The 133,939-nt window shown below is 38.6% G+C and overlaps 10 protein-coding genes across 14 annotated transcripts; 7 read left to right on the top strand and 3 right to left on the bottom strand.

Moving 5' to 3' along the window:
- The first annotated feature begins 24,387 nt into the window (after window positions 1-24,387).
- On the top strand, window positions 24,388-37,844 carry GPS1 (geranyl diphosphate synthase 1). Of its 2 annotated transcripts, none has more exons than XM_087327805.1 (13): window positions 24,388-24,657; window positions 27,158-27,237; window positions 27,737-27,820; window positions 27,907-27,987; window positions 28,136-28,207; window positions 29,108-29,230; window positions 29,310-29,396; window positions 29,506-29,577; window positions 29,858-29,943; window positions 30,153-30,285; window positions 36,356-36,445; window positions 36,594-36,692; window positions 37,164-37,844. In XM_087327805.1, exons 1-13 carry the CDS (start codon window positions 24,414-24,416, stop codon window positions 37,341-37,343), a joined length of 1,431 nt encoding a protein of 476 aa, XP_087183931.1. In that variant the 5' UTR covers window positions 24,388-24,413; the 3' UTR covers window positions 37,344-37,844. The 2 variants fall into 2 exon arrangements, with proteins under 2 accessions (XP_087183931.1, XP_087183930.1); XM_087327804.1 differs by having other exon boundaries at window positions 27,098-27,237.
- A 30,083-nt stretch (window positions 37,845-67,927) lies between these two features.
- LOC147858175 (dynein beta chain, ciliary protein) lies at window positions 67,928-72,136 on the top strand. Its single transcript, XM_087327857.1, has 3 exons — window positions 67,928-68,096; window positions 71,221-71,345; window positions 71,440-72,136. The coding sequence occupies exons 1-3, from the start codon at window positions 67,928-67,930 to the stop codon at window positions 71,740-71,742; spliced, it is 597 nt and encodes a 198-aa protein (XP_087183983.1). The 3' UTR covers window positions 71,743-72,136.
- Window positions 72,137-73,823: 1,687 nt separating this feature from the next.
- LOC147858174 (uncharacterized) lies at window positions 73,824-77,951 on the top strand. Of its 4 annotated transcripts, none has more exons than XM_087327479.1 (10): window positions 73,824-73,984; window positions 75,263-75,328; window positions 75,417-75,552; window positions 75,650-75,767; window positions 75,944-76,651; window positions 76,682-76,955; window positions 76,992-77,147; window positions 77,243-77,284; window positions 77,380-77,421; window positions 77,507-77,951. In XM_087327479.1, the coding sequence occupies exons 1-10, from the start codon at window positions 73,918-73,920 to the stop codon at window positions 77,539-77,541; spliced, it is 1,644 nt and encodes a 547-aa protein (XP_087183605.1). In that variant the 5' UTR covers window positions 73,824-73,917; the 3' UTR covers window positions 77,542-77,951. The 4 variants fall into 4 exon arrangements, with proteins under 4 accessions (XP_087183605.1, XP_087183606.1, XP_087183604.1 ...); XM_087327480.1 differs by having other exon boundaries at window positions 76,682-76,964; window positions 77,013-77,147; XM_087327478.1 differs by having other exon boundaries at window positions 76,682-77,147; window positions 77,507-77,562; window positions 77,662-77,951.
- A 690-nt stretch (window positions 77,952-78,641) lies between these two features.
- Window positions 78,642-82,856, bottom strand: NUDX1 (nudix hydrolase 1). Its single transcript, XM_087326682.1, has 3 exons — window positions 82,578-82,856; window positions 78,906-79,234; window positions 78,642-78,793 (listed from the first exon to the last, which is right to left on the bottom strand). Exons 1-2 carry the CDS (start codon window positions 82,741-82,743, stop codon window positions 78,939-78,941), a joined length of 462 nt encoding a protein of 153 aa, XP_087182808.1. The 5' UTR covers window positions 82,744-82,856; the 3' UTR covers window positions 78,642-78,793; window positions 78,906-78,938.
- Window positions 82,857-88,407: 5,551 nt separating this feature from the next.
- On the top strand, window positions 88,408-91,191 carry LOC147858172 (F-box protein At2g26850-like). The gene is made up of 5 exons (XM_087327813.1): window positions 88,408-89,245; window positions 89,679-89,758; window positions 89,880-90,058; window positions 90,473-90,547; window positions 90,736-91,191. Exons 1-5 carry the CDS (start codon window positions 88,484-88,486, stop codon window positions 90,918-90,920), a joined length of 1,281 nt encoding a protein of 426 aa, XP_087183939.1. The 5' UTR covers window positions 88,408-88,483; the 3' UTR covers window positions 90,921-91,191.
- A 5,982-nt stretch (window positions 91,192-97,173) lies between these two features.
- On the bottom strand, window positions 97,174-100,469 carry LOC147858171 (uncharacterized). The gene is made up of 8 exons (XM_087327542.1): window positions 100,356-100,469; window positions 99,594-100,100; window positions 98,695-98,911; window positions 98,472-98,563; window positions 98,196-98,259; window positions 97,879-97,995; window positions 97,635-97,709; window positions 97,174-97,548 (listed from the first exon to the last, which is right to left on the bottom strand). Exons 1-8 carry the CDS (start codon window positions 100,448-100,450, stop codon window positions 97,237-97,239), a joined length of 1,479 nt encoding a protein of 492 aa, XP_087183668.1. The 5' UTR covers window positions 100,451-100,469; the 3' UTR covers window positions 97,174-97,236.
- A 1,746-nt stretch (window positions 100,470-102,215) lies between these two features.
- LOC147858170 (uncharacterized) lies at window positions 102,216-103,708 on the bottom strand. The gene has a single exon (XM_087327827.1). It carries the CDS (start codon window positions 103,550-103,552, stop codon window positions 102,533-102,535), a length of 1,020 nt encoding a protein of 339 aa, XP_087183953.1. The 5' UTR covers window positions 103,553-103,708; the 3' UTR covers window positions 102,216-102,532.
- A 4,201-nt stretch (window positions 103,709-107,909) lies between these two features.
- LOC147858169 (uncharacterized) lies at window positions 107,910-109,170 on the top strand. The gene has a single exon (XM_087327587.1). It carries the CDS (start codon window positions 107,910-107,912, stop codon window positions 108,987-108,989), a length of 1,080 nt encoding a protein of 359 aa, XP_087183713.1. The 3' UTR covers window positions 108,990-109,170.
- Window positions 109,171-121,257: 12,087 nt separating this feature from the next.
- LOC147858168 (profilin-2-like) lies at window positions 121,258-123,415 on the top strand. The gene is made up of 3 exons (XM_087327261.1): window positions 121,258-121,414; window positions 122,817-122,954; window positions 123,146-123,415. Exons 1-3 carry the CDS (start codon window positions 121,289-121,291, stop codon window positions 123,278-123,280), a joined length of 399 nt encoding a protein of 132 aa, XP_087183387.1. The 5' UTR covers window positions 121,258-121,288; the 3' UTR covers window positions 123,281-123,415.
- Window positions 123,416-127,687: 4,272 nt separating this feature from the next.
- On the top strand, window positions 127,688-130,356 carry LOC147858167 (uncharacterized). The gene is made up of 6 exons (XM_087326813.1): window positions 127,688-127,926; window positions 128,331-128,476; window positions 128,914-129,132; window positions 129,340-129,555; window positions 129,776-129,865; window positions 130,014-130,356. Exons 1-6 carry the CDS (start codon window positions 127,878-127,880, stop codon window positions 130,218-130,220), a joined length of 927 nt encoding a protein of 308 aa, XP_087182939.1. The 5' UTR covers window positions 127,688-127,877; the 3' UTR covers window positions 130,221-130,356.
- The last annotated feature ends 3,583 nt before the right edge of the window (window positions 130,357-133,939 follow it).

Genomic DNA, 133,939 nt, shown 5'->3' with positions numbered 1-133,939 from the left:
GAATTATATTTCTGGGCCCATGGTTGCTACGATCCTATGGATTCTCCTGAGCCTTATTCAGTTGAAGCCATTTACTTCAAATGGTTTTTTTAGCCCCACTCAACTCCAAAAGAGTTTGAAAATGTTCCAAAGTGGTTTCTTATGAAGTTTCTTCATGTCAATATAAATGTCATAAAGGCTTTTACTTCTTGAGACTAGATCACTTCCTGTCGAGATCATGTGTATGAAAAGGGTTTGTAAAGTACATGCATAGGATGAAAAGATACCCTACCTTTAACTTCCTAGAATTGTCTTCAAAACCAAGGAAAATATTCAAAATGCACACAAAATTAGTTTTTTGAGTTATGGAGAAATGGTCTGGAATCGATAGAATCCGTCATGAAAGAGGCTTTTATGCAAACCCAATATGTGAAGGTGTAGAAAAGACTTGGAGATTCACATTTCACACATTATTTCACATATGTCACAGTGAACTACAAAACACTCTTCTTCTCCTAATGGAGAAAGTACATTCACAAATACATGCTAGATTTATTCGTTTGTTTGCCGCGTTGCTTCCGTACAACTTAACTCATATTTAATTCAATGTTAGACATGGTATTCAACCACATGCGAGGAGACTCATCGATTATGCATATTTAGCCTTGAGCAAGCTCATGGGAATGAGTACTCCTGGATGCAATGCTCCTCCATCTTCAATCATTCATATTGGACTCTGCCAAATTCAAAGGAGATGATGTGTCATATATGTGAGACCAAATTTCTTATTTTTTCGTTGTGATAATGTTGTTAAGTATTGATTGGAATGTACGGTTGATATATTTGTAGAATAGGCAAACATTGAAGAGGTTAATATGTATTGGGAATGTACCATCTATTATAAAAACAACAATTGATGTAGTGATTTTTGCAAATATTTAAGTTGATGCTAAATATTAATTATGATTCTCTTGGAGAACTTTTCTACACATTGTGGAGAAATATTGCTTGCAATGAGTCTAATTAAAGATTAAGCATGCATTGTGTATAATGACAAGCATCTAGAAGCCATAGACAACTTAAAATACCTTGGAATGAGGTTCCTTCCGCTCATAATGGAATGAGTGTGCAAGCTCACCACTTACAATTGGAGAGGGTAGGTTATTAACCATTTGGGAACATGTTGCCATAGCTTGTAGAACATTGGGACGTGATTCTCTTGGAGAACTTTGTGCACATTGTTGAGAAGATGGGCATTGCTCTAAAGCAAAGTTTGTGCTTTCAATTAGTCTTATTAAAGATTAAGCATGTGTTGTTTACAATGACAACCATCTTGAAGCCATAGAGAACTTTAAATACCTTCGTCACGAGGCTCCTTTTGCTCATAATGGAATGAATGTATGGGCTCACCACTTAAATTTGGAGAAGGTTATTAACCATTTAGGGACATATTACAAAAGTTTGTGTAATACATGCTTAAGATTTTTAAAAAGAACCATATCAACTTCTTATAATCTCAAGGGAAACAAGTAACAAATTTCAAAAATAGAATATCGAGTTGTGATGGTCGCTAGCATAGAACGTAATATTCGTGCAAGCATTCAAACGTTTGGACTATTCGTTTGAAATGGAAAGAATATGTATTCTTTTCTTTTTCTTTTTTTTCATTCATTGTCATTGTAATTTAGTTCATTGTAGTGGTAAGGAGTCATTTTGTTGCTGTTTAGGTCTTGGGTTCGATTCCCAATTTTATCATCTCTTTCTCTCTCTCTCTCTCATTATTACCATGTCATACAAAATTTTATGTTAGTGTTATAATAGTTTTTTTCTTTTATTTTATTATTATTAGAACTAAGCACAACCTAGTGATAAGTTGTGGTGCTACTATTACTTGTGTCTTGGGTTCAATTCCCAACTTTCTCATATCCTCTTGTTAGTGTCATGTTCCTTTTTCTTTTTTTTCTTTTTTTTCTTTCTTTCTTTGTTATTAGAAATTAGCTCACCCGAGTGGTAAGTTGTTATGCTACTACTGCCTATGTCATGGCAAAATTTTATGTTAGTGTCATGTTCTTTTTTCTTTCTTTCTTTCTTTCTTTATTTCTTATTAGAAATTAGGTCACCCTAGTGGTAAGTTGTTATGCTACTACTGCCTATGTCATGTTTTCTTCATATTCTCGAATATACGTTTTATGAGTTTTTGAACGTTTGATTACAATTTATAATGACATATTTTGATTCAATCTCTATAGTTCATACTCATTTTTTTGTAAAGTTCTAAAGTGAGGATGATAGAGATGTCTTGATTCGTATCCCAAAGGTATGCATGTGATACAATGCAAATATTGCAACCATACTTATGTTGGTGGTTCACAATGGATTAGAGTCCACTTATTAGGATTGAGAGTGAATCAATATATAATATAGACCCTAGTGAATCCAATCCAACTCTGAGATGATTTACCATACACGTTTGATTGAATCATTCTCGAATGTGAATGCACATATGATATGTATGGTTCATTCTATGGTCGCAAGATAGTAATAAATGATCTCGAATATGTGTGTTTATATATTCTTTTTCTTTTTTTAAAGTCAAGATTCACTGTGGTATTAATGAAAGGATGCCCAAAGGCTACAAAGTATCCACACAATCTATTACAACCCTCCTACCCACATGAATGGACATGTCTAGTAGCGAAAACCCTCATGCATGGTCTTTTCAAGACAGGGGGCGGAAAAGCCATCTTGGTGGAGCATATCTCCATTTGATTCTATCCCCAAAATAGGTGAAGACCTCTGCCTTTTTCCAACTTTCTCAAAATTGTTGTTGCTTGCGAAACACAACATCAAGCTCACCATGAATTGCCTCATAGTGACCTCTTAGCGTATGCAGGAGCATCAACCATATCTCCTTGACTAACTCAACCGCATTCGGTTTGACATTCTGAAATACACACTTACAACTTGCCTTCCATAACATCCAAACTCCTAAAGAAGATACAGTAGACCAAACCTTGTCTTCTTCCAAACAATGGATTGGTGTAGTATAAGAGGCCTCCAACACATGTCTTCCATCATAGAGGAGAACAAAATCAACACACTCTCTTTCATAATTTTGTATTTCTTCAGCCAACCTTCCCCATCTCACAAAACCCCATGTGTACGCCTGTTTACCATAAATAGGATACAAAATTCTCAACACTCTTTTCCATACTACTCTAGCTATAGGACATACCCATAAAACATGGTGCACCGTTTCATTTGGAAAACCACAATTGTCACATTTTAAATCATGGCAATGCCCCTTCATCCATGACTTCACAGGGGTGCCATAATGTACCAACAACCATCTAAACAAGACAACTTTTCTAGGAATTTGCATGGCCCATAGCCATTTCCAATAAGCATTTAACCAAGAGTGTCGTACATTACCCAAGTTCCAAAATTTACATGTTGTTGGCGCCTCCTTAGCATTTCTCTACCCATTTTTACCAAGTATTGAAAAAATGGGAAATTTTGCTTGCCTAACATTCCTTGTGGTAATATGCTTTGCCATTTCCATTCATTGGGATCCCACAAAAGTTTGTCAATGGGCTTATTCTCGTAGACCCACAATTCAGATAAATTGTTTATATCATTTGGGTGTGGATTCAACATCCATTTTTTATCGTTTTTCCACAATATACGAACAGGCAACATACTCCCTTGAGATACAAATTCATCTTCCATAACGATAGAATGAAGCCATCCAGACTGCAAAACATCGAAATATAGACAATCATGAGAGTTTTTATAACCTCTGACCCCCAACAAGACATTTAAAGATGAAAACATACCATACCAAAATAGACCACTTTGAGAAGGCCGAAAGGAATAAATCGTAAACACTCTATCGATTTCTGTATACATAATGTTTCCACCCCAAATTGTGCGACAAATCTGGGTTTTGTTTTTGATCATCGAAGAAGAAAGTACAGCCGATTCCTTACCGATCTAGCTTCTCCTCTATCAAAATCAGCCCATTTCAACCTAGTTCTTTTCCCTAACATTCCCCCCTCCTCTGATAGAAATAATGGGTTCATTATTAGGGGTTGTCGCAACCATTCCTCCATACATAATGGTAGAGATTGGACCAAGTTATGTTTCAAATCCCACCATGCCTTCATGATAGCCCTAAAAAACTTATCCTGGCGAAAAATATCAAGGGAATGATTAAAATCTCTTAATAAAAACCACCATCTAATACTATCTTGCCAGTTGCCACATGTAGAAGGCATAACCTTAACCATTCTATGCCTTAAGATTTTTTTTCTAGGGCTCCCCACCTAGCAAGAAGCCTCTTATAATAAATTTTCCCAAAAAAGCCTTACATTGTAATAGAGGATCAATCAACCCAAGACCCCCCTCGTCCTTTGGAGCTATAATGACTTTCCAAGATACTTTAGCTCTCACATATGAACCATCTTTAGATCCCCAAAGGAAATTTCTAATAAGCCTTTGTACTTGTGATAAAGCCGAACGTGAATACAACCAAGTCGACAAAATGTGTACCACATGGAGCCCAACAATACTTGATAGGCATCAACAACCCGACCTACCAATGACAATTTAGCAGCATTCCAATATAACAATTTCTTCCTTATAGCAAGCAACAAAGGATCTATGTGATCTTCCAGTGCAAGGTTAATTCCTATATGACATCCCAGGTATCTTACAGGTTTACCATGCAGAATCCCTTGAAACCCTTCTTGTGGACACCACAAGGGGTTTACTGTGGTATTTACCATGGTATTTGTTATCCCATTGACTTATTCCAATTAATAACAGCTCTAGAAGCATAGCAAAAACTATCAATAGCCCGTTGTACTCTACACAAATTATTGTGAGAACCTTGCAAATACAAGACTGTATCATCAGCAAATTGACAATCCACAATTTGCTCCTCTAACCAAGGCCATTGCATACCTTTTATATTCTCGACATTACTTATAAGAAAGTTACTACTAAAAGCTTCTCCAATCATCAAATATAAAAAGGGAGCTAACGAACATCCTTGTCTCACTGACCTTGAAATTGAAAATGCTTGGCCTAGTTCTCCAGCTACTAATACCCTACTATAGGTTGAGTTGTAAAGAGCGGAAACAACCATTAACCATTGATTAGGAAAACCTAGCTTTTCCATAGTGCCCCTCAAAAAAGACCAATTTACCCTATCATAAGCCTTTTCAAAGTCCAACAACTAGATAGCTAAATCCTCTTTCCTTTCTTGTGAAATTGCAACCGCTTCCCAAAATAAGAAAATGTTATACAATATACTCCTATCTTGTAAGAACCCTGTTTGGGTGTTATGAATGATGTCTATTAAAAAGGGCTACAATCTCATAGCCAACATCTTAGCATATAGTTTGTAAATAGTATATTTTCTTTACGATACTTGAAATGATTCCTAGGTACATGCATTTTTTTTACCAACACCAATGTATGGTGACTTGGGAGAAATCTCAGGAATCATCATGTTTCACTTGTTACATCATATATGTTGCACTAATCTACAAAACCTTCTTCTTCTTCTTCTTCTTCTTCTTCTTCTTCTTCTAGTGTGTGAACCATATTGGCCATCCATTCTGCAACGCATCCCCATTTGTTTGCTTGCAATTTGCACCATTGATATGTGTGTTTTATTATGAGCATGTTCGTGAGTATTTGAGCATCACCATCCATTGTATAGTTCCCCCATTCTGTTCAGTCAAAATAAAAATTGTTGGTATGCATTTTTTATGTGTTGAGCAAGTTCCCAAGCTTGATCGTTAGAATCAAATGCAATGTTTTTTGCACATATTAACTTGCCTTCCTCATTTTTTAAACCATGATGAATCTCAACACGCATTTCTCTCTCAAGTCCATCAGTAAAAAAAATCACATGTGCGACAGTTACCAATGCTAGACACTCATCACATGTAACTTTTTACTATTTCCTATTTGCCAAGCTCTCTCAAAGACTTACTACAATGCCTGACGATTATTTTGTTATCTTGTGAGATAAGTTGTTTTATTGGGTCACTGTGTACGAGATTAATTGGCAATTTTGAGACTATAAATCTTTGATTTTCCCACATTTGCAATTTGAGAGAATGTTGATGCAGACTATTGTTGTACAATATTCAAGGATTGTTTTACAATTTAGATTGTTTGTTATCAATGTTGATGAAAAGCAAACACCCTTCACATTGAATGGTATTTTGGTTGGTATGCCAACCCACCTTGCTCATTTGACCATTGACTAATAAATGTTTTTTTTCCCGGAAAGTACTTGCTTTCCCATTAGTTAGGAGAGATTGTTAGAGAAAGATTATACATTGATTGATTAATGTTGTTTTCATGCACTTCTAGGTGAATCATTGTGATGACAAGTAAGTTGGAATGGTGTTGGTGCCCTTTCTTAAATTGAGGTTATGTACAAAAGTCTCATGGTAGTTATACCACTAATCGTATAGGTCTTATAGCACAAATGCGACGTTCATGATGCATTCAAGTGGTTAGTAATCGTATTTTGTTGTGTGGTCACATGGTAAATATCATAGCACATATTGATCTTGACATGGGATCACCAACATGTATGTTCGTCATATAATTCGGTAGGTCAAGGCTCTACGCATCCTAAATGTAGATTATCTTGCAGGAATGATGCCATGGTCTCATGATGAATGTGATGGCATTTATGATAGGTCAAGGTTATTTGTGGGCCATAAATGTTCAAGGGATGAAGTATAGACATGCATGGATGTACCTATTCTTTGTAGATGTGTAACCGTATGCTTGAATCTTGTATAAAATCAATATTTTTGTAGGCCCTCAAAAAATTATAAGGTATTTATTGGTTTTGGGGATCAAGTCTTCATATAAGGCTAAGGAAATTGTGTGTGTGGGTGAGTATGACTTTGCTTGAGCATAAGCTTTTGCATTTTTTATCATCGTAGTTACACACTTGATAACCCATCTTCTAGGAACAATTGAGTTTGTTTTCTTTGATTGATATTTTTTAACCACGTACACTAATATGTCAAGACTCAAATGGTTTGATTATCAAGCTAGAATGTTAAAGGGGTGCTTCTCGATGGTGACATTAATTATGCCTAGATATAGCCAATTATGATAATTTTGTCCTTGGATATTGACTATATTATAGAGAAATGTTTTGTCACATAGGGTGAGTGCTAGGAGTCATTAGAATCACAAATGCAGTAGACTTAAAAGGCTTAAGAGCCTCCATTATTGAAGAAGATGACAAAACTACTTTAGTATAATAATGATGACCGAGTATTTAATGGAAGAAAAATAACCATGTGTGGGAGCAATTGATATGTTTAACCAAGGAGGTACTTATTTACAATTGAAAAATGAACCTTTTAGGATACTGCAAAAATACTAAGCAAGACAAAAATAAAAACACTCTACAAAAGCTCACTATATTAACTATCTTCTTGTATTCTTCCAATAAGGAAAATAATGGGTCATCAACTTTGTTATTATTCAGTGTTTGGGTGGTGGTTGAAGACATTAGTATTGATTATCCTGTTTATTAAGATCTTGAAATTGACAAGTGGACGGAGGAGAATGATGTGCATTGTATAATACAAAGAGGGAGAAAACAATTATAAGTCATCTCAATAATGTCTTTGATTTTGAATCTATTTACCCAAAGACGTAAGTGTATATCTGCCTTATCGGATGATGAGATTCAATCCTATTTTGGCACATTCAAATATACCCAAGAAACTTTATGATGCGTTTTCATGAATATGTATGGTTGGTTTTTAGTATGGCTCAATCTAGTGTGGTTCTCATCAATATCATCCTACCTAGGTTTTATAACATGATTGCCTTCCAAAACCCCTATTGCTCAACTTGTTTTGTACATATACTTCCAATAGTAGATAAGACCAAAAATTTGGCTAAACAATCATACGTTTTAACATTGGTTTAACAAATTACGTTGTTCTTGAGCACCGTTTTGACCTTGGTATCATCATTCATTGTAAAAAACTGGGATTCATCCAATGCAATAAATTTACAAAATATTGCCACGTAGGTCATTTGCCATGCCAAAGACATGTAAAAATGCATTTGTTCGAAATCACATAATAAGCTTACATGAAAATTAATTTGGAGATGTGAATGTGTGTTATAATCATTAGTGGACATATTTTTCTCTATTTCGTTTTTGAGTTAGCAATGCCTAGTTATTCTATTTGTTCATGTGAATGGTGAAGCAAACTGCTTCATCAAACTAGCAATGATTTTTTATATTTGTTAAGATTATACAAAGCAAAATAGTGATCCAAACAATTTAGTAGTCATTATTATATACATTGATCTCCAATGGTATGGTATGGTATGGTTAGGTACTCTCTATGTGTATTGGTGATGTTATATTGCATTTTTATCTAATGTTAATTAAGTTATTAAATAAAGATATGTTAATGTTCTCGATTTCCATGACAATGGGATCAATATATCATACATTGAACTATGTAATTTTGATTCATGAATGTGGATTCTCTGTTGAAGTAATATTAAAATTAACTAAGTAAATGGGGAATAAGACTCACAAAACCTTAAAAAATGATGTGGGTCATATATGGCCAATGGACTTTATCCATCAATGCAAACTCATGCATGGTGAAAAATGTAGCATCCTATGTTGACGTGTACCCCTATTAATTAAAGAGAATCAAATAATGCACATCATGATAAAGTTTTTTGTCCTCCAAAAATTTTCATCATGTACACAACTTAGTTGATGAGATTCACATGAATGCACAGTGAAAGTTTTGGTTTGCACATTTTAAAAATGAGTTGTGTGAGACATGTGAAGAACACATGACAACCAAGATAAATTAATACGAGCAGTTCACATTCATGGTCCTTCGAGGAACTGGAACTCATTACATGTTTCTATTTGAAAAGGAACTCACATTCATCGAAGCTATGGATCAAGTTACTAGGCTATGTAAAATATGGTTTACATAATGTTTTGGATCCTCTATTGAAAAACAATAATTTTGGTATAATACCTTGAAACATAAATATATATCTATCCCTAACCATGCACATATTCATTTTCTCGACTCTATCTAGTATAACTGTAGACAACACCAATTAACATCATAAGATAACTATGTTGTAAAATATTGATTTGCATTCACGAAATGACGTATAAAGTTAAATATATGTAAAGACGAGTTGTCGGCATGTGCAAAACTACTTTAGGATTTGATCTTGTTTTTCACATACATCCCAACTTCTTTGGCTTTTTAAAAAAGTAATGCTTTTTCATCATTTTTCTAAAGTGTGGAAAGTTGAGCTCACTAATGTATATTGATAGAAATCTAGGTGACTGGGCAAATTTATGAAGGAAACAAGAAAAAACAAACGTGTTTCTAAGTGAAGAAGAATTTAGGTATTTCACAACCCTCAATCCTAATGATAAAAATCTCTTTTTAAAGTTTGTTGCCTCATCCAATTGCCATATAGTTATCCCCCTTATAACCTTTGATAAAGGTGGAACCCTATTGTTTAGTGACTCGGAAACAACTATGCAACTTTTCATTGATGTTCAGTAGAAGAGACTTGGGGTAAAGGTGGGTTCACGTTATTAGGCGGAGGAAGTGAGTGATAGTTTTTTAGCATTCTCCAACTTCCAGGGGCTTGTAAAGGATCAAACTCCATTGCCATCTAAGCTAGCATGCACTCTATACTAATGAATATTAAACAAGGTTACCAATTCTCATCATGATGGGGGCCAATCATTGCAATTGTTGTCCTTCAACAAGGAATTCCAATTGAGTGTGAACCATTAGCTTGCTATCACAACACACCTGCCCTGTATACAATGCCAACTAAATGGTTTGGGTCCCATGCATCTCACATCAACCATTGGTGCCAAAAGTATGGCAAGATGTGATTATGCACACCAAAGCTATCTATATTTTCATGAAAGCTAATTAATGATCCAAATCAATATGTCATCATTATTGTCTTCTCTATAATTGGATTTATATTTAATCAAAGGAGCAATGAATGATTGAAGTCCTCTATGTTACTTTAATTATGGAGTGGTAATTATAACACTCCTTTGTCCACATAGGTGATGATGTAGATCTCTTTACTAATAAAAAGGCATGAAAATCATTCGTCCAGGGTGAGATCCGATGGTTTGATGCCAACAACTATAAAGTTTTATTTTCCTTAATAGATACAACTTATTTATGTCAAGAATTGACACCCACACATACATTAGCTAGTGGCAATTTGATTCAACATGTGGTGCAACCCTCCCCTATAGTCAATGCAAGTCTTCTGCTCATCTACGATCTTCAAAAATTTCGTGTGCAACATTCAAAGACGACACACTCCTTAAAAAAATCATGGAGCATGTAATTAGTATGTCTTTTTATCATGCAACCAAATTGTTCAAATCATGTGTACGTCTTTTAAGCTATGATTAGGTTCTAGTTTTTTCACATACTAGTTGTCACAACTTTTCTCAAGATGTTGCACATGTATTGTTTCAACTTAAGTGGCATAAGTTTGTAGGGCTTGTGGGAAATTTGGCCATATATAGGTAGAATGCCTTAAATGACATTTTTTCACCATTGATCAAAATACCATCCCAATCAAGGGGGAATTAGAACTGTTGTTTAACATTCTAAACCTACTCATGTTGCCACCATATGTATGATTGGTGCTAAATAGCACCCATATAAGCAAGTTGTGTCTCCTTAAAATATAGTTTCAACATCAAAAGTTATTGGCATTGGGTTGAAAAAAATATATGGTTGGAAACAATTCGGTGGAAAAAAAAAGCATGAGGCCCTCACTCGACATAAAGTTATGACATTGGTAATTATGGACCATGTGCGTGCTAAATTGTAAAATGGAGAAGGGCCTCCATGCATTGTCGTTGCATGGGATTTTATTGCAAGGGCTCTTACTTCAATGTCTTTTCTAAATGGCCACGATTCTTATTTCGTGGCTTCAATGTTTTAGATGGGATGGACATCTCTATGGATTAATTTTGATTGTTTCTCTCTCTTTCCTACTAGTTCTTTATAGTTCAGCCCATGAAATGCACAAGAGACAATATTCAAACCTTATGTAACTTGATGAAATTATGATCAAACTTGGCATTTATATTATGGATGAAACTTGACATTGTTTATTTACAACATAATTAACACCAAATGCATGAAGTTAGCTTCTTTAAGCAATTCCTTGGGCAATCTCTGTTTAATTGTCTCCAACTTAGAGACATCACACTAGACCATCTGGTCGGCTTGCAATAGTAAGGTTTTTGATCAAAACCAAATGCATGAAGTGGACTTCTTTAAGCAATCCCTTGGGAAATCTCTATTTGCTGCAACTTAGAGACATCACACTGCAAATTTACACTCTTTACTTTGAGTGCTTCTAAGCTCTTTAGTGTCTAATTGTGACTTGTATGCTTCTCTTTATTCTTCGTGGGTTTTCACCTCAGTTTGAGGTTTCCTCTAGTAATAAAAGCGATACTAAAAAAACGATCAAGTAAGATCTAAAACTAGTTCTAGCCTACAATGATCATGGTATTTGTTGATTGTAGGATTCAATATCTTTTAGATGAGAATAGGCATGCGCTCATGGAAATATATTCATCTAATATCTCGCTAAAACAAGCTCACTAATGGTAGCATGTTAACCACACAAACTTAGAACTTACATTATGGTCTTAATGTAGGAATTTTGATAATGCCCCTTTCCATGGAAATATTGTGTTCGATCACTAACAAAAATCCTCCATTGAATGCCATGGTTGGCATGTTTTGTTGGAAACTCTTCAAGGACATTAAGCTTAGGATTTGTTGATTCATTTTCTCTCATATATGATTTCATACTATTAAGTCAAGCTAGTTAAATTGTATGCTTTAAATGCACATCGATTTGAAAATTTCATTTGTAAGATACAAATTCATGATTAACTAACGATTTTTCCAAATTTGAAGTTTGTGAATTCATTTGTATATTTTCTCTTATTTTCTTGTATATAGTCCTCAATTATTGGTTTTAAATATGCCCATGTGAACCCATTGCCCTACCCACCCTAATCTTACATGTTTATACCTTCTAGAGATATCGTTAAGTATTGTAGACAACATTTCTTGGGCATTATGAGATTAAAAATAATGGTCACATTAACTCATATGATATTTGTTGAAGTACATATGGCATTACCTGTATTTTTTTAATATTTTTTCGATACAAAGACATGTAAGGAAACAAAGCATTGGATTATCTATTATGAGAAATGTTGAGAAACAAGAACAAAGGTACGTGATAGATATTGGTAAGTGAGATCTTCTATAGTAGCTATTAGGAAATTAGCTACTAGTGGACATAAAGGTGAAACAACTATTTAGCTATCTACAATTGTTTAGCTATGCACAACTAATTAGTTATTCAAAGCTAACTAGTTGCATATATAAGTCACTTATAACTTAGGTAAAAAGTAAGAGTAGTAAGTTATAAGAGTGAGAGAAGTAAGAACAAAAAACAGAAAACAGACGAGAGCAAGTTGAGCTCTGCGTGTAATGGAATAGAAGCTTTTGGTTTGCTACACAGAGGTAAGTCTCCTTCCCGCTTCCTTTTCTGTCTTGAGCACTAAACAATCCAGCACATCACAATCCGTTGTGCACATAGAAGAGCCGGAGCGCCTTCGTAACATGGTATCGGAGCAAAGTTGCTCGTAAAGAAGTGAGAGCAGTACAAATCTGAGAAGTTTGGTTTTGGTTGTTGATCTGAATCAGAGAGTTGTCTGTGAAGTTAATCGTAGCAAAAGCCCCAATTGAAAGAGAGAATGGTTGTTGAGAATGGAAGCCAAATAGTCACAGAAAAGCTAGATAAAAACAATTTCCCTACGTGGAAATTTAGAATGACAAATTTCCTGATGGGAAAAGGATACTGGGATTACATTGAAGGAGACCTAAAACAGGCTCCAGAGATCCCTGAGGAAAATGCAACTGTTGCACAAATTAAACCATTTAAGGAATGGAATCAAGGGGCAAGGAAAGTATTGCATTGGCTCTCACTTAGCATCTCAGATTCGATGCTTGGACACATACAGGATGCTATGCTTCCAAAAGAAGCTTGGGATAGTTTGGTAAAACTGTTTGCAGTGAACACAAAGGCTAGAAAGCTTCAGTTGAAGACTGAGCTAAATACCTTGGAAAAAGGTAAGATGTCAGTGAATGAGTAGGTTTTGAAAATAAAGAGCATATGTGAATCACTTATTGCTATTAATGTGAAGGTAGAAGATGATGATAAGGTGGAAATATGCTTAAGACGCTTAGGACCTCAATATAAAAGCTTCAAAACATCTATTTTCACAAGGGATAGCATCTCAAGTTTTTCAGATTTGGTCTCAATGCTTGTAATGGAAGAAAGAAATCAGATGGATGACGTAAACAAAGGAAACTCTTAGATTGAGGGGCAAACCCTCTACAATAGTGCTGGAAGAGGCCGAGAAAGAGTCCATGGAAGATTTGGTTCGGCTAGAACCAACAACAATCAAGGAAGAGGACAACAAGATATAAGTGGAAGAAACAACATCAGAGGCAGGGGGAGCAATCGAGGAAGAGGTAAGAAAACTTATTTGAATGATGATGGTTGTTGGTATTGTGGAAAACCAGGCCATACACTGGCTGAGTGCTATAAAAAGCAAAATGATGAAAAAAGAGAGAAGAGACAACAAAATAACTATGCTTCAACTAGTGAAGATTGTGATAAAGATGGTGCATTTGTGATGCAACATGAAACAGTAGCAATGGTTGAATGGTCATAGAGATGCAATGAAGAGTATATGTGGTACGTAGATTATGGGCATCTAATCATATGACAAGACATGCAAATTGGTTTAAAAGTCTAAGAGAACCAGATATTCCTGGTTATGTACAGACAAGTGATAACACAACTCATACAATTGAGCATGTTGGAGATATCCCATTGTGGGAAGAAAAAGGAAAAGCAAAGTATATGTTGAATGTGATGCATGTTCCAAACCTTGCAAAAAATCTTATTTCTGTTGGATAGATAGTAGAGCAAGGAATGCAAGTTAAGTTTAAGCAAAGTGGATGCTTTATAGAGAAACAAGGAAAATTTATTGCAAAAGGAAAACGTCAAGGAAGAATGTTTGTGTTAGATGTGGATATGCCAAAAAAGATTACAACCATGTTTGCAGAAGGAATGAGTGTAATCTCAGATGTGGAAATGTGGAATAAAAGAATCGGTCACATAAGTATGCAAACCTTGAAAAATATGTTGAGGAAAAATGTAGTGGTTGGACCGCCTAAATTAAAAGATTGTGAGATGAGCAAAATATGTGATGTATGTCAATATGGGAAGCAAAATAGGTTGCCTTTCCCTCATGAAAGACATGTAAGCAAAAATTTGTTGGATTTGGTACATACAGATGTGTGGGGACCAACAAAAAATGCATCAATTAGTGGATGTAAGTTTTATGTAACATTTATTGATGATTACTCAAGGAAAACATGGGTTTACTTCATGAAAGAGAAAAATGAAGTTTTTGATTGCTTTCGTAAGTTTAAATGCATGGTAGAAAAGTAGGCTGGAACTAGAATAAAATGTTGAAGATCTGATGGAGGAGGAGAATACTTCTCAAATGAATTTTTTGATTTTCTATGCAATCAAGGAATAAGGAGACAATTTACATGTAGATATACTCCACAACAAAATAGAGTGGCTGAGAGGAAAAACAGAACTCTGGTGAACATAGCAAGAGCCATGATGACTGAATAAAATATGCCATTGTATTACTGGGCAGAAGCTGTAAACACATCAAACTTTATTCTAAATAGATATATAACATCTGGAGTACATGAAGTAACTCCTGAAGAATGTTTCTATGGAAGGAAACCTAGTTTAGGACACTTAAAAGTGTTTGGATGCCTTGCTTATGTCCATGTACCTACTAAAGCAAGAAGTAAGGTTGATCTAAAAGTTGAAAAATGTGTTCTTGTTGGATATTTAGAGGAGCAAAAAGGGTATAGATCTTATAACCCGTTGACAAAAAAGATTGTAGTAAGCCATGATGTAATGTGTGATGAGTTGGGCAGCTGGTACAACCCAAAAGGAAATGTAGAAACTAATGAAGACTGTGAAAATGAAGACAAAGAAAAATCTGAAAATGGAAGAGATTCCCATGGAAATGGAAACAATGTTGGACAACAAAGTTCAACATCAATAGAATGTTTTGGACCATCTAAAAACTCTAGTAGTAAATCTTAATCTAATGCTTGGAGTGGAAAAAATGCAGGACACTAAAAATATGATGATAGAAAGGGAAATTAGAAGATGCCAAAATATGAAATGCTTGATGATGGATCTAGAAACATGGAAGATGTAGATTCAGATACATCATTGGATAATGAGCTTGGTATAGGAGCCCTGAAAATCCTTGGTATGGAAAAGGCAATGAAAGATGCAAATCAGAAACCGAGAAGATCAAATAGAGAGAAAAAGATTGTTGAAATATTTGGTTATGACACATATATGGCTATGCATTATGCATACATGTCTAAAGTGGTACAAATCCCTGATCCAAATAGTTTTGATGAAGCAAAATCTGATAAGAAATGGGTGAATGTAATGCAAGAAGAAATAGATGCATTGGCTGAAAATAGAACATGGGATTTGGTGAAGTTACTGAAAGAAAAAAATGTTGTAGGTTGCAAATGGGTCTACAAAACAAAGCATAATTCAAATGGAAATGTTAGTAGACATAAAGCAAGACTTGTGCAAAGGGATATGCCTAGATGCAAGGAATTGATTATGATAAAACATTTGCACCGGTTGCAAAGATGGTAACATTGAGGACACTACTTGCTGTAAGTGCAACCAAAAGATGGGTTCTGCACCATATGGATGTAAAAAATGTTTTTTTACATGGTAACTTAGAAGAAGAAGTGTATATGTGTCAACCACTAGGTTTTGAAGATAAGAAGCATCTAGAATATGTATGTAGGCTGAAAAAGGCTCTATATGGACTGAAACAAGCACCGAGAGCATGGCATAAAGAACTTTCAAAATCTCTAAAAGAATTTGCTTTCAAAATGTCAAAGGTTGATCCATCATTATGTGTAAGACAAATAAATGATTGCATTGTTGTGATTTGATTTATGTAGATGATTTAATCATTGAAGGTGATTCTATGGATGAAATAAGGAAGCTGAAAAAAAATCTTGAAATGCAATTTCGTATGAAGGATTTGGGAGAGCTGAGATACTTTATTGGCATTGAGATGATTAGATTTGAAAGTGGTATATATATGTTGCAAAAACAGTATGCAACAAATATGTTGAAGAACCACTGGATAAGAACTACAAATTGAGGGTTGATTTGGGAGCCAAAATAGAAGATGTAAACATGTACATGTCTATGGTGGGCAACCTCATATATTTGACTATAACAAGACTTGATTTGAGTTATGTGGTTGGATTAGTCAGCCAATTTATGCAACAGGCAACAAAGCCACACTTGGATTGCATTAGAAGAATCTTGAGGTATGTAAAAGCTACTTAGAACTATGGACTGTTTTACAGAACTGATCTGGACATAAAGCTGGAAGGATATACAGATGTTGATTGGGCTAGAAGCCAAACTGATAGAAGATCCACAAGTGGATATATGTTTACATTGGGAAGTGCAGCTATTTCATGGAGTAGCAAGAAACAAGCAATTGTTGCATTATCAAGTACTGAAGCTGAATATAGAGGAGCTGCAATACCCACTTGTGAAGAGGTATGGATAAGAAGATTGTTTGCTGATTTGGGAGAATATATAGATGGTGCAGTCACAATTTGGTGTGACAATATTGTCGAATACATGTGTATAATGGACGTATTCACACTATCCCGTTTTGGCCATTTATGTAATTAGCATAAAGGGTAGTTGCCCTAAGTCGGTCACTATATATAGTGACCTTGTAACCTCTTTGTAAGGTTGGGTGTTGTATTATTGCTTTATGGAATAAGAGAAAGTCTTTCGTGCCTCTCTGTCTCTCTCTCTCTCTCTCTCTCTGTGCAACGACCTACAAACTGTCATACGCAGGTACTCAACAGCAATCGAATGCTTCTTGATCTTCCGCACAGACCACTTTGTCTCCAACATCTGGTATCAGAGCCTGCACAGTAGTCGGTCCTTCAATCTGCTGTCGGCAGTCGTCTCAGCCTGCACATCATTCGGTTTCCTGCGTCATTCGAAGAAGAGAGAAGAAGAAGAGAAACGAGGCTTGCATCTCTTCGCGTCAGATCATCTTCGCTTGGAGTAAGCCAGCCGGTTGTACTCCGCTCCTTGTGATCGCAACGCTCGAGGTGAAATCCTCTTGTGCAACATTGACACGATCGTGCTCCACTCGGTTAAACGGCATCCGAAAAGTTCATTGAACGCCGCTCGCCGCTCGTTGTAACCACTCGGTGCAGATCGGTCTCAAGACAACAACCCCAAATTCGTGCTTCATCTGGCTGATCGACATTCGGGAGGATCAGTTGGATCCGTCTCTCTCGTTGCTGCAGTCAACCGAAGCAAAATCGGTCCAGATAATCGGTTTCAATAATCGGTATTCGGCATATATATCCGAAGCGAACCGGGCTCACTCCGACTCGGCAACATTCGGGAAGACCAGTCGGTTCTGTCCCTCAAGTTACCGGAGTCAATTCGAGCAAGTTCAACAATACATATATCCGAAGCCGAACCGACTCGGGTTCAAATCCGACTAGAACGATATCGGGTGAGCCAACCAGCTGCACTCCAACAAGGTTCGTAGTCAACTCCGAACCGAGCTTCGTCAACCGAAACCAAATTTGATGGCATCAACATCCGGCTCGTCAGAAATGAGTCTACGAAAGTTCGATGGATCGAACTTCAACTTCTGGAAGGAGCAAATGCAAGACTATCTCATAGTCAAGGGGCAAATCGATCCCATCGAAAATGAAGAACCTCCAGAAGGATACAAACCAATTGAGTGGCAGAAGCTGGACAGAATTGTCCGCGCCACGATTCGGATGCACCTATCGGAATCGGTATACTTTACGGTGCAATCGTGTACGACAGCATTCGAACTGTGGAAAACACTGTCGGACACTTACGAAAAGAAGGTCGCCGCAACGAAGATGTTTCTGATCCGGCGCCTCTACAACTTGCGGATGAAAGAATCCGATTCGGTTCAAGCACACCTCAATGAGTACGAAAGCATAAGCTCCCAAATCTCGTCACAGGGGACGGCAATCGAGGATGAACTCAGAGCAATGATACTCATGAGCAGCCTTCCCTCATCATGGGAAACTTTCGTCACAACCGTGTGCAACGCGTCAACCACGGCTGTTAAATACTCCGAAGTCACGAGCGCAATCCTGACCGAAGCAGCTCGGAGAAAGTCTTTCGCCAAAGACTCAACAGACGACGCTTACGTAGTACAAGGTTCGACAGACCGATCGAACATACGAGGAAGAGATTCCTCACGGCCGCCGAACAATCAGCGAAGACGGAGCCAGTCACGGGATAACCGAATCTGCAACTATTGCAAGAAACCCGGACACATCAAAGCCGACTGCCGCGCACTCAAGAACAAGAACAACAAGAAGAGTGGCCGGCATGAGGAGATCAATTACGTCAGCTTCTCAGCTGATGTACTACCGGACGACCCGAATATACTATCAATCGAAAATCCAGTCGGATCAGAAGTTCTACTCACGACTGAAGAATCGAGCACATGGCTCTTAGATTCGGGCGCGTCATTTCACGTGACTCCTCATCGATCCCAATTTCGGCAATATACGATCCGTCACTCCGACTCAGTTCGAGTCGGCAACTCACAACACTGTGACATCATCGGAATCGGCACAGTAGAGCTCAACCTTGCAGGTGGCTCTACACTTGTACTCCACAATGTCCGACATGTACCCGAGCTCTCAAGGCCATTGATCTCAGTCGGACAACTAGATGAAGACGACATTCGTGCCGGTTTTTCTTCGGGAGGGTGGACACTCCACAGGGGGAACCTCCTGCTTGCTAGAGGACCCAAGATACACTCCCTGTATCCGTTACATGTTACGCTCAGAGAGGGTAACCTGTTTTTGGTGGATATTCCTGTGTCATCACTATGGCACCGAAGATTAGGACACCTCAGCAAGGCCGGCATCACGCACCTATCTAGAGCCGGATACATCCCCAAACTCTCCTTCTCGGACCATCAATTCTGCGAGCATTGCCAGTATGGCAAACAAGCAGCCGCATCACACCCGACATCAGCACCAAGAGAAACAAGACCTCTTGATTTGGTCCACTCGGACGTCTGTGGCCCAATGCCGCATCAGTCTCTCGGCGGTGCCTCTTACTTCGTTACTTTTATTGACGATTCGACTCGAAAGGTGTGGGCTTATCCAATTCGCACCAAAGATCGGGTCTTCTCGATCTTCACCGATTGGCTCGCTATGGTAGAAAATCAAACCGACCGAAAGCTGAAATGCTTTCGGACAGATAATGGGGGAGAGTTTAAATCCGAAGAATTCGTCAAATTCTGCCGACAACGCGACATCCGACGTGAATTTACGGCACCACACAGTCCGGAGCAAAACGGGATTGCCGAACGCATGAATCGGACAATCCAAGAACGGACAGTTTCCATGCTCCAACACTCCGGACTGTCGGATGGCTTCTGGGCAGAGGCTCTACTCACGGCAGTACACATAATCAATATGTCGCCAAGTAGACCTCTAGGACTTCAAATTCCTCAGGAACTATGGATCGGCAGTAAGCCGAATTACGACAAGCTGAGGATCTTCGGATGCGAGGCGTACGCCCTTATTCCGAAAGATGATCGCCGAAAACTTGCACCTCGGTCCAGGAAATGCATTTTCCTTGGATATGGATCCGACGGCGAAATGGGATACCGACTCTGGGACCCCGAACGCAGACAAATCGTTCGAAGTTCGGACGTTGTGTTCAACGAGTCGGCTATGAATCCATCAGTCGAAAAACCGATCGAAGTCCGAAGGGTGACATTTTCCGATGTGCCGACCCTTCAAGAAGGCCCCGCTCTCAACACACGGTCAGCTTCACGGGTAGCTGAACCTTACACTACCGACTCGGACAACCCCGACTCGGCACAACAGAACAATCCGCTTTCGGACCATCCGACCTTGATACCCGATGCGACCAGTCCAATCTTACCTCGCCGATCCGAGAGACTGTCGCAACCTCCGGAGAGGTATTCTCCTGGAATTTTCTTCACCGACGCCGGCGAACCGACGTCTTACGAAGAAGCATCGACATCTGTCGATTCCGCCACCTGGCATCTGGCGATGGAGTCGGAAATGCACTCCATTCGGGCAAACAAGACTTGGGATCTGGTTGAATTACCTAGGAACCGACGTGCTCTTCCTTGCAAGTGGGTTTATCGACTAAAAGAGACGTCTGATTCGACCACCCCAAAGTACAAGGCCAGATTAGTTGCGAAGGGCTTCCGACAAGAATATGGCGTCGACTTCGACGAGATTTTTTCACCAGTGGTGAAAATGACAACCCTCCGTTTTCTACTCGGCGTAGTGGCAGCCGACAACTTGGAGCTGATTCAGCTAGATGTCAAAACAACATTCCTCCATGGTGATCTTGAAGAGGAAATTTATATGGAGCAGCCAAAAGGCTTCGTGGCAACTGGCCAAGCACATCTAGTCTGCCGACTCAGGAAGAGTCTATACGGCCTCAAACAGGCACCGCGACAATGGTACAAGAAGTTCGACGACTTCATCCAATCGATCGGCTTCTCAAAAAGCGATGAGGACCATTGTCTCTTTACCAACACAGCTCAAGATGGATCACCCATCTTCCTCATCATTTACGTGGACGACATGCTAATTTCTGGACGCCACGCGGGCGAACTTGCCGATCTCATTCGGCAATTGCGGTTGAAGTTTGCCATGAAGGACCTCGGTCCGGCACGACACATCCTTGGCATGAAGATTAGTCGGCATCGCGATAAACAACATCTTTTTTTGTCTCAGACCGACTATACCCGACGTGTCTTAGAACGCTTCAACATGCAATCAGCCAAATCTGCTTCAACCCCGCTCCCCATGAATCTTCGGCTCTCTCAGCGAGACTGCCCGACATCCGGTCCGGAGGGGGAAGATATGAAGTCGGTACCGTATGCACCGGCAGTCGGCTCCCTTATGTACCTGATGGTCGCGACACGGCCTGATATTTCTCACGCCGTAGGAGTCGTTAGCAGATTTATGCACAATCCTGGCCGATCGCATTGGAACGCAGTCAAGCATGTGTTCAGATATCTGGCTGGCACAAAAGACCACGGCATTCTTTTCGGTCCGAACCGAACCTCAGGCGTAGTCGGTTACACCGACTCGGACTTCGCCGGCTGTATAGACAGTCGGAAATCAACAACCGGATACTGCTTCAAATTCGGCAATGGAGCAATCTCGTGGAAGTCGAAACTTCAGGAGTGCACAGCGACCTCAACGACCGAAGCAGAATATGTAGCTGCGTCCGACGCAGCAAAAGAAGCTTTGTGGCTCGGTCGGCTGGCGCACACGTTTCGACAAGTCGACCATGACTCGGCTCCAGTTGTCTACAGCGACAGTCAAGGTGCTGTTGCCTTGTCGAAAAATCCGGTTCACCACAACGCCTCCAAACATATCGACGTTCGATATCACTTCGTTCGGGACTGCGTCATTTCAGGGAAAATCGGTCTAGAGAAAATATCCACAACCGACAATGTCGCAGATGGAATGACCAAGTGTCTTTCGGCAGACCGTTTTCGGTCTCTTCGGCATCAGATGGGCGTAACGACAAACCAGTCCGGTTAGAGCCGGACACAGAGCAGGATGGTTCCCGACAACCGACATCAGTTCCTTAATGATCGGCTTCAACTGTTCTGACCCGACCAGTTCGGTCTTCTGCCTTCGGACCCTGCCGATCCGAACAAAGCTGATATGTCCGAGAACCTAAGTCTATACCTGTAATCTTAGATAACCCATGTATACGCCCATTACGGGGGAGTGTCGAATACATGTGTATAATGGACGTATTCACACTATCCCGTTTTGGCCATTTATGTAATTAGCATAAAGGGTAGTTGCCCTAAGTCGGTCACTATATATAGTGACCTTGTAACCTCTTTGTAAGGTTGGGTGTTGTATTATTGCTTTATGGAATAAGAGAAAGTCTTTCGTGCCTCTCTGTCTCTCTCTCTCTCTCTCTCTGTGCAACGACCTACAAACTGTCATACGCAGGTACTCAACAGCAATCGAATGCTTCTTGATCTTCCGCACAGACGACTTTGTCTCCAACATATGAGCAACATTTAGCTCGCAAAAAACCCAGTGTACCATGCAAGAACAAAGCACATTGAAGTGCATTATCACTTTGTTAGAGAAAAAGTGATTGATGGAGAAGTGGATTTGTTGTATGTAAGTAGAAATCAACAAATGGCTGATATTCTTACGAAGGGATTGAGCATGGAAAAACATACACAATTTAGAGACATGATTAGAGTTATAAGCATTGGTATGATAGCTGAAAAGCATGAAGAAAAGAAGACTACAGATGACCTCAAGAAAGGATAAGTTGAGATTGAGGGGGAGTGTTGAGAAACAAGCTCAACAAAGGTATGTGATAGATATTGGTAAGTGAGATCCTCTATAGTAGCTATTAGGAAATTAGCTACTAGTGGACATAAAAGGTGAAACAACTATTTAGCTATCCATAACTATTTAGCTACTCACAACTAATTAGCTGCATATATAAGTCACTTATAACTTAGGTAAAAAGTAAGAGTAGTAAGTTGTAAGAGTGAGAGAAGTAAGAACAAAAAACAAAAAACAAAAAACAGATGAGAGCAAGTTGAGCTCCGCGTTAATGGAATAGGAGCTTTTGGTTTGCTACACAGAGGTAAGTCTCCTTCCCCCTTCCTTTTCTGTCTTGAGCACTAAACAATCCAGCATATCACGATCCGTTGGGCACATAGAAGAGCCCGAGCGCCTTCGTAACAAGAAATGCATAATGGAATGGTGAATATCAGAATGTATTACAAAAAGATAAGAATATGAATCTCCTAAATATTGTGTAAGGTGTGGAAGCTAGTATTGAGATTTCAAAATCATGGGTGCAAGAGGCATCATCATGTCCACGAACATGGAACCTCAAACACCTCCCAAACATCGGACGCTCAAGAAAGAAAGACATTAACATCTCTCAAGAGATCAAAAGGGCCTTTGAGGTCAAGTGGTAGATTAAATTTGAAAAATTTGCCTCATCTTGGAGAACAATAAATCTAAATAGATTAATAGAACTTCCCAAAACACCTTGGTTATCCATAATGCACACACACTACATTTTTTGGAGAAAATGTGCATATTCCTATTAGCTAAGCACATAACATTGTTACTTGTGACTCAAGATCTTAGATGGACTAAAGCTTCTGGATTTAGAAGATCTCTCAACATGGCCTACTCTTATGTGGAGCACCCTTCGGAGCAATGGAAGCAACTTTGGTGGTGGATTATAATGGTCTCGATTTCTCGATGACAAGGATGACATCTGGCCTATGTGCAAGATAAATTGTTATTACTTGATCAACTAAACTTCTTTAGAATGTCATGTTGGTTGACTTACAATGGGAAATAATGTTATAAGGTTTCTCTGCTAATGTGGTTCTTTAACCATCTTGACGTCTTTCAACTTCTCTATATATCTCTTTATTTGCAACAAGAAAAACCTCAAGCACTGTTGGTTCCATGAAATTGTGGCTTGAGCGCAACCTTTGTACGAAGAGGCAATGGGTATTTCCCCGTTATTTTAGAAGAAACAGTACAATGCTAAACATGATCTTTCGATTCCACCTTGAGATTGCACAAAGTAGCACTTCTATTCAGAAAAGGGCCCGTTACACTTGATGTAAAGTCGCAATGTTTGTGTCATTGTATGTTATAACTTGGGCATTGAGGCATCTCTGAGAATAGCGAGAACATGTGCAGCAAAAAGAAAGAACTCCACGAATAGTGTGTGGCAAACGAGTGAAATCGGTTGCAGTCCAACAGATCCGGTGACCGAACCGTATATATGTATATATATGTATGTATTATAATGTATGTATACATTATACATACATATGGGCCGGGCTAGGAAAATAGAGAAGCTGCCGCATTATTATTATTTTGAGAGACTTTGGGAAACCATAACCAAAACACACACACAAACTGTAGAAGAGGTCGGTTTGTTCTGTTCGGTTCGGTTCGGCTCTGCCCTGCCCTGCCCTGCTCTGCTCTGCTCTGCCCTGTCGTCTGCCTTCGTCGCCTCTGGAGCTCCATCGTATGGCGAGGCGTGATTTTATTGTCAGGAGTCTCTTCCGAACGCGAGCCTCTGGCTCTGGATGCCAGAGCTCACTGTTGCATAATTCTAGCGTAACAGAACAGAAGAAGAAGAGGAAGAAGAAGAAGGACGAGGTCGGCGACGATTCAGTGCATATGTATTGCAACAATAGAATACCAGCATACTATCATTCAGCTTCAGATCAAAGCAAGAAAATCTTGATCAGAACAAAAAGTCTGCTTAACGGTGGGTTCTATCTCTGCCTCTCCGTATTTGGTGTGTATATATTTATTTATATTCGTTTCTCCCACCTCTTTGAATAGCGTTGACTAGATTGCCCACAGTCACCAATCATAATCTAGATTAGCTTCTTCATATGATTGAATTTGTGATCTAGACATTGTGAGAGTAATAAGTGCATAGTGGAATAGAGAATGATGGAACCAGCGGCAATGGAATAGCAGCCTTGTAAAGAATTAGAAATTAAGGTCTTTTTTTCATGACTCAGGAATCAATAGAATTTTTCTGTGAGTGCTACTCAACGATCCCACTCATGTAAAGCCAAGCGCGCAGGCTGCTTGGCCAATTGTGGGTCAAGAGATACTCAATGAGGAAACAGTACATGCTTGTGTGACATCTTGATCACAGTTCTGCTCTTACGTAGCTATTGGCAAGATCACAGTTAGGTTTGAGATTCTCAAACTCAAAACATTTAAAAATTTTGAAACTTAAACTGAACCACGAAACTATTTAAATCAAGCTGTTTGAGGGATTGGAGCACAGAAGATGGATTGAGAGATGATAGAACAAAATTGTTTCACTCGGTTTTCTGTGTCATGGGGCCTCGTGGATGGGATCTTTTGACCTATGCCTCAGTTTTGTCATCTTATGTCTTAGTTTTTGCTTTCCATTTTGGAGCGTCCCGCTTTTCTCTGCTGGAATATTATTCCAGGGCCTATTATAATCCGATCATTGGGTGCATATGCTAGAGAACTGTGGTATTTTCATAGGGAATCCACTCTTGTGCTAGAAAATTTCGAGGTGATATCCTATGCGTGTCAGTGATCCGAGGTGACAGTCCTGAGTTGAAGGTTCCCAGCTAACTTTCACACTGTATTCATGTTGGATACAAATTAGCGTTTTCGTAGCATTTATTGGGAATGCGTTGGGTCTCTTAACAATGTCAGTTGGTGCATGAGCTTGGCACTTGGCCACAGAGGTTGGTCGATGATCCTTCTCGAGACAAATATGATGATCACATTTTCAAGATCAAGATCATCATCCATGACTGCCTCCTTGCCTATACAATATGTTTCTGTGAGGATCTACTCTCTGAGACTCTATTTTGCATACTGGTTATCTTCCTTGGGGATTTGTACTTTAGTAATATCACTGATCAGGTATCCATTTATCTTACGAACAGCGTTTTATCAGGCCCTTTGATCATGATGACAGTTTAAAGACATGCAGACAAATGAGAAGTGCTACTTCATTCATAAGTGCCAGGATATCGACTTTTTATCATCGGTTTATGATGTATCAAGAGATGGTTCTCTCAGATCCTTGGAGTATATATCCGATATCTTGGCCATGATGTAGCATGAATTTCTTCAAGCTCTCCAATATCAGTGCTGCTTTTATGAGCTCCTCCAGGATACCAAGCATGCTTTTTACTTACATCCTGGGGCCATTCTTGACTTCTTGCCAGCTTTAGTCACAATGTATGACATTGGTCAGTCGTCTATTATGGATGCTTCATCATATCTGTCGCCATTGAATATATTAATTGTATACATTCCTCACAAGTAGGCCATACCACAAATTTAAAAGTTTCCTTGTACAGATAACATAATCACCAAAAGGGAACCAGTTACAAAACTAGCCCATTTCTGACTATGAATATTCTGTTTCTGCTATCTGCGCTTTAACTCATCTTCTACTGATCTTTCACCAGAAAGAAAGAAATATTATATTAATGCCCATAAAAGGCCAAAGAAGGAATCAATGCTATTCAAAGAGGTGGGAAAGAGGGTCACTCTCAAAACTCAGCAGCAGAATGGCACCTGAACTCAAACATGCCATTCAAGGGGAGAATATTGTTGAATATATGGATAATTGAATTATATTTTATCAAAATTTAATGCATAGAAGGAAGCAAAGGTAGAGAAAGTAGAGCAGTCTGAATGAAGTGTAATCCCACATAAAAAGGCCTCCAACAGGGGACAGTAGGAAATACATAAGAAGAGAACTGTCGATTCCCGCTTCACCATGGCCAGGAGCAAACTTATGCGACTTCCCTCTTCTCTTTTAGCACTCTGCATGTTGAATGGGGGCCTATGGCAATTACTCATTCTTTAAAATGCTATGCTTACATACCCCAAAAAATTGCATGGATTCCTCTAATCCCTGAAGATTGGTCGAAGGATCTTGCTCTGAAGCCTCATCTAGGCACTAAAGATAATTTGCTGTGCACTGTAGGCGGGTAAAAGCTCATGCTGAGGGAAACTTAACCTGCTTCTCCATAAAAATGGTCGATAAAATACACAATAGTAAATATTTTGTAATGCTCTGCTGCTCCATGTAAAATAATTCTTTCATGTATAACGATATATCTAAGAGAGGGCTTGTTTTTCTAGAATTAAAGTATCTATGGTTATTTGTCTTGTAACACGTTGGATTACTGTAGGAAACCACGTTTCAGATCTGGTTGAAAGAAAAGCAGGAATAGTACATATGAAAATTGCAGAGCCTCCAGCATCACTCGCACACAACATCTTTTGCCCACAACACACTCGCCAAGGATACAGTGGTCTCAGCAAGCAAGTTGTAAGTGCTTGCAGCTAATATTGTTCCATGAAATTCAACAAGATCTCTTAAAGCAAATGTTTTTCATCACTTCTTAACCATAAAATGTTATAGATCAAACTTTGCATTAAGATAAATACTCTAAATAAGTCTGTTTGAAATAGTTTTATTACAATGGCAAAGTTCTGCACATGCATTCCAGAGAATTTCTATCTCTTTGCTCTCTCTGTCATTAATAGTGACTAAGAGATCAGCAGCTCGAAGCTTTATGCGGGTTGTGACATGTATTCCACTAATTTTACTATGATAATTATGTGACAAATTGAAAACGATGAAACCAAATACAAATGAAGGAGGGTGAACAAGTATGGTGAACAAGTATGGAGACCTCTTCCTTAGGGAGATATATCAATGCTCATTAACCAGAGAGTTGGATTTCTAAATCTCAATTCTAGAGTATGTACAGCAGTTGTCATTTTTTTGAGTGATGCTCTCAAATATTCTTCCCGAAATTGGCTAGGTTATGGGACATGGACAACATTTCCGGTTGGGTTCTTGCACCAAGTTCCATCATGCTAGCTTTCATCTTGCGAGTGACAATGAGGTAAGCTTTGTTTATAAACCAATTGTTATGGGATAATGTGCATATTTTTGTATCTTTCATTGTATTATTTTTTATTTTGTACGCAGGGAAAGGTCGATCCATTTTCTCTTGTTGCAGATGAACTTTCCTCCATTGCAAATAGACTTCGGGCGATGGTCTCAACTGAGGTGTATCTTTTTAACTCCATTAAGTGTTTAGGAGTAATGAGAGAGAATTTAATCTGCAATGAAAATAGTCATAGGGTTTACAATATATGGATAGTGTATGAGTTGTTGATCAATGTATGGAAATGAATGTGCATTACTTTTCAAACAGGTTCCCAAGTTAGCTTCTGCAGCAGAATATTTTTTCAAAATTGGAGTTGAAGGAAAACGCTTTCGACCTATGGTAGTTGATAACTTCTTGTTTTGAAAAACTTGTAAAGTCTAATGGAATATTCATGAATATGTACATACTTAGGTGTATTCATGGGGCATTTCATATGAAAGACAATACATCACTGATTAGTTACTTGAAATTATAAACTCTTCTACAGCTTTAGATGATAATTTTATTGTTTACATTCCTCCTCAGAAAGATACAACATTTTCATCTGCCGGATAAGGTTTTTCTATATGTTAAACAGTGCAGACATTTTGCTTCATTTGAGTATGAAGGCATGATTGACTTGACAACTGACATTTCACATTATTACTAATAGTCAGTTCTTCTCTTTGGTATATCTTATCCAGTTCTAATGGAGTGATGGAGAGCTTCAGTTACAAAAAATTTCAATCTCAATCCATTTTCTCACACTCTAGATCCTTTGAGCTTCATTTGCTACCAGAGTTGCAAGTTTGGAAGCTGGAAGCAATGGGAACTTGATCTGGCATGAAGTTACTGAACTTCTCTTTGGTCGGTCTAAGGAAGAGAGAAAGGGAGGGGAATTTATGAATCCAAGCTTTATGCATTCTTCATCTATTAGCGATGTGCTTGTAGAATAGTATTAGATGTAGTTTCCAACAGATATTTATTGTAGGCTAGTGTTTGTTTGGGGGGGACCCATGCTATGGATATGCCACTTTGTATGTGAAAGTTCTTAAAATGCTTCTAAATATAAAAAACTGGTTATAGGAGCATTATAATGTTCTTCTAGGATTAAGTGATCTATATTTCATTTACCATTTTTGAACTAGTGGATTTCATTGTAATTCCCCGTATTTGTGTGGATTTGGGCTTCCCCATATTAAATGATTATTACAATATGAGCCTGTTGAGCCATATTCTACTTTCTTATATTTATTTCAGATTTTGCTGCTCATGGCATCATCAATGACTATAGTGCTGCCGGACATTGGCATATCAGAGTCTACATTGCAAGAGCAACAATTAAGACAGCAGAGGATTGCTGAGATAACAGAGATGATTCATGTGAGGAATTCTCTCCATCAAATTTCTATTTTCCTTCTGTTTTTGTATGAAAAGTTCAAGACTAACATAGCTGTGGCAGGTTGCAAGTCTTCTTCATGATGATGTATTGGACAGTGCAGAGACAAGGAGGGGCATTGGATCACTCAATTTTGTGATGGGAAACAAAGTGAGAGATTAACCAAGAACCTTTTGGAATTCCCTATGGAACTAAGTATTCATGATGTAAATGCAATAGTCTGTCCAAAGTACTGAAATCTTTTGGTTTTTCATTGCAGCTTGCTGTATTAGCAGGAGACTTTCTATTATCAAGAGCATCTGTTTCACTTGCATCTTTGAAGAACACAGAGGTGAGATAGGGTATAATAATTTATATTTGATCTTGTAACAGTGGACATCATAATGCTGTGCATCCACAGGACAATGGGTGTAGTGTGTCTTAAAAACATTTTCTAGATCAATATTTGAGGTTGAATCACATGCCATATACTAATATTTCTAGTAAACACGGACAGTTCAAGGCCATATTATTATGACTCAGTAATTGTATATTTTTTGACAGTTAAATATTTGATCAGTTTTAGCTGTATCTATAAGTGCAGGTGGTCTAAATTATCTCTGCCCTTTCAGGTTGTGGAGCTTCTTTCTAAAGTATTGGAACATCTGGTAACTGGAGAGATTATGCAGTTAACTTCAAATAAGGAAAAAGCTTGCAGGTAATTATTTGTCAATGGATGACAAGCTATGATTATCACCATTCACTATGGTGATGTAGTTTGCATATGCTCATGTATAGGCAGCTAGCCTCCTAATCAACAATTTCCTAGTTATACGTCAACATATTTCTTTTTTTGGGTCATATTTCCTAGTTGATTTTTCATTGAGGATGACGACTATAATAACAGTAACATCAATTGAATTGCAGCATGGAATATTATTTAGAGAAGACATTTTATAAAACAGCCTCGCTCATGGCTAATAGCTGCAAAGCAATTGCACTCCTTGCGGGCCAATCCAGTGGTGTTGCAACACTTGCTTATGACTATGGGCGGCATTTGGTAATTGTTGTGAATTTTTATTCTTGGCTCCAATGTCTATTGTTTTCTTGTGATATTTACAAGTCCAACTTCTGATTTAGACTGTATGAATTTATTTTCATGTAGAAGAGATAAACTTTGGAGGTTATATATACCCATTTTGACATTCTCATGTCTGTCATGCTAATATCTCTGAGTGAGCATCGCCATGTGTAAAAAGCTGTTTGAGGTGTTCAATATAAGAAATAGCAAACCATCAATATATATATATATATATATATATATATATATATATTTGTATTCTCTACAGTTGTCTCCACAATAGTTGCCTTTCTTTATTAGAATTGCCTCACTAAGAGGCAATTTATTTGTAATTTAGTTCTGATATTTGGAAAGTTGTTTTATAAAAGAACTGGTGGTTAAGTATAAGAGGGGAAACTTTTGTTTTTCATTCTATTGGAAAGTTAATGTAAGGTCAAGAATGTGAGGGTAAAGTTGAGCACATTAGCTTTTGCTTTTTCTTTTGTACTTCCATAAAATCAAGAATTAGAATGTGTATTTGCACATTAACTACTTGCCTTCAACTTATTCTTGCATTGTGTCTGAACTTTGTAACTTGCAAGAAGAGCCTTGGTGCAGTGATGAAGTTTTATCCAAATTTCTTGGTGAAATGGTAACTAATGGTCTTTCTTTGACCAGGTTCTGATCTTATAACACATGCTTCTGTAGTGTTAAACACCATAACTTTAGTTTGATCTATGTTGGCTGAGAAACCTTTGTCCGTACAAAATACTTTTAAGGCATTTACATGTCATTGTAGTCCTGAGTTTCAGAGATGAGCACAATATCATCAGCATATAGTAATATTTGAATGGCTATACCAGCTAGGCATGCTCCCGAACTGCCGAATCTCTCTATGTAATGTGGCACCCCATCTATAGAGAGACTGAAGATAGTGGGTGATAGTGGGCATCGTTGTTTTACTCCAACTGTGCAAGCCACAGCCTCCGACAACCCATTGGGAGACTGCACCATTCCTGACGCAGATTCATATAGTGCATAGATTCGCCATTGCATATGTATAGGGCTTCCAAGGGTTTCAAGCTATTGCATGAGCTGAGCATGTGGTACAATGTTAAAGGATTTTCAGAAATCCACAAAGAAACAATAATTCCTCTTATTATGATTTTTGCGCTCCTCGATAAGGGTTTGGAGGGTCAGTATGCGATCCAAAGTTGTGAACCCCTTCTGAAACCCTGCCTGTCCAGCTGAACTGCAGCCATGTCTCTCTGCCCATAAACTCAATTCTGACTCTAGGATCGAGACATAGTTTGGCCAAGTAGTGGCCAATCATGATTATCCTATAATTGCTTGGCATCATGCAGTCTCCACTCTTGAAGATTGGCACAATGGTATGTTCTGTCCAGCTAGTAGGGAAATATTCACACATAGCTCTATTAAAGATGTGTCCTAGCAACGGGAACAAGATGTCATAGGCATAGATAAAGTACTAGCCTACCAATCCATCATGATCTTGGGCCTTCCCAAATTGTAACTGATCAATGGTGTTTCTTACATTTTGTGGAGAAAAAAAGCTGGATTCATGTGGGTGGCCATGTGGGTGCAGGAGTTGGGGTTGCCCAGGGATATAATATAGTACCTTTACATATTCATGCCACACCTGAGGTGAGGTCAGTTGTGTGGTAGGTTGCCTCTCATTCAACATTCTCCATGCTCTTTTACTCTAATAAAACATTTTCCTAGGAACAAGCGATAATTATGATCTTCAAATTTAGCAAATTATGATCTCTTCTTCCTCATGAGGCATTTGAAAGTATATTAACGTCTTCTAAGACAATTTGGCACATGGTTCTTGTGAAGCAATTGGATAGGCCGCCTAGACATTGTATGCTTGGAGACTTGCTCATATAAAGCATAGATGACCCCAATCATGTCATCTGGTATCTCCAAGCTTTTTAGCATGTCTCTCTGTAGGGACTGTGTCAAAGGCTTTGTGAAAGTCCACAAAACAACAATATAATTTCCTCTTATGAGCCTTGGTCTGATCAATTAAGCCTTTGTGAGTGTGAGCATATGGTCAATAGCAGAAAAAGCTCATTTGAAGCCGGTCTGTTCAGCTGCTCTAAGGCTTAATGTCTCCATATAATCATTGAGCTCCGATTCCATCATTGCACCAAGTAGTTTAGCGAGCATATGGCCAATCAATAGTAGAAAAACTCGTCTAAAGCTAGTTTCTTCAAGTGCTCAAAGACTCAATGTCTCCATATTATCGTTGAGCACTGCTTCCGTCGTTGCACCATATAGTTTAGTGAGCATATGGCTAATCATAATTGTCCTATATGTATTCAAGTCCATGGGGTCTCCTCCTTTATGTATAGGGGCCATTGTATTCATGGTCCACTGTGGTGAAAAGCCCTCCATGAGGGCACAATTAAAGAATAGAGCAAGAAAGGGAGCTAGGCGTTCTTGAGCATATATGATGTGCTCAGCGCACAATCCTCTATGATCCATGGACTTTCTATGTTGTAATTTCTTTATGACCTTAGTGACCATTGAAGTCATGAAAAACGTCCCCATTGTGGGTCAAGGTGTATAAGGTGTAGGAATGGGTGGTTGGTTCGGGACTTGGTGTGCCAAGTGTTAGGATCCTCGATGGGTGTTTGCAAACTTGGTTCCCATAATCTCCCTCAGGTAGTGGCACAAGTGTTACTCATGAGCATATGGTAGAGGTCCCAATATTGAAATGCATCCCATGCTTGTCATTTACCACGTGTCTTTTTTTGCAGCATTTTTTTGCGAGCATGTATTGAGGTAATAGTGGCAGTTAGTTGGGATACTTTAAGTTGTCTATATAAGACTTTGCAATCCTCGTCATGCCATCTATTTTGTGGCATAGACCCTACTCTACCTTGCTTGGAGTGTGTCGTGTGGGAAAATATTAATTGCAGAGTGAAGGATGTGTGAATTGTGTAGAAAGATTCTCTAAAGGCAAAGATGTCAGAGAGTTCATGTGTGAAGTGTATTGTGGCATGATGGCTTGGTTGACTACAGTTGGTGGTGTTGGAGATATCGCTTCGTAGCTCAAAGTATAGGAAGCTATGGTCGGCACCATTAGGGCATGGGCCCCATTGAAAAGAGTTAATCATGTGGGCAACTTCAAGGCATCATATTAAATAGTTGGTTGTGCTTTCATGTCCTTCATGTGGGAAGCATGTGAGCTCTTCCAAGCCTGGCCACTTGGCTAAACCATTATATATGATCATTTGGTGCATACTCCCAAGTTCTAGTAGATGATGGCCAAAGCTTGTGGCATCTGCACCTTGGTCTTCTGATATCTATGGGATCAGCACTCACCATTTCTAGGTTTTTATCCATCGAAAAGATTGTGCACTGCCATCTGGTGCCTATTCCCAAGTTCGAGTAGATGATGGCCAAAGCTTGTGGCATCTGCACCTTGGTCTTTTGATATCTCTGGGATCAACACTCACCATTTCTAGGTTTTATCCATTCCAGAAATTTGGTGAAGGCTTGAGATTTTACTACAAGCAAGTAAACCCGAACCTTATGTGAGAAATCATCAATGATAAGCATGAAATTACGTGCACCACCAAGAGTAGCGTTTTTCATTGGACCACAAAGATCCATTTGCATGGTGAGTGGCTTAAGGAGAGAAAGGTTCTCGATGTTGCTTGCCATGAAGACAAGCAACACATGGAGTATTGCGAGTTTTAAAGAGATGAAGACCCTCAACTAGCTGTGAAGAGGAGAGCTTTTGAAGAGAGTTACAGTTGAGATGACCAAACAGTTGGGTTCTCGCATTGAAATCTCCTACAAGGAAGACTTTCCCTTGAGAAGAGTATCAGATTATGTCACCGATAAAGGTTTGTATGGGGAAGGCCCATGTGGCACTCCTTGATCAGCTAATCTCCCCTCTGCAGCCATATTATAAAGGGATCCTTTTAGGGGAAAGTAACAAATGGCAATAAATATTGCCTAGTCCTTGGTAATGAGGACTTTGATCCACATAAAATGAGCTTCTAGGTTTGTTTGTAGTATTTCTATCCTACTTTATCGCAACACCTCTAGATCCTTTGGTAGTTTGTCGATGTGAGGTTTGTCTAAATACTGATTCCAATAAAAACCTTCAACTCATGGAAGTCCTCTATTTGGCTTTTGTGTCTCTACTAGGATAAGTATATCTGAAATCAAGATCTTTAGTTGGCCGAGGTGTGTCCAAAATGCGTTGTTACAATTCCATAAGCTCATCCTAATTTTATCGTCTGTTACATGGGCCACACAGCATTGTCAATTGATGGTAATGATCATTTATTATCACTCGTCCCTCTCAATAAAAGGCGTGATGCCCCTCTTTGCGAGCCTACATGACTTGTGGCATACATGTCTTTCAATGCTCAAATTGCATATTGGTGGGTCTTTGTTAGGAGGTGCACCTTCCTTGAGTCCAGTGACATGTGCATTTAGGCATAGAGCTTTGATCGAGGGTAGTGTTTACAATATTTTTATGAGATGCACCTTCCTTGACCTTCCTCAAGGGTAGTGTTTGCAATATTTTCTTCTTTTATTTCTTTTTTAATGTTTATTTACTACATCTACTTATCTTGTTTTAGCTAGTTTCATGTCATTTTTAACTTCTTTAACTTTTTTGATCGCTTCCTTCATATCTTCTAGTGTCTGAGTTTTTCCGTCTCTACTTTGAGTACGTCTTTTTTCTCCTTACCTTTTTTCTTGTGTGTTTCCCCTTCTTTTACCCATTTTTTCATGTCATTCTCGATTTTACCTAAACAATTCAAAACGTCCAAGAAATCTTTCTTACTAAAGTTTTCTTCATGTATCTCCTTATGTTCTTTAAGTCATTTAGAAGTCATTTAAGTGAAGGAGAAACACTACGTAAATAGGAAGAAAGGAGAAAAACCTGAATTAGCTAGAGATAAGAAGGATATGGATTGAACATATGCAGAAGTTGAACATGATGATGGCTTTCAAGTAAGACTATCTTCCCCGTATCTTTAGGATGGAATTATACAACATTCTGGATAAATGGATATATATTTCTCATGGATTGAGATATGCCACTGTACAGATCCGCAACTTCTCTCATCAGTTGGAGATAGAAAATAGGTAGGCATAAGGTGTACCTTCTGATCAGAAAATATGACGGTTTTTCTGCTCAAAGTGAGTCTGAGGAACAGTAAGTCTGCCACTGCACAGTTTAGTATGAGGTTCAATGCCATCCTCCTGGGTCATGGACTTGAATTCATAGAGCGTGAATGTAAAATGTCAGTTCACATTGAATTCAATTTATTCAAACCTGACTGCATTTCCCAAACAACACTTAATCGCCCTAGACACTTTCCCATGGAGTATATAGGTAGCAGGACCTGTAACAAGGCAGATGTCATACTTCTGAATGCTGTGGGAAGAATCTCAGAGCAAGCATGACCAGCACCTGGTAGAGGGAAATTGCTTGACAAAGCAGTTCATTTGGCTCATTTCAGACATCCAAACATTTGCAAATTATCACATAGAAAACATAGCTTGCATTGGATGGCACATCGTATCATTGCCAAGATCGATCATGATCCTGCAGATTGCTCACCGCAGAGAACATTGATGTCCTCCAGCATATGAGAGTGTTCATGGGGATCCACTCATGTTCTACCTCTTTTAGATATTTTCTATTACATTACTTGTACCCATGGTCCCTATGTCGTGCCCTTATGAACACTTGGTTATGTAGAGAAGCTCTATAGTTTAGATGCAGCTCATTTTTACTTGGTTTATGTGGATATAATTTTTGGTCTCATTGATCACTATTATCAGTCATTTTCACCTTTTACAGATGTTAATAGAACATTTTGCTCATTTCGGTCTTATTTACATTTAGTCAAGATACAGTGCAGCACTTTGTCTCCCAATGTGTTGTTTTTATAGGAATTAAAATTGGTATTCATGTGATAAGGTAATAACGTGTGTTAACTCTAGTTGGTTGACTAATTTGGTTAATGCTACTGTTTTATATACAGGTTTGAAATTTTGTTTTATTTTGCAGGGTATGGCATTTCAACTAGTAGATGATATGCTTGACTTCACTGGAACAACTGCGTCATTGGGTAAAGGAGCTTTGTCTGATATTCGACAGGTATATTAATTGTAAAATATGGTATGGAGATGTTTTTAAAGGAAGATACTTGGCATATCTAAACTAAACCCTAAACCCTAGTATAGATTATTCTTTACTTTAATAAGAATGCTTAAAAATGAACCGTCTCTTTTTGTTTCTTTCGCAGGGCATTGTTACAGCTCCTTTGCTATTTGCATTAGAACAGCAACCACAATTACTTGATTTGATATGTCGCAAGTTCAAGAATCCTGGCGATGTGGAACTTGTAAGACTCTAAGCTCATTGGGTTTTGACGTTTTGCCAAGTTTCCTTAGATTTTGAATTCCTATTTCAATGTCCTTGGCGAATTGTCTTTTTAATGGGATTGTCTTCAATATCTTATCATTTTCTTGTGAACCATTAAAGTATTTCACTAGTTTGATATGACACCAATTGCAAAAAACTTCAGCTTAACCGTCAAATTGTTTCATTCTGATCTTAGGTTTTCTATTCAGAGAATAATATTGAATTTTGATGTTGCAACTGCTTTTCTGTTAAGCTATTTTCTTTATTTATTTCAAAGATCATCTCTCATAGAGGCAGTGATGATCTGCAATTCCCAGTATAGATTTAGTTAGGTACAGCACATACAGATATAGTTACATACATATACCCACATTCATATACATCATGCTATCTTATTGGAGTATGAAGCTAAACCTTAATCTCATTTACATGGTATTTGGATTTTTTGTAGGCTGTTGAACTGTTGAAGAAGACAGATGGGATGGAAAAGACACGTCGGATGGCATTAGAGCATGCCACCCAAGCAGCTCAAGCCATTCATTCACTACCACCTGTAGAATCGGAACGGGCGAGGAAATGCCGGCAGGCGCTTGTGGAAGTTACAGAGCAGGTTTTAACGAGGACAAAGTAGAATCGCATGTCTTACATTTCTCAATTTTTTGGGACTTTCCAGTTTGAGAGTGGAGAAAGCAGTTTTCGGCGAGAAAAAGTTGCGAGTTCCTAATCCAATTTAAGTTCCCCTTTTCTTGCATTTCCAAAAGCAAAGGTGATAATGAAGGCTTATGTACAATTCATAGGTTTCCCTTTCATGAAAAGCAATTATATAAGGGTCTCAATGTTGGTTTTACCATTTCTCAAAAATCTATAGAAGCTTTATGCATATTGATGTATGAGCTTCTGTATTCTTAATAAGTAGTTCTATATATTTTTAAACTGATTTAATGTACTATATATAATGAAGTGCTTGATATACTTCATTTTGTACGATTGGTATAGTGAACCTTCCCAAGGTTCTCTTCTCATAAACAGTGTTCTTCCAGAACCTCTGGTAGAAGCCAAACCAATATTCAAGCACACAATCATTTTTCATAAAATTCTAATTCCTTACATGATAACAGAGAATCTTTGCTCCTGTATATTTAGTACATGATTGAAACATCTGTGTGGTCATTTTCATAGATGATAAAGTGAAGTATTGCTATGGTGTGCAAATGTTACAATTGAGTCTTGGTAAGTACTCTTGGTTATCATTCTCATTCATTTAATTAGCTATTCTTATGTTTGGATTCATAGTTGATAGGGGTGGAAATTATGAAGTAATTTGAGAGTGCAAATATAATCAGTAGTTGATTCTTGGTATGTACCAAATGTGTTGCACAATTATTCTTTGCCATTATTACAACATGTTCCATTATGTGAGCACATGTCTCACTTATGGTGGTTGGCAGTTTAAGGATGCATATGGGGATTGTTCCAAAAATGTTTAATGTACCTAATGGACATTATCCTTGTCTAATTGACCATTATATGTGACAAAGACACTATAATATGCATGCAACAATACCTTATCCTCAAAACATATAAGGAATTCGCCTAATTAACACATGGGTCCATGCGTTTATGGTTTCTAAATAGATGAAGTCCGTCATTATATTTCATGAAGTCTTTTGATATGAAAAAACGAATTGAAGTTGAATAAAATATGCTGTTTTTTGTATGTGAAAATGTGATAAGTACCACTTGGCACCTAAATTGACACGTTAATCTAACCTTAGGGTGGAATCTAGAAGGACTACATTTCTTATTTTAAACCATCAACATTGGGACTATATATGATCAGCTAGTTTACTTGCATATGCAATTGTCTTCATGCTAGTTGAATTCAACTTGAAAATGTTGTGCTCTTATAGTGATAAAGATTGTGATCTATCATACCAAATTTTTCAAAAACATGAAAGTGCAACATGATCCAAGTATCTTTGTAAATATGATGTGTAAAGGCAATGCTTTTACATGTGCTTTATCATATGTATTGTTTTATTGTATATGAATCAACTTATTCAAAGCATGAAAATCATAGTAGTTTTGCACACGATATTGCATGTGAAACTTCAATGTGGTTTGCTCTATGATGTGTAAAGGTAATGGATGCTTTACATGGTCTTTTGCATATGGGTCATTTTATTATATTTCCCTAATATGAATTAGCTTATTCAAAGCATGAAATTTGTTGTATTATTGTACACTATATGGTGGCAAAGCCACAATGTACATGAGTCTGATGTGTAAAGGCATTGCTGATGTGATGTGTAAACACAATGCTTTTACATTGTACTTTAGCATGTCTCATTTTTTTATATTCAAAGCATGGAAATTGATGTAGTTTTGTACATAATACAATGCTCAAATATTATCAAATTTTGAAAAGCTTCATAGCACATCCATTGTATCTCCTACACATTTGGATGCTAAATGTAATTTTCTTCAAGATCATGAATCAAGAAGTGTGAAAATTGAGAGCAATATAATTTCCGTTATATTGAGGTTTTGGATTTTGTAGCTTGTCTGTGTCCATATGGGTTGTGTGAATATTTCATAATTTTGGTTTCAAGGTCTCTTGGTTATATTTGAATCCATACCTATTTATATGTTTCTATAATTATCTAATGCATTTTATGGATTCATGTAAGTCCTATTTATTATAGTTGAATAGGTTTAAGGTTAATGTTACTCGTATAGGTGTAATGGAGAGTTAAGAGTGTAATGTGTAATATGAAATGTTAATGTATGAGTGTGAGGTGGGTAGGTGTAACTACCCCCATTTGGCTTTTTGTAATGTCTTCATCATACTATTTAAACCCCACCCATGGGGTATGAAAAAGAAGAAGAAATATAGTGAAGTTACCCCATCAACATTGTGTCGTTTTCCCTCTTATTCTCTCTCTCTCTCTCTCTCTCTCTCTCTTTTTCTTTTCGTAAATAATGGCTTTCATTACGAAAGAAAAAACACCACCATGACTAACTTACAACAAACTATAGAACCCCTTCTATCTAGGGATCTAAAGAAAACTACGACACCAAACTCAATGCCACCCTACACACCAATTCAAATGGCGAATATGATGATATGTGACCTTGCAGAGTTCTCTCTCTTCTTGGTTGAGATTTTGTGACTTCTCTAGCACTGTCAATTGCCACAAAAGAAGCCCTTTTAACTTAAGAACATATTTTCTCACCCCAACTTGCGAATAAAAAATGAAGGCATTCCGCATATTCTAATTGAACCATAGCCCCCAATACCTCAAGAACTCAAAAATAATTTGAAAATGAGGCATCGATTCATTGTTCTCCATATGTGCAAAAACCCAACTGAAGGAAGATAGACTTACTCCTGTTAGAGACATCCACACTAAACTGATACACCTCCAAACCATCCTTGCCATCGGGCATGAAATAAATCGATGCCTACTATGTTCCAATTCCACCGAACAAAAGAAACACAATCCTTTAGTAATGTTTCTTCTTTTTAATGCATCCCCTAATGGTAAAGCTCCAACCATAACTCTCCAAATAAATACCTTGGCTCGTAGCATCAATCGAGAACACCAACCTGCCTTGATCACATGAAACCACCAAGTAATGGGCTTATGAAAACCCCATATCTTTATAACCCTTTCTTCCAACCACTTATGTTTGTCAATCAACTTGTGATAAGCAACATTCGTTGAGATCATAGTCAATCTCTTATTTCCAACAAACCTCCAATCAAGCTCTTGAGATCGCCCATCTAAATCAGGAATTGGCTCATGCGAAGATAGTGTTTGTTGCAACTTATCCCAAATAAAGTTGTAACCTTTTGGAATACGAAATGTTGATCTTATTGTTCGAAAAGCCATTAATCTTCTTTGTGAAACCAACACACCATCCTTAACTCTTACCAAACCCAATCTAGCCATCTGATTAAATTGAAGGTTAAGAATTTATTTACCTTCCCACCTCAACAACCTTGATGTTGCCAAAACCTCCATTTGTAATGAATTGGCACATCCCCTTTCTTGTGGGGGATGCCATTCCACAAAATCCAACATACTTTGCCAAGATGTCAACAAATGATTAACTATCATAGACCCTGTACATTTGACATCCCTGTCAGAATTAATTACATTCCACCAATTCGCTTCAACCTTCATGTTTCCAAGCTTTATTCCATTCTTCTCTATAAAGTATGCCACCATTTCTGTCCAAGGTTGTACACCTTCAAACATGAATCGAATGAAAGTAAATCGACGAGCCACCATATGCTCATATAGATTCAATATTGATGCCCCACCAAGATGCTTCGGAGTACAAACATGATCCCATGCCAACCATGACAAGGCACTTTTCCCTTTTCTTTTCCATAACAACATTCGCATCGAGTGTGACAACATTTCAAGAGCTTTCTTTGACCATGGGAGCAAAGGAAGATAATAAGATACCATAGAGACCATAATCGATTGGACCACCTTAAGTCGTACATGAAAAGGCCAAAATTGAGACCTCCAATACATAAACTTATCCTCCAACCTTTTGGATACCCACTCAATAAGTTTCACATGAGAAACTTCCACCCCAATTGGATATCCAAGATGACGACAAATCATACCATGATGTACTATCCTTCCTGACCACCCCAACCCTAACACATCTTGTTCTGTACATGAAATGAGGACATATTTATGTATATTAATTCTCAACCCCGAAGCATTTGAAAACAATTCCCACACATCTCTTGTCTTACTAATATTTTCCCGATTAGGTGCCAAAAACATAATATGGTCATCTGCGAGAGCTTGAACAATACATGGCTTCCCTGATGGCAACCTTAGTCCAAGCAATTCTTCCCCCATAACCATATTGTGTAACTTAACAAGAATAGGATGTGTCACAATAGTGAATAGTAAAGGGCTTACTGGGCATCCTTGTCTAACTGACCTGCGAATAGAAATCGGTTGGGTTACTCCTCCATTAAACATCACATGTGAAACCGAACCCTCCCCTAATGTGTATATCAACTTAGACATACGATCACCAAAACCAATATGAGACATCAATTGATTTATAAATGACCAATCCACATTATCATAGGCTTTTTCGATATCCAATTGTAGCAACACTAATTCTTGTTTAGACTCCTTTGCATAGTCAATTGCCATTTGAACATTTAAAATATTATGTAAAATGTCTCTTTTTGCTAAAAACCCATATTGAGCATTATGAATAATAGAAGGTAAAACCTTATGCAACCTATTGGCCATCACTTTTGCAAAAATCTTGTACATTCCCCCCATCAATGAAATACGCCTCCATTGAGCAAAGGAAGATGGAGAAGGCACCTTCGGCAAAAGCTTGATCAAACCAATCTTCCAAGAATGAGGCATTTCCCCTGATGTCCACACCTTCTGAAATAAAATCGTAAAAGGCCCCTTCAACTTAATCACATATTTCTTAAAGAGTTCATGTGTTAATCCATCCGACCCAGGACTCTTATCATTAGCAAGATGTGACATGACATGTTCCGCCTCATCCTCTGAAATATTAGCATCTAATGATTCTGCCACATCATGCGATACATGATTTTTCACTCCATTAAAAAATACATCTCTATCCTTTTTAACATTATCATCGATACACACTTGTACATCCAACAATTGTGTATAATATTCTATGCATTTCTTCACAATTTCTTGAGGATCGGAACACATGATACCATTTTCCTCTAACCTTACCACATTATGCCGTGCATGTGATTCATGAAGGTCATGGAAAAACTTATGTGATTGACAATTAGCATCATCCACTTCTTGTCTTAGACGATGTAGTCTAGCATGTTGATAATTTTTTGCCGTTAGTTCATGCATCGCAGAAATTAATACCTCTTGATATCCCATCAACTCTACATCTGTTGGCCAATAAGTTAACAATGAGTTGCATTTATCAAGCAAATTAACTAGGAGACTTAATTTCTTTCTCCTTTTAAAAGCATGGTGAATTCCATAATATCTAGTTAACCTCTGAATATTTGCAACAAATACTTCCCACGCTTCATACCCATCAAATTGAACACGATAGGCAAATGCATCAATCAATTGACACATATAGGCATGGAAGACCTCATGATCCAAAAATGATGAATTAAAAATCAACGGTGGTTTTCCTAAAAACTCATGAAAACCTCTAATTGAGTGGTGATTGAACTCAAAAATTAATGGGAAATGATATGATATAATTGACCCATAAGACACTGAAATATCCAAAATCTCTGGTAAAAAACCTTCGGTATGCATTACATACATTCGATCCAACCTACTCCAAGTATCCTTATATTAAGCCGATTGAAAGGTATAACCAGGTTCATCTCCCTTGATCCATTTCCATACATCCCTTAACATGACTTCAGTCTCAAAATCTCCTCATTCTTGAGCCTCTGGTCCATCCATAATAGAGTGGATAGATGTTGATTGATCTGTCTCACAACAAACATTAAAATCTCCCATCAATAAACCCGGTCTACCATTATGAAGCACTGAGTTTAGAGATCTCCATAACAACTTTCGTTCTTGTGAAACATTTGATGAATACACACCAACTAACCAAATAGCTTGCCCTTCATAACATATCTCTACCACAATAAATCTTCCAAATTCATCTGAAACAACTACTTTTGGGTGAAATTTATCTCTTATAAACATGACAATCCCAGAATAATCCCCATGAACCTTGCCAGCATAACATAATGTATAACCCTTAGAATAACTAATTAAACCAGCATTCTGATGATCTTTATGCTCTATTGCACATAAAACATCCCATTGCTCACTTAACACAATCCTCCAAACCTCATGCATTCTAAATCTAGAACACAATCCCCTCACATTCCATGTGGTGATCTTCATACTTTATTTTTTCCTTTTATTTGAGAAATCTCCTTCTCCTTCACTGCTAATGTTTCTACCATATCCTGAAATAAATCCCCTAAGATTGCATATGAATTACTATGGGAATGCAAAACTCCAGACCCCAATGGCTCCTCATGTGAACGAGGCACCGATTTCCGTTTATTCCAAGGAACATACAAATTACCTTTATTATCAAAAGATAATTTCTTTGGATAGTCCTCTTGACGAGCCCATGGTTTATTCCGCGTGGGATGTGTTGGTGTGACCTTCTCCATAGATACATTATGCCCAACATTTTTATTAGACTTCTTTATCTTTCCAGAAACTATTGACCATTGTCCTTCATCCTCTAGAGTCTTTCCATCCTTCTCATTCAAAATTTGTGGTTCCTTTGTTTGCTCTAAAATTGTCAAATCTTGAATCTGATCATGAGTTGTAGGATCTTCATGTACCACTTCCACTACATTATTTCTTTTTTGAGGACATTCAGCCATAAAATGCCCCAACACACCACAATGGAAACAATGTCCTGCAAATGTACCCCATTTAAGCCGAAAATACATAGGTGACATACCAGAACATGCAATCTGTAAACAACTTGGCCTCTTTATAGCAGTATTCCAAAGAATACACATCCGATATCGATTTTGAGCATTAGCACTAGGAGGCACCAAGATCTTTCCCAACTTTTCCATCGCTGACCGTAATATTGGCCAAACCACTGAATATGTGCACTCTACCTCAACCCATACGGGACACTCTTGCTTTAATATATCTTGGTATTCCACTAATGGTCTCCACGGAACAATAGGAACCAAACTTTTCTCATAAAAAACTGGCAATTTATTGAGTAATTTCTCTTTATACTCTTGTGATACCAAAACAACCTCATAAAATCCACGAGGACCAGCATAAACATCCTGAACACAATCAGCTTGTAAAATCCCACGTAACCATTGTTTGACCCTCCAAAGGAAAGGTATCTTTCCCGTGAAAAACAATATGACCTCTTTATCACAAAAATTAGCAAATGATCCCAAAAACTCCTTATTGTCTATTTCTACCTTAGCCACTTCATTGTCAACAAACTCCTCAGCAACTTTCACATTCTCCCTTATACAATCTTCCATTAATATATTTGACATGCATCTTAAATGTTCCCAATGACTATCATCTTTCTCAATATCATCTTGTCGCATTGCATCAACATAAGACATGTCATTACTATTATCTCCAATACATCGTTTTCTTTTACCATCCCCTCTTGGGCTTGATACTGACTCAACCATGCACGCATCCTTTGAAGAATTTGGAGACTCATCCATATTCATGAAAACACTACCATCCATATGACAAGAAATAGGAGAGAGTTCACTTACAAGTAATTGTGTTGGAGAAGGAATCAAAGCAAGCGATCATGAGATGCATGCAATCGAATAGAATTTTTACTCGTAACGTTCTACCAAGACCTCCAAATGATACGTGCAGATACTCTTTAGAAAGCTCTATGTGCAGGCTTCGAAACGAGCTAAAGAACAAAGGAAACGGACACTGTAACAAGAAGATACATCAAAATTAGTGTTTGCCCTTCTCCAACATCTCTGAACTTTGCGTTTTCTCTCTCTCTTTGTGTGTGTGTGTGTGTGTGTGTGTGTGTGTGTGTGTGTGTGTGTCTCTCTCTCTCTCTCTCTCTCTTGGTAAAAGCACACAATTATATTAATTGTATGTAAAATCCACTTAGTTACAACACTTCTTAGACTCCTCTACCTATCATATGCCTATGTAGGGAGAGGGATGTGTTGAAGACAAGGCCGTCAATGCGGAAGATCAAGTAGCATTCGATTGGGGTTGAGTACCTGCGTATGACAGTTTCCAAGATCGTGCACAGAGATAGAAAGAGAGAGAGAGAGGAGGCACAAAAGACTCTTTCTATTCAATAGAAACAATAATACAACCAACCTTACAAAAAGGTTACTAGGTCACTTTATATAGTGACAAACTTAGGGCAACTACCATTTATGCTAATTACACAAATGGCCCAAACTTGAGCTATACAAAGGGATAGTGTGAATACGTCCATTATACACTTGTATTCGACACTCCCCCGTAATGGGCGTATACATGGGTTATCTAAGATTACAGGTATAAACCTAGGTTCTCGGACATATCAGTTTTGTTCGAGTCGGCAGGGTCCGAAGGCAGAAGGTCGGACTGGTCGGGTCGGAAGAGTTGAAGCCGATCATTAAGGAACTGATGTCGGTTGTCTGAAACCATCCTGCGCTGTGTCCGGCTCTAACCGGACTGGTTTGTTGTTACGCCCATCTGATGCCGAAGGGACCGAAAGCGGTCTGCCGAAAGACACTTGGTCATTCCATCTGCGACATTGTCGGTTGTGGATATTTTCTCTAGACCGATTTTCCCTGAAATGACGCAGTCCCGAACGAAGTGATATCGAACGCCGATATGTTTGGAGGCGTTGTGGTGAACCGGATTTTTCGACAAGGCAACAGCACCTTGACTGTCGCTATAGACAACTGGGGCCGAGTCATGGTCGACTTGTCGAAACGTGTGCGCCAGCCGGCCGAGCCACAAAGCTTCTTTTGCAGCGTCGGACGCAGCTACATATTCTGCTTCGGTCGTTGAGGTCGTTGTGCACTCCTGAAGTTTCGACTTCCACGAAATTGCTCCATTGCCGAATTTGAAGCAGTATCCAGTTGTTGATTTTCGACTGTCTATACAGCCGGCGAAGTCCGAGTCGGTGTAACCGACTACGCCTGAGGTTGAGTTCGGACCGAAAAGAATGCCGTGGTCTTTTGTGCCAGCCAGATATTTGAACACATGCTTGACTGCGTTCCAATGCGATCGGCCAGGATTGTGCATAAATCTGCTAACGACTCCTACGGCATGAGAAATATCAGGCCGTGTCGCGACCATCAGGTACATAAGGGAGCCGACTGCCGGTGCATACGGTACCGACTTCATATCTTCCCCCTCCGGACCGGATGTCGGGCAGTCTCGCTGAGAGAGCCGAAGATTCATGGGGAGCGGGGTTGAAGCAGATTTGGCTGATTGCATGTTGAAGCGTTCCAAGACACGTCCGATATAGTCGGTCTGAGACAAAAAAAGATGTCGTTTATCGCGATGCCGACTAATCTTCATGCCAAGTATGTGTCGTGCCGGACCGAGGTCCTTCATGGCAAACTTCAATCGCAATTGCCGAATGAGATCGGCAAGTTCGCCCGCGTGGCGTCCAGAAATGAGCATGTCGTCCACGTAAATGATGAGGAAGATGGGTGATCCATCTTGAGCTGTGTTGGTAAAAAGACAATGGTCCTCATCGCTTTTTGAGAAGCCGATTGATTGGATGAAGTCGTCGAACTTCTTGTACCATTGTCGCGGTGCCTGTTTGAGGCCGTATAGACTCTTCCTGAGTCGGCAGACTAGATGTTCTTGGCCAGTTGCCACGAAGCCTTTTGGCTGCTCCATATAAATTTCCTCTTCAAGATCACCATGGAGGAAGGCTGTTTTGACATCTAGCTTAATCAGCTCCAAGTTGTCGGCTGCCACTACGTCGAGTAGAAAACGAAGGGTTGTCATTTTCACCACTGGTGAAAAAATCTCGTCGAAGTCGACGCCATATTCTTGTCGGAAGCCCTTCGCAACTAATCTGGCCTTGTACTTTGGGGTGGTCGAATCAGACGTCTCTTTTAGTCGATAAACCCACTTGCAAGGAAGAGCACGTCGATTCTTAGGTAATTCGACCAGATCCCAAGTCTTGTTTGCCCGAATGGAGTGCATTTCCGACTCCATCGCCAGATGCCAGGTGGCTGAATCGACAGATGTCGATGCTTCTTCGTAAGACGTCGGTTCGCCGGCGTCGGTGAAGAAAATTCCAGGAGAATACCTCTCCGGAGGTTGCGACAGTCTCTCGGATCGTCGAGGTATGATTGGACTGGTCGTATCGGGTATCGAGGTCGGATGGTCCGAAAGCGAATTATTCTACTGTGCCGAGTCAGAGTTGTCCGAGTCGGTAGTGTAAGGTTCAACTACCCATGAAGCTGACCGTGTGTTAAGAGCGGGGCCTTCTTGAAGGGTCGGCACATCGGAAAATGTTACCCTTCGGACTTCGATCGGTGTTTCGACTGATGGATTCATAGCCGACTCGTTGAACACAACGTCCGAACTTCGAACGATTTGTCTGCGTTCAGGGTCCCAGAGTCGGTATCCCATTTCGCCGTCTGATCCATATCCAAGGAAAATGCATTTCCTGGACCGAGGTGCAAGTTTTCGGCGATCATCTTTCGGAATAAGGGCGTACGCCTCGCATCCGAAGATCCTCAGCTTGTCGTAATTCGGCTTACTGCCGATCCATAGTTCCTGAGGAATTTGAAGTCCTAGAGGTCTGCTTGGCGACATATTGATTATGTGTACTGCCGTGAGTAGAGCCTCTGCCCAGAAGCCATCCGACAGTCCGGAGTGTTGGAGCATGGAAACTATCCGTTCTTGGATTGTCCGATTCATGCATTCTGCAATCCCGTTTTGCTCCGGACTGTGTGGTGCCGTAAATTCACGTCGGATGCCGCGTTGTCGGCAGAATTTGACGAATTCTTCTGATTTGAACTCTCCCCCATTGTCGGTCCGAAAGCATTTCAGTTTTCGGTCAGTTTGATTTTCTACCATAGCGAGCCAATCGGAGAAGATCGAGAAGACACGATCTTTGGTGCGAATTGGATAAGCCCACACCTTTCGAGTCGAATCGTCAATAAAACTGACGAAGTAAGAGGCACCGCCGAGAGACTGATGTGGCATTGGGCCACAGACGTCCGAGTGGACTAAATCGAGAGGTCTCGTTTCTCTTGGTGCTGATGTCGGGTGTGATGCGGCTGCTTGTTTGCCATACTGGCAATGTTCGCAGAATTGATGGTCCGAGAACGAGAGTTTAGGGATGTATCCGGCTCTAGATAGGTGCGTGATGCCGGCCTTGCTGAGGTGTCCTAATCTTCTGTGCCATAGTGATGACACAGGAATATCCACCAAAAACAGGTTACCCTCTCTGAGCGTAACATGTAACGGATACAGTGAGTGTATCTTGGGTCCTCTAGCAAGCAGGAGGTTCCCCCTGTGGAGTGTCCACCCTCCCGAAGAAAAACCAACACGAATGCCGTCTTCATCTAGTTGTCCGACTGAGATCAATGGCCTTGAGAGCTCGGGTACATGTCGGACATTGTGAAGTACAAGTGTAGAGCCACCTGCAAGGTTGAGCTCTACTGTGCCGATTCCAATGATGTCACAGTGTTGCGAGTTGCCGACTCGAACTGAGTCGGAGTGACGGATTGTATATTGCCGAAATTGGGATCGATGAGGAGTCACGTGAAATGACGCGCCCGAATCTAAGAGCCATGTGCTCGATTCTTCAGTCGTGAGCAGAACTTCTGATCCGACTGGATTTTCGATTGATAGTATATTCGGGTCGTTTGGTAGCACATCAGCTGAGAAGCTGACGTAATTGATCTCCTCATGCCGGCCACTCTTCTTGTCTGATTTCTGGGACTTGTCGTTCTTGTTCTTGAGTGCGCGGCAGTCGGCTTTGATGTGTCCGGGTTTCTTGCAATAGTTGCAGATTCGATTATCCCGTGACTAGCTCCGTCTTCGCTGATTGTTCGGCTGCCGTGAGGAATCTCTTCCTCGTATGTTCGATCGGTCTGTCGAACCTTGTACTACATAAGCGTCGTCTGTTGAGTCTTTGGCGAAAGACTTTCTCCGAGCTGCTTCGGTCAGGATTGCGCTCGTGACTTCGGAGTATTTAACAGCCGTGGTTGACGCGTTGCACACGGTTGTGACGAAAGTTTCCCATGATGAGGGAAGGCTGCTCATGAGTATCATTGCTCTGAGTTCATCCTCGATTGTCGTCCCCTGAGATGAGATTTGGGAGCTTATGCTTTCATACTCATTGAGATGTGCTTGAACCGAATCTGATTCTTTCATCCGCAAGTTGTAGAGGCGCCGGATCAGAAACATCTTCGTTGCAGCGACCTTCTTTTCGTAGGTGTCCGACAGTGTTTTCCACAATTCGAATGTTGTCGTACACGATTGCACCTTAAAGTATACCGATTCCGATAGGTGCATCCGAATCGTGGCGCGGACGATCCTGTCCAGCTTCTGCCACTCAATTGGTTTGTATCCTTCTGGAGGTTCTTCATTTTCGATGGGATCGATTTGCCCCTTGACTATGAGATAGTCCTGCATTTGCTCCTTCCAGAAGTTGAAGTTCGATCCATCGAACTTTCGTAGACTCATTTCTGACGAGCCGGATGTTGATGCCATCAAATTTGGTTTCGGTTGACGAAGCTCGGTTCGGAGTTGACTACGAACCTTGTTGGAGTGCAGCCGGTTGGCTCACCCGATATCGTTCTGGTCGGATTTGAACCCGAGTCGGTTCGGCTTCGGATATATGTATTGTTGAACTTGCTCGAATTGACTCCGGTAACTTGAGGGACAGAACCGACTGGTCTTCCCGAATGTTGCCGAGTCGGAGTGAGCCCGGTTCGCTTCTGAATATATATGCCAAATACCGATTATTGAAACCGATTGTCTGGACCGATTCTGCTTCGGGTGACTGCAGCGACGAGAGAGACGGATCCAACTGATCCTCCCGAATGTCGATCAGCCGGATGAAGCACGAATTGGGGTTGTCTTGAAGTCGTCGTTGTGCAGGAAGCCCACCTCAAGCAGTTACGATCAAGGAAGTAGAGTACAACCGACTGGCTTACTCCGAGTGATGATCTAACGCAGCGAGATTCAAGCTTGTGTTTGCCAACTTTCTTCTCTGTTTCTTCGAATGACGCAAGAAGCTAAATGCTTTGCAGACTAGGATGAAGCGAAAGACCGAATACTGTGCAGGCTGTGATGAAGCGAAGAACCGAATGCTGTGTAGGCTGAGACGACGGCCGACAGCAGGTTGAGGGACCGAATACTGTGCAGGCTCTCATACCAAATGTTGAAGACAAGGCCGTCAATGCGGAAGATCAAGTAGCATTCGATTGGGGTTGAGTACCTGCGTATGACAGTTTCCAAGATCGTGCACAGAGATAGAAAGAGAGAGAGAGAGGAGGCACAAAAGACTCTTTCTATTCAATAGAAACAATAATACAACCAACCTTACAAAAAGGTTACTAGGTCACTTTATATAGTGACAAACTTAGGGCAACTACCATTTATGCTAATTACACAAATGGCCCAAACTTGAGCTATACAAAGGGATAGTGTGAATACGTCCATTATACACTTGTATTCGACAGGATGTTCTGTAATGCTACTAAAAAACCTAAATATGTTTTTGTGGAAACGATCCCCACATGCTCTAACATCCAAAAATTCTACATGAGAATACATTTAAGCTTCTTTATATAGGCTTTCACCCCATGTCTATTATCAAACATGAAAGCATTACGCATATTCCAATTGTGTTGTAGACCCCAATAACGTAAAAATTTGAACAATATCTCCATCTCATCATTTGATCCATTTTGAACATATTGAGAAAAAACCCATTGTTGAGGTCTCAAACAACAACGGGTTAAAACTTGCCAAATGTCCGATAAGTACTTCCAAATGGTACATGCTATAGGACATTTAATGAACCTATGTGTACTATCCTCCAATGGAACGGTGCAAAAGAAACAAGTGCCAGACCCTAGTCCTCGTCTCTTTAAGGCTGAACCTAATGGGAGCCCACCAATCATGACTCTCCATATGAATACCTTTGCACGAAATGGTAGATGGGAATGCCAACCACGTTATAATATTTTCCGCCACCTTGCATCTGATTTATATACATTCCACAACTTCGTTGCTTTAGGAGATAGCCAAGATAATGATGTTATCACATGATGATACAATATATTTGTAGTGACCTATAACAAGCGTGTACCATCTTGTAACAGCCAATCTACCCAAGGTGCAAATTTGGTTTTCAATGGCAAAGATCCTTGCAACAGTGGTATATCATGTAATTTCTCCCAAATAAATCCATAATTTGTGGGAATACATAACCATCTCTTGGCATCTTCAAAATCCGACAACCTTTGAGATTCATTATCAAACACATCTTCCAAATGCACAATCCCTATCGAAATAAACAATTGAATTGGGATCGCAAATTCTCTTTCCCCTGCCAAAACAACACTCAAGAAGAAACAAGCAATTCGTTTTGTAATGAATTACAATATTCTCGATCACTTGATGGTCCCCATTCAAAAAGAAATAATGCATCTTGCCACGATCTTACCAAATGTTGTCCGCATACAGAATGTCGAATCTTTAGAGGATTACTTCCATTCAGTGGTGACCACCATGATGCTTGAATCTTTGTTTTCCCATGCACCAATCCTTCAAGCTCAATAAAATATTGTATCATAGATATCCATGGTTGATCTTGTTGACATATATCTCGTAATAATGTAAATCTACGAGCCATCGAATGCCTTTCCAAATCCAATATTGCTACACCACCTAACCTTTTAGGAGTAGCCAAATGGTTCAATGAAATCCATGTAACTCCCATCATTTCTCCCTTCCGCCACAACATGAACCGAATAGGTTGTAACATGCTTTGTAATGCCTTCTTAGTCCAAGGAAGTAAAGGCAAAAAATATAATAACATGGGTATCAAGATACATTGCACCACTTTGAGTCGTACATGAAAGGGCCATAATTGAGACTTCCAATACATAAATTTGTCCCTCAATTTACTACCAATCCAATCAATCAATTGAACATTTGTAACATCAATGCCCAATGGATAACCCAAATGTCGATCAATTGAACCTCGTGTAATCACTGACCCTCGCCATCCCAAACATTCCAAATCACTCTCCGTACAAGAAATAAGGCGAGACTTCCTCCAATTTATATACAACCCTGAAGCCAAAGCAAATTGATCTCAAACTTGCATACTCCTTTTAATATTTTCTTTTGAGGCTTGTAAAAACATAAAATAATCATCTGCCAATGCGTGTGCCACCAATTGTCCCCTCACATTTGAACCCCCTTGAGAGGGGTGTGGAGCCGATCTTGGGGTGCCACCCATCAACAAAGTGTTGGTCAATTTCGACATCACTGACCTTCACTCAAACATTCGGGCATGCACCGTGGAGTTCTTCCGTAGCACGAGTCGCCGCGAGTATCTTCCACCCGTGCTTGGTATTGATCGGCAACTTCCCTTTTCTGTAGAAGTCCATTGCTATCAGATTTGTCTCCGATCAATGGTCGATCAATGCCACCACCGGTTCCTTCACATCCCTTATCCGAACCAGGGTCTCCATCGTAGCCCTTGCACAATGTGGTCGCATATAGTGGTTGTTTGCTTAGTCTTCTTCCACCACCATCTCGTTGATATGGGCCACTTTCACCTCGACCGGTTTCTCGCTTTTCGGCTCAGTCGAGAGACACATTCTCTTTACCAGGTCGAGGATCATGTCGTGGAACTCCTTGGCAATACCCAGTACTTCTCGTAGAGTGAGTTCCACCCGACTGTTGAGGATTCACAGAACTTTGTAGTTTTGGCATGCTGCTTCCACGAAGCCAGTCTTCTCCTCCACAGGATTGCTCCAACCGGTGACCTCTCGGACCCGCCTCTCCGCACGATTCACCTCCTCCTTCAGCTTCTTACCGGTGAAGCCTTCCAATATAATCAGCCAAAATCCGGTGTCGTTTCTAGAGCCGATGCTCTTCTCTCCACCTACCCGTATGCTTGTTGACGCCGAGTAATGAATGACTTCGACGTGTTGCGCTGCCTCCTCCTCCATTAACCTCTTCATTCCGCCTTGATAGGTGTTTATTTCAAGCGACCCTCATGTTTCGCTCGCGTGTACTCGACCATTACAGAGGTACACCGCGTTGTTCCTTAGCGCCTCGACGAAGTCGACGTAGTCTCTCCGAATGTGGTCGACACCGTCGCACCACATGCACCTAAGGTCATTGGGTGGGCGCTAGTCATGAGATTGACCCCCGCCATCCCTCTGAGCTTGAGCGATCTGGAGATTGCGTACCATCTTCGTAAGTTCCTCTAATGCCGCACCCCAACGGTTCCTCGACCACGTTGGTCGGCACCGGGCCCAACTCAAGCTGCCTTCGCGTCTCGTCCGACCGATTCAGCACCTTCCCCGTTACTCGTCTTCTAGTCGGGTCGGCCAATGCCGACCCTTCATCATTCCATTCATGTCGTTTGTCGAAATGGCTCAAACCCTGTTTACCATGGCCCAATCGGTCATGAGCCCTTCATCCGTCTCCAAGAGGAGACCAACCTTCTCCCGATCACGTGGGTCGACCGATTTTAAAAATAATAGGACCTTGCTCGTATCGAGCACGGTCCAGTCAAGCGCCGATAGTCACACAAATCTCTTCTTGAACTCCTAGAGGAGCGTTGATGTGTTCCTTTTTCGGGGAGCTCGACCCATTCCATGAGCTCCCTCTTTGACAACCGAAGCAAGTCCTCCAGTCCATATCTTTCGAGGAGCCGCTCCTCGAACTCCGACTAGTTACGATAGTTGGTTTGTACCTCAAGCACCTCAACTTGGATGCTTAGTGTGACCACTTAGGCAAATCTAGAAAACCGCTTGTCCTCCGGAATATCCCATATTAACATCTCAGCCTTATAGGCCTCCAGATAGTTTGAGACGTCCTTTCTGTTAAATCGGCCCGACATGTCGACTATAGTTTCTATGGCCCTACTCAGCTCTCTCGAGAATTCATGAGACGGTCCATAGCGGCCGCCATTGCTTCTGCAAGTTCACCCCCTCTCATCTAGAGACTCCTTTCCGCCCTTTCATGTCGGGTTCACCAAAGATGTCGCGGTTTTCCACATTTACATGTCAGACCAAGCTGGGCCACCAAGGCCTCCGACTAAGGAGCCAGAGAGAGACCACAAAGCTTGTAGTGACTATCCGGCTCGAACATTGAATATCATAACAGAGCGCACGGGCTCGTAAAACCTGTATCTGGTCCGGCTTGGATGCCAGATCCCGAAAGAGGAGCACACGGGCTTAGGGACTCAAGTGGATAAGAGAGGACGGATGCGGAAGAATGACACCATTCGGACACAAAAATAGAGAAACGAATGTAGACACAACACAGAAAGAGAGTCGTATACAACAATACCAAGAATAAATTAACAGATAGAGAAGAATACAACGGCCTCGGGCCGAAATCAGAGCTTCGAGGTTGGTGTTCACGCATGCACATGCACACACAGCTGAGCCTCTAGTCAGGAGCACATAGGCTTCCTACGTGAGTAGAGGCCTCACACCTATGTATCCGAAGTAGCACAGAACAGAAAACCAACAACACTCCAGATCACAAAAACGACAACACCTTCCCCTCCAAAATGATCGATCGATCCCTGTAACGGTCTTCCTCCCCTCCCTTTATAGCTCAAGCAGGGTCGGTTACAACAGCTTTCATGACGACCGCTTCTTTCATCGATTCTCTCCCTTGATTTCCTTCCGTCACACACTTCATTGCCCCCCTTTTTATCGGATCTTAAAAGTACCTATTTAAGTCACATTGTCTTGTACTTATTATACTCTACTTATTTACATTTGTTTTTTTTACAAAGACTCTTTTTATGTGCATCTGTGCACACCCCCGTTCCCACACGATCGGCGAGCTTTTCTCCCTTTTGTTGAAATCCTCCACAACAACATTTTCATGAATATGTATGGTTGGTTTTTTGTATGGCTCAATCTAGTGTGGTTCTCATTGATATCATCCAACCTAGGTTTTATAACATGATTGCCGTCCAAAACCCCTATCGCCCAACTCGTTTTGTACATATACTTCCAATAATAGATAAGACCTAAAGTTTGGCTAAACAATCAACTTTTAAACATTGGTTTAACAACTTGCGTTGTTCTTGAGCACCGTCTTGACCTTGGTATCATCATTCATTGTAAAAATCCGGGATTCATCCAATGCAATAAATTTACAAAATATTGCCACATAGGCCATTTGCCATGCCAAAGACATGTAAAAATGTGTTTGCTCAAAATCACATAATAGGCTTACATGAAAATTAATTTGGAGATGTGAATGTCTGTTATAAAATCATTAATGGACATATTTCTCTCTATTTCGTTTTTGGGTTAGCAATACCTAGCTATTCTATTTGTTAATGTGAATGGTGAAGCAAACTACATCATCACACTAGCGATGGTTGCTGATATTTTTTAAGATTATACAAAGCAAAATTGTGATCCAAACAATTTAGTGGTTATTATTATATACATTATCTCTGATGGTATGGTATGGTGAGGTACTCTCTATGCGTATTAGTGATGTTATATTACATTTTTATGTAATGTTAATCAAGTTATTAAATAAAGATATGTCAATGTTCTAAATTTCCATGACAATGGGATCAATATGTCGTACATTGAACTATGTAATTTTGATTCATGAATGTGGATTCTCTGTTGAATTAATATTAGAATTAACTAAGTAAATAGGGAATAAGACTCACAAAAACCTTAAAAAATGATGTGGGTCATATAGCCAATGGGCCTTTATCCATCAATGCAAACTCATGCATGGTGAAAAATGTAGGATTCTATGTTGAGAGGCATCCCTATTAATTAAAGAGAATCAAATAATGCATAACGATAAAGTTTTTTGTCCTCCAAAATTTCCATTATGTACACAACTTAGTTGATGAAATTCACATGAATGCATAGTGAAAGTTTTGGTTTGCACATTTTAAAAACGAGTTGTGTGAGACATGTGAAGAACACATGACAACCAAGATAAATTAATACAAGCAACTCACATTCATGGTCTTTCGAGGAACTAGAACTCATAACATGTTTCTATTTGAAAAGGCACTCACATTCATCGAAGCTTGGATCAAGTTACTAGGCTATGTAAAATATGGTCTACATAATGTTTTCAACCCACTATTGAACAACAATCATTTTCGTATAATATTTTGAAACATAACTATATATCTATCCCTAACAATGCACGTATTCATTTTCTCGACTTTATCTAGTATAACGGTAAACCACACCATTAACATCATAAGATAACTATGTTGTAAATTATTGGTCTACATTCACAAAATGACGTATAAAGTTAAATATATGTGAAGACAAGTTGTCGGCATGTGCAAAACTACTTTAGGATTTGATCTTGTTTTCACATACATCCCAACTTCTTTGGCTTTTTAAAACAAGTAACGCTTTTGCATCATTTTATTAAAGTGTGGAAAGTCGAGATCACTAATGTATATTGATAGAAATCTTGGAGACTTGGGCAAATTTATGAACGAAACAAGAAAAAACAAATTTTTTTCTAAGTGAAGAAGAATTTAGGGTTTTCACGATCTTCGATCCTAATGATAAAGTCTCTTTTAAAAGTTTGTTGCCTCATCCGATTGCCATATAGTTATCCTCTTATAACCTTCGATAAAGGTGGAACTGTGTTGTTTGGTGACTCGGAAACAAATATGCAACATTTCATTGATGTTGAGTAGAAGACACTTGGGGGTAAGGGTGGGTTCACATTATTAGGTGAGGAAAAGAGTGATAGTTTTTTCTCATTCCCCAAGGGCTTGTGAAGGATCAAACTGCATTGCCATCTAAGCTAGTATGCAGTCTACACTAGTGAATATTAAACAAGTTTGCCAATTCTCATCATGATGGGATCAATCATTGCAATTATTGATCTTCAACAAGCAATTCCAAATGAGCGTGAACAAATAGCTCGTGATCACAACACACATGTTGTGTTGACACCACCCATCATTCCTACCAACTAAGTGTTTGGGTCCCATGCATCTCACATCAACCGGTGGTGCTAAAAGTATCACAAAATGCGATTATGCACGTCAAAGCTATCTATATTTTATGAAAGCTAATTAATGATCAGAATTCAATGTGTTGTCACTAATGTCTTCTCTATAATTGGATTTATATTTAATCAAAGGAGCAATGAATGTACTAGATGTGCATGGGCAAAATTAGATCGTGGGCTAGCACAAACTATAGGTGCATGGACAACATTTTTATCTAAACCTATAGATCAACAATGTCACGGATCATAAACTCAAGAGACAAGCAAGAAGATAACCAAATGGACAAGAAAGAAGATAGTATTAAAGGAAAGACTCCATAACTGGTGTTGTTCACCTTGAATTCCTTCAAGGTGAACTCCTCTATTTATACTACATGGCATGCATACTTGTTGCACGCATGTGAATCTGCAATAGAGCATGTAGGTATGCATGCATGTGCCAAGTGTAAATACTACAAGGGAGCAACTATGCACATGATGCTAGCAAAATAATAAGGGCCAATTACATACATAACTAGTACTAGATATCTTGGTTAACTCATAATACTAGATTATAACATGGTCGTGTCAAGAGTTCGAATCTTGACATTATCCCCCCTCTTACGCCGCCTTCCCAAATCGGCCGTTGGTTTGTGGGGATATCGGTGATGAAAATCTTGGATGACCTTTAGGGCATTTTGTAAATTTGCCGATGGTTCCCATGTGGCCTCAGACATGGGGTAACCCCTCCATAGGACGAGGTATTGCAAGTGTCGACGGTGCCAACGCGAGTCAAGGATTTGGTCGACCTCGTATTCCTCCCATGTCGTCAATTGCACAGGTGGTGGTGGTGGGGCTTGACGTCCTGGGAGTTGTGAAGCATAATGGGGTTCGAGGAGGGAGACATGAAAAACATCGTGAATCTGGAAGTGGGATGGAAGGGCGAGCCGGAAGGCGACGGGATTGATGCACTCGATGATATGGAATGGTCCCAACTTCTTGTAATCAAGTTTCGCACATGGACGAGTAGTAGAGATGTGTCGACGTAACAACCAGACCATGTCTCCAACGACAAAGTGTGGAGTGGAAGATCGATGGCGATAAGCCTGCTTCTTGTATCGTTCACTAGCAAGACTAAGCTCCAAGGATAAATCATGATGTAGTTCTTCCAAAATGCGGGCACGATCCTCCGCCGAAGGGTTCACGGAAGTGGTAGGAAGGGAAATGTTGAAGTGAGGATGTAAACTGTAGTTGGCAAAGAAGGGAGTGACGCCAGTCGATGCATGGAGAGAATTATTGTAGGCAAATTCCACGAGCGAAAGTAAGTTGACCTAATCATCTTGTTGGTAACTAACCGAGCACCGAAGATACTGCTCAAGGATTTGGTTGACACGCTCTGTTTGCCCGTCAGTTTGGGGGTGATAAGCGGAGGACAACTTGACAGAGATGCCTAAAGTTTGTAGCAGGCGCTGCCAGAAGTGAGAGATAAACTGGGGTCCGTGATCCGAGATGACATCATCGGGGAGTCCATGCAAGCGTACCACATTGTTGAGTAGGAGATGCACCATTCCTTCTCCGGAAATGGTTTTGGAGCATGGAGTGAAGTGAGCCATCTTCGTAAACCGATCGACAATGACCAACACCGAGTCATAGCTATTGACCAAGGGTAGATCAGTTATCAGGTCCATAGAGATAGAGGCCCAAGGACGACGAGGACATGGAAGCGGCTGTAGTAAGCCGTATGGCCGATGATGAATGGCTTTGGAGCGAGCACAAACCTCACAACTCTTTATGTATTCTTTGACTAGCTTCCATGGTTGTGGCCACCAATACCCCCGAGAGATTAGCTCGAGGGTTTTCACGACCCCGAAATGACCTGCAAGTGGGTCATCGTGGCATTCCCGCAACACCCCGGTGCGACATGGGCCCTCTGGGACGTATAAGAGATGATCTCGGAACAACAAACCCCCTTGTATGGTGAAGGTGTCAAGATCCTTCCTTTTGGTCGCCTTGGAGGGGTTTTGCAGACTATCTCGAATCTCGTTGGCGAACGCATCGGTCTTGGATGCATCAATGATTTGCTGGAGTAAAGAATCATCCTGCAACATACAAGTGGCAAAAAGATGCAATTGGTCGGGTTTCAACAAACGTCTAGATTGTTGAGCATAAGCAGCATCCCCAGGGCGGAGTGCAAGGTCAGCTCGGCGAGAAAGGGCATCAGCCTTCCCATGTTGGCCACCAGGTCAAAATACGATCTCAAAATCGTAGTCGGCGAGAAATGTCGACCAACGGGCCTGCCTTCGATTCAAAGTACGAGTAGTGGAAAAATAAACTAAATTTTTATGATCAGTCACTACCTGGACACAATGTGCGCCAGCCAAGTAGGGTCGCCATTCTTCAAAGGCAGCAATGATAGCATCAAGCTCCTTGTCGTAAATGGGATAATTGATTTCGGATGCCGTAAATTTTCGGGAATAGTAAGCCACTGGGTGCATTAGGTTGTTGTCGTCTACCTAGGATAAGATGGCGCCAATGGCAAAGTCAGAGGCATCGGTTTCGACTTGGAAGGGTTTTGTGGGGTCGGCATGTAGCAGCACCGGGGCAATGATGAATGCGTGTTTGAGTGAGTCGAATGCATTTTGTGTCTCCGAGGTCCATAAAAATGGAGTGCCTTTATGGGTGAGAGCGATAAGAGGTTGTGCTAGGGTGGAAAACCCCTTGATGAAGCGACGGTAAAAATTTGCGAAGCCGAGGAAGGATTGCACATCTTTAAGTCGCCTTGGAGTCGCCCACGCTTGAATGATAGAGACCTTCTTCATATCCATGGTGATGCCAGTGGGCGAGATGATGTAGCCCAGAAATTCGATCGAGGTACGGTCGAACTCGCATTTTTCGCCTTTGGCATAAAGGCCATGCTTGCGAAGTTTGGCAAGAACTAATCGGACTTGGCGAGTGTGCTCCTCCATGTTTGGCGAGAAAATGAGAATATCATCGAGGTAAATGACAACAAAAAGATCAAGATATTCTCGGAAAATATCGTTCATCATATGTTGAAAAACTGCGGGAGTGTTAGTAAGACCAAAAGGCATTACCTTGTATTCGAAATGCCCATACCGTGTTCGAAATGCGGTTTTCCATTCATCCCCTGGCTTGATGCGTACTAGATTGTACGCTCCACGCAGATCAACTTTGGAGAAGACACGCGCAACTCGGAGCCGATCAAGGAGTTCGGGGATCAGAGGTAGCGGATAGCGGTTGCGCACAGTGAGTTTGTTGAGACCTCGGTAGTCGACGCATAAGCGTAGAGAGCCGTCCTTCTTCTTCACAAATAAAATGGGGGCCCCGGCTGGTGACTTAGAAGGTTGAATAAAGCCTTTCTCGAGGTTCTCATCGAGATACACACGAAGGGCCTTCAACTCTGGTGCAGACAACACATATAGAGGACCAAAGGGTGGACATGCACCTTCTTGAAGATCAATCGGACAGTCGTAGAGCCGGTGTTCAGGCAAACGATCAGCATTACATTTTTCAAATACGTCGGAGAAGTGTTGGTATTTTTCGGGAATAACATGGAGTGTGTTAGAAATGGCGCCACAAACAAACCCATCCTGGACCGATGATGGGGTAGTCAATTCGGAGTCGACCGTCCCCGAAGGATAGGAAACTGAATTTACCTTCATACTTTTGCACGAGCATCTTGGCTTGCTAAATGTGATCGAGCGGTTGTACCAATCCACTATTGGATTGTGCGCCTCCAACCACGTTAGTCCTAAGACGATCGGATGTCGAGGAGATGCGATGAGGTAAAAGGTGAGCTCCTCTTGGTGTGAGCCCACCCGAAGCCCTAATGGGATTGTAGCTTGAGTAATTGCACCTGATGAGAGGACGCACCCGTCGATGGCTTCAACTGGAATGGGTTTTGAGAGGCCAACGACAGGTACGCCATGTGCTTGGGCAAACGCGACGTCGATGAAGCAAGAAGATGCCCCAGAATCAAGTAAAGCAACAGACTGAATGGAACTAGAGTTAAACGAAAGCCATACCTCCAATGTGAAATTTCCTGATGGTCCGGCAATGGAACCAAGAGAATGTGGGCGACGGGAGATGTCCAGTTGCATGGCTCCTACTACAACCGAACGATGTCGTTTTCCGGATGTTGGGGTCCGTTAGCTCGATGGAATTGTGGGCGAGTACTCCTAGGACAATGGCGAACGACATGACCGAAGGCGCCACAATACATGCACAAGCCATTAGCCCGCCGAAATTGTCATTCAGCATCAGTCAATGGCCAAAATCGGGCTTGATCAATTTCCATGGGGACAGGAGCATCTGCCGAAGTAGGCGAGTGTGAGGATGCTTGGGGTTGTATGACCGGGGCGTGGCGTGGAAGTGAATGAGGTGGAACCCAAGTCTGACGCTCTTCTTGGCGAAATTCGAAAAGACGATTGTCACAATGGACTGCTTGTGAAATCGCTTGGGATAAGGAGGTGGGCTCCGGAAAGTTTAAGAGAAGATTCTTGACATTGCTTCGAAGACCGCGCCGAAAGTGATCAGCTAAAGCTTGATCATCCCAATTGATGTCGCATGCTAGTTGTCGAAATTCGGAAGCATAGACCGAAGCTACACATGAACCTTGTTCGAGTGCATAAATCTTGTTAAGAGTTGTACGTCGTCAGTCCGTCTCGCCAAATGTGGCCTCTAACTCGGCGAGGAAGGCGGGAAAGTCCTCCAATAAAGGTGATGAGGTTTCTACCAATGGTGCAAACCAAGCTTGGACCGGACCGGAGAGAAGGGTGCCCACAAGGCCGACTTATCGAAGACCATCTCCATAACGTTGAGGTTGTAGCCGAATGATAAGTCGAACTTGGTTGATGAACCCTCGGAAACGCGACCTCGTTCCATCAAATTTTTCTGGGAGGCTAACCTTAGGCTCAAGAAACTGTGACGAAGCTAGGCTAGATGTTGGTAGAAGATCAAGCTCTAGGCTAGGTTGTTGTGGGAGACTAGGGTTCAGGGGTTGTGAGGATAGGGAGGTACCGACTTGAAGTTCTTGTAAAGAATTTCGAAGAGCTTCATTTTCAAGCTGTAGTTGTCGTAAGGCTACCATTATTTGGCCTAACTCACTAGTTGAGTCGGACATAGCTATGGCTTATGAGAGGGAGAGCTATGAGGATGGGAAGGTGAACAAACTGTCACGGATCATAAACTCAAGAGACAAGCAAGAAGATAACCAAATGGACAAGAAAGAAGATAGTATTAAAGGAAAGACTCCATAACTGGTGTTGTTCACCTTGAATTCCTTCAAGGTGAACTCCTCTATTTATACTACATGGCATGCATACTTGTTGCACGCATGTGAATCTGCAATAGAGCATGTAGGTATGCATGCATGTGCCAAGTGTAAATACTACAAGGGAGCAACTATGCACATGATGCTAGCAAAATAATAAGGACCAATTACATACATAACTAGTACTAGATATCTTGGTTAACTCATAATACTAGATTATAACATGGTCGTGTCAAGAGTTCGAATCTTGACAAACAAATTATATTAATTAGGAATATAAGGGGTGGGAAGATAATGTATTCTGCGATCCAGAATGCCCTTTTTAATGTTTAGATGCAGATCGGATCCGCTACACATAAGTGAATGGGTTTATTTACTCCATTGGATGTTTTTATTGGAGTTAAAGCCTATATTGGGGAACAAGAGTGTATGAGTTTTGATGTACAAGATGATGGTAGGTTAATCTTTACACCTATGGAAAATGATTTGTTTAGGTTTTGTTTACAGAAGAAGTGAGGGTGATTGCAAATGATGGATCAAATTGGGTCTTAGATCCGGATCCTCAAAAGGTGAATTTTTTTGGAGGATTTGGATATTGGAAAGGAGACCAATATCTACATTAACTTGGGATCCTGGAGAACTATATTGAAAGGTGTGGGTGTAAGATAACATGAAATACGTGCCATTCTTTCAATATTCTGTGAAGATTGGTAGGAAAATATTAGGTGCTAGATCATGGAAAGAACCAACTGCAAATGTTGTTTGGAGACGAAATGAACTTTCTCCACAACATCTTAAACAATTTTGGAAATGGTTATGGGGTGTAAAGATGAGTAGGAAAATTGTTTCTTTTCGATGGTTGTTGGTTCATAATGTTATACCAGTTAATGGGTGGTGAAAAGGAAATGTGGACAATATGTGTCGTTTCTGTACAAATGTAATAGAGACTGCTAAACATTGTTTGTGGCGTTGTGGTTTTGCTCTAGACATATGGAAACAAATCATAAAATTATTAACTCCAATATATCCTAGAGCAGTGTACACATGGGGTGCAGTATTATGGGCAGTGGTACATGATAAACCGATGGTATATGAACAGGAGGAGGTTGTAGATGCTATTATGATGAGACATGGTTTGATAGAAAAAATTTTGACCCCTCTGAATCCACAAATACAAACTGATAAACCTCAAATATGGCAATTGGTAAGTAGTATTACAATTTGGTATATTTGGAAGGCTTGATGTTTAAAGGTATTTCAAAATGTGATAGAAAGACCTGCCCAAATAATTTCGGGAATTTGGATAGAGATTGTGCATAATCTCAGAGGGATTTTGGATAGTATAAAAGGTAATACGCATCAAGCGGAGCTTAGGCGTGTGAAGTTTCATGCCATTTGGGACATAGGTATATTTTATAGACGGTGTTTTGATAAGGTGGAGTGGTTCTACTCAACACCAAAGTGTTTATTTAAGCCGATCGTTAGAATTTAGAAAAACATAGGGGGTCGGTGGTATATCTTGTATGTTTAGCCTTATGGCGTTTTCTAATACTAATGGAGTATCTTTTTTTTGGAAAAAAAAGGAGCAATGAATAATCGAAGTTCTCTATGTTACTTAAATTGTGCAATGGTAATTATTGCAACACTCCTTTGTCCACGTAGGTGATGATGTAGATCTCTTACTAATAAAAAGGCAAGCAAATCATCCATCCAGGGTGAGAACTGATGGTTTGATGCCACCAAATATAAAATTTTTATTTTCCTTAATAAATACAACTTATTGATGTCAAGAACCGACACCTACACATACATTAGCTAGTGGCAAATTGATTCAACATGTGGTGCAACCCTCTCAATTACAATCAATGCAAGTCTTTTGCTCATCTACGATCTTCAAAAAAATTCAAGTGCACCATTCAAAGATGACACATTCCTTAAAAAAAATAGTGGAGCATGTAACGTCAACTAGTATAATTAGTAAGTTTTTTTTATCATGCAACAAGAATGTTCAAATCATGCGTATGTCTTTCAAAATATGACGAGGTTCTAGTTTTTTTCCATACTAGTTGTCATAACTTTTCCCAAGATGGTGCACATGTATTGTTTCAACTTAAGTGGCATAAGTTTGTAGGGCTTGTGGAAAATTTGGCCATATGTAGGTAGAATGTTGTAAATGACATTTTGTCACCATTGATCAAAACACCATCACGCAATCAAGGGGGAACTAGAACTTTTTAACAATCTAAACCTACTCATGTTGCCACCGTATGTATGATTGGTGCTAAATACCACCCATATAAGCAAGTTGTGTCTCCTTAAAATGTAGTTTCAACATCCAAAGTTATTGGCATTGGGTTGACAAAATCATATGGTTGGCAACAATTAAAGGGAAAAAAAGATCAAAGGCCTCACTCGACCTAAAGTTATGACATTGGAAATTATAGAACATGTGCATGCTAAATCTTAAAATGGAGAAGGGTCTCCATGGGTCTCCATGTATTGTTGTTGCATGGGATTTTATTGTAGGCGCTCTTACTTCAATGTCTTTTCTAAAAGGCCACGATTCATATTTCGTGCCTTCAATGTTTTAGGTGGTATCGACATCTCTATGGATTAATTTTGATTGTTTCTCTCTCTTTCCTACTTGTTTTTAATCGTTCAGCCCATGAAATGTACAACATACAAGATTCAAACCTTATGTAACTAGATGAAATTGTGATAAATTTTGGCATTTATATTATGGAGGAAACTTGACATTGTTTATTTACAACATAATTAACACCATTTTGTTGGGACATCTTTTGTTGTTGGTGAACATAACCTCTATTATGCAATAAACATTGTATTCTCAAGTTTTGGTAATGATCAAGTAATATCTAAAATTAGTTTAAGCCTACAATGATCATGGTATTTGTTGATTGTTGGGTGGGGTTCAATATCTTTTAGATGAGAATAGGCATGCACTCATGGAAATATATTCATCTAAGATCTCACTAAAACAAATTGACTAATGGTAGTGTGTTAGCCACCTAGCCTTGGAACTTACATTATGGTTTTAGTGTAGGAATTTCAATAATGCCCATTTCCATGAAGATATTGTGTCCGATCACTAATAAACATCCTCCATTGAATGCCTTGGTTGGCATGTTTTGTTGGAAACTATTCAAGGACATTCAGCTTAGGATTTGTGGATTCATTTTCTCTCATCTATGATTTCATATTGTTGAGTTAGGTTAGCTAGATGGTATGTTCTAAATGCACATCAATTTGCAAATTTCATTTGTAAGATACAAATTCATACTCTTTCAAATCATACCCCGGTATGATTAGCTTTATACTTAGATGCTAAACATCACATGGACACGACCAAGTAATATATGGGTAGTATGAAATGAACAATATTCACATTATTATATATTACATATCATAGTGCCTAAGTGTGAGTACACCACATGAATGATCACACAATGACGATTAAAGTTCACATGATATTGAGATAGTAAGTATATACGCTAGTGACTAATATATGGCTTTGAAGTGATTCAAAAATCTTAGTTTCCTAACCAAATGTTTATGTAATATATAAGACTACTAAATTTGATGAGTAAGTGCATCTAATACATTAACTTTTCAATCACCTATACTCTATTTACAAGATCAAGATGTATGTTGACATTTGTTAACACCAATGCGCTCTGTCTCTCTCTCTGTCTCTCTCTGTCTCTCTGTCTGTTTGTCTGTCTGTCTCTCTCTCTCTTTTGGTGAAAACACACAATTATATTAATAAATGTGTGTAAAAAACACTACTTAAAATGGGTGTGACCATGAAGTATGGTCACCCACTAACTACACTACACTACACACACACTCTCTCTCTCTCTCTCTCTCCCCCCACATGTGAGGAAATGCATCAAGAGAGAAGCTTAAATGTAGAGAAAGATTTCACAATTGTCTACGGAGATACTCATATTGAACATTTTCAAATAGTATGCATGGAATTTAGTAATGACTCTTGATGTTCATGAATTTCATTATTGAACGTTGCAATTGAGACTTGAGAGTGCATGTTGTGGTTGGGACAAATGTGTGTAAGGATAAGGAGTGGGTTGGAAATGTGTGTAAGGAGTGGACGGAAACCGTGTGTAAGATGTGAAAACATGAATCTAATCAAAAGTGAAGCATTGTATCAAAGTGCGATACTCATACTCCAAACTTGTTTAGGATAAAATAAGCATATTCAACGAGTAGTTTCCTTGCATGTGTGCAAATGCCCCATTTGGCATGGAAGAGAATATGAGTTGGGTGGTATGGAAGCAATAGCTTGGATGATGGACAAAGGGATGGGCACTCACACTTATCGATGATTGTGGTTTCCCCTATTTGAGAAGAACATAGTTTTACTGTTAGGTAGAATGTGGGTAATTAATGTGTGAAACGTGATCGTCCACATATTTCCCAAGAAAACGATACATTGGCGTTGCAAAATAAACAAAACTCTTTCATTGAGAAATCTATTGATGCATCATGAAATAAAACATAATGCATCTCATTATACAACCATGTTTCATTTTGTGCATTTGTTGGGGGAGCCCAATATTTGAATATTCAGGTCTTTTGACAGGTTTTCCCATGTGATACTAGGAAGTGTGGATGTGAGGGTTTTCTTTCAGGCGCCTGCCTTAAGCATGCACTCAACACCCTTTCCTTGGGCCATGATTTCTATTGGAATGTAAACATGTACATACTCAACACCCTTTCTTTTAATAACATGAGCAAATCGGACATCTCATCTACCCCCCCTGCCCATTACGAAAATGGATGTTGGACATCTCATCTACCCTCTGCACCCATTATGAAAATGGAAGCCGGACATCTCATCTACCATCCGCGCCCATTACGAAAATGGAAGTTGGACATCTCATCTACCCTCCGCGACCATTACGAAAATGGAAGCCGGACATCTCATCTACCCTACCCGCCCATTACGAAAATGGAAGCCGGACATCCACCCCTTCCCAAGAGAACAATGGAGACACCATGAATGAAGCCTTCTCTCTCTCTCTCTCTGGATTTTGTGATTTGCAAAACCCAGGGATTTGCGAGAGAGACAGATACGTAAAGACAGACACGGACACAGACATACACATAGAGACGTAAACAGAGATGGGTCAAGCGTTGCGTAAGGTCACGGGAGGAGGCAGCAAGATCGGTCCCTCATCAAAGTTGAAAGGAAGAGGAGAGATGCCCGTGGAATCGAGATTCAGTGATGATCCTCACTTCAATCGCCATCTTCCTGGCGATGTCCATCCAGGACCTCCTCCTCCTCCTCCTAGTAAGCAGCATCCCTTCCTTTTTCTGCTGATATTTCAAAATTTCTAAAAATTTTATTTTGTTAAAAATTTGTGACTTTTTTTTTCTTCTTCTAGAATTTACGGTCTTATTTAATTTCATTTACTATTTTAGCATTTTAATTTCTACTTATTTTGTTAGTATTACTATTTTCTCCTTTCTGTCATTTTATTTGTTTAGGTAGACCTTACAGATGATTAATTGTATTGGAAGCTTTTTTCTTCCATCTTAGAAAGGTGTTTGCTCAAGTCTTTCATCACATTAGCTTGCTAATGGCTTCATTCTTTTCATCTTTGATGGTAAGTGATTTATTAGAAGGGGTATTTCAAAAACTAAATTAGTACGATTATAGATACACATGTATGTATGAACAAATGTATGCATATATATGTACATGTGTATGTATATGTGTGTATGCCTAAACCTAAGCCTATGTCTATACCTATGCTATATTTTTATGTACATGTCTATTGTAAATGGCAAGACACACTCATACCAAGCTAACGATTATTCCAAATTAGAAGTTTGTGAATTCATTCATATTTTTTCTATTATTTTCTTGTATCTTGCCCTCAATTATTGGTTTTAAATATGCCCATGTGAACCTACTCCCCTACCCTAATCTTACCTGTTTATACCTTCCAGAGATATCGTTAAGTAGTGTAGACACCATTTCTTTGGCATTATGAGATTAAAAGTAATGGTCACATTAACTCATGTGATATTTGTTGAAGTATGGCATTACCTGTATTTTTTATATTTGTTTGATACAAAGACATGTAAGGAAACAAAGCATTGGATTATCTATTATGAGAAATGCACAGTGGAATGGAGAATAACAGAATGTAGTACGAAAATATAAGAATATGAATCTCCTAAATATCGTGTAAGATGTGGAAGCTAGTACTGAGGTTTCAAAATCATGGCTGCTAGAGGCATCATCAAGTCCACAAACATGGAACCTCAAACACTTCCGAAACATCAGATGCTCAGTGGAAACAAAGCATTGGATTATCTATTATGAGAAATGCACAGTGGAATGGAGAATAACAGAATGTAGTACGAAAATATAAGAATATGAATCTCCTAAATATCGTGTAAGATGTGGAAGCTAGTACTGAGATTTCAAAATCATGGGTGCTAGAGGCATCATCAAGTCCACAAACATGGAACCTCAAACACTTCCCAAACATCAGATGCTCGAGAAAGAAAGACATATTAACATCTCTCAAGAGACCAAAAAGGCCTTTGAGGTCAAGTGGTAGATTAAATCTGAAAATGTTGCGTCATCTTGGAGAACAATAAATCTAAATAGATTAATAGAACTTTCCGAAACACCTTGGTTATCCATAATGCACACACATTACATTTTCTGGAGAAAATGTGCATATTCCTATTAGCTAAGCACATAACATTGTTACTTGTGACTCAAGATCTTAGATGGACTGAAACTTCTGGATTTAGAAGATCTCTCAACATGGCCTGCTCCTATATGGAGAGCCCTCCGAAGCAATGAAAGCAACTTTGGTGGTGGATTATAATGATCTTGATTTCTCGATGCCAAGGATGAGGCCTGGCCTATGTGCATGATAAATTGTTATTACTTGATCTACTGAACCCCTTTAGAATGTCATGTTGGTTGACTTATAATGGGAAATAATGTTATGAGGTTTCTCTGCTTATGTAGTTCTTTAACCATCTTGGTGTCTTTCAACAACTTCTCTCTATATCTCTTTATTTGCAACAAGAAAAACCCCAAGCATTGTTGGTTCAATGAAATTGTGGATTGAACAAAGTCTTTGTACGAATAGCCAATGGGTATTTCCCCGTTATTTCAGAAGAAACAGTACAATGCTAAACATGATCTTCTGATTCCACCTCGAGACTGCATAAACTAGCAGTTCTATTCAGTTTGGTGATATCTGTCTGGATCACTGTATTCTTCTCCTCTTAGCCAGTTGAGGCTGTATTGGAATGGGGTAGTGCACCTATATTCAGGCCATGTGACTTAAACAATGCTTTCATTTGAGCTTACCAACACTGAATGCCCTCTTTTTCAATCTAATCTTTTGATGACTCATATGCCAGTCTTCTATATCTATGATTTAGTAGCCCTCAAATCCACTGACTACATTTTACAACTTGAAACAGTGGTTCTGTGACTATTTGAAACCATGTCCGAGGTCATTGCAAGACTGCGTTTGTGTTGTGTTAAGAAAACGAAGATAGACCTTAATTGAAACAGCTTATTGTGAATCATGCTTAGCGAACAAGTGAGTTTAGTTGGTTTGGATTAGAAACCATGAAGTAAGACCATGTGATGTCAAATTTAAAGAAATACCAGTCTTACTTGTGGAGAGAATGTCAACATTCAGTGGTTGTGAGTGAGAATTTGAGCTTCTTTGATTTGTGCTCAAGGAATGCAAATTTGCGTATAGTGAACCCATTCCTGGAAAGAGGAAAATTAATCAAGCATGATCCTGAATCAGGCCTGTCAGTTGACATGAATGATCGTGAAATTAAAGTTGCATTGTTTTTTGCTTTTTGTTTTCCAGTGATATTCACAATTTGTTTACTCTTTTTACATGAAGATTCATTGCAATGTGCGTGTTCTGTTTCTTTTTACTATTTCCTCATTGATCATAATGTATTTAAAGTTCTGGATGTTTATAAGCCATATTATCTTGATTCCAAATGGCTAGTTCTATTTTCTTCATTGAAATAGTATTTTTTTCAATGCCGTTTTTGGATTTCCTATTTGTCTTCCAAATTTGAAATTTCCCTTTCCAATTCTGTTTTCGTTCATATTATCGAGTGATTCTGGATTTTAAGTTCTTCTATTAAAGATGCATGTCATTTCACATTTATTTCTCTTTCTTAATTTGAGCATATTTGATCTATTCTATTCTGATTGTGCGTCTTTCACACTAATTAGGGTAAGGCAGGAGAATGCTATACCAGTCCATTGCACCATTGTAATATCCTACTTTTCTTTATTCAACATACTGACCATCCTACTAGTTTTTAAAAATTTTAACTTGGATGAAGGATCTAAATTTCAATTAGGAGAATTGCCAATGATTCATCAAAAAATACTTGACTTGTAGATCTAAACATGGGTTCACCCGATGATAGGGAGTGGAACAAATCTGATCCCATGTATTCAGCAATGGTGAAAGAATTGGCCGGCAGTGTGGTTGCAAAACAAGACAGAACAAAGGGAATGACTGAGGTAAAAACAAAACATAAAGAACATAAGATTTCTCAATATTTTTCTATTTGCTTTTTCAAAGCATAAAGTAAACAAGTAAATGGTCTTACTTCAGGACCACCTCCATTTTAGGCGTCCGCTACCAAAGAGTAGACAAAGCAAAGGATCAACACCCACTGAAAACAACAATGTTCCTCCAGGTAAGCTAAATGCGGGCCATATAAAGCAAGTTTTTCTTTCCTACCAAGGATTACTAGAAGGGGAAAAGGCTATGGATGTGAAAGGCCTTGCCAAGAAATACAATGTCGATGCAACTCTACTTGAGAAAGTTCTGAAGTTCTCTTCCATTCCTAATCCTGATGAGAGGAATGAATTCAAGGGTGTGACTCACGAGAGCACAAAACCGAGGCTCGAGTAAGTTTTTTTCTGATCACAACCACTGTCCTCTTTATTCAAAAGTTTGTTACATATGGAAGAATAACCACCCACTCGATATCTCCACACCATAGCATCTTTTAAAGATAAGAATGCCAAAAGCTTTGTTTTATAGAGCAGGGAGAATAAGAGGCGAGAGAGGACTTTGACATTCTGTATTGAGAAGTGACTGTATCAAAAACATTTTTTTGCATAGAGAGCTCATGCATTGTTCTTGTTCTCTTCTTCTATATGTTGAAGCTTCAACTGATTCTTGGTTTCTTTCCTTTAGTAAATTGATCTTATTGTCCCTACAACAATAAGGGTATATTATGTTCGAACAAGTGAAATGGTAAAAATAGTGGAGTATGATTCATAAACATGTTGTCATTCAGGAAGTAACTCGTAAAGATTTATGGGTGTTTAAATTTTGGAACTTGCAATTGCATTCTTGGTTTGAATCTCAAACTTATTTGAACTCTTGAGTTTTGTTAAGATATTACGTTACTAAGGGTTGAGTCATATCTTGTGAGTTTTGTAAGATATTAAAAGTCAGTGATATCTTGGGAATTGTTGTGTATATTTTAATATTCTATTGAGGGCATGTATATCATTTACATCATCAAGTTCATTTTTATAATAGGATTTCACAGGATAATAGGATTTCTAATTTTAATGACATTCGTGAATGGTGGTTTCTGGAATATATTTTAGGATCGAAACATTTGCATCTTTCGTTTTGTCAACTCATATGTTTGGGGTGGTTGGTAGGTGATGTCATTCAAATAGGGATACATTTTAAGTATCGAGTTTGGTAGTTCTATGGTTTTTGTTAACGTGTATCGATTTTTTCTGTTGAACCTCTCCATAAGTTTTGTCTCAGATCATGTTCACAACCATTTGCTCCTAAAAATGGATTTACAACCTTGGCATGCATGTGATGCAGTCAAACTAAAACTTGGGTATGATATGGTTCCTAAAGTATGTACACGGTTGAAGTATATTTTCTTTTACGCACTAACAAATGTTACAGTTGAAGTATATTTTCTTTAACATCCTAACAAATATTAAGTCTATAAAATGTTAGTATGCAGTTACCTTTCCTCTTTAAACCTTACCACGCCCTTTAATAAAGCACATCATCATTGTAAAGTACTGAATTTGCAACATGTGTTCTAAATTATTGCAGAAAGATATTTAGCCTGCATTAATGAGTATCGTACTCTTGTATTTTTGTTATATTATCCTTGAATACTAGAACTTGCATTGTGCGTTCAAAATCATACTAACTAGTTAGAAACCTAATGAATTAAAGGTTTTGTTCATTGAATCATGTCACTAAAGGTACCCTTGCTTGCTATCTTGTACATGTACACAAGGGTTCTATTTTCTAGAACATGAAGATGAACGAACAACCTATTGGACACTACAAAAACTTGTGCGGGTTTTAGGAATGAAGGCACAACTTCATTGAGCATTCCAACTAAGATGGGCAAACAGAAAAGGACGGTAATAGAGGGTATTTTTTTTCATGGCACCATTTCCTTGAAACTCAAGGACGGACATGTTATAGGCGTAAACAAAAACTTACAAGGATTCAGGTTGAGTGATGGATCATGGTCTTGAACTCTAAGAAAGGCATCAAACGAGTATACAAATGTAGTAATGAAATCAAGAGATTGGAAAACTAGGATCAAGGCATCATGTTTCAAAACACTAGGATTGGGGCCGTGCAGGCATGCAAAAACTAAACACGACATAAAAACTTCCGAGGGTCTAGGCAAACGCAGGCACCATTTTCTCAAAACTAAGTAAGACACATGCATGTAGGATAGGCAAACAAAAGCCAAATCAAGCGGAAATACAAGGAATGGAGATTAGCAGAACAGAGAGGCTATATGAGATTGTTTCTTGAATGATATATCAAGGGGTGCTGTAATATCCCGAATGCCGAAAGATAACGTAACAAAAACATTGAATAGTTCCGAGGGTCTCGAAGATGAATTAGAGAAATATGAGAGCACAAGCAAGAGTAGAACTTAGAAGAGATATAAACGCAATGGGAAAAAACATTTCTCAAATTTACATTCTTAGCCCCCAAAAAGACAGAAGAAAGAAAAAGAGTCAAGTCAATGACACGAAGTCACAGACACACGAGTCACGGAGAAGAGAAGAAGAAATGTCTGGAACAGTAGAGATCTCCATCGTTTCTGCTTCTTTTCCCCCTCACGCTACCTTTGATTCAGGTGTGCTCTACTATCCCAGTTCTCTGAATCAGCTATTATCAGTGTTTGTTTCTGGTTTGTCTATTTCGATTAGATTTTATGTCACTCTATGCAAGGGCTGAAGAAGTTAATTAGAATATGACGATGATAGCGTCACGACTTCCTTTCATTGTCTGATTTATAATATGGGATTTATCAGATGAACGTCACCGTGATCTGGTGCAAAGTCTATTAGATTTCATATGCTTTCGTAAGAATATGTAAGATTAGGGTTTAAAGTTTAGAGGTTGAAATTTAGGGTTAGAGTTTAGAGTTTAAGAAAAATTCTGATAGGGTGTAGTAGAAATTTGATATACTTCTTTCAGAGTTATTTACAACTGGATAGGCATTTTGGTGAATTACTGACGTAGGTGCCTAACAACAGAGAGAAGCCTGAATAGTAAGAATAGTTGGCAGAACTATGAGATAAGAGTAGTGAATAGAGAGGAAAATTTGTAAGATTTAATAAATATGTGTCATGGTTATAATTGGAGCATGATATGTGAGTAATCACTTCCAATGCATCTAACTAACACTTTAATGAAAATTAATAAATAATTAAGAAAATACTAGTGAGAAGAAAAGGCCAGAGATAATAATTCTCCACCCAACTGAATTCTTGTGAGCAAATCCTAAGTTCTAATGAGATTTTGATCCATCTAATTTAACTAGTTATTCGAACTTAAAGAAATAATTAAGAAAAGGTCAGTGAGAAATTAGTGAAGAAGAGGAGGTCAGCGATAATTTACGGTACACTATGTTCTATGCATAAGCACAATATCCTTCTATGGTACACTATGTTATAATAAGCACAATATCAATTAATGAGATTTATTAGGCTAACAATGGTTTTATGATTTATCAGCTCCATTAATTAATGCTATGTGTATCCAAATAACAGGATTTCCATATTTTTAGAGATTTTATGATACATATTTGGGTCCTCTCCGAGTTTCACATTCATGTCTATTCAAGGTTGTTTTCAAGTCAAAATTGGTGACACCTATGTAGCTTATCAAGGATGCCCAATAACTGGTTTCCCTCTTTAAATTAGATAATGCCTTATGAATCAAAGGCAACTTTATGTTTACCTCAAAAATGATGAGTCCCCTTGTTTTCTTTTTATGTCAAAACCACAAATCTATTTGTAAAGAAAAGTTCTTTTTTATATATTTGATAATGCCCATTGAGAAAAGAATCAACTAGTATTTTGGGGCTTATAACTCTTCTGATTGCTTTTTGTTCTTGTTCATGTGGCAGAACCCAGTGATGCTTATGCTATATTAAGATGCAGCAAACATCAATATCGCACCAAAACTGCCAAAGGTATGAATTGAATAAAATCTACTTTTTGTTAGCGTGTTTCTGTTGAATCTCTAGGAAAACTCTACTTAGCTACATGTCTTGGTTTCAGATCAAGGAAGGCTTCCAGTATGGAATGAGACATTCACACTCAATCTCAAAGAAGAAGAAGAAGCCATTTCCAAAGAACTGGTGGTGCAGGTTTTCAGTGCAAGAAACGAAGCCAATGATCTTTTGGGCATTGCAAAGTAAGTGAACGACTTTTTATAGTGTTTTTTAAAACATCATGTTCAGAGAAGTCACATTAACTTGGTAAAAGTAACTAAAAATTTTGTGTTCTTGTAGGATACCTATATTTAGTATGGTTGGAAAGGATGAAGCCACATTAAGTGCTCTGATCAATCCCCACATGGTTGAGACGGGGATAGTAAAAGTTGCTTGGAAGTGGGATCCAGTTTTGCAGGTTTGAACAAATTATGAAATGAAATACAGCTAAATCTAGTTTAAGTAGGATCGGTTTGTATAGCATAAAATACATCAAAAGTTTCACTGTGATCCTATATATTTTCTGCATTTCCTAAAACAGAAGCCTTTGGATTCTCTTGATTGATGCTAAATGTTTGACTGACTATTCCACAGAAGCCTTTGAAAGCAATCACCAACAAAGGAAAGGTTTCAGAAGTGTACGAATATAGTGTGAGTGATAGTGATGTGCAGGCCAAAAACAATGACACTGAATATAGTAAGTTGGACGCTTTAAGTAATGTTATGATGCAGTTGAGTGTGGAGGAAAAAACATCTGTACAGTACAGAGATTCTACAACTAATTTCACAGCTTCCGCCCCTCCTTATATCGAGGATGGTAATGTGAAAAACTTATCTTACCCTAGTTTTTCTAGCTCAGACTATACTTCATATCAACCAACATCGGCACTAATGAATAAAAAGACCTATCTGGGCTATCAAAGTTCAACTTCAGATTATACTTCTCATGGCAGTTATCCATCTTATCCAACTGCTCAGGTTGACATCATTCCGTCATATCCTTTGAGTAAAGAATCTTATCCTCCTGATAAAACAAATAACATGTATGCCCAATTACACACTAATAATGATATGGGTTATCAACGATATCCTCCACCTGATGGAAGTTATCACTATCCACCATTGCACCCTCAAGAAGGGGGACATCAACCACTTGATGTTGGTTATTCACCATCATATCCTTCTGCACTAGAGAAAGGAAGTAGTCATATGGGTGAAGCAATAACACCCGTGTCTAATGAAAGAGTCTTTGACAAGGGCAAAGACAAAGACCACAAGGACAAAGACAAAAAGCACAAAGACCTCAAGAACAAGGGCAAGGACAAAGACCACAAGGAGAAAGACAAAAAACACAAAGACAAAGGCAAAGACAAAGAGAAAAAACACAAAGAGAAAAAGGACAAGAAAGACAAAGAAAAGCACAAATCTCATGATTCTCATGTTACTTACAGTCAACTCCCACTGCATGGCTATCATCCACAATATCCACCCCCACCACCTTATGGTCATCCCCCAGAAGCTGCACATGGATATTCTCCAGGGCCATATGGTTACTCCCCAGCTTTCCAAAGCTATCCTGCACCACAAGGATATCCACAAGAATATCCTCCTCCATCTCCACACAGTTATCCTCCATCTCCACACGGATATCCTCCATCGCCACACGGATATCCTCCTCCATCACCATACGGATATCCTCCTCCATTTCCACACGGATATCCCACTCCATCTCCACATGGATATCCAACTCCATCTCCACATGGATATCCTCCTGCATCTCCACACGGATATCCCCAAGGTAAATAGAAGAAACTTTACCTTCACATCAGTTTTTTTGCACAAATGGAAGGAAAATAGTATGGGTTTTAAAATTACAATCTTTTATATGGACAGAATATCCATCGCATCCTCGGCCGCACTATCCAGTAGAATATGGTAAGAGTGGAATCTCACCCTACCCTTGACATTGAGATTTTGCCCTAAACGATGAGAAATAGTAACCTGATATAATTGCTTTTCTCTATGTACAGGATATCCATCACAAACTCAACCAAATTATCCAATTGAACATGGCAAAGTCTAAAGGGTTCGTTTGAGTGTGTTTCATGAAAGTACATAAATATATGGAGTCATATGTGTGTATGTTCTATGTTGCAGGATCACCTGGTTCAGGCCATGGTAAACAGCATTAAGCAGGAAATGAGCTCTCAAATGTAAATAACTTCAAAGAATATGTTATTGTCATCATGGTTTTACCTATTTGCTATCAGTATTTCAATCAGGAGGCTTTCTTGTTTGTATTATATGTACAGATCTACAAAGCACGCAACAGGCTCTTACTTAGCTGCCCATATCTCTTTAGGGAGACTTGTTTCATATTATACGAGCTACTCTTTTACTACGAGGGTTTTATTATTTGTATAGATCTAGAAACCATGTGAAACATGACATGGCCTCTATATATACATATATATGTGCAGTAACAATATTTGAAAGTTTAAGGTAAAATACTTTTTCTTTCTTTACGAACAATGCAATTAGATATACACACACATGCACATCCTGTATATTTATTCATTTATTTTTGGATTGCATTTGTAGATATGCATATACTATCTCATGGCCATTGAAAATAGCATTAGTTGTATAGCCTTGTATTCTTGCTGTGTTGAATTTATGATTCTTGTGAATGTCATTGAGAAATTCTGTTATTTTTCAAAAAAACATGAGGTGGTTCAAGTAGCAAGGTGCATTTTTGATAGCTTTGATTGGGAATGAAAATAAACATGATATAGAAAATGGTCCTAACAAGTTTAGCCTACTTTAACTATTTTTGCTTGCAAAAATTCACTGTACATGGTGTGCGTGATTGGTGAGGTGTCAATAAGATAATTGTTTTCGGGCAAATGAAAAGCTCCAATTTTATTGAGCTGCAGTGTTATTTGTGAATTCTCCTAGAATCTATGATCACACCCATCCTTTTATTTATTGCTTTGAAAATGGTTGACTCCAAGTTTCGTCTGATAGATATCTTCTCATGAATCGATGCAATGCATTTCAGGTTCCTCATAAGCATAAACTTGAAAGCACTCGTCCAAAAATTGAAGGCAATCTCCCACTGGAGCCAATATTTAGCTGAAAAAGGAAGCCATACCCATAAGTTTTGGAATTTTTTGATATTCATCAAGGTGCCATCCCACCCAATAAGCATTAAGTTTGGAGCTCCAACACTTGCCCTTCGCATGAGGTTGCAACATATTCATTGAGGGAAAATCAAAGAGCTGGAAGCATGCAGATGAAGAAATGTTGAAACTCTCTTATAATTGGAAGAGTAAGATGAAGTTTGCAAATGCCTCAACGTACCTTCAAAACATTTGAGGTGAAATGCAAACACTGGAATCCCCATAACGTACCATAACAAAAATTTCATAAGATTTCATGAATCTGTGATACATTATAAAATTACACAAATGTTCTGTAAATCTCCGAGGCAGAATTATGTGAACTCGAAGAGTTACAAGTTCAGTTCAAGCCATGGAGTGTGACTGGTCATCACCATCTTTTGAAAAGCTTATTGAGGAATTGATGACTAGTCATCCAGTTTGAAGCCACCATCTATTAAAATTTGTAATGGTTCAAAGATAGGCTGGTGAATATGTGGCCACTCAACCCATTCCCAACCATCACACTTATCCGGCTCCAAGTTCTGAGCCTCTTGCTTAAGGGGGTCAGCGAGTTCGGCTCGCATGAAGATTGTCACATAATGAGATGGTCTTCGCTCCTTCAACATCACTGTGTTATTGACAGCTGCAAATCGTATGTTACTGATCACTAGACCTGTCTCCTCTAAGACCTCTCTTGCAGCACATTCTTCCCAAGTCTCTCCTGAAGAAAATTTAAGGACAAGCCGAACGAATTTATTGTTGTCAGATTATTGATGAGCAAAGATAATGGACAATTAATCATGAAGAAGAAATAGACAGTTAATCGGACACACCGTGCATCAATCTTGCTAGTAGGAGCAGACTCTCATAGCTAAAAAACTAAGCTTTTTTACATCCATAATTAATAGAAAGTTTTACTCTCTCTCTTCCTCACATGGTATACCGTCATAATCCAGCTATTCACACACAATTAAGTAATAATATGAAATTATTAGAGATAGCAGATGCATTTAATCACACACATATGTATGGCAGAAGGTTTCAAATATGGTTTGTAATCTCTAGGCTAATCTTGAATACGTATAACACCCAATTTAATAGTTCGACTATCATCTTAGTATACATTTTATTTGGTTAAGTTTTTTGGATTATTTCACATGATATGCAATCAATTTCTTTTCAGTTTGATTGGTGCAACGTCACTATGGGAAAAGAGAATGGGCAAACTTAGACCCCCAGCCTTATAAAGCCTAATCATACAGATTTTTCTCTAAGACTCAGACTTCCCTTCAAAAACAGATCACATTTGGCATCCCATGATCAGAAAGTTGTGATTTCTCCTCAAATGAAATTTCAACTATCCCAATGCCACTGATATAGGAATTTTCAATATGTAATGGCAACAAATAATGTGGGCAATGTAAAAGTGCATTAGAACAAAATGAAACAGCCACTCCACTACACCCCTCTCAGCAATCGTTAATATGCAAAATTTAGCAGGGAAATGAACAGAAAAAGCACAAGAATTTAATTTTTTGAAAACATTGAAAATGGATTCGTCCCCTTTAGAGATGTTGAAAAACAATGTTTTTCTGTAACATTGATTTTCAAGGCCAAACTTAAAACCGGAAACCTATGCAGATCAGATTTTTATATATATTGTATTCCTATGATTTATGACACCCAATGCATTGTCCATATACGCATTGTCTTCATTCTGTTCAATGGAGACAAATAAAAAGCACTAATCCTAATACCACAAGGCAAGATATTTTATGAAACAGGCCCAATAGAATTCCAACGTCAGTGTAACTGACAATAACAATTCATAACGGCTAAAGAAAAGTTAGAAAATAAAAATCAATCTTTTCCACATGCGTGAAAGAACCCAGATTCCCCCTCATCTTTTAACTTTCCTTACCTCAGGCATTCCTCCTCACCAGCAGATGCTCATTAATGCTAGGGTCCTAATCATATCAGAAAGAAATGAAAGAAGGTTCTTGAGCAAATTTTAAACCCTAAACACTTGTATTACTTAAAAAATCCAAGATTCCTAATCCACAAACAAAAAAATGGACATGGTAACAAACATTGAAAATGTATAAAAGAAAGAGGAAAGAAACATCTTGAAACAGCAAAGCTTGATTATAAAATAATAAGGGGATGTTTTCACTGAACTTTCCTTTATTCCGCCCATATGTCCCAAAATTTTCATTATTTCCCAAATGCCCTTGGTCAAAGAGAGAGAGTGTGTGTGTGAGAGAGAGATTGTGCTCTCAGTTTAATTGGTTGTTTCATTTGGGGGTCAAAGAGGTGGGAGATATAGTTGATGTTTTGATCTCAAAGATTTTTGGATTTTGTTAAAACACATCAATTATTAGTGTATCTTAACCAATTAGAAGTTTATCAAACAACAACTACAAAGTCTAATCATTGATGTTAGGTCCTTTAAATATATAAATCAACGAGAAATCATGGGTTGATTGGCATTTATGGGGTCAACCTCATTTTCTACAATTGACTATTAATTTATTGTACCATTGCTCCATTGAGTCTCTTTGATGGCTATCTAAGGCTAAACAAGAATGGAAAGTATGTAACTCTGATTTTGGATGTTGGTAGATCTTGAAACGTAGTTCACATTCTAAATTGCCACTTCTCACAAAGGTCTTCATTTGAAGACTGTTGATTGGGGGTTCACCTTTGGAATTAGTTCTAATGAGATGTGGATTAGTAACAGATAATGGCTTCTTTTCCACTATTCAAGTGGAAGACAGTAGTTATCATTTCATACAATGTCCAATTACACATCAAATTTGGGCTTACATTCCTCAAAATTTAGGAGTTTTGTCACGTTGTTATTTGATGCCAAGACATTTTGTGTTCGCACAATTCACATAGAGTTTGACATTAGAGATGGAGAATGTTTTCCTTCTTTCGCCCAATTCAAGTGGAAGATAGTAGTCATCATTTCATACAATGTAAAATTGCACGTCAGATATGGGCTTACATTCCTCAAATTTAGGAAGTTTTGTCCCGCTGTTATTTGACGCCAAGATATTGAGTGTTTGCACAATTCACACAGTTTGACATTAGAGATAAAGAATGTTTTCCTCTTTTCGAGATATTGATGATTGTGATATAATAAGGATATGCGCAATGTTTTTGTATGTGATGGTAAACATGGAATTAGATCATATTTACAAAAATTGAATGGAGCATGATGTGATAGTTTTGATTCTTGGAGCAAGTTGAAATTCTTTCCTCAGTGGAGTGTTTGTCTTGTCAATTGATGATTCAACATGGCCCACTACATGACACCACGCAGTTGTGGTACAAATGCAATGTTTTTTAACACACATTTATTTATATAATTCAGTATTTTTCACCAAAAAGTGTGTGTGTGTGTGTGTGTGTGTGTGTGTGTGTGTGAGAGAGAGAGAGAGAGAGAATGTGTGTGTGTGTGTGTGTGTAGAAAGGCCTCTAAAGAGGTCAATGTGGCCTATGAGACCAAAATAGTACATCACAGAGCTTGATCGCTTGATCAAGAAATGAAAATTTAGTCATGTTGACCCATTCCAAATCCCCATGAGATGGATGCCCTATCTGGATTGAACTATTATACTTCATGAGCCTTGACCAAGCCTCCAACGTTTCCAAAAGATGACCCATTATCTGTTTGTTACCCTTGACAGCCCCAAGCATCTTGGTATATAGAAATGCAAAATGGTATGTGTGGAAACTCCCTGCAATCTAAGATGTAAAAGCAACTTAAGATAGATGGATGTGGGAGTGGCCAAGATTTGAAAATGGCATCTGAAGTTGAAGAAGTATACGATTGAGAGAAAGACTATGAGTAATGGTCAAGCAGAACTCACATGTAATTGCTCTCCTACAGGGGTTTGGGCAAAGCTATTTGGGCAAAATAGCAAGGCATTTATGTAAAGTAGGAGCAGCGATATGTAATGTCACATACATAGCAAAGAGGAGTGAAAAGAAAGGATGTGGAAGCCATAGCCACAGAACGTAAATGAGCAGACAGAAGGAGAGCAGGAGGGACTAACCGAATTCGAGATGGCCACCGGGGAGGGCGAAAGTGGCATTCCCGATGGAAGAGCGACGGCGACCCACCAAAACCAACCTCCGATCTTTCACAATCAGCACTCCCACTCCTACCCGAGGAACATTGGAGGAGGAGGAAGAAGAAGAGGCCATGGTCTCATCTGCCATAGACCCCCACCCACCCACAGAGCAAGGAAGATAGAAGACCAAGGAAGAAGATGACTCTGATGATGGTGATGGTGATGGTGATGAATCTGATGATGAAGAAGAATGAGAGCGAATAATTTGGCAATGCCTGCTTAAACACTGATTTGGGGAGGTTTTTAGTTATATATATATGTATGTATGCATATACATATGTACATTATGTAGTGTGAGCGAGTGAGTGAGTATGGCTGTGTGTGTGAGTGTGAGTGTGAGTGTGTGTGTGTGTGTGTGTGTGTGTGTGTGTGTGGGTGCATACACATACATTATGTAGTGTGAGTGAGTGAGTATGGCTGTGTGTGTGAGTGAGTGGGTGAGTGTGTGTGTGTGTGTGTGTGCATACACATACATTATGTAGTGTGAGTGAGTGAGTATGGCTGTGTGTGTGAGTGAGTGGGTGAGTGTGTGTGTGTGTGTATGCATACACATACATTATGTAGTGTGAGTGAGTGAGTATGGCTGTGTGTGTGAGTGAGTGGGTGAGTGTGTGTGTGTGTGTATGCATACACATACATTATGTAGTGTGAGTGAGTATGGCTGTGTGTGTGTGTGTATGCATACACATACATTATGTAGTGTGAGTGAGTGAGTGAGTATGGCTGTGTGTGTGTGTGTGTGTGAGAGAGAGAGAGAGAGAGAGAGTGAATGTGTGTGTGTGAGTGAGTGAGTGTGTGTGTGAGAGAGAGTGAATGTGTGTGTGTGAGAGAGAGAGAGAGAGTGAATGTGTGTGTGAGTGAGGGAGAGAGAGAGTGTGTGTGTGTGTGTGAGTGAGGGAGAGAGAGTGTGTGTGTGTGTGAGAGAGTGAATGTGTGTGTGTGTGTGAGAGAGAGAGTGAATGTGTGTGTGTGTGTGTGAGAGAGAGAGTGAATGTGTATGTGTGAGAGAGAGAGTGAATGTGTGTGAGGGAGAGAGTGTGTGTGTGTGTGTGAGAGAGTGAATGTGTGTGTGTGTGAGAGAGAGAGAGTGAATGTGTGTGTGTGTGTGAGAGAGAGAGTGAATGTGTGTGTGTGTGTGAGTGAGGGAGAGAGAGAGTGTGTGTGTGTGTGTGTGTGTGTGTGAGTGAGGGAGAGTGTGTGTGTGTGTGTGTGTGTGTGTGAAGAATGAGTGAGTGAATGAGTGTGTGCGCGCTTAAGAAACTACGAAAGTGTGCCCTTTCTTTCGTTGCAAAAAGCATTCAAATTACCGAGGAAGAGGGCTCATTGAAGTTTAGGCTCCCACCCCCCCCCCCCTTAATCACATGATAATTAAGATTAAACACACAGCTAAAAACTACAGATTATGTGTTTTCAAGTTGACATTGGCTTAATCCCACCCACCCCTCCCTGAGACAAACATATGTAAGCATCGCTTGTTAGCTAAAAATTTGCTCTTCTGATATATTGATTTAACATAAAATCTTATTGAAGCCATTGCTCGCGTTTACTTACGAATAAAAGTTTGTTCAAAGTCTTTCTTTTTTGTTTTCATGATTCATGTGAACCCACTTTAGCTCCCAATCCTCCTATTGAGTGCATGGCCACCTTCTAATCATAAGCATAATTAGGAAATATAATGTTGTAAGCTGTTCAAACGTGTCCACGAGTTTTTTTTGTATAAAATTATTATTAACTTATGTGATCAACAAAAAGTTTACTCTTAATTTTCACCTTGGGGTCATGTATCAGTAAGTGCATCTATTTGAGACGGATTTGACGTAATGGTCACCTTTTGGAGTAAGCAACGAGAGGCCAAAGTCAATAAAGCATTCGAGAAGCGACATCACTCACAAAGGAGAATGTTTCGGAATTTCATGTCAAGGTGAGGAATGTTATGGTCATGAAAAAACTAGCAAGCCAATGCAATTGGGGGAACGAAGAAGGCAATGTCTCACTTCCTCATCTGCATGTCAAATTGATGCAATTGGTTTAAGAAAGATGTTATTCTCACATATTTCACATATGAGAAAACTTACTTGTCCAAAGCCTTGGTGCTCTTGCACCCTTCCACAACAAAATATAGTTGGCTTGAATAAATGGCCTCTTTGATTTGTGGATCCAACTACTTGAACAAGGTATGTTTGGTTGTCCCCCACCATGAAAAGCACAAATTTGATGTCCCTTACCTTCAACAACTAGTCACTTTGTTGTATTGAGCCTTGTTTTACAACAAATATGGTGCCTTACATTAAAGTACTTATCGGTTGGCTTTCTTCTCTTCTCTCTATCTTATATAGTGAAGAACGTAAAATCACACCTATACCTCTTCATCTTGTATGAACTTAAGAGAACTTTGACAAAGGCGCTGAACAAACTTGGATTGTTTTGTAACTAAGATGTCCTTAGTTACCTTGGTACTTTGATATCTATAGTATATTGTATTACACAAGTTTAAGTTCCAAATATCACACTTTTATAATCTCTAGAGTGAGGACCTTTTGATGAATTCACCTTTCCTAATTCTTTCATCTTATCATGTTTTACATACATTGATCATGTGACAAAAAGCCTATAGAAAGAGGATTATGTTTAGGCTCCTTGTTTCATTGATTAAAAAAGATCATATGTTGTGTCGCTCTTCTTCCTTTCTCTCCTTTATTGTGTCATCCCGTTGGGGAGGGGGCAAAGTGGCCCGTGGCTATTCCTCCTTCAATATGGATGACCATGAGCGAGAAACCACATAATGTGGACTAGAAGAAAATAAAGAGGATTATGGTGGTGCCTTCTAAATCAAGTGATCACATTTTGGAAACCCGTCAACTATGATTTGATCTTGAAGGTGTTTTATCCTCGTGAACACCTCTCAGTTATCCCTTTCAAGTTTACACCATATGATCGTAGGCCAACTTATTCTGTAGGTTTTGGATCTTGGTTTAGTCCCATGTCCAATATTGATTTTGTAGAGTTTTCTTGACACTCAACTTTTGATGTGAGTTGAATCAATGTCAATATGAAATCGTCATCTTCACAAGAAGTTTATATAATGTTTACATAGAATACATTTTCCACATTATCAATCTTGATGAAGTTGGAACGATAATGACCATCATGACCATTAGATCTATTGTGCCCTCTGAGTTCAAAGGAACGTGATTAGGCGTTCAAACAAATCCAACATGGATGACCATCTTGAATTTCTGCAATGTGTAGTTGTTTGCCTCATCAAGCTTCCTAACTGCTAGGGGTCATGATCTCACCATGTTAGGACAATTGCTCCCATCAATACTTATTGACATCATTGGTTCAAAATCCTCCAACTTGGTCCAAGACATTTTCAAGTTCCACAATGTGTAATTGTTTGGGTGGTCGAGTTTCTCTATGAGCTACTGGCCCCCGGGGTCATGAACTCAACTACTAAGACTTGACTCCTATCAATACTTGTTAACATATTTTGTTCAAAATCCAACATGGTAGACATTTTTGAAAATCCACTGGGTGTAGTTGTTTGCCTTGTCAAGCCTATGATCTATTAGGGGCCATACCTCACCCGATTATGACTTCCGCTTTCGTGAACACTTGTTGGCATCATTTGTTCACTTGACTGTAGAATCACAAACCTTGTTTAATCATTGTCACCTCTATGCTTATCTCATCTAGAGCTCTTTTTGCATAGCAAGCATGTAACATTTACAATGATGATAACATGTTAGGTATTTGGAAAATAAGATGATGCATTGAAAAATACTTAATGTGGATTGATAGTATATTATTTGTAGAGTGTTGAAGCTTGATTACAACAGATGGTGTTATACAATAGAAGCTATAGTTCACGAGCTCCTAATAAACCCGATACAAATATTACTCAGTGGATAGTGACAGATCACATTGGAATGCATTATAAAGTTAATTGACATACAATTGTTTGTTAAACGCAATGGTTAAGCCATCTACCACATCCAATGTACACCATTACGTTGACTTCATGCATATAGGTGGTTTGTGCTATTTCACACCAAACAATAACTACATTGCAATTGTTTGTTAAACGCAATGGTTAAGCCATCTACCACATCCAATGTACACCATTACGTTGACTTCACGCATATAGGTGGTTTGTGCTATTTCACACCAAACAATAACTACATTGGGAGGAAAGTTGCCTAGTTTTTTAGCATCACCAAATGAGCCTTTCCTTTTTTGGAAAGATGTTTCATGCACCCTTATGCCCTCATGGTCAATGTGATACATTAATTAGTTTTCACATTGACGTGTGTAAGAAAGGGATGATTAAATAAATATTGCTTTTATATCTTTATACTTATGTCAACAAAAAGACATTTTGTGTTGAATATTGAATAGTAATAAACCATAACTTGTCATGATGAATATAAGTTCATGTGCCATTCTATTACACTAAGGCTATTATGTTATTGGGTCCACTGATTATAATCTTAGTTATACCCAAGTAGGATATCATCTTTTATTGTAATTGTAGAATCTTCGACAAAAACAAAATTTTAACTATCAAAGTGATGTCTTCATAAGGATCTTTTGTTGAGTGGGTCACGTCTCAACCTTATCGCAATATGTATTATGGGAGACAAGAGAGGATTTTTAGACAATATTTCGTAAACATCAAGGTGGTTCCCTACATAATTTTGATTTGTAGAGTTATGTGAGAGAGATCCAAGGTTTGTGAGCCAAGAAAAGATGGCAAATCAAAGGCCAATGTAAACTTGAACAAAATGTAAACCCAAGTGACGAGAGAGTGATAAAAGAGATTTTGCATGCATTAGAGAGTACAACCCAAAATATGGCCTTCTTCGCGGGGGCATTTCCCTTTCACATAACATCTATTCGATGATTCGATGAGCTAACTCTTATTTTTGGAGTTTGGGTAATGTTGTTGAAATGCGCATGACCATTTGGTGTGAGATGGAGATGACCCTTCACTTTGGGGGGGTGTCCATGGACTATATAAAGATATTAATGTGACACGATAGTTTGCAACGTGAAACACGAAATTACGTCAATGTGACGACAGACAAATGAAGAGTGTGCAAAAAGTTTCTACATGTCAGGTTGGCAAGGTGCCAACTTCCTGTCATGTCTTTTCTTTTTCCCGAAAAAGTGTTATTGTTTGAGAGTGACGAAAATGAATGCCGGGATAGATACACATATAGATAGATAGATAGATAGATAAATTGATAGATACATGGATAGATAGATAGATAAATTTATATAAGAGTGGGAGAAAGCATAATTTCTGTATGGTTCATATGGTGGCCCATGTGGCATGTGGGGGTGCCCACCAAATTTGGTTGGTTTGTTGGACTTGGGGGCCCATTTGGGCGGACAACTAAATATGTAGCTAAAGTTTTTACCCGAGTAGTTTATGTATTTAGTGGGCGATTTGGGTGGGCCTCCACAGCAAGAATTTCTCACTGTATTTATTGGGCGATTTTAGTGGGCGATTTGGGTGGACAAAATAGCGCTCAGACGGAGAGAGTAGAGTAGAGTCTCTCTGTGTCTCTCTGTGATAGAGAGAAAGAAAGAGATTTTGTAGAGCAGAACAGAGAGCGAGCAATCAGTGGGATTAGAACTCGTAAGAAGGAATATATATCAGTAGAGTAGATTCTGACGACTATGGCCTCTATCATTGATCGATTTTTCTTCATCCTTTTCTTCCACATAAAACCTTGCCCCCATCGCTTCCTCTTCCTCGCCCATTATCCTGCTTCCTTCATCCAAAGAGAAGGACTTCCCCTTCATCTGTACATGATATAGTTATGATCCGATCTTTCTTTCATTTGGTCGATCTTATCATCTCAGCCCTTTTCGTAAAGCTATTATTCTACTTCGTATTGTTAGGGTTCGTGTGCAGAATTAGAATAATAAGAAGAAGAAGAAGCAGCAGCAGCAGGAGCAGCAGGAGGAGGAGGAGGAGAAGAAGAAGACCTATAAGAAGCCACATCTCATCATTCTTCATTGCCATAGCTACCATGTGCCTGAGAAGGAAATCAAATACCTCATCGAAAGTACATAATCTCGAAGCTTCTCAGGAATTGAGGTCAGGATCGAGGTGCCGCGTGTCATTTGTTGATTTGCCAGATCTGGTACTTGAGACTATACTTTCGAAGCTATCTCCTGAGATGCTATGCAAGATGAGCTCCGTCTCCAAAGACCTCTACAAGAGGTCGTCTTGTGATCATCTATGGAAGTACCACGTGGCTTCCAAGTGGAACCGAGTGGCAGGTCCAGCAGCTTTCAAGGAATGGCTTGGTTGTGGGTTAAGCCCATATAGATTATCTGATGATGTGACCTTAGACCTTTGCAAACCCTCGCTAATTAGATGGTCGCTTTCGTGCCTTTGGTCACATTGGGGGAATCAATTCTCTTCGTCATCAACGCCTTCAGTAGGGACCTCGCGGTGCACTATGGATCGTGCTGATAGTGATGATGCCCATGTGGATGATAACTTGTATGTGAGATGGTACTCGGCCCTTGAAAGTGGCGCCTTTTGGTTCCCAGCACAGGTCTACAATCGTGAGGTATGCGGAAACCATGAATTTCTTAGCATTAGCACTGGCGATGTTTTATGGCAATCTTTTGGAAACTGAGGATTGTGAATCAATGTAGAAAAAGGGGGAGGGGGTATTACTATAAATACTCAACACATTACTTGAGGGGGATTTTTGCATTTTTGTGTTTTTCTCTTGATTCAATATGGTATCGAATAATATGAATTGATTCTTGGTTTCATATGAACATGAAAGGTAGATTCGTGAACATGAGTGAGTATTGAAAATATATGATTACCAGGGTAGATCCATGCCCTTGAATAATGACTAGGGATTGTTAGGGCAACAATGTCTACTAATTTAGTTAATGCACCCATGTTGGTTGGGTGTTATCTCTTCTTTTTCCTCCATGTTTACTTCATCCTAGCTAAGCTAAACCTTCTTTGATGTTTTGTTCTTTTAGCATGGTCATGTCGGTTTCTTATTGTCATGCTATGATGCTGAACTGTGCTATGACCGACATTCGGATACGTTCAATGCAAGGTATAGTTTGGTTACAAAAAAACTATAGCATGTTCTTTTTCCTCATTACCTTTTTTTTTCAATGCAAAACATCTTGAAGGATTTCTCATATAGTTTTGGGGTTTGTCTTTAAATACAAAAGGTATCCCCCCCATGGGTCTTGTTCACTCCTTGTAGAAGAGGGTGTACCATGGCAAAGGCTAAGAGCTCCCCCTGTCTCAGCCACAGCTCATGAGCTATATTTATCTGAGTCTCTGGATGACTTAAGACCAGGTGATCATGTCGAGGTTCAATGGAGGAGGAGCAAGAAGTTCCCTTATGGTATGTATATGCTTTTTAACCCCATTGCATATCAACACTCGTTGCATAAGGATTTATTGATCTATTCTTAAATCAACCACTTTATATATTAAGGTTTATTGACATATGATTAAATGCCCGATTGCACAACACTTGATTATCTTGGTTTATAATATGTGCTTAACCATTGCACATCAACAATTGCATATCAACACTTGATTTTCTAGGTTTATAAGATGTACTTGACCATTGAATATTGGCACTTGATAATAGGGTTTCTTGATCTTTGCTTAAATGAACCATTGCAAATATTGACACTTGATATTAGAGAATTGAAGTACCATAATAATCCATTGCATATAAAAAATTAATGTTGATATTATTAACATCCTTGTGTTGCTCCATTTGCCGTAATGGTATAATCTTTATTATCAGGATGGTGGTATGGAGTTGTTGGACATCTTGATACATGTGATGAGGACCTCCGAACATGTTGTTGCCACCTAAATGGTAAACTTAAATATATTAACATCCCTAATACATAGTAAATTATCATAAAAGTTGGGCATTGGCAGCCATAATGGTGGGAAAGTTCATAGTTCCTCCCCTCGTTACCATCATAAGCAAAGTTATGAAAATTCACAATTAACTCCCTTTGAATGAAGTGTTAAGGATACATTTCTTTTGTTTTTGGCTAGATGTGGTATGGCTAGAGTTCAACCAATATTCTGCTGATTCTCGATGGAGGAGGACTTCGATTGACCGCAAGAATCATCGAGAAAAGGGTAATGATGCCGAAGGATACTATGCTGGCATTCGGAAATTAGAGTCCAAAGATATATCTACTTGGAAGCAACTTTGGCCTACGGAACCCCTAGAGTAGCTAATATTTTCATTACCTTATTTACTTGATATCCACCATTTGGTTTGTTGGTTATGTCCTAACTGACTTTGGATTATATATATATTTAGGGGCTTGGAACGACTCAACATAATGAGGTTCTTTACAAGTCTCTAGATTGTATCCATTATTCTTTTCGCATCCTATATTGTGGGTGTGGAACACTGATTGCAGATGATTCCTTATAATGCAACATTCTTTCGGCTCTTTATATGTGTCGCAACCATATAATGAAATGCTTAATTTTCCTTCACATCCTACATTTTGAGTGCATATTTTACAATCCACTTGGTCTGAGACAGTGTAAAGATTGTGCTAGGATGTAATGGCATATTGGTTTGATCTCCATAATATTTATATATTCCTATCTTGCTTTTCACTCCAACGGGGAACTTTGAAAGGCGATCTACAACTTCTAGGGTATACGTTTGCTACTGCATTGGTGTGAACAACGATTCTATCCTTTCATCTCTCTCCTTTAATTCATCTTGTCACTAACTCCCTTGCACACACCACAAATGCTTGTGTGAACTATTTGTTTCAAATCTATTAAATAGATTGAACGTGTCTAGTTTTAAGATTCTCATCAATTTGCATAGTTGAGAAAGCCTCAACATTGTTATCTTTGTGTGATATTTATCAAGTTTCTTTGGTTGCAAGGTGGATGACACTATTATATTATCATTATCTCTTTAGCTTGCATGGTAGACAAGTGATTTTATTATTATCTCTATGTATTGCATGGTAGACATACTCATTCTTGCTTGAGCTTTTGCCGTTATAATAATTATTATTGTAATGAGCATATCCTAGTATGATGCCATTCGGTTTTTAAAAGGCCATGTGTTACTCCCTAAATAACTTCTCCAAAAGTGCATGCTACATTGGTGATGTATCGGAGGAATGAACTCATGATCATGAGATTGTTGACATAACGATTTGAAATATGGATATATCTGCTTACATTCCATGTTTTTTGGACTTTTAGAATTGTTTTAGTTCGTCATTACCAGCGTGTTTGATTTCATATTATATGGTAGACCATTGAAATTCTCTTCTTTTGGCAATATAAAATATATGGTATGGCTTTATTATTTGGTTTATTCTTATATGGACTGATCTTTGAAGGTCTCTTCTTTTGGGATCATATATATAATATAAATTTGTATGCATTACACATTCTTTACGATGTCTCATTTATTTTTCAACATTATCGCCATCTATGTAGTGACACTGAAAAAGCTCCTTTTTTTTGCCCTCACCCTAGTACTACATTGACACACACGAGGGTGAGGTTACTAGTTGGTCATTTAAAACGTGAGTTTCGTGGGGAACATATATATAGGATTTGTGCCTAAATTTACAAAGTGCACTATAGGAGAATGGGATTAAGAAGTGACACTTGGGTAGTGTGAATCCTCATAGTACGAGTTCCATGGATGATTGGTAACCACAACCACAATGGTGAGATCACCAACGGTAGGTACTCTTGAAATTCCCTCAAAAGTAAAGCTGAACCACCATGTTGGTTGACCTACTCCATCAACTACGTTAGGGCATCGGTAGGGCTTGTTTCGTCCACTACAACTTATGTATGTTGTAGCTAAATCTTAGATCCAATGTTGGAGATTCGCGACTATAAATGTTATTGGTAATGAAGTAAATAGCCAAAAATACCCAAAATATCAAACACATTTACCACTCCATCACATGGTACGCGCTTCCATCGATACACTACCTTTTTTTATTTCTATGTAAGAACATCACTAAAGAAATGCAATTTGAAGTTGGGTTTCCAGCATCAAGGCTCTAAGGATTGTCCTGTCTTTTGAAGTTTCAAGTGGTCCATCGTGTACGCATGTTACGAGCATTTTCCCTTGCTTGTTGGCCATTGTCTACACAATCTAGTGCTTTCCTTTGTGACAGAGTGATTGCAATATGTTTCATGAATCATGCTTTTTTGTGGGAGACAGGCAATGTTGGAGGATAATACATAAAAATTGGTTTGTAGATGATATTATTGACGATCTAGTGTTGCTTTAGAGGCACGTAAAAACCCTTGAGAGTTTGCAAGTGGCACAGGGAATACGTTGGAAAAGTAAAGGGAACCGACCGAGATGACGCTTCTCGTATGCACGGTAATTGGATATATGTACATATAGCAAGTGACACGAGCAAAACGAACAGAAAGAAAGATCACTATTTTCCAAAATATGATTTGAGTTTAAGGTAATTCTATAGATACCCCCCACCCCATGTAAACCAACATGAATTTGAGTTTTAATGTAATTCTATAATGTAATTCTATAGATACTCCCACTGCATGGAAACGAGTATGGATTGAGTTTAATGTAATTTTGTATAGATAGATACCCCCCGCCCCACTCCATGGAAACCAATATGCATCGCGTTTACTATAATTCTTTAGATAAATAAATAAAAATAAATAAGAACTTCACCGATTTGATTTTGATTTTGATTTTGATTTTGTGTATGAAAATTGGGGAGCGGTGTTCCGAAATCGTTTGAATTAATCGCATTAACAAGCGGAGCTTTAATTTGACGCCTTAATCACTGCGATTAGGGGCCAACTAATCAATCCATCAGGGCGATTAGGGGGGCTAACTCATCAATCTCCATCAGGGCGATTAGGGGCGAACCAATCAATCCACCAGGGAGATTAGGGCTAACTAATCAATCCATCAGGGAGATTAGGGCTAACTAATCAATCCATCAGCAAGATTAGGGCTAACTAATCAATCCATCAGGGCGATTAGGGGCAAACCAATCAATCCATCAGGGAGATTAGGGCTAACTAATCAATCCATCAGGGAGATTAGGGCTAACCAATCAATCAAACCCCCTGCAGTCATCGTAGATCGAATCCCATCCCATTCGATCGATTCGATTCGATTCCATTCCATTCCATTCCCATGGGCCGGGCCAAGATCGAGATCAAGAAGATCGAGAACCCCAGCGCCAGGCAGGTCTGCTTCTCGAAGCGCCGCGTGGGCCTCATCAAGAAGGCCAGCGAGCTCTCCATCCTCTGCGGATCGGAGGTGGGCATCATCGTCTTCTCCCAGGCCGGCAAAGCCTTCACCTTCGGACACCCCTGCATCGACTATGTCATCGACAAGGCCCTCAAGAAGCCCGTCTCTGCAGACCCCGCCAAGCTGGAGTGCATTCGGAGGCTGGAGATGGAGTATAACGAGCTCCTGCAGCAGGTGGAGAAGGAGAAGGAGAAGGAGAAGGAGAAGAATCCTGCAGACATGGCCCCCACGAGTCAGGCACCGGGGCTGCCTGTCCACCTAGCCGGCCATTCGGGCCCTGCAGAAGGGAGATCGAGGCTATGGTGGGAAACTCTGTGCATTAACAGCGATATGACTGGGATGGAGGAATGGGGGATAGATGAGCTCAGGGAGTATGCGAAGAAGCTCGAGGCCTTCCATGGCATGATTATGGAGCGGGCTAGGTGCCTGGAGTACTATACTAACCTCCTGCAGGAGCAGCAGCAGCAGGGCCCCCATGGATTGAATGTAGTGCAGAAAACAGGGCAAGGTGGAGGAGATGAAGGTGAGGCAGCTATGAACCTTGGCGGCATACCTGTAGGGGCTATGAATGGAGCCTTAGATGCAGCCGGGCCAGGTGCAAATTATCTGATTAAGAATACAGTTAATAATTCTATGCATTTTGATCAATATAATTGCAGCTACAATATGGTCCCGATTGCCCCCCCATTGGATCTAAATTATTCGTATTCGTCACCGTCGTCATGTCATCATCAGAATATTGGGCACCCTTTGATCAGTGCAACTATAAGCCCTGCCATTCAATATCTCATCAATAATCCGGCGGCCGTTCAATATGGTTGCTCCCAATTATCTCATCCGTCATCGAACATTGCCTGTACTACTCCTGGTGGCTATTCCTATTACTACAACAACCCTATTCCTAACCCTAATCATCAAGATCATCAGGACCCTAGCTTTAGTACTAATAGTTACAATGCAAGTGACCATCCCCAATACAATCTATACGCAACTCAGTTCTATAATGCGAATAATCATGACCCGATATTCGATTCCAATGGATTATTAAATGCCCGTTGTAATCAGAGCAGTAGCAATCTTCTTAGTCCTTTGCTTGCATCAGATTATGTTATCAGTCATCACAATCCCAATTACAACATCATTAATCTTTCTGATCCCCAGCAAGAGGAGTATATTGATCCCTCCAATAGTTATTTTAGCTACAACATGCTAGCAGCCAATGCTGCTAGTATGGCTAGCCTCTGGCCTCCAGTTAATTTTAGCAATAATAATACTAGCCCACCTTTAAGCAGTAAGCCTAGCATTAATCATTTCACCTTGCCCAATCTGGTAAGCCCCACATTAATAATGCCGCCTCATTATTATTCTAGTACAGGTTCAGCTAAAATCGTCGGTGGATCAGATGACCACGATGAGTTCATAAATGCTGGATTAATGAATGCAAACAATTCCATTAATAATAGTATTATTTCTGATTATAATTATCCATTAATAGTGCCAATTGATCTGTTTAGCAAGCTCCCTAATTTAAGTACCCAAAAAGAGGTACAAGCCATTAGTGATTTTAGGAGGATTAATAATAGTAATTCATGTCAACATAATAATGAGAATCTAGCGAGTATCAATAATGGATACACATTTAATGCATGTACTCCAAGTAGTGCTCATGAGGACTTCTATATAATGAATCATCATCATAACAATTATAATGTGTGTGATGCTACTTGTAGTAAAGGAAATAGTGATGAAGAGTATAGCAAAGCATATCATCATCATCATCATCATCATCATAATTATAGTAGTACCTACACCGGTACTAGTACTAGTGAATATGTAAGTAGAGAAAGTACTACTAGCAGAGCAAGCCTTAATAATTCGAGTGCCAGTATTAGTGCTGACAATGACATCCTCAATATTGAGAACATGATCAACAATCATGAGGAGATGGAGATGTGTGGTGACATCAGTAAAGGCGACGACAATAATGATGGCACCTTCCATGGTCACAATAATGTCTGCGATGCCGGCCATATCTGCGGCAATGATGCAGTTTGCTATGATGATGATGGCGACAAGAGTGATAAACTAGTTAGGGATGTGGGGCCCAACAAAAAGGATATTAATGGCAGGGATGCCAATGAGAAGAATGATGATGATCATGATCATGCTGGCTATGCTGGTGACATGAATGGTGATGATGGTAAGGATGTGGGCCACAAGAATGACCATGTCCACTACTACACGTGCGGCATCATGAGTGATGATATCCTCGGCCATGTTGACTGCAACAAGAATGATGAAGCTGATGATGAGGATATTGGGGACACCCTTGATAATGTTGATGCCGTTGAGAAATTACAGGGTTGTGGAGAACATTTGATCGGAAGCGTAGAACGAAATCGAATGCCTAGTGGAGCCAAGAGAGAAGCCAACCGTAATGATGATGGCATGGACGATGCCGACACCAGGTCGTACCGAAGGAAACGTGCAGAGCAGAATTTGTTGTTAATGTACTAAGCTAAACCAGACCAACTACTTACTTTGGCATGCATCCAACATGACGGCTGAACAGTATATATATATACATATATGAGACACATTCATCTGAACAATTTTATATGAGGCTTACTCTTTTGGTCTTGAGACCCAACTTTATTTATAAATGGTGTATGTAGATAATAATAATAATCATATTCATATACAAGTTGCTTACTGTTGTAATTCCTTGTATACAAAAATTCATGGTGTAAGTTCAGTACTTTTTGATGTAAACACTAAATAAATTGATAATTTGTTAATTGTCATCAATCATGTACTGACTCGGCCAGAGTTAGTTCCTTTTCAATTCGTGCATAATATCATTTTCGGAGGTCAAAACGTATAACACATGAAAGTGAGTAGCCACTCTCGAATGTACAAGAACTTACTAATGAATGCAGCACAATTGAGAGTGCACATAATGACTACTGGAGGAATTCCCTCAAAATACAAGAGGGGGAACTTTTTACCCCACATTGTGAATGGAGGAGGTGTTGCATAATTTAGTTGGAGAATCGGAAAATCCTTTGTCTGAACTATTCAAAAGCCGAATGTAAGAATGAACCAACCAAAATTCGTCGGTCTTAACATCATATACGATGAATGGATTTGATGAACGTTTTCTGCTTGGAAGAAGAAATCGATCCTCTCAATATAAATATAATTTGTTATTATTACTGAACATCACAACAAAAGAATTCACAATTATATCATACATTCGAGTGGGTGAATTGTGGTTTACATATACACGAACTACACTGGTACTTTAGGATGTTTTCTTCTGTGAATGGGTAGATATGGACCTCGTTCACACCACCAGATACAGAGACACTATGCCAGATGAGATGAAGGCTCTCAAGCTCTGGGCAAGCCAATTTGAGTTGGTAGAGATGCTGAATACAAAGACCATGTTTGGTTTCCAGTCTTAGTCTCTTCACGTAAGGCATTTGCCAAGATTTAAAACAGCAAGAATTTATGGTCATCAGTACTCCAAATGCAACACCAGATAATGATGTCAACCCCTGGAAGAAGAAGGCTACCATTTGTTAAGATATATCATTTATACTAAATGTTCATTTGAATCAATTTCCCCCTCCCCCCTGCTTACCACAAGGTGCAATGGTGCATTCTGCAAGAATCCAGGCTCTTTACTGTCCTCAAAATCACTGTGCAACTCCAAAGCCTGGTACCCACACCATACAATTTTTTAGCATTAAAAAAGATGCAATCTTTCAAACCATCACATAGATTCATCCAAACATCATGCACATTCCTTTGTAAATTGAACCAATAAACCCATTTATGATGTTTTAATTATATTTCAAAACTTAGCTAAATGAAGAAAAATATACCTCAATATGGGGACATGATGATACTAATGCATCCAACGAAGCTCTGGTGAGGTCACATCGATTGAGTGATAATGCATGAAGTGGTGGGGGCCCTCCATGAATTAGTGCCATTATTTCCTGATCATTAAATTTTTGTTTTTTCCTTGATGAAATTTAGAATTGAAACATATCGATGTAGCCAATACATGTTATTAGGTTGACTAAATTCCAAGTTTTATGCTATATAAATATGACTAGATTCCAAGTTCATATATTCAAAATGCTGTTTTTGAGAAGAGGGTGCTGTTCATTTTCCGAAAAAAACTATAAAAAATCACCTGTTCTGTAAATCGCACATGTGAGTCCCAAATAACCTTTGACTTAGTTGATTGTCCGAATGACCTAAATAACACAACCGCACATAGGCTTTGTGAGATGTTCCATCATTAGGGAAACCCTAAATTTGGGAAAATGGGGATTCTTTTCTCCCATAAGAAACAGGAACAAAAAATGTCCAACAGCTTCTTCATAAAATTCGCTAAAAATTTATGCAAGATTGAAAAGTAGGCATTTCAAACAAAAACAAAAAATATGACATGAATCCAAAGCCCTACGGGGATCGCAGCTCAATCGAAAGAGTGTGCAAATTTGGTAATCCACCAATCTGTCTCAGGAGCTTTTGCAATACCTTCCTAAATGTTAAATGCTGCACAAAAACCACAGACAGACAAATTTGAATAACTTGTTGAGTTCCAAAATGCACAACACAACATGATCATACAAAAAAAGACGCATTTTCATTGTTTTAGTTTCTTTAAACCATTTTTAGTTTTTTACCTGTAGAATAAGAGTTACAGATGTCAATTGTGGACAATGATCATGGATTCCTGAGAATGCTCGATTTGATAATGGGCCACAATTACATGAGGACCTATGTTGGATGCTCCCATTTTCCATGCAAAGGTTGGATGGCTCGACATATTCGTTGAGCTTGACTGGACATATATGTACAAGCCGAAATGTATGCAATCGAGGGCATCGTCGAAATAGCATTCTGCAAGACAAGGTTCATCCGGGCATACATATAAATACTAACCATGTTTCAAGGATTTTGAAAACTTTTGGCTATTTAAGAATTAAGTGATTTGTCCAAATTTCCAAAAGATAGAAACAATTTGATACAAATTATATAACTGATCATACATAATTATATAACTCAATAGGTTATAAATTCAAGAAATCATTTATACTTGGAGAATCCTTGATGTTTACATTGCCCCACAACTACTACATGAATTTCATCATTGATCCTGATTCCTTATATAAATTACCCAAGGAATCAACAAACTTAAGAATTTACTAGTAAGTATTGGCTGAATACATGTGAAATGTTAAAAAAAACTTGAAAGATCAAACTTGTATTTTTATAACTTTCGGATTTTTTATTCTTGAAGTTGATAGCTGATTGATCTATCAGGATAGGATTACATTTCCCACACTTCATAGGATTACATTTCTGTAAGAAACAAAGGAACAATATCTTCTTACAACGTTGACTATCTCTATAATTTCATCAATAACTTTGATTACATTGTTGATCCTCCATGACATTAAAACCAATGTCTCCCAGAAATCCGCAAACAGAATTCAAGAGCTTGCTAGAAAACTTTCAATTTTAGATCTACAAATAAATAAATAAAACATGAAAAACCAAGAAAAGTTTTTACAACACTCACTGCATGATTTCATCGTTGATTCTCGATGACATTATGTCAATGTCTCCCAAGAATGCACCCATCACCATCTTCTCCTTCACAATATCAAAGAGTGGGGGAAACTTAACGGCTTCTCGAGTGGGCGAAGGCGTCCTAGGAGAGTTAACCAGACCGTCATCACCATCACCATCAACAATGTCATCATCATTATCACCATTGAAGAAGAATGCATCACCATATGAGCATCGAGTATATTTACATCTGCTTGGAATCACAAGGGTTTTTTTGTGGGCAGATTCCCCCATTTTCATTTTCTTTTGGTCATGGTGTGTCAATAGACTTTTTGGGATTTTAAACGAAGACAATGGTGAGAAAGATGTAGGATTGATCCACTGCTTGGGGGGTGGGGTTTTAGGTAAAAATGGGGCAGATGAGGTTTTGGTACCTAGGGTGAAATTATCCAGAAGAGTATCATCTAGATTCCACGACCGAAGATGGGATTGATCGGTGGCCACGATTCGCCATGTTCTACATACAAATGAAACAGACGATTTTCAGGTGATTCTTTCATTTGGAAACTCGGACAATAATAAGGATGCAAGCACAAAAACTTTAGGCTAAAAAAGAAGATAATATTAGGTTAAACAGGAGAAAATTTCCAAGCTTTTGAAAAGAAAGTATACAAATTCAGGTGGCCCCAAAAGAAAAGCCAAAGGTTCAATTCATCAATGAATTCATCACATAATGAATGAATGAATGAATGAATGAATGAATGAATTTGACCTGCACACAGCGGATGCCGAGAGGAGGTCCTCCGGGGCGGACAGGCGAGTGAACACCAACGCGATGATGTCCGGGCTCTGCAATGGTGACGTCATGTCCTTCTCCTCTTCTTCTTCCCCTCTTGCTCCCACACCATGTTTCAAATTCCTGAATCCTAACGGTAACATTATTAGTATTCAATCAAAGAATCTTGTCATGATATTCTTCCATCTGTGTATGTATGTATGAATGAATGAATCCCTACATATATGTATATGTGTGTATCCTTTTCTAGTATTTTTTGCTTTACAAAGAATCCAACTATCTGAACCCCAGGGTTGCTCTTCGTCCGACCTCATGATCTCTCTTGGCCTAGGGCCATTCCATTATCCACATGCTCGATCCACCATTCATCTTTTCGTTCACCTGATATATAGCCTTTACTTGAGTATATGGGCCAGCACAAATTGCATGCATAAATTGTGCACTTGAGCCAACATGACTTGAAGTTACTAACTTTCCTAATGGTTTTGTTAAGTGTGAAAAGCATACTACGACATGAAGCGTGTGGCCATGTACAACCGTTCTTGCCAATGCTTTGAAAGATATGTATGTTTGTGGCAGCCTAAGAGCCGTTGAAAAGGCAAAAATATGTGTTGAAGTAATATGGTAATCACTTTAGACGTAACTTAAACCATTGTTGGCAAAAAGAAGAAGAAGAAAAAAACATACTATGAACAATAACATCATCAAGGCAATTTGCTAAGTGGCTTGTTTTTTTGCCACACCTAGTTCACCATTACTTCCCACACATATATAAATTGATTATTGTGGACTTCAATACGATTTATGGATGCCCAATTGTAAAACATTCAAGTACAACGTGAGAAGAAATGTTATGGATGGATTAAAAATATATATGCTATCCAAATGTTAATTCTAGGTATAAAGTTTGGCGATCAGTCATGTAAAAGGATTCAAGATTTCGATAATCCTAAACTTGATACATATTTACACACTAGTTTCATTGTCTCCTTGGGTTTGAATGGCATGGATAAATATTGGTACCTTAACACATGTGGCAAATATAAAATGAGAAACATTTTGGATCTTTGCCAACTATTCATGAAAATTATGAAATGAAAACGGAGATGTTCTTTCATGATGAAGTACATAATGTGATAAAATGTCATCGAGCCGGTCGAATAAATAATTTGATAAAAACAAAGTCTCACTATACGCAAAGTCTCCCATTAACACCAGAACTATCACTTATTTGGAGAAATTGTTTTTATAGTCGTCTATTTTAAAACAATAATTGTTAGCCTTTATCGACAACTTCTTGTCTTCTATTCGAAAATAAACATTGCAACTACTAAAACTAAAGAAGCTTATTATTTATGTAAGGCAAAGTTTTGACGAAGAACATCTTCCAACCAAAAAACAACTTGAATCCACCTATTTGAACCATCACCTTATGGTCACCAGTTTTTGAAAGCGGCCATTACTAAAGCTTTGTCCTTCATTTAGCATGACTCTTCCTCTACACGAGGTTTGAATAATTGGATCTTTGTATCTAGAGAAGGAGGACAACATCGTCGGATGAGATTATCATCCCACATCAGATTTTACATCATCTTCCATTGCCAAATTTTGCACATTGCTACTAAACTAAATCATGTTGCACATTGTGCATGAATATTGAACTATATCAATAGTTGTTGTGTACATCAATGTCAAACAATCTTCATAGTCCTCCCCAAACCTAATTTAGTCCAACGTTGATTGGGTTGCTCTTGTGATCAAATGCCAAAAACTACAAAGTCATTGGCTTCCTACTTGGCATGTAAAATGTGAGAATGTGAGAAACTACATGCTTGGTGAGAGAATGATGATTCACTACAACCAATGAACACAAATATTAAGCTAACAAGATAGATTACTTACATGCTAACTTAAAAGCAAGGATTATAAAACAAAAGTTGACCACAATTATTAACTTAACAAGATAGATTACTTACATGCTAACTCAAAAGCAGGGATTATAATACAAAAGTTGAGCACAATTCTGTTTTTAGAAGAGTCATCCTTGATTTAGATATTGTAATACATGAAGAGAGGTGTTGGAAGTAATGGTTCAATATTCTTCATTTGAAGGTTTGTAAAATAAAGTGATTGTAGCACAATGTTTCAAATCCTTATGGCTCAACAGGTTCCAACTGGATGGAGCTTCTTAGGGGCACATATTCCCCCAAGAAAGCACCCAAATGGTCCGACAACTCCAACATGTCAATTTTCTCATTATGATAAGCCTTGCATGCGAAATAGAAGATGGTTTGCACCACGAACCCGAGCAAATTCACAAATGACATGACCCCAATCAAGATAGCACCAATCACGATTCTCGATCCTGTGCCTAGTTTAGACGACTCCCCCCCACGCACAACCCACACATGGAACCCAAGTCCAATCACGAAACCCAGCACAAAATACACAAAAAACAAGGTAACTGCCGTACGACGCTTCCCTTTTATCAAGCCCAAGCTCTTCCGGATGGCCGAGAGGCCATATGGATCCTCTAGGACCGTGATCACACTCCCTAGATGCCACACACAACTCAAGTATATGGACCCTCCAATGAAAAGAACCAGGCCGAACCAGACAAGCACCGACATCGCTGCCTCGCTCCCAGGGAAGATTAACCCAAAGACAATAGCAAGTACCATGAAACAAATGCCGAACACAAGTCCGTAGCCAAATGTCATGCCCATGGCCCAGATGAAGGTGACAATGAGGCGTTTCCAGACGCGAGGGACGACGCTAAGGACCCGCTTACAAGACGTGATCCTCTCGGAGTATATGCAAGCCACGGTATACACGATGGCGGACGTGGAGAGGAGGGAGAAGGCCAAGACGAAGATGGCGTAGACCGCTAAAATGGTGTAGAGTTTGACCATCTGTTTGTGGATGTCATTGTCGATTTGTTGCTCGGCATCGGAGCCCGTGGGCACGTGCTGGGAGACCAATGCATCCCATAGGATGCGACCCGTGATCGGCTCCGTGATGAGGTTGTGTCCCAATCCAATGAAGCATAGGGGCACTATGAGGGCTAGGGTAAGCCCCAAGAAGAGTGTGGTGTGAGAGGAGATCACTTTGAATGACTCTCTTGTGATGCCTACCACTCCCAAGGATCGAAACTCTCGAGGATCTGGATCCATTCGAATCGGTCGGTCCGGGTCAAATCTAGAGTCTTAGACCCAACAAAAATTGAGTGAGATCTTGAAGATCTAATCACAAATTCTCCTAGTTCTCTCTTCTACAACACGCTAAATTATCTAATCCGAAGCCTTGGTGAGCTTCTTGTTTTCTGAGCCTCTCTCTTTCTTTGTGGTGGATCTATGGAGATTTCTGTTTCTCCTTTTACCCATTGGCGAAGTCAAGTCAACAGATCTACGTCAAATTCAATAATGAACAACGTGTGTGGGTCATGGAAAAAGGTGGGGGACCCGGGAGTAAAATTCAAAGATAATGAAAATTACAAAAATATGCCCTTTATCCAAAGTCAATAAACGCGCACTTGCTTTGACCCTACCTAAGTACATACATACATACATACATACATACATACATACACACATACTGCATTATGGGGTGGGCGGGTGTGGGTGCTATATACCTTTACATTGAGTGAGTATTAGTCTTTACATTGATGTGATGAGACTAATGTTATATACGTTTCTATTGTTGGCGGCTATAATCTCATTGGTTCAAATAGGAGGCGACGGTTCATAGCATATCTAGGTGAGAGGACATGAAGATACAAGCAATCTACTTAATCTATGAGCAGGAGTGTGTATTTGTGTGCACATGGACTAGAGTAAGAAAAACACAAAGTGAAGAAATTGAGAACGTGGTCAGTGAAATACGAGAAAGAGGACGAAGAGACATAGCACTAGAGTAAGGGGTATAAACAAATAGAGTGAGGCATAGGAAGAAAAAGACACGATTTTGTTTGAAAAAGCACAATATAGAAGCATGGCTATTTGTGTGTTATAAACACATAGAATCATATAAATACAGTTCACACCACACACATTTGTGGATATTCATACGAACGCACAAACACAAGTTGCACACTTTACCAATATATGTACATTGTAAGTCATTATGTATTGGAGGGATTGATCATTCATGATATGTTCATACACCTCGTTCAACTCTAAAAACAAAGTGTTATTACTTCCACCTTGCGTTGCCATGTCATTCTCGCACCATTATCAATGGGCTTAGGTGAATCTAATGCTAAACATTTAATGTGGCACTTCAACCTTTGGATCTTTGTACATAAGTTAGTGGCTTCACACTTATATTAATAATATCATAAATTAAATTATTCTTGATATGTATGACATGCAAAGTTATATGTCATATCTTGAAAGAAATCGAGCCCCATATGATGAACAAAGATATTGCATTTTCAAAAGTGCACACATTTTCGTTAACCATTAAGAGACCGTTTAATAAATCTTGGAATGAATGAGTGGTCACCTACAAAACATTGTCATCCTTAATAGGGTATTTGAAGGTCCACCATAGTTAACATAAATAATTCTTGAGTCAAGATGGCTTACATTTGAGTATTCCTCAGAAGTCTTGATCCTCACAAGAGTATTTTGCTCATGGAATGTCCATCTGTCCCTCTTTCTATGAATCTCAATTAGAAGTGAAATTGTACCATCTCAAATATATAATGTGGTGTTTATTATCTTAGGTATGCCATATTTGTTTGGCATGAAGGAATAGGTCTTTTATATTGAGGTTCTTTTTACATTTCATGAGTAGAGAGCAATTTTATTTGAGTGTTGTCTACTTTTTATATACAAAAACCTTGTAAATGTGGTGTCATGGATACCTATGGTTAAGGAAATTTTGAGGTGCAAGTGCACAATGTGGGTCAGAGAGAGAAAGTTGTCACTGGATCATGTGGGAATTAAATTCGCAAATTTGGGAAGGGTTCAATGTTCAAAATAAATGGTGTATGCATATTCTCTTGAATGGCTAGAAGAAATGACCAACATGGTTAAGGATAACCCCACTTGGATGTATTCCATGTGTTATTGGTTTAAATGAGGTAGTTTGTGGGATATTGCTTTCATGTGGAGTTTTAGGATATTTCTTGGAAAAATGGCCAACTATTGTTGACCATGAATAAAGAGGGTCCATCAGCTAAATATGTTAAAGGAAAGAAATAACGGAAGGTATAAGAGCATAAGGGGAATGGAAAGGTAGGAGGTCGGGGATGAGCAAATTCCTTAGGCTCTTTATTCGGGCTGTCTAGAGAAGAATAATAATCCAAGGGGTGGATTAATGAGAAATTAAAGACAAAAAAGTGGTTGAACATTCTAATGAGAGGGGGAAACAAGTTTCAATCGCCAATATGAATTCCTCCTATAAGAGAGTAGGTCTTGACATAAGGGGCACATAAATTCATGCTAGGGATAGACAAAGAAATACATGACATGTAGAGAAAGTACCTTCAAGGTTCATTCCTCATCTCTCTCTCTCTCTCTCTCTCTCTCTCTCTATATATATATATATATATATATATATATCAATCAATCTTAATGTGCATTCGCAAAATGGCCTTCATTAGTGGAATTCTTGGACATCAAGAGTTAGTTCTCACCTTCACATGTATTGCATGAAAAATGGTATATTTTTGGTCTCATATATCATTTTGACCTTTCAAGATGATAATAAAATCTATCTACCTCTAGGTGGGGTAAGAGGATGGGCTAACAAAGATGTGTTTTGATAATAGTCTAACGTCTTACCACTATTTGGGAGAGAGAAAGAGAGAGTGTGTGTGTGTATGTGTTGTTTCTAAAGAAGGCAAGGAGGTCATTCATTTAGCCCTACTAGATTGGCATCTAATAAAGTAATGCATGCAATAGTGAATTTGAATATAAGAGCACATTTCAATAAAGAAAATTGGTTTACCATTGGCATCTAATAAAGTAATGCATGCAATAGTGAATTTGAATATAAGAGCACATTTCAATAAAGAAAATTGGTTTACCATTGGCATCTAATAAAGTAATGCATGCAATAGTGAGATTTGAATATAAGAGCATATTTCAATAAAGAAATTTGGTTTACTATTAGCATAAAAACCTAACCTAGAAAATAGAGAGAACTATTTGGATACCATGCTGCAAAATAAGGATTTGAACCCATGACCATAGTGAGAGGCCTATGACAACAAATGGAGAGAAAGAGTGAGAGTTGTGCCAAACTTGGCCACTCAAAACAGGAAAATAATGTGTTTTGTGTTTTAAGTAAATGCTTTGTGTTTTTTTGGTTCATTTTGAACTCATTCATATGTTAACTAAACTTACATTGTTTTCCTACAAAACGGCTTTGAATGCAATGTTTTATAACGTTGCCTTATAAACCACAATACTAAATGGTGATGGTAAGTCGTAGAAAATATAACAAAGCCGGCTACAACACACAATACTACATGGTAGATGAATGCAAGTAATGATTAGGGATGTGTCACAAACTCACAAGTATGGTCGTGCATAGACCTTATAAGGGCGGGCATACACACATGAGAAGAGACGTATCTAGCATAATAAAATCCTAGCCTTATAATATTAATATAGTTCTAATCAAGCACATTAGCATGAATACAAATTGAAAATGTGAAATGTGGGGCCAATTTAAGCTTGACTAATACTAACAATAATATCATTGAAAATTTTGATTCCAATCGTATGTTATTTCTTTCAAATAAATTACCGACCATAGTGGGCGGACACATTTTGTTTGTATGCTACTTTGTTGACACATCGCCTACACACAAGAAACATCAAGCGAACATATCTTATAGATGTTCAAAGGGTTGAATTTAGATTGAAGCTTCTTGGCAAAGAAGGAAATGCTTTATTGGAAAGAACATTTTTTATATCCCATATCACATAATAGCGACGAGTTGGATTATGAGCTCCTTTGATTCCCATGCTCATTCTCGAATGATCCATATATTATACATGAGAGAAAGAGAGGCTAGTGATGATCGAGAATGGTATTCATTCATTTAGTAGCGTGTCAAAGATGTCCTTCTTCATGCTTCATAGCCTCGAACTTACCTTGCAAGGTCCAAAGTCCTTTGGCATGTACATGTATACCCACCCAATACACATACCCCCCACAAATGTCACATAGATGGATTGGCTTTGGCATAAGAACATATTTTGTAATTACCATTCCCCCCTTTCTCTGATCTCTCTTTCTCTCACACACACTTAAAAGAAAAACCCAAAGATACCTTGGCCATTATTGAATTTGATTAGATTTATTGACTGACTAGACTGTTCGGCAGGAAAAAAAATTATACCACAAGAGAACTCTAGGAGTCTAGACAGATAGAGGCTTACTTTAAGCTTTTGATTAGTCTGTTGCAGTAGAGAAGGAGAGGGATTTTAGTGAGCTAGATTTGATCTCATTTTGTGACTAGATTTTATTTCCTGTTTGGTTTTTTTGTTTTGTTTTTTCCCAAAAAGTCCACCAATGGATGGTAGAGATTCTCAAGAGCTTCTAAGATCCTTGGGTGTGTTGTTTGGCATCGCAAGAGAAGTGTTCAAATTGCTCTCTTCTCACACCAAGCTCTTTGTGAGCCTTACCATCACCCTCATCGCGCCGCTCTGCGTCCTCGGGTTAGGCCCCGGCTGGATCATTGGGCTGATCGTGGGCCGAATCCAATGGGATGAATTCATCTCCCATTTCGAAGGCTCTCATTTCAACGATGAACAACATCGAATCGAAGAAGATGGTGTCCGATTACATCTCGCCAACCTTTACGTGCTTTTAGGGGTCTATGCCGTGTCCCTCCTAGCTTTCTCCCTCCTCGCCACGTCCGCCGTCATCTATAGCATCGATTGTATATACTCCGAGAGGATCACGTCTTGTAAGCGTGCCCTTAGCGCCATTCCTCGCATTTGGATACGTCTCGTCGCCACATTCGTCTGGGCCATCGCCATGATTTCGGGCTATTGCGTCCTCTTCCTCATGGTCTTCACGGCACTCGCTATAGTCTTCGCGTTGATCTCCCCGGGGAACGAGATTTTGATGAGAGCGCTCCTTTGGTCGGGCCTCTTTCTTTTCATGGGAGGGTTCACATACTTGAGTTGTTTGTGGCACCTCGGGTGTGTGATCACGGTTCTGGAGGATTCATACGGCCTCCTGGCCATCCGGAAGAGCATGAGCTTAATAAAAGGCATGCGGATTACGGGAATTTCCTTGTTTCTTGTGTTCTTTGCATTGGATTTCATGATTGCGCTTGGGTTTGATGTGTGGGATGTGCATGGGGAGTCTTTTACACGAGGCACAAAATCGAGAGTCGTGATTGACGCTCTTTTAATTGGGGTCATGTCATTCATGGTTTTGCTCGGTCTCCTCATGCAAACTGTCTTCTATTTTGCATGCAAGACTTATCATAACGAGAAAATCAGCAGGTTGGGATTGTCCACAGGTTCGGGTGTTTTTCTTTTGCACCGTGAAACCACAAATGGCTTATTAAATTCATTAAATGATCCTAAGGTTAAAATCTTGAAGTCAGATTTGTACCTAGATACTGTACATATTACTTGATACTTAGGTTATACGGAACTCTTTATTATGCAGCTAACCATACACATTGTGTTTGATGGAATCTTGAAAATCCTATATTGTTTATAAGATATTTACACGTCCAACTCCTCATTACTATAATGGGTTGTCTGATTGTATAAAGATGCATCCACTCCAAATCAATGAAGCAAGTTTAATTCACATGGTGCAACCCTGAGAATGAGGGATTTTTTTATTGTACCTTACATTGTCATGGCATTTTTGCACAAATGTTGTTGGGTTAGTGTGAATTTAACCTTGTGGTACTTTTGAGTGTTTGGAAGTTTGGACACGAGTTTGGGGATATATGGTCATATTTATATTAACATAAAATGAAGTTTTCCTTGTAATGTAAGACTTGCAAGTAGTACCATGTCATATCTTGAGAGAAAGAGAGCCCCAAATGATGAAGGACGAGGTTCCTGCATTTCACTTTTGTAAGTGCAAACATCCCCAATACTTGCTCTAATAAGAGACCTTACCATAATTCTTGGAATGGATGAGTGACCTGCAATATTTAGCATTGAACAATTCACAAGATAATTCTATTTTGCAAAATCACTTTCATGTAATGTCCATCTCAACCCCCTTTCCAACGAACCTCAATTATATTTTGACCTTCCCAATCATATGAGGTTAGGTGTCTAGTGGAGACCAAAAGGTGATGTGTTCAACCCCCCTGCATACACCTCAATGGCATTTATTAAATTAAGAAAAATATGTATGGTACAAAAGAAAATGTAAGCCAATCTAAGTTTGATTGGTACCCACAGTAATATCACTGAAAGGCTTGATATCGTCACGTAGTATACACATGTATTCAGTGTTATTTCTTCAAATAAATTCGATTATCACAAAGTTAAAACATGCATGTCTGCTATTTCTTTTAACAGGTCATCTACAAACAAGAAACACACTAATCTCTAATAAATGTGTTGGAATTCATCACTAATTCAAGTTTCAGACGCAAATGCTTACCTGCCTTAAAAAAACCTATTTTACTTAAATAAATGTTTCTAATTTTACATAACCTGCAAACAAATAAAAATGCATATCAAGGTTGACCATTAGCATCTCTGTCAATGCTAAATCTTCATTGGGCACAAATCAATGAATGATTGAAATCATTACACAATGGGGCGGAGAGAGGGAGGGGGGATCATGACATGGGTAATCAGTGAACCACACCCAAAAGAATAAAAAGGAAAATAGAGATTTCCAATTTTTGGGTAAGGAAAATATCTATGCCATGGAGTGGAGCCATGCAATCATTTTTTATCCTTTCAAATCTGCTTTCTTTCATTGAACCCTTTCATACAGCAATATTTTTATTATCAAAAATCATCCTCAGACAGACAACGTTTCTCTCTATCAAGGGCCAAACTTTTGATTAACCATGTCCTTTCCCCGCTTGGCATATGCATCGAGCAACAATGAAATTCTTCAAAAAACTTGCTCATTCATTCCTCCACTAACCCTATTGAGAAAGAGAAGATTTGCAAGCACAAGAGGATGTTTCTAGCCCTTACCCTCTGGTCATTACCCTGTAGTGTGTTTTCTGTAGTTTATCACTTACATGGCAGTTATATTACTGAAAATGATATATAGAGACCCTTTTTTCCATAAAATTTACCTTCAACAAATGAAGGGTTCCTTTTAATCAACTCCATGCAGATAAACTGCATCCCATGCTAAGAAATCCAAATCACTATCTCCCAGGCCCTTGTGATGCTCGAACTCAGACACATTTTGAACATCCAACAAATTGATTTGTCTATGTTTATGATCCACCTCATCTTGGACAAGACCACAATCTTCAGCTGGTGTTATCATAGCATGTTCAGAAATTTCATCAAATTTTGGTATTACAGAGCTCTTGGCTTCATCTGTGATGTTCTTCAAGCAGTTAGCTATATCAAAGTTCATCAAATTTTGGTATTACAGAACTCTTGGCTTCATCTGTGATGTTCTTCAAGCAGTTAGCCATATCAAAGTTGGAGCTTTCATAGATTTGATCTCTTGAGTTGGAGAAATCTCTGTCGCACTCTTTGTTTTCATCGTCAAGGTCTGAAAGAATCTCCTTATGAGACTCACTGGTGCCAACATTTGGACTAGGTATAGGTTCAAATTTGGACTCTAGTTCATTTGATTTAAGCATAATACCTCTGTCAGAGAGACTTTTTTCGCCTTCTATATGTGCCTGATACATAATATAATCATTTAGTGTTTCAGGAGGATTTGATCTTGGAGCTTCTGCAAGTGACCCAAGTTTGTTGGCACCCAGAAAGTCACAAAGGGGTTCAATCCCAAACTGTGAGCTAAAAACGTCACTGCTCTCATTCTCATCATCAAACTAGCCTCCAGACATCAGAGAGGCCATTAATGTTGTGCTGGTGTTCTCCCATTTAAGGCTAGGTTTATTTGATCCTTTCATCATGTCAGCGTTCTCAGGCTGTGAAAGAAACTGTAAAACCCCACTCCCCCTTTCTGGAAACAAGGGCACCTTCAATGAGGATATACTAAGTCATAAGCTCTAACTGTAACAAATTTGAAATATCAAGTAGCATGTACATACTATACAGTAGAATAACCTACAAGAAGGATATTCTACTTGCAAGTAGCATGAATTCATAATTATTAACCTTATTAGTGGAACTATCAACTAACATATACAGAATAAATCTACAATAAAGATATCCTTGTTACTAGTGCGTAACCATACTAGTGGAAATATCAACTAGCATATACAGAATAAATCTACAACAAAGATATCTTAGTTAACAGTGCTTAACCTTACGAGAATTAAATATGAACATATAATGATATCCTAGTTACTAGTGTAATTAATTCACAAAATCTATCACTAATTTAAGCATCATTTAACACCTCTAAACAAAATATGTTCTTGACGATCCTGTAGGAGACGAGGTATACAGATAGTACCATCAATACACAGTACCTAACCTAACTATCAAGTAATATGGATAGTATCAACATACAAATTTGAGTTCAGGATTTTAACCTTCAGATCTTTTTTTATCTGGATAGTAACTTTAGACTCGTCATCAGCTACTATGGCTGGGTGAGAAGCCTCCTTCAGGATTCCGCTGATTGATTCATCCTTATCTGTTAGAGAACTTCAGCCAACAGACTGTCAACTTCTACATAAAACATATCTGATGCTCTTCCTTGAGATCAACATAGTTAAAGCATGCAAAACGTGACAACCAACCACCATAGTATACTTTCTTCAATATTACAGGAGGAGAGGGTAGACATCCTGGGACCATCTAAGGTGGTTGTGTGGGCAATATCAGCAAATATTATTATGTTTTCTGTTTGACTACATCTCGAAAACATACCATGTTTTCATACATGTGTGGTCTTAAAAGTGCATCGGAGTTTATAGTTTTTTCATGGCCATCACATAAGCACATTTATGTGACTACAGTCTTCCTTGTAAATCCATCCTTTTACAATGATGCAGTGAAATGTCTTTCCTTGAAGATTGAGAAAGATGGAAAGCTAGATGGATAAATTAATGTTTATCAGGGGAAATGCCCTGCATTGACACTGCAGTTATAGTAGACATAGACTCCATATCATTCAAATGAACCAACTATTATAGCTCACAGAGCTGGAATCTTTATCTACAAGTTGTAGATAAAGATCTAAAACTTTATTTACAACTATTATATTGTTGTAGACTACAACATTATAATTCAATATATTGAAACAGAACAAAGACTACAATAAATAAATAAAAATCAAACAACGGAAAAAACGTACAAGCACCAAACTATCCCCAATTTTTGGTTATTCACAAAATTTATAAAAATACCCTTTTGCAGTACAAAATTGTCAACTACATAGGGATCTTCTAGTAATTTTCTAGAGCTTAGGAGTATATTGGTGAATATCCAAAACGTTGGAACATTGTTGTTTGACCCAAAAAAGCAATATCAACAGAAATATTGGATTACTATATGCACAGGAATATTAGGTCTCAATGGCAAAAGGACTCACAAGGTATGTAAGGAACCCGCAATGCAGCCTCCAGCATTGCTTTAGAATCCAATGCAGCTGAAACAGCTGGCCTACTACCTATCTGGCTGACCATCATGAAGTTTGGGCAATTATGTGGTCAATTGATCCTTCGTCTCTTTTTCAGGGTTCATCCGAAAATAATGAAAGATTCAGAGGGGATTTCAGAATTTTTTCCCTTTAAATAAAATCACCCTGTCATCCGAGGCATAAGAATTGCTGTCAGATTCACCATCATTCAACATGATTTCAGCTTTATCCATGTCTACATCACTTTGCAAACCAAATACTTCTTTGCCAAAATCCCTGTCTTCTGTAAAAACTTCAAACAGCATGAGGGATGATACCGAGGTTCAAATCTCAAATTGTTTAGTTTAAAACAAGAAATCGGACCTCCAATCCCACAACTATTATCGCGCATAAAATCTTCTGTCCCGATTATATGTGATAATTGTTTTTGCCATCTTTCTACCTGACAAAAGAATGTGGCAAGCACCTGCCATACCCTCAGTTTCATCACATGTCAATAGAATTCACTTGTGCTAGGAAGAAACTCACAAAAGGCAATCAGGAGAGTGGTTGAAATTGGAACTTCTGTTGTCTTATGTCGAATTTAAACTTGTTGTCGCACAACCATATTTGTGGCGCTAAAGCAAGAAAATCATAGGTTGCTCAAAGACCTGCAACATGTGAGTGCCCAGAAGTCACGATAATAACAAGAAGCTACCATGCTGGGTTCAACAACTAAATACAAATTTTTTAATTTTGTAACAACAAGCTTCGTGTGCAAAACTTGCAAAACTTTCTGAAAGATCCTAAGATATACCATCCATCTACGTTTGACAACAAGCTTGTGTACAAAACTCTTCAAAAAATTATTTATCAAATACTCATATCTTACACCTCTTCTAGGAGAGCCTACTTTGACGTTAAGAAGTAAGTCCTCATGAGTCTCAATTGATTGTGACTAATGGTAGATAATGTCTTTGAAGCATATATTGTTCAAGCATTGTGTTTTCATTAGTATAGATATTTGAATTGATGCTTTGACATAAGACATATTGTTCTAGACATGTTTCTTGCTCAAGGTCTAGGAACTCTCCTAAATATTATGAATATTTCAAGTGGCATGATAGGTTTCTATTTCTAAATCGTCTTTTATACATCCTTGATTTTCAAACTTTGTAGTACTTCCATGAAATACATGGCTAGATATTTTAGTGTCCATAAGAACCTAGACTTGGTTACTTGGAAAGATTGGTGGGATTAGCCTCACAATTTTGTCAAGGATTGTCTTTGAGAAAACAACAAATTTGACTATGCAAGGAGTAAAGCATTATGATATTCTTGATTACATTATCAATGACCATGCCAAAATCTACGTCAAAGTTTTGGAAACATTCGTCCAAGCTACTCAAAAATATCTCATAAGCCGGTCAAGCTATCACCCACAATGTGATAACCAAATTCAACATAGACATTAGATGATACAACAGTAATGTTGTTGTTTCATCAACTATCAACATGACAATTGGGTTGACTTTCTTGTATTTTATAAATATAGCTTACAATAATATTTACATTGTTTTATCAATTCCACTTCATTATTTGCAAACACATGCCATCACCCCCATCACACTATGTTGGATGATCTAGAAGTCTTTAGGAATATTGTATTGGGGATAGTCTAATTTGATTTCAATAGGTTTAACCTTATCTTTCTTCACTATTTACATGGAGCTCAATTCTACACACATGTTGGTTGTAGATTATCATAGCCTCAACTCCTCGTTAGAGATACCTATGTTTTGAGTTGGGGATCTTCCATGGTTATTGCAATGTAATGTGAAGACCACGTGGTTCTCTTCAGCAAGAAGCATTGATTGCAACTTAAAGAAGGACGATATTTTCTCAATGCGCATTGTTGTGCACTGACCCGCCTCATCCTCAACGACCACGAGGTTGATCTGCCTCCATGTACAACATCTTGTTGTCAACATGCGTGCTCGTCGACACACCCACGTGGTTCTCTTTAGCAAGAAGCATTGATTGCAACTTGAAGAAGGACGATATTTTCTCAATGCGCCAAACCTCCTAGGCAGACCCACACCATCTCATCCTCATCCACCATCATGTTGATGAGCTCGAGTGCGTCGCAGATCTCCTTTATCTTGGAGGTGTAATCGGCCATCAACATATCTGTTTATCGGATGTTGTGCAGCTCTTGTTTGTTCCTTTGTCCATGTTCTTGTCAACTCTTGTCTGGAGGTCAAAAGTTTGTTTGAAATGGTTTTCAACTACAGAGGATCTTCTCAACCCTCGCTCTCTAATACCATGTACTAAATGTTTACGTGTGTGGAAGTTTGTAAAGATAACAGACACTACCGAATAAGCGGGACAATGGAAGACGATTAGGAATACACAAAGAATGATGTTGGAGAGCAAGTACACAATGAGTGAGAGAGAGATAGAGTTAGTAGACAACAAGAAACTCAATTCAAAATGATAATACTCTGTTACACATAAGATGTGCTCACTAAGCACTTTTTATAAAATCCCCTGATAGTGGGTTGACACAAGTACAAACAAGTACTTTAATCCGCATAATTGAGCATCTGACACTAGCGACCTATTATGTTCCTATTACTAAAATAGGAATATAAACCTCTAACGGCCTGTCGACTCCTAGCCGATTCGGCTTTCAACATCTTTAACCGATCGGGCATGTTGAGCTTCTCACTCAACATTACAAAAGCATCATCTCCTAGATTTTGGTACAAGGCATGACTATCAATGACGAGCGAAAAGTTCTCATGCTGACGAACAATCTCCCCCCATCATGGGAAACTTTCATCACGACTGTGTGTAATATGTCGGCTTTGGCCGTTAAATACTCTGAGATCACGAGTTCTATTATGTCCGAAGACGCTCGGAGAAAAACATTCACACACGAGTCGACAAATGATGCTTTCATGAAGCAAAGTTCGACTGATCAACCAAATTGTTGGGGAAGTTCTTCCCAATAGTGGACCAATGCGAATGTGCAATTACTACAAGAAGTCTAGACCGATAGTATATCATCATCTCTTTGTTATATTACGTGGGAGTGTTGAATACGGTGAAATATAATGGACGTATTCACATTACCTCATTGGATAAGCTAATTTAGGTTATTCTTCTAAATAGCATAAAGGGTAGTTGCCCTAGTTTGGTTAGTATATAACCAACTTTGTAACCCATTTTTAAAGATGATGTTGTATTGCCTATTTTGAATTATAATACAATTAGTATTTTGTGCCTCTCTCTCTCTCTCTCTCTCTCTCTCTCTTCCTAGAATTGCATGGGAAGCAAGCAAAAAGATCCAAAAGACGCATAAAAGCAAAATTTTGTGTTCCAGTTGGATGCAAGATATCGAAAAATGGTTTGGTAGATGGGATGCGAGACACTTGCTTCATGATGCATCACTAGATTCCTCTGTAAATGAGGCCTTTTTGCAACGCCAATGTATCATGACATGGGACAAATGTCGAGGCTCATCCTTCACACATTATACTACACATGTTGCACCTAACTACAAAACCATATTCTTTGCGGAATGGCGAAACCGTACACATCGATACATGTTAGAGCCCATACCGTTATCTACCATTCGAACCATTCCTTCCATGCGACTTAGCTCACATGCATTGCGATGTGACACAGGGCGTTGGGGGCACAAGTGATGAGAGTGGTCGGTTATGCACACTTTGCCCTAAACAAGTTCGTGAATCTGAGTATAACACTTGGATACAATGCTCTACCTTTGATCATATTCGACCATGCTTTCCACATCTCTTCGACCGAGCCCAATCCTTGCATGAATTCCTCTCACAACCACAATGTGCACTCTCGATTGCAACATTCATTGGTAAAGTTCTTGAACATTGAGAGTCACTGCTTACTTCCACACGTATCACGTGAAATGTAATATTTTTTGTCTCATAGGTCATATTTGACCTCCGAAGACAATAATATAATCTATCTCTCTTTCTTGTCAAGCCTCCATTGATATCTGTCTTCTTGTTCTTTATTCTAGACGACCAACCTCCAATAGTGAGTGGACCTTCACTTTTTCCCTTTTTCTACCTTTGGCCACGCCACATCACAACAAGGGTTCCACTAGAACCTAGGCCAGCCTCTCCTTATTACGAAGAACCGGCATATTCGAGTAAGTTTTGTTCGTTTAAGTGACAACATTCCTACCTACACACATGTTGGTTATTGATGCCTTGATGCATTAGTGATCTCTACTTAAATTCAATGACATTGTGTTCCATATAGATCTCCCTCCACATATGCATCTTTTCCCAATGTTCTGTCTCATAGTTGGAGTCTTGTGTATTATAGCTCCATTCCAATCCATTCCTCTCCCACCCTAGTTTAATTTGTTGATGAAGCAAACTATGCAATTGTACTTGTTTTGGATCCAAGCTATATTACTTTGTGGATTCGTTAAGTTGTACATCTACTGATTTAACTTGGGAACCTTTATAAAATCTTGTTGATGTTCCACCTCTCATTGTGGAATTTCATTATTGTTATCTTGATTCGTGCAGTATAACTAATGGAACATATCATTGAGTGATGGGGATGCATCACGACCTCCTTGTTGCACACCTTAGACTTTAACCAATATGCTATCAATCGTAGCATTTCGTATATACATTGAAATATTTCATGTGATAATTATTATGGCTTTTCACTTTATTATAACATCCCGTATGGTAGCCAAACACTGAGCATGCTTGCTAACCAAATGGCAAGCATGCATTAAGGTTGAGTGGTAAACATGCACAAAACTAAGGATATTATATACAAGGATGTTCCAATGTTGCTAAACTATTACAATTCAATGTTAGTCTTCAATAACACATTTGAAAAGGCTCTTGTATTCAAGGTCTTGTATATAAAATAAAGATTCTTGTTCATTCTTTCTTTCTTTTACACATTTGTATTATTTTTTGTCTTCAACCTTGGCACCTAGTCAATAAGTTCATTTATCAACATGACATCATGTTCTCTAGAAGTTTTGTGGAATCTCTTTCATGTGAAAATCATCAAAGAATGACTTTGCTTTCTTTGTCAAATTCCTAAATCTTATAGTAACTTTCCTTCTTTGAATGAACCATATGGAGTTCCATCTTGTTAAATTCATCTTGAAATATCAAAGTCGAAAACATTTGTTAGCTACCCCAAAAGCTCATTTGCCAACAATTGAAGCTCAATTGCTTTTATAACATCGTGATGAGAAATTCTTGAAAATATCCTCACATGTCTTGACCTCCATGGGCTACAATATCCATTTAAAAAACATACATTACAATTACAATGGTAAAATTTGATGCATGTTCTCTAGTGAGTTGCCAATGAACACAACGCAAAATTACAAAAAGCAAACTAGGGGTGAACAAATAACATCGAATCAAGGAGTACATGCAGAACAATTAGGTGTATTTATACCTTCTATACGTACTCATATATAATTATAAACCAATGTGTAATGGTGATAGAATGAGTAGGATATGATCTAGTATCCATTAGGATTTTGTCTTTGTAAAAAAACAATGCATATAATTAATCATATGTACATGAATGGATAGAGTAAGGTGTGTGATGTGTGTGTGTGTGTGTGTGTGTGTGTGTGTGTGTGTGTGTTATAGAGAGAGCAAATTAGACACCAAAGAGAATAGAATCTGTTAGGCGAATCTAGAAGAAGATTTACAAATTACAAAAATAATATCAACGTTACATACAAGAGGGTAGATTTAGTATAAGACTTGGTCTATAAAGAACATATATGTGAGTACATTCTTGTGAACATATAATGTTAGGACCAATCTTGTAATGAATAGTACATCAAAGTGGGACGTAAGATGGTATCATCATGATTAGCGATAAGAATAGATACACAATACATGCACACATACATAAGATGTAGAACATGCATATCATACATAACATGTATAACATACTAACATAACAATTGAATGCATTATTCCATAGATATTGGGAGAGCTACAATCAAGATATTGAAAAGGTTTGGATATTCATGCATTCTTCATCATATTTCTGTTAGGGTTTTGTTGGTGCCCTTAAAAAAAGTTAGGAATTATTAGGGTTTTAGGATGTTTATAACCTCATTATACAAATAAACCTTGCTATCCTTACTATGATCCTAACCATCAATTGGCAAGATAAACCCTCTAAGGTGTCAGTTGCAACTTGCAATGCTATTGATATGTAAAGGCAAGTCCTCTAGGACGAGGAGGTGACCATTTCTCAAACTCTAATTGTGCCACATTGCCCAATACCTAAGGTACCTAATGGAGGAAATAACAACTATGAAATAGAAAGCATTTTGCGTCAATCAAAGTCCATAATATCCAACTATGTATTTATTTTGCAGGCAGTTTGGTAATTGATGCATAAATTGTCTGTGGGAAGCCTGTTGATAAGGAATCAGAAGCTTGTCCTGTCAATCCAAGTTCAGTATCGAACCATGTATGAATGGGGCTATAAGTTTTAATAGTTCCTTGGTTCATTCAACAAATGGATTCAAGAAATCATAAAATAATCCGAAGGAGGCAAGAGGATGAATTAACTGCTCAAAATGATTTTGGCAGAATTTACAGAATTTATATGACATTGATAATCAAATCGAGGAGTTGAACCGCTCATATCTCTTAAACATTATGGAATCTATCTCTTTTAAATGGCATTGTTCAATTTGTTGTCACTTAAACGTCTAAATTATGTGGACATTGTCATTTAAAAGTTATGTGTGCTCCATGTGTATTTCTTGGTACCAGAATTCAACTCTTTTCTTTCTTTCACTGGAAATTTGTTATTATAAAAAACCTGTGGAGATATCTAAAACCCTATCTTGAAATATTGACCCCTTTCAGATGTTGAAGCATCTTATACTCACCAAAATCCATTACAGATATATTGAGACCATGAATGCATATTGGTGGACATATATATACTTGTAAAGAACCTATACTTTGGTGGGTAATATATTCTCAAAGATCAATTTAAATATTCAAATGCAAAATAATGCATTTGTGTTTGCTTTTTACATGTAATTCATACATGGACACTAAAAGTTTACTCGAAACAAAAAAGAGAATGCATAGTCATGGGAATGAGTGGAAGTGATGGAGGGACCAAAGAGAGGCATAGCGTTAAGTTAACGCAACAAAAGATGACAAAAGTAGGGTTGTAATATTCAATACAAAACATTGAATGAACATGCATGATTATAGAGCAAAAACGGCCTCAAACTTCATTTACAATTATCCATTAGTGTAAGGAGGGAATGATTACTTTAAGAATGTAAAATGATAGCAAATTATGCATCAAGATGGATTCCATCTTATGTTAAAACGCAAGCATAACAGTTTAGATTGGGTGTTGTAATTATTGCTTACAATACCCAATCTAAAATGTTATGCTTGCATTTTAGGATCCTTAGCATACAATACATGTAGAATACCTATACTAAGTATTCTTCCTTTAAAAAAACATATTTAGAATACTTATTCTATAGATAAAATACATTACATACTTTAAATATGTAGAATATGTATAATACTTCTTAAATTTTAAAGTTTTTTAAATATTTTTATATGTACATTTAAAAAAATGTTTAAACATCTTGGAAAAGTTAAATACTTGTTACATATGTACAGTATGTCGAATACTTTGAATAGATGAAATAGACAAAGAATCCATGTAGAATACTCTGGAATAATCTAAAATATATTCTAAGTATAAATATACATTTTTTAACAACTACGGACCATGGTGTGTATGATGGATTGCTTAGAGCACACTTTCTTACAAAACTCCTATGATAAAAATACACAAAATCAACAAGTCAGTTGATACACAAATTCGACTAACTTCCACTTTTGTGCATGAAAAGTTTGGAGCGTGCAAGCATAAGTTGTAGTAAGGGCATTGGCCTAATGGAAATGCAACTTCTTTTCCAAAATATAAACCACAACAAAAAGTATTTAAAAGAAGCTAAATAAAGTGAAAAGCGCTTGATAACTTATTGAACAGGGTTCCAAAGGTATAAATGCGGGAGGGGATGAAGAAAAGAATGTGTTTACCTAGACATTCTCTTCTGTTAAACAAACAAAAGGAAAAAAAGGTTATACAAAGAGGTTAGCAAAGGGGATTCGAAAGAAGCAATGTCATGGCAAGAATTTGTAGATGGGCAACTGATGGTGGAACTTTCTGGTGGAAACTACCTTAGCTCCGCTGCAATTATGGGTCAAGATGGCAATATTTGGGCCCAAAGCCCGAACTTCCCTCCGGTTCTCCTCTCTCTCTCTCTCTCTCTCTCTCTCTCTCTCATTGGATTGAAATTTGAGATAACCCAAGTTCCTTGCTTTGGCACTAGTCGAAACTTCTCTATTCATTGCAAGTCTCCATCTAATCATAAATGTACGCAATTGAAGCCATCATTTAATACATGCATCGATGGATCTATGTGTTCTATCTATTTCTTATAACAATATATACACTTAACTCTTGAGCTCTCATCAAAACACATCAACAGGTGCCACAAAACCTTAAAGCGCACAATTGTGGGCCTTCACCAATAGGATACATCTTACCAACATCCCTCGGCATGAATTAGGCCACACCATACAAACAATACCCACAATTCTCATCACACACTTGAATGAATGCCATAACATCACATCGAGACTTGGTGCAATGAGCATGAGATCTCATGGAATTGTTATTCCATCACATGATTGTGTAATGAAAGGTAACACTTAGTTTGAATATAGCCCCCTTCACATAATTTCCAAGTTCAAATCTACATACAAATGCTTGTGTGGTATCACAACAATTCGAGTTTATATATTATTTCACTATAATTGGATCTATGTGTATGCTTTATTCACGCATAGAGACTTTGTGCTTTAATGTATGAATACCCCTTCTTAGGAAGGAGACACATATCAAGAACACATGTATACTCTGGTTCCATAGGTCCAAACTGGCCTCTTTATGGACGACAAAAGTTCTAATTCTAACTCTCTCTAGTATCAAATCAAATATGATGTTCCTCCCTAACGGAGCATTACATCGCAATCTTCATTCAAGAGTAACATATTATCTCATTCTTAATGTAATAAATTGTTAGTAAAAATGTACAGTAGAGAATATGAAGGTGCTAGTTTTGTTTTGTTTTTTTTATTGGGTTTGGACTTAGGTAGTGCATGACAATGATTCTCTTTAGGGCTCTACATGTCTTCTCCAAAAATATGTCTTTGAAATTTCGTTCTAAAGGTCTGTTTATTGTGAACACGAGCCTCACTATCTATGTGATAATTTCCATCATATACCGATTAGATCATTCTTTCTCCTCCTAATGGCTTCCCTCATTTACTAATTCTCTCTTTATCTCGTATATCATACTAATCCTTTCATCGTAGATGGCAACGGAATGCAAGATTCACAAGCTCGTAAGTGCCAAGCTATTATAACCGACTCACCCAAGTGAAACTTATCGAATTGTAGCAAAGTACGTTAACAAATTGGAACACGTGGAAAAAATGGATTTAACAAAAATATGTTGTTGTATACAACTCTGCGTAATAATGGAATAGGTAGCTTGGAAATAGTTGATTTATAAACATCAATGTGAGGGTGCTAACTTTATGGGATTTGATAATGTTGAGTCATATTGTAATGAATTTATAGGTAACTTTTGAGGAGATCGAAAACATAGTAAAAGGTTACACTGATATAAGCGAACTTGCTCAACATGGAATTATAGTAGGAGGAACCAAATATATGCTCATCCAAGGTGAACTTGGCCAAGTTATTCGAGGCAAAAAGGTATGTGCATGAGCATATCCCTCTAATGACACTTCTTTATGACTAAGTTTTGATGTAATTGAGATTGTTTATGTTGATGCAAAAAACGCTTGATATAACATGTTGAATTTACCAATATGATTTGTTGTATGTTGTCATAAAACTATTTGACAACTTCTTGTGTATGATTCCTTTTTGTTTTACAAAATTAGGGGCATGGAGGCTTGACTGTAAAGAGAACAAACACTGCCCTTATAATAGGCATATACGATCAGGGAGTTCAACCCGGTGAATGTAATATTGTGGTGGAGAAACTTGGGGATTACTTGATAGAGCAATGCATCTAATAATCTTCACATGACCAATAAAAGGAAGTGACTTTATATTTGAGATTACCTAGTGATCTAGCTTTATTAATGCTTTGTTTTTAATTTGTGGTCTTTACCAAGGGTTTTGAAATTACAAAGCATGGCTTTTCCATATAGTTTTAGCATAATTGTTTCACTAAACAATTCTTTAGTTATCATAATGTTCTATAAAAATAAGCCTGGTTGAGTGAAAACATTTAATTGTTCCAACTCTTTCTTTTTCCACAGTATATTATGACATCATTAGTGTACATGATTATAGCTTCAAAAGCTTCTCTTCCAAGTTTATGGCTTCAATAGACCCCTTACCATTTTCACCACCATTTTGATCATTTCATTGTAACAACCATCAACATTAAACCTGCGACATGATGAAAATTTCTTGCCAAGAATATTTAATGTTCAATTCCGAGGCTTCTCTCGCATGAGTGTTCACAATGGAAAAATCTTACAAAACTGATTTATTGCATCTTAACAAATAATAAAAATGTTGTCTTCTTACTTGTTGACATATTGTTAGCCCCTATTACATTTCATTCGATTACATAATGTCGAGTATGGCGATTCGAAGAAATAATACTTCGGGTCGTTTGGGGGTATTTCGGAATCTAAAACATCAAATGCCTAAATCATATGGTAATATTTTTTTTAAATATACTAGCTTTTACAAAATGCAATTAAGAGAAATGCAATTCGTGGGCATGTATATTTAATTCTAGACTCTTTAATTGATTACATTAGCACAAATTATCCTACGTTGTCCTATTACATAAGTGAATGTATATAACTAATAATGTAAATGGCTTTGTACTGTGTAATTGATAGTGTTGTAAATAAAGTAGTTAAGGATGCATTAACATTTTGATTAATTTTAATTACTATAATTTGGGTGACTTCTAATGATATGAAAGATTGACTTTGAAGCTTTGATATATCTTTGATGCTTTGAAGAGGAAACAAAAACAAAATCATGAAAGCTTGCCAATCTTGGTCAAATGCTCTTCTTCATATAAAAAAGAGATTATTCTTGGATTAAGAAGCTCGCCTACCACTTGATTGAAAAAATAAATCTATGATATAATGTAGGTCTCACTAATAATTGGCTTTTCATCACGTCTTTTCCTTTTCCATATCAAGAAACTTCCTAATGCACTAAGTTGCCTCATATGCATTGGACTTGTAATGTTGAAGCGAGCATGGTATGTACAAAAGAGGCCGTCAAAAAATGGACTTGAAGCACCAACATTTAGAGTAGAATGCTTCTTGAAGTTGCCTCATCGTCCTAAAGGAAGAATGTTAAGAGTAGCACGATGACAGGGAAGCCCTTGTAAAATAACAATAAGATAGAGTTACATATTTGTGTGTTTCAAGTAATTTGACTACATGTCACCAAGAATAGGTCACTAAGAGTAGGCAAGTGATAGGAATGGCCTCGAGTAGTGTGGTTCTATCTAACCTTAGTCCTCGTAATGTGCTTGTGTGTAAAAGTTAATTTTGTGGAATAATCCTTCATTTGTTAGGAACTTACCAATCTTCATTCGATCTACATATTTGTGTGTTTCAAGTAATTTGAGTACACGTCACCAAGAATAGGTTACTAAGAGTAGACAAGTCATAGGAATGTCCTGGAGTAGTGTGGTTTAATCTAACCTCGTATTCCGTAATGTGCTTGTGCGTAAACGTTATTTTTGTGGTATAATCTGTCGCATGTGAGCAACTTACCAATGTTCATTCTCAACACATGAGATGATTGTGGACTTCTTCCATGTGGGAGGTGTATTGATTTTCTACACCATTGACATTTGAGCATATTGATGCACGTAGGTTCATTCTCACATGAACCACTTCAAATCAACAAAGCATAAGCAGGTAGATAGGCTATGACAAAGATAAATACCCACGTTTTAATGCCATGTGACGAACTAAGTAGTACATTTTAAACCAATCAGACGTGATGGATGAGTGAATGGAATATCATAAATTGCTCACTTTGTTCAAAACATAATCGCATACATTAATAACTACAAACGTAAACTTTGATACATGTTCTCTAACAAGTGTGATCACACACAAAGTTTATGGTTGATCTTGTTGTTGAACAAACGACATTGAATCAACGATAGGTACATGCAAAATGATTGGTGTATATGCTACCTTTCGTATGTACTCTCATAGAATTATAAACCAGCATGTAATGGTGGTAGAATGAGTATGATATGGTCTAGTATAGACAATACATAGGTGGAATTTAATCTTTGACACATGTTTTTCAATGAGTGTGTTCACTAACATACAAAGTGTGTTTATGCTTGACTTCTGAACATGTACTTTTGTTATGCATAAAATCAACACCATAATAAGTCAAATATGAAAAGGTAGCTTGATGATTGTTATGATCCATTTTCAATCATTTGAATTAAATGTCCATTTCAAACACAAGTTTATTATACATGTGGATATTCCTATCAATGCTCTTGCTCATTTAAAGCTATGAAAAACTGTTGATTGATTGAAACTTCATAAATCATAGTCATGGTTCCTACCAAAGAGCCCAATTGATTGAAACTTCTTATTGAAGCTCATGTGAAAAATCTTCCAGAGCCTCTTTGTATCTTGATTTTGTAAAGAGCTAAACATATAATTCTATGTAGAGGAATGAATCAATTATGTAAGATGTAAGATGGGTGTGTATGTATTTGTGTTAACGAGAGAGAATTAGACACCAAACACGATAGAATCTATTAGGTGAAATTGGGGGAAGATTTACAAATTACAATAGCAAAATCAACATCACACTCAAGAGTGTGGGGGCCTGGGGTTTAGATTAAATACGAGACTTGGTCTATAAAGAACCTTTATATTTACGAACACATAAAAGGTAAGATCAATCTTGTAAAGAATGTGAGAGTGATAAATATATTTATCATTAATACTAGGTCATATAGGTCCTAGGAATCGCTAAGTCAATGCTAGATTGTAGCATCGGTTTGACTACATCGTTGAGCTCGACATCTCAACAATCCTTGGAGTTGGGACTTGCTCAAAAGATAAGATTTCGGGAACACGTCGTGATCATTTGCAGCTCGGGAGGAGTAGAGCATAGTAATCTTGGAGATATGGTATACAAATATGTAACGGCTAATGTATATACACACCGCAATTGGCAAATATGATATAGTAATCTTGGGTGGGCCATGATGTGGGTCTAAGGGAATCGGATGTTATCTCCGTTTCTCCAACGCAAAAATTGTACCTCTTTCTTGTGATTTTATAATACCAAGTCGTATCTTTAAATTTTCTTTTTTAAAAGAGAAAAAGAAAAGATATCCAGAATAGAAGATTCGAAGGATGACTAGGTGTACGTTGGCCGATAGCCATAAGTGCAAGTCAAATGGGTGAGTCGAACGAGATGTAGGTGGAATGGCGGAGATGTAAAAAGTTGGCTTTGATACAACGGACAAGAACGTGTCAATGAGATGGTTTGTATCATCGTATGATTAGCGATAAGAAATAGAACCCCCCCCAACTTTCCTTCAAGTCTTTTCTCTTTGCTGAACACATGGTACTGACACTGTCACACATAGCATACATACATTACATGCATATCATACATGACATACATTCAGATTATGTAGTGGATTGAAGGTGGGGGGCAGGTCCCATCACCGTGAGAAGAGAAGAGGAAGTAGATAGATAGATTATATTATCGTCTTCGGAGGTAAAATATGACCGATGAGACCAAAAATATTACATTTCACGTGACACATAGTGGGAAACCACCCTCAAAAGAAAAGAAAATAGTGGTCTAAATAAACTAATTTTCTTAAGTCAACTATAGTAATAAATGAAAAGATAAAAAAAGTTAGAAGAGGTTTTCGAAAGTAGACAAAAGTAGAGAAAAAGATGGGGAAAGAAAAGCTAGCCGTGGATAATGAGGAGCAAGGTCCGAGTAAAAAGCTCACAATTTCCTCGTCAACGTGTGAAGGTAGTAGGGAGTCTCGATCTTCGAGAGAGAGAGAGAGAGAGAGAGAGAGAGAGAGTATGTAAGTGGCTTGACTTTCTTGACTTTACACAGTAAAGCCTCAGGTCCTTATCTTAGATCCAAAAGTCAAACACTTTGTTTTATTCAATGACCATGTCATCACATCATGACCACGCTCATGCCTTGACTCGCTCTCTGTCTCTGTCTCTGTCTCTGTCTCTCTCTCACACACACACACACCCATGGCAGCTCCACTTGCTCTTCGCCTCCCAACTCCTAAAGTCAATACTTTAGTCATGATCGCTTCCGACAAAAATGATTTCGTCTGCTTCATTCAGTGGCGATGGCGATGCCATAACTCTGTCTCTGTCTCTCTTTATCTCTCAATACACACACACTTACTTTTCCATGGTATAAATATCCGCCATGGAACCTCCAGTTTCTCATCAATTTCACCTTTCAAACTGTGCCTCACTCCTTCTTCTTCTTCTGCATTCTCCTCACCTCCATTCTTCTGCAGTTTGATCTTCTTCATTCTTCCATCTTCGTTTCTTCTCGTTTGTTGTTTTCATTATCATTCTTCCGTGAGAAGCCATGTCAAGAATCCAAGAGGACTGTGTCAATCTCCACCAGGCTTTCAGAGGTAGCTTCTTCTTCTCCTTCTCAGTCCTCAAAAGCTCCCAAATGTTCGACTCATTTCATTTCTCAATGTTTTCCGATATATTAGATTTCCCATATGTTCATAACAGAAATGTAGTCTGTGCCAAAAGGAAAAACAGAAAAATATGTTTAGCAGAAACTCCAAATTCCTTACAATGCCAGACATGTCCACTTGTTCCTATGCTTCGGATGTCGTTATCAATAATTATTTATTTTGAGATTTAAATGCCAGAAAACATTTAAAGCAACAAGTATAGGTTGGAATGGCAACACAGTAGTCTAAATTAAAGACACTCAAAGAGCCATTTCTTACGTGAAAGAAACTTCAGAGGCCCGGCTAGTATTGCAAAAGAATGATCTGATTTTTCTTCTGTGGTGATGCTTTAGGTTTGGGCTGCGATGACAGGAAAGTCATCGAGATTCTCGCACACAGGAATTATGTGCAACGGCAAGAACTACGCCGAGAGTATAAGATACGTTATGGCGACGATCTCATTGATAAATTGAAATCAGAGCTCCACGCCAAATTTGAGGTTCGTATTTGGGTTGAACATCCATCAATCCTCCCCGAACGTTTTGCATGTTTACCACTATAACCCCCTCCGCCCCAGATTTTCAAATCAACAGAACTACCCTTCAAATTTACTTAGCTATCCAATCTGTTTTAACAATTTTGCACCAAATTCAAATGATAAGTTTTATAATTAGGAGATTGATTGCATAATCTGCCCCTAATTACCGGCGAATTAGCTAGAGAATAAGTTACAGTTGATCTATATGTCAATCCTTAATTAAGGGCAAACCTAGCTTGCAAACTACAACCAAATATGTGGCTGATTTTCCCTACTTAAATATTAGAGGTAGTTTAAATTGGTGAAACGAACCATCAAACGTTATCTTTGCCATGCTGCCATATATCTCGATTTCGACATTATTATATCTGGACCTGTATTGTTGGTTATACACACAGAAAGCAGTTGTTCTTTGGATGTTGGAACCAGCCGAAAGAGATGCGGCCATACTGAGGGATGCCCTCCAAGGATTGGGTACAAAGGACATTGCCTTGATCGAAATCATTTGCTCTCGCACCACATCACAGTTAGAAGCCATACAGCGAGCCTACAATTCAATATATAAGCGGAACCTCCATGCGGACATTGCTTCGGATACAAGTGGTGACTATAGGACGGTATGTTCACCCTAAGCATCTTAACTCCAATTCAGTCTCCCTGCTCTTTATGGTTTCGATATCATGATATGGTCAAATAAATTTGTCTGATTTTTATCCTCCTTTAGAAGAATCAACGGTTGGAAAGAATGAAAGCTGAAATGCTGGATGACTCCAGAGCACTGACAAGTTTCTTTTCTCTGATAATGTATTATGTGTTTGTTGCAGCTTCTGATGGCATACATGACTAACCCTAGGCAAGAAACTCCTTTCGATGATGAGTCCCAGGCGCTCGACGATGCCAGGTTGCTCTATAAAGCCACTGAAGGCAGGATCGGTACCGACGAGGCTGACATAATTCATGTCTTCAGCTCTCGAACTGCGAGACAATTGAATGCTGCATTCCGTAGATACTGGGAGAGCTACCATGAGGATATTGAAAAGGTTCGGACATTCATGCATTCTTCATCGTATTTCTCGTTAGGGTTTTGTTGGTGCCCTTATAAAAAGTTAGTAATTATTAACGGTTTTAGGATGCTTATAACCTCATTATACAAATAACCCTTGCGATCCTTAACTACGATCCTAAGCATCTATTGGCAGATACGCGATGGTGTATCATCACATTGTGCTAATTTGCATGTAATGTCTTGTCTTATTCTAGGTCATGGAATCTGAAACATCTGGAAATTTCTCCAAGGTATTGAAGACAATAATTCAGTGTGTACATAATCCAACCAAGTACTTTGCAGAGGTGAGATTTGGACGTTAATTTATGCCTGCATACTTGAGCACATTGTATTTGTGATTTCTGAGAGGGCTTTCTTTTGGCCTATTGATCTTTCTCCACATGAAATTGATGGTTACTAAAGGAAAGGGCGGCTGGGTTAAATGTTTTGCAGATGCTATACTGGTCCATGAAAGGGATTGGAACCAATGATGATGCATTGATTCGCGTGATTGTGACAAGAGCGGAAATAGATTTGCAAGCTATTAAGATGGAGTTCCAGCGTCTGTACAATGAAAATTTAGAAGATATGGTATCATCTGATACCTCTGGTAGCTACAAGAGGTTTCTTCTTGCGCTTGTTCGTGCAGGCCACCATTGAATGTGTATGTGTTCTAGATAAAATTCTGTTGTGTGTTGTGAATAATATAGGGCGATAAACATTCTTTAGCCCATATATGTATGTATTCTGAAGACAATTTGGTTATTAATCTACGAATTTGTTTGTTCAAATCAAAGTCCATAATATCCAACTGTGTATGGATGGTGGTATAAATTTCAAAGCTGATACTTGATAAGTAGATTAATCAAAATAATCTCGAGTTACAAAAGCAAAATTTACAAGTTGAAATATGTTATATTATATGCCATTGATAATCAAATTGACATGTTCAATTCCTTATATCTCTTAAACGTAATGGATTCTACAAGCTGAGTTTCATAATTATGTGCCATTGATAATCAATTTGAGAAGTTGAATTCACATCTCTTAAACTCGATGGAATCTATCTCTCTTGACATTCAATGTATTTTTTTATTTTTTTTTCCATAAAGATTTCCTTCATTAGTATTAAGAAAAAACGTCGGAAGGCTACAAAATGTACAATTAGAGTGTTATATACAAAAAGGATGATTAGGGCAAGGGCCAGGGGTGATGATATTTCCAGATTGGTTCTTGAGAGGAGACCGTGAATAGAGGCAACTTTCTCCATAGCTGCAGTAATTTTTTCGTTTTCTTAAGAACAACCTCCAAAGAGCCCGACATATTGCCATATTGCACACGCACTACTGCCAACAAGCTCTCCCATAATTTCAGCAATATATTTGAGAGCTTATTCTTTCCTCAGTGGAGTGTTTGTCTTGCCTATTGGCAATTCAACACGTTCCACTACCCATGTAGTGTAGTTAGTGGGTGACCATACTCCATTGTCACACCCATTGTAAGTAGTGTTTTTACACACATTTATTATTATAATTGTGTGTTTTCACCAAGAGAGAGAGAGAGAGCTCAGATGGATGTAGCTCAGTTGGTAAGGTTGCTCAATGGAGACCATGTGATCACGGGTCAACACCTACATTCTGTAGTGGCATCTGTGAATTAAGAGAGAGTGTGTGTGGGTGTGTGTAATAGCTCAATTGGTAATGAGTGAGAGAGTGTGTGTATAATAGCTCAATTGGTTAGCTTGCCCAATGGACACTAGGTGGTTGTTATGGGCATTTCGTGAATTAAGAGATATATATGAGTGAGAGAGAGTGTGTATAATAGCTCAGTTGGTAAGCTTGCCCAATGGAGACTAGGTGGTTGTCATGGGTTCAACCCCTACATTCCATAGTGCCATCTATTGAATTAAGAGATATATATGAAAGAGCAATGGAGACCAGGTGGTCATGGGTTCAACCCTTACATTCCACAATGGCATCTAGTGAATTATGGAGTATATAATAGAGAGGTGAGAAAATTGGGTTTCGAACCTGGGTTCAACCCTTACATTCCACAATGGCATCTAGTGAATTATGGAGTATAATAGAGAGGTGAGAAAATTGGGTTTCGAACCCAATGGTTGTAGTGTTTACAACTTACCACTAAGGTCTAAGCTAATTTAGAGAGAGAGTGTGTGTGTGTGTAGTGGTTGTAGTGTTTACAACTTACCACTAGGGTAAGCTAATTACGATAAGATAAGAGAGAGAGAGTGTGTGTGTATCATAAGATAGGTAAGCTAATTACGATAAGATAAGAGAGAGAGAGTGTGTGTGTATCATAAGATAAGAGAGAGAGAGTGTGTGTGTATCGACACTAATATTTACAAAACATAACTGAAGGGAGAGAGAGAGAGAGAGAGTGTGTGTGTGTGTAGTGGTTGTAGTGTTTACAACTTACCACTAGGGTAAGCTAATTACGATAAGATAAGAGAGAGAGAGTGTGTGTGTATCAACACTAATATTTACAAAACATATCTGAAGGGTATATTCACTAATGTTAGAAACGGACTCAGGTGATAAAGATAGAGGAAATGGGCCTAAGAAGAAGCATATAGATATTATGCCTAACTACATTCATAAGACACATTAACTCATAATGTTGAAGTTCCAAGATACTAATCCGCCTAATATCCATCTGATCCAAGTAGATTTAAGAAATTAGAGAATAATCACCAGGCAAGAGGGTGATGAATTAGCTTTAAATTTTGAATATGCCATTGATAACCAAATTGAGAAGTTGAACTCAAAAAGTAAAACATTATGGAATCATTCTGTTTTGAGTTATCGAAAATCTCAAAAGAACATAACTTGATTAATTTGAATATTGGAAGTTTGCGGAAGGTTAAAAAATTATGTGGATAAATATAGATGAGCATGTGCTCGTGAGTCGTAATATATTCTTCGTCTGTTGTTTTTATGATGATCGAAAATTCTGCCATGGAAGCAGGCTGCTGCTTCACCTCTACCTTCTCTCTACCTCTGAACTCGGTCTCCATTCTTCTTCTTCTTCTTCTTCTTCTTCTTCTTCTTCTTCTTCTTCTTCATTCGCTCTTCCTCATTCTTTTGCATCTTCATCTTCTTAATTCTCATTCCCCTTCGACGTTCTTTCTTCTGCTTTTTCGATCCACTCATTCTTCATTCTTTGTATGAGTATGTCCACTATCATCCTTCCTTCAGGAGCCATGCCGAACGCCATGCAAGTCAGTGCAGATCTCCACCGAGCGTTCAAAAGGTAGGTTCTTCTCCTCCCCCCCCTCCTCCTCCTCCTCCTCATAATCTCCGAATGCTTCGTTCGTTTCTCACTGCTTTCGTTTATTACATTTCCGGCATTGTCTTGCCAAAAATGTAGGCCGCAGAATCAAAACAAAATTTCAGAATGAAATGGTAACTCAGTAAAAAGAGCAGTCATTTCTCATCATATTTGCACAGGTTTCAGATTTCATCAGGAACTCGTCATAATCTCATGAATGCTCCGGTCGTTTCTCACTGCTTTCGTGCATTACATTTCCAACAATGTCTTAACAAAAATGTAGTCCGCAGAATCAAAACCAGAAAACTTTTAGCAGAAATTGCAGAATAAAATGGTAACTCAGTAAAAAGAGCGGTCCTTTCTTATCATATTTACACAGGTTTCAGATTTCATCAGCAACACTTTTTATTTCAGATGTAAGTGTCACTATAGTTCTAGGTTGAAATGGAAGCATGGTAGAATTTCAATTCCAGAGTTGTTTAAATTACAGGAAACAATATAGAAGATCTACATTCAACTTGAAACAATAAATGACTGATGATTGTTCAATGTGAATGTATAGAAAATAATTCATTTTTTGAATGCATACGAGAGAATATTATCGATATAAAGTGGTAGCAGTGAAGCATGGCTAGTGAGAATTATGAATGGAAATCGGCATCAGTGAAGCATAGGTAGTGGTGATCGTAGATAGTAGGAGAGAGTAAAAGGAAATCTAGACTGAGATCAGTAACAATGAATTTTTGTTATGCCAAATTCATGGCTTAAGAAGCCTACATTGAAGTTGGTAAGGTGACATGCTGTTGTAATTAAGTCATAGGAAATCAAGATCGAAATTGATCAGAACGATTATAGAAGATCTAGATTTGAACGTGTAGCAGTAAAGTTTCAACTTGTAGAAAAATTTATGGGAAATCTGTTTTGTTCCTATAGAGAAATTGGTTAGATTTTCTTTGTTGATGGAAACCGTGGCAACACTACTGTGTGCGCTGAATTTCTTTGTTTAAAGCACAAAGAACAGATCATCTGCATTACTTTCTGATCTATAATAGATTAAAGATCACGTTTTGATGACCATTCAATGGAGAGAT

This window comes from Azolla caroliniana, unplaced genomic scaffold, assembly GCF_043228905.1.
Source record: "Azolla caroliniana isolate FFs.n. ecotype wild unplaced genomic scaffold, voAzoCaro1.0.p SCAF_11, whole genome shotgun sequence".
Taxonomy (NCBI): Eukaryota; Viridiplantae; Streptophyta; class Polypodiopsida; order Salviniales; family Salviniaceae; genus Azolla; species Azolla caroliniana.
The sequence above is the reverse complement of the archived record's forward strand: the minus strand, read 5'-3'. Positions and strand labels throughout refer to the sequence as shown.

Bases quoted from the DNA above. Each gene is read 5' to 3' on its own strand.
- GPS1 (XM_087327804.1), top strand. From the start codon at position 24,414: ATGGCGAGGCGTGATTTTATTGTCAGGAGTCTCTTCCGAACGCGAGCC. The intron at 29,578-29,857 runs GTGAGATAGGGT...CTGCCCTTTCAG, and splicing joins CATCTTTGAAGAACACAGAG to GTTGTGGAGCTTCTTTCTAA. The intron at 36,693-37,163 runs GTAAGACTCTAA...GATTTTTTGTAG, and splicing joins ATCCTGGCGATGTGGAACTT to GCTGTTGAACTGTTGAAGAA.
- LOC147858167 (XM_087326813.1), top strand. From the start codon at position 127,878: ATGTCAAGAATCCAAGAGGACTGTGTCAATCTCCACCAGGCTTTCAGA. The intron at 129,133-129,339 runs GTATGTTCACCC...TGTTTGTTGCAG, and splicing joins CAAGTGGTGACTATAGGACG to CTTCTGATGGCATACATGAC. The intron at 129,556-129,775 runs GTTCGGACATTC...GTCTTATTCTAG, and splicing joins ACCATGAGGATATTGAAAAG to GTCATGGAATCTGAAACATC.
- LOC147858169 (XM_087327587.1), top strand. From the start codon at position 107,910: ATGGATGGTAGAGATTCTCAAGAGCTTCTAAGATCCTTGGGTGTGTTG.
- NUDX1 (XM_087326682.1), bottom strand. From the start codon at position 82,743: ATGGCAGATGAGACCATGGCCTCTTCTTCTTCCTCCTCCTCCAATGTT. The intron at 79,235-82,577 runs GTTAGTCCCTCC...AATTTTCTTCAG, and splicing joins CGGTGGCCATCTCGAATTCG to GAGAGACTTGGGAAGAATGT.
- LOC147858172 (XM_087327813.1), top strand. From the start codon at position 88,484: ATGATCCGATCTTTCTTTCATTTGGTCGATCTTATCATCTCAGCCCTT. The intron at 90,059-90,472 runs GTATGTATATGC...CTTTATTATCAG, and splicing joins GAGCAAGAAGTTCCCTTATG to GATGGTGGTATGGAGTTGTT. The intron at 90,548-90,735 runs GTAAACTTAAAT...GTTTTTGGCTAG, and splicing joins ATGTTGTTGCCACCTAAATG to ATGTGGTATGGCTAGAGTTC.
- LOC147858174 (XM_087327478.1), top strand. From the start codon at position 73,918: ATGTCTGGAACAGTAGAGATCTCCATCGTTTCTGCTTCTTTTCCCCCT. The intron at 75,553-75,649 runs GTAAGTGAACGA...GTGTTCTTGTAG, and splicing joins GATCTTTTGGGCATTGCAAA to GATACCTATATTTAGTATGG. The intron at 77,148-77,242 runs GTAAATAGAAGA...TTATATGGACAG, and splicing joins TCCACACGGATATCCCCAAG to AATATCCATCGCATCCTCGG.
- LOC147858168 (XM_087327261.1), top strand. From the start codon at position 121,289: ATGTCATGGCAAGAATTTGTAGATGGGCAACTGATGGTGGAACTTTCT. The intron at 121,415-122,816 runs GTTCTCCTCTCT...ATGAATTTATAG, and splicing joins AAAGCCCGAACTTCCCTCCG to GTAACTTTTGAGGAGATCGA. The intron at 122,955-123,145 runs GTATGTGCATGA...TTACAAAATTAG, and splicing joins AAGTTATTCGAGGCAAAAAG to GGGCATGGAGGCTTGACTGT.
- LOC147858175 (XM_087327857.1), top strand. From the start codon at position 67,928: ATGGGTCAAGCGTTGCGTAAGGTCACGGGAGGAGGCAGCAAGATCGGT. The intron at 68,097-71,220 runs GTAAGCAGCATC...CTTGACTTGTAG, and splicing joins ACCTCCTCCTCCTCCTCCTA to ATCTAAACATGGGTTCACCC. The intron at 71,346-71,439 runs GTAAAAACAAAA...GTCTTACTTCAG, and splicing joins GAACAAAGGGAATGACTGAG to GACCACCTCCATTTTAGGCG.
- LOC147858170 (XM_087327827.1), bottom strand. From the start codon at position 103,552: ATGGATCCAGATCCTCGAGAGTTTCGATCCTTGGGAGTGGTAGGCATC.
- LOC147858171 (XM_087327542.1), bottom strand. From the start codon at position 100,450: ATGACGTCACCATTGCAGAGCCCGGACATCATCGCGTTGGTGTTCACT. The intron at 98,912-99,593 runs GTGAGTGTTGTA...CTTGTCTTGCAG, and splicing joins ATCAACGATGAAATCATGCA to AATGCTATTTCGACGATGCC. The intron at 98,260-98,471 runs GTAGGGCTTTGG...TGTGTTATTTAG, and splicing joins TCGATTGAGCTGCGATCCCC to GTCATTCGGACAATCAACTA.